Source organism: Lichenostomus cassidix, chromosome 2 (genome assembly GCF_008360975.1).
Source record: "Lichenostomus cassidix isolate B80296 chromosome 2, HeHo_3.0, whole genome shotgun sequence".
NCBI classification, from domain to species: domain Eukaryota; kingdom Metazoa; phylum Chordata; class Aves; order Passeriformes; family Meliphagidae; genus Lichenostomus; species Lichenostomus cassidix.
The window spans coordinates 60918077-61027558 of NC_139482.1; the positions used below are offsets into that span (position 1 = coordinate 60918077).

General features: G+C 38.5%; 1 protein-coding gene across 2 annotated transcripts; it reads left to right on the top strand.

Moving 5' to 3' along the window:
- Positions 1 to 6298: 6298 nt before the first annotated feature.
- On the top strand, positions 6299 to 106744 carry CTDP1 (CTD phosphatase subunit 1). Of its 2 annotated transcripts, none has more exons than XM_085051721.1 (13): positions 6299 to 6774; positions 19354 to 19437; positions 22114 to 22207; positions 23651 to 23779; positions 25119 to 25269; positions 30822 to 30912; positions 32037 to 32203; positions 33773 to 34855; positions 41380 to 41521; positions 44379 to 44609; positions 50695 to 50860; positions 74382 to 74557; positions 105717 to 106744. In XM_085051721.1, the coding sequence occupies exons 1-13, from the start codon at positions 6437 to 6439 to the stop codon at positions 105856 to 105858; spliced, it is 2994 nt and encodes a 997-aa protein (XP_084907847.1). In that variant the 5' UTR covers positions 6299 to 6436; the 3' UTR covers positions 105859 to 106744. The 2 variants fall into 2 exon arrangements, with proteins under 2 accessions (XP_084907847.1, XP_084907848.1); XM_085051722.1 differs by having other exon boundaries at positions 6361 to 6382.
- The last annotated feature ends 2738 nt before the right edge of the window (positions 106745 to 109482 follow it).

The window sequence follows — 109482 nt, forward strand, 5'->3', positions numbered from 1 at the left end:
AGCTTTGTGGCTCTTGCCCATTTGCAGATCTCTGTAAGCCACTCAGAGATTTTGGGAGGTTGACCACCTTCTGTTCTATAGACTCCCAAGAATTAGTATGGAACAGGTATTAATGAGGATTAAGTATGCTGTGACAGGCTTACAGCATCAGTCATCAGTCTGAAAAATACTCAGCCAAGTCATCTTTAAGAGGCATTATATAATGCACTTTGAATTTTCATTGAATCTACAACACATGAAGCAGGATAACGTCTTTTATTTTAAAAGAAGTTCCAGCTAAGCATGTTTCAACCTTAAGTAACTACATGCAGATTATCTTGTTTATCTTCTTGGAAGTCAGGTGTATTTTTACAATACATGTATTTTAAAAATCTGTCATTTTCAAGAATGAAGGCTATACCTACCACCCCAGTGCTTTCACCCAACAGTTATATGAAGCTGATATCTACACCATATGCTTTTATTCATGCTACATATTCAAATACAAAGGTGTGGTTAAATTCTGATGTCCTTTCTGAGGAAAAGACTGGGGAAAACATCTGCCTCTTGATGGAAGCCATCTGGTATAACCAGACATGAAGTCAAGCATCTTAACACGGTGTGCTCTTTAGGATTCTACTGGCTTAGAAAAATTACAGATTCTTCCCCGAATGTTCTCAACACATGCCATCTCAGGGATTTTCCCTTGCACCTACCTAGGATTGACTGGTGTAATTATTATCTAAAGCTTTGTCTGAGTGCAATCAAAGTAACCAGAAACAATAATAATTATTATGTAGATTTCAGTTGTTATTCTCCCATTTGAGCTGTTCATCCGTACAATTACAGATGCAGAGAAAAATCACAAAATAGTTCCTGTGGAAGGAGGGGCTGCGGAGGCTTCCTGAGGTCAGCAGTGCTGCAGAAGCTGCAGCACACCTTTAGTTTGTTCCAGAGACAAGAGTTAACATATCAGGATTGGTAAGGGGAGGTCAGCTCTTCTCACTTCATCCCTTACTTGAAGTGCCAGACATGTCACTCCATTCTTACATCCATCAAATCAGTGAGGGATCAAATAGTGTCTATTGGATACTACCCATCCAAGGAGGTCCAGTAGGACATATATGACATTGAAACATATAAAAGCTGTGTGGCAGGCCAGCTTTCAAGAAAGTTGCAGCTGTTAAAGCTGCATGACCTTAAATGTGTGTCTTTTAGTGAGGCAGATTAGCAAAAGGAAAACAGACTAACCATCAGTTTGAGATATGTGTCGGGCAAACAAAGCCACAGCATTTTTTTTGCCATGGTTCTGCTCTGCTGCCAAGATTATCTTCTCTACATACAATAAAGAGACATCCAGTATGAACAAAGTTTATTTACCTGAGCTAATCTTCAAACATAAGGCAAGATTACACTCAGGAAATCTAGATAAAATTGACAATCTTTCCTGGTTTTCTTAAAGTCTATGACAGCAACGGAAAAAATATTACATAATATGAATATGAATATGAATCTTGTCCCAGGTGCTTCATGCTGTGCTAGGAGTGTCCTGTCACTAGTTACCCATTCACTGGTGCTTTGCCCAGGGGACAGTACTAGGAATAATACTCTTTAATATCTTCATGAATGACCTTGACCATGGGGGAGAGTGCACATTCAGCAAGTCTGCAGGTCATACCAAGCTAGGAGGAGTGGGTGACAGCCTAAATGGCTGTGCTGCCATCCAGAGGGGCTTTGACACCATGGAGGAATGGGCAGAGAGGAACTTCATGAAGTAAAAGAAAAGGAAATGCTAAGTCCCACCTATGAGGAGGAACAACCCCAGGCAGCAGGACAGGCTGGAGGCCAAGTGTCTGGAAAGCAGCTCTGGAGTGAAGGCCCTGGGGACCCTGATGGACACCAAGCTCCCCTGGAATGAGCAAAGGTATACCTTGCAGCAAAGAAGGCAACAGCATCCCACACTGCATTAGGAAGAGCACTGCCAATAGGTTTAAGTGAAGTGCTTCTTCCCCTACACAGCAACTAGTGACACCACACTGGGTGTTCGGAGTCCAGAAGAGAAGCATGGACATACTGGAACAACAGGAGCAAAGGGGCGCAACATTATTATAATGCTTGGAGCATCTGTCATGTAAGAAGAGCCTGAGAGAGCTAGGTTGGTCCAGCTTGGAGAAAAGAAGGCTCCAGAAGAATTTTACCAATGTGTATAAACATTTGATGGAGGTGGGGGAGGGTTGATAAAGAAGACAGGGATAGATTTTTGTCAGTGGTGCCCTGTGAAAGGACAAGAGGCAACTGGCATGAACTGAAGCAGACAAAATTCCACTTATAAGCAAGAAAATTTTTTTTATTGTAAAGCTGGTTACTGCCACAGGTTACTCAGAGAGGCTGTAGAGTCTCCATCCTTGGTGACAGTCAAAACCCAACTGGACATGGCCCTGAGAAATACACTAGTTGCCCCTGCTTTCAGACTGGGAGTTAGGACTAGATAATCTCCAAAGGTCCCTTCCTACCTCATCTCTTATTTCAGCCTTTCCTTGACTATTACCTACCACTCTTGATGGAACCCGATTTTGCTAGACTTGAAGTCTAAAAGGTTTTAACAATAGTGAAATTCCTGATGAAATCTCCTGCTCCTTGAGGCCATCTCTTTTCCATTGCACTCTTGAAGCAGTCCTCAACCTGCTGCCCCTGAGCAAAATAATATCAATCAATCCACCCTACAAAAGAAAGAAGGCTGGGTGTGAGCTAAAAACACTGAGATGAAAGTTGAGGAGAAATGCTCCAAGTCACCACTTCCTGGTGGAGCTCAAAGGTGGCCTCAGCAATGCCCACTGGGGGTTCAAACTCCAGTTTTCATGTGCAAAAGGAAGGACATGAGCATGCTTCTTCACGCTGATTATCTTTACTTTCATTTCAGATTTTCACATTTCATTAATTTCAGATTAAGAAAGACCAAATAAAGCAACACAACATATGCAGTAGAGGGATGGAATAGTATACAAAAAGTACTCAGCTTTCATGAAGTAGCTTTACCACACCTACATGACAGCATGAAAAGAATATTAAGAATAATACACACTAGGGAACAATGGGTCATTGTGCCTATGTACAAGGAGCTGATAAAAGAGGCACATCAACTTTCACTCAAAAACTTTCCAGTCTCTGGTTGTTGGTGTGGTGGCTGCCTCACAACCTAACTGTATTGGTTTGAAAACAAACCAGTGGGAGATCACAAGTCAAGACTGAAATTAAAAATAAGTGAAATAATACAAGGAAAAAGCACTGACAAAGTCAGATACAACCTAACACCCTGTTAGGGTGGTGGTAGCAGTCCGACTGAAGTAGTCCAGTTGAAGCGGTGATCCTGTGAAGGTCTAGTCTCCAGCTGAAGATCCAGTGGTAGCTCTGGTCCTCTGGGAACCCAGTAGACAGGGCTAGCTCAGGCAGTTCCAAGGCCAGGCTATATCCAGGTGGGAACACCTGGTTCCTCCCTCCTGGGCAGAGCATCCCACAATGGGATGAGATAAGTCCATGAGTCACATGGTGGGTCCCTGATGGCCCATTGCCTGTCATCCGGAGTGAGTCATTAGCAGCTGATAGCAGCTAACGGCCCACAGCTGGTGGTAATAGAAAACTACATCTATATTGCAACCTAGGACACTAAGCTCATCATGATGTTCTCAGCAATGACTTGCAGGTCCGATTTCCAACCAGTCCAAACTGTTCTTGTTTTAAGGTACCTCTACTAACGTTAGGAGATAAAAACTCAGGAGTACCTGAGCTGTTTGGAGTCTGCCTGTAGACTGTATGCTGTCAGGCTTCTCCCTGTTAAAGAAACTTCCCTGTCCAATCATCCAGGAGCCACTCTGGCATCACCTAAGCTGGGACCAAGCCCTTTTGCAGCTACATCCCCCATATTCACAGTCAGACCAGGTTTCCTTATGGACTCAACCCCAAGTTTCCCTTAGCAGAGTCTCAGACATCCTGATCCTTAAAATAATTTAATCTTGGTGCAATACCAAAAGAACAGCTCAAACTGGGTGCCTCCAACGAGGGACAAAGGAAACCCTGGGCTTTTACACCCTCTAAGTCTAAGTTTGGGAAAGTCTGGAATAACCAGCTCCTGCTGTGACTCTGCAAGTCCAGGTCCCCTAGCTGGGTCACAGGTCCCCAGGCCCTTTGTTATGCAAGGGGTTGGATGGTCATGGACTCATGCCCTGGGCTCAGGCTCCTGCCGCTCCAGAACTCAATCTGTAGCTCGTATTGCAGCTGCACACTGAGCTACAGGCACTAAATGTATTCCTCAACACCCCTGTCAAAATCCTGTGCACTAGCAAGCCTGTCAGTCTCTGGAAAAGACTTCTTATGGAAGCCCCTTGAACCTGCTGCTCTGAGCTCCTAGGTCAAGACATTAATTCAGGGAACACCAACAACATAAAATGATTTGGTGCACCAGCTACACAAGCACTAGAGGTAGCCATGAAGTGCTGTGGAAGCTCAGAGCATCTTGTCCCTCCATGGTAGGCACCACAAGGCTTGACACATAACACGAGGCCTCCATCCTTGGCATGTGGATGAAGAGATGTAAGTACCCTGCTATGTGGCTGCCATGCACAGGAAGCATGCACACGGCATCTTTTGATGGAGACACACATGGGCTGTGGGATGTCTCTGACCTCAGCTCCAGTCAGCCCTGTTGGCCTGTGGGGAACAGCAGGGGTGTCCCTGTTCAGCTGTGCCTGCACAGGGTCATATCCACATCCAAGCTCCTCCATGGACTTGTCCACATCCAAGCTCCTCTCTGCCAGACATCCCTCTGCCTCATCCTCCTCCTCCTTCTCCTCCTCCTCCTCCTCCCCCTCCTCCTCCCTACCCTGCCAGCACACTGCAGTGCGCAACCAGACCCCGGGGAGGTGGGTGCTCCGCCAGGCAAGGGCACTCTCCTTTTCCACCCACCCTCCAACCCAGGGGAGGCCCAGGGAGTGTTGCAGAGCTTCCGCAGGCTCCTCAGGGTCCAGGCCTCAGCAACAGCACAGAGCAGAGTGAGATGAGTGTCCAGATGTGCTCTGTAAAGGTGCAGCTTTACCTTGTGTGCTGTGTGCAGTTTTGGGCACCACAATATAAAAAAGATATAAAGTTATGACAGAGTGTCCAAAGGAGGGCCATGAAGATGGTAGAGGGTCTTGAGGAGAAGACACATGAGGAGCAGCTGAGGTCACTTGGTCTGTTCAGCCTGGAGAAGAAAAGACTGAGGGGAGACTCCACTGTAGTCTACAACTTCCTCGTGAGGGAAAGCAGAGGGACATGCAGTGATCTCTTCTCTGTGGTGACCAGTGACAGGATGCACGGGAATGGCATGAAGCTGTCAGGGGAGGATTAGGTTGGTGTTCTGATTTTTGCTAGAGTAGAGTTAACCTTCTTCACAGTGGCTGGTATGGTGCTGTTTTGCATATATGCTGAGCACAGGGTTGATAATATAGAGATGTTTTTGTTATTGCTAAGCAGGGCTTACATGGAGCCAAAGCCTTTTCTGCTTTTTGTACTGCCATGCTGGCAGGGAATGTGGGGGTGCTTGGGAGGTTGGGAGGAGACACAGCCAGGACAGGACCCCAAGCTGACCAGAGGGATATTCCAGACCACATCGCATCACGCTCAGTGTATAAAGTGGGGGGAAGAGGGAGGAAGGGGGGGACATTTGGAGTGATGGTGTTTGTCCTCCCAAGTCACTGTTACATGTGATGGGGCCCTGCTCTCCCGGGGATTGCTGAACACCTGCCTGCCCATGGGAAGCAGTGAATTCATTGCTTGTTTTGCTTTGCTTTTGTGCACAGCTTTTGCTTTTCCTATCAAACTTCTTCATCTCAACCCACGAGTCTTTGAGCTTTTACCCTTCCAAGTCTCTCTTTAGTCCTGCTGGTGGGAGAGTGAGTGAGTGGCTGCGTAGGGCTTGGCTGCTGGCTGATGTTAAACCAAAACAGTTTGATATTAGGAAAAGGTTCTTCACCCGGAGGGTGGCTGGGCGTTGGCACAGGCTCCCTAGGGAAGTGGTCACAGCACCAAGCCTGAGAGCGTTCAACAAGCGCTCGGACAACGCTCTCAGGCACATGATGTGATTCTAGGAGCGTTCTGCGCAGGACCAGGAATTCGGACCGTGGGTACGATCTCGGGATATTCTCCATCCTGGTTCCCTGAGGCCCCTCGGGGCGGGGGGGCGGGGCGCAGGGGCTGCCGGGAGCCGTAGTTCCTCCCTGCACCGCCCCGCGGGCCGGGCCGCCCGCGCCTGTGCCTTTAAGCGCGGCCGGATGCGCGACGCGGCGCCTGCGCGGAGCCGCCGTGACCCCGCTGCTGTCGGCGCCACTGGTGACTATCGGGGCGCCCCGAACCCCCGCGGCAGTGCCAGGTTCGGCGCCACCGCCGGGCACCCCCGACCCACCCTCCGTCCCCGGCCGGGACGATGGAGGAGCGGCCGGAGCAGGGCAGCGGGACCGGCGCGGAGGGCCCGGCGGCGGTGGCGGAGATCCGCGCTCCCGGCCCGCGGCCGCTGCGGCTGCTGGAATGGAAGGTGTCGGTGGGGGCGGCGGTGCAGATCGGGTCGGTGCTGGCGCTCTGCGCCCCGCTGCCTCTGCCGCCCGCCCCGCGCCCCGCCGGCCCCTCCGCCGCCCCGCTGCCGCCCGCCGCCAGCGGCGCGTCCGCCCGTCCGCAGCGCGGCGGCGCCGAGCGAAGACTGCGGGCGGAGCGGCCCGGCGTGGTGCGCGAGCTTTGCGCGCGGCCCGGCCAGGTTATCGCGCCCGGGTGAGTGCGGGGCGGGGGCGGGACGCGGCTAGCCCGTGGCGGGACGCGGCTAGCCCGTGGCGGGACGCGGCTAGCCCGTGGCGGGACGCGGCTAGCCCGTGGCGGGACGCGGCTAGCCCGTGGCGGGACGCGGCTAGCCCGTGGCGGGACGCGGCTTTCGCGCTTCTTCCGAGGGGGCCGGGCCGGGCCCTGCTCACAAAGGCCCTTCCTCCGAAGCTTTGCGCAGGGCAGCTGCCGTGCGAGGAGAAGGAGGAGGCGGAAGCGGCCGGAGAGGTGCTGAGGGATCGTGCTCCACTCCTGGGTTTCACAGCCAAGCCCTTCGCTGTGAGCCCTGTCTCAGAGAGCTGTGCATTTCCTCCTCCTGTGTCGGGATTCTCTAGAAACCGCTCTTACTGGAAAAAACTACTTGGAAGTCACTAAATCACAGAATGGGTCAGGTTGGAAGGAACCACAGTGGGTTATCTGGTCCAGCCTCCTTGCTCTTGCTGGGTCGCCCCTACGGCATGTTGCACGGGATTGCATCCTGACGGTTCTGGGAGGGAGGCTGCACAATCCGGGCAGCCTCTTCTAGTGCACGGTCACCAGCACCATGAAGAAGTTGTTCCCCATGTTCAGGTGGAACTTCCTGTGCATCAGTTTCTGCCTACTGCCTCTTGTCCCAATATACTCTTTTTGGTTTGGCAGTTAGGTTGGTGCAAAATTCGGGGAGCAAACAGATAATTTTGTGCTTGATAGGAGGAATTCTAACGGGAAACAGCAGTGCAGCAAGGCATTTTAAAGTTATTAAGTACCTTACATATAGTATTTGCAGCCCTAATGCTTTTAATACTGTAGACGTTTTAATGTATAAGGCTTCACAAATGTAAACAAGATGTTGTAATTCTAACATTCGGAATAGCAAGGGATTAAATGAGACAGTTTTTTGCATAGTTTAGCAATGGGGTTTGTCTTGGTAAGGCAATATGTTGGTTGACTTTTAAATTCTTAAATTCCTGATAGATAGTGGGGCTCTCAAATTTCTAGGTTAGATTGGACTAATAGCGTGCTACCCTGTACTTCAATCAGATTTTTTTTTTCTCAACAAGAAGGTAGTGAAACACTACTTTGTTTTATGACAGCAAGCTGTTCTCTTTGATTGCAGTTCTCTTGAATTTTAGATGGGAGCAGCCAGGTCTAAACTTTCTTGATTGATATTCACTAGTGTATGTAAAACATCTGTGTATGGGAGTGCTTTCAAAGATTCAAGAAAAAAGAAGTCTGATGCATCTTTATATCAGTCACTAATATAATGTGCTACTGAGGAGGTACAGGCCGTGTTTTTCTTGCTATAGATAAGACTGTAGCTTTCCTTTTGTGCCACATCAGCATTCTGCTATCATATCTGGTGCAACATGGACAATCTTTAATACCTTATGTAGAACAAAGGTACTGTAAATGCTTGGTCAGACTAAAAAAAATCTTAAATGTACAGACTGAAATTTTAAAATACCATATGTATGATGAAATTCATCTTGCTGTCACTGAATAGAAGGGGAGATAACTTTATCTGGTCTTTTCATTGTGTTAGCTAAGCACTTGGAAGGAAAATCAAACTAAAAATATTTTAAGTGAAAAATGTAATCAATTTAAAGTAGTCTGGGTCTGATGTAGCAGCATTTTAATTTTAGCTTTGTTCAATTTTAAGTTCGGGACTGGAGTGCGCCAGTTTTTATACAGTGCTCTTATTTGATTTTTCAAGTCTTGAGTCCCTTGATTTTAATTAACAAGTTGTTGCTTTGAGACAATTAGAAAATAAATAGTGTTCTTTATTACTGTTGGTTTTGGCTTTTAGAATATTTGTATCTTATATGACTGAAAGGTAGTATTTGATACCAACCATTGCTAGGTGTTATGTTTCTGGAATTCCGACTTTTCAGTTAGCTTCCTCTGTTGCATGTTGTAGTGGTGTTTATTTGGGTAAGTTTAAGGGAAAGTTCAAGTGCAGAGGTAGAATAAGCATGACCTAAGGGTAGTAGAGCTGGACAGCAAATGAACACATAACTGCATTTCTTTGGTCACTTGAAAGATTTTTTTGGCAAGCATTTAATCTCTTGCCTGTGGCTTCCCATTTTGTGGAATTGAAATAATAACTTTTCACTGCCTATCAACAATATTTCAATGTGTGTTAAGATTTTGCATTATTAAACACAGACATGATTAAAGTAAGTAACATAGCTGAAATTTATTCATCATCTGTAGAAGATGCCCTTTTTGTAATCTAGACTCTCCGGGATGGTAGGTGCCATGCTGCCTTCAGAAAAATGAACTCGGCCAGTTTAGCCCCAAATTCTCTGTGAACCAAAGATACTTGCAAGTATTTGTTAGACCCTGAAACACTGCAGAAGTACTGTTTCTATTCAAAATATTTTCCCTTTTCATTAGAACGTGACAGCATAAGTTGATAAAACTTTTTTGTCTGAGGACAAACAATATGAGTGGCTGAGTTTTCTTCTATGTCAATTAGGTCATCATTATTTCTGGAAATAAAGACATTTAGCTCAAGTCTCTCCCAATTAAGACACATTTCTAACTTTTGGTTATTTCTTTTATATCAGGAATGAGATGAAATCGTTTGCTGTGTGAAAGTAATTTTGCACATTTATAGCATTTAATTTTCTTTTAGTTTAATTACCCACTTTTTAGCATTGATAGGGGTGCAGACTTTCTCCAGGGGAGAGCCCAAGGCAGGCAGGCACTAGGTAGCTTCCGCATATTCTAGCAGAGGTGGACTTGCATCACATGTCAGACTGGGACTTCAGAGAGAAAAGTGTCTAACCTTTTAGGACTGCGAATAACAGGGAGGACCGGAAGCAGGTAATGAAAGGCCTTTGATGTTAATGAAGCGTAATTTCAATGGGTAGCAGGAGCAACAAATGAAACACCAAAAATCCTGCACTGCTCTGTGTATTATTAGTGCCAGTTACCCATCAAGGTTAGTCATTCTGAAGCTGCTACAGGTATGTCAGGATTCTGGGCTAGGTCAGTATTAACACTTTATGCAAATCTTTACATAAGCATTTCTAATATAAAATGATTGCCCTACTGATGGAAGTGCAAGTTTATTGCAAGTGTTTCTTTGGTTCACATTAGTAGAGTCTTCTGAAATATTTATTACCTATATATTTAACCCGGGTATTTTTGTGTGTTACCACATACCTTTAATAGCAAAAATTCACATTCTTCTACAGAGCATATTTGTGTTGTAATAAAAATCTTGTTTAAATTATCTGGATCCTAGTGAAGCAAAACTTGTATTTTTTGTTGTTTTGGAGAAGATAGCAGGAAAGAGATGGGCATTTGTTCTCTAAAACTTCATATTTTTGTGTCATTGCTTGATAATTTTTTGTGCCAGAAACTTGATTATATATTTTTAAAAAATGTCTTCTTTTGCTTATCTAATGCCACATAGGCTCAGGCCCTAGTTTAGTGTCCACTTAATCCCAAAACCATGCATCTTACAGTCTTCCAAAAGGAACAAAATGCTGATGAATTGCAGTTTATCTTAAAGTGGTGACACTTTTAACCATTAAAACCACAGAAAAAACAGCTTGCTGTTTGTTAGACACAAATGTGTTCATAATATCCTGACAAACATTTAATGAAGTTATGAGAGCCTAAAAAAACCCCTCATTGCCAGACACTGGGGATTGTTGATTAATACTTAATAATCCAAGCTTACTGTATCTCTTCTCTAATTCTTTTTTATGCATGAATTCATCCCGTTATTTTTTTAATAAGTTTTGGTATGCATCTTTCTGGCTTGTTTCTTGTATCCTTTTTTTTCGTATTTTTCCCCTCTCTGGCATATACTGTGATACTAATAAACATTAAAAAGAAGGCTATCACTCAGGTGTTTGGTTGAGCTGGATGTTGAAAAAGATGCAAGTTCTAAATGAGGGGGTTTGTCTTTCATTGTCTTATCTTTTTCCTGTTCCTAGGCACCTCACAAATTGGAAGCTCACAATATAGCTCATTGCACTGAATGGTAGAGGATAAAGTTCCTTTTCTTTACGTGACCATGTTTTCACAAAACTTGTAGGAGCGTCTACCTAAGGGAATCAAGCTGCTCAGTCAGGTTTGGTTGGAAACAGGCATCATGCTGGGAATTTAGCAGTAGTGTGGTTGTAGCAGCCTTGTGTGTGCAGTTTTTCTCAGTGTGGCTTCCTTAGACCATGATTTCCTAATTGCTTCAGGCTAATAGGAGCATTGGCTGGAAGGGATGCTCCAACTTGAGTGCCTTCAGCTTGCATTGAGTAGGGTGTTGGAAATCATGTAGCGAAAGATGGCTTGGTTTCTCGTATTTTTTTTCTTTCTGTCCTTCCCACCCAACATCCTGTGAAATGGTCCATAGTAATCAATTTCCTCATTTTGTTCAGTTGCTGCAAGAGGAGTGTGGTGTATGGAAAAGGAGAGTAATACCTTTCAGCAATAGCCCATATATAGGTCAGATCAAAGTGCTTGTGTAGACTCCAGTAGAGTCATCAAGGGAATAAATGACGTGTCAACACTGGGGAGTAACATTATTGAGATTGTATGTGTTCCATACAGCATTTTGTATGATAGTCTTTAGTAACATTCATATGTTTAAAAGATTTCTCCCAAGCCAGAGGGTTTTCTACTCTCTTAGTTCATACTATGAGTTGCTCACCTTAGTCCTTGAGCTCGAGGACTTTTTTTGCTGTATGTGAGTGTAGGGACAACCCACGGGTCAGCAGACAGAATGAGATAGCTCATGGTACTGTTTTATGGATATCATTGTAGAACTACAAGCAGGTTATAGCAGTTTTTAAAAATTGTTTGTTGGTAGATGTCTGTGCTGGAAATACGTTGTATTTTTACCCAAATGGTAATGGAGTTTTTTTTTTTAATTTATTGCTTTCTAGTTTCTTTAGGGTATTTTTATAATGTTAGAGCTGTTTAGAAAAACAGTCTTTTTCAAAGGCAAATGTGCATGTTGTTTTTTCTGAGCAACTGCCACATGGTTTTCTGTAATTGTTCTGAAGACAAAATGTATGGACAAAAATTCTCATGGGAGGACTGAAATGAGGCCTTGAATTTTTATTTATGCACGATATGTAGCTGTGTGAACTGGGAGGGATTTGAAAAGTTTGAGGAAGGACGAGAGTGACAAGACTTTAGCTTTGAATTGTTCTGAAAGTTTGTCTTGACCCAAAGAGGTTTTTTCCCTCAACAAATCTCAGTAGTACAACTTGCATGCCTACTTGGACCTTTCTGATTTGATGACTGCATGTTTGGTGTCAACTTAAGGGCTTGCCCTAGTAGGGATCTCAGCTGTTTGGATTTTCAAAGATAGATTTGCCTGGTGGAAGTACCCCTTAGGTAAATGGCTAACCCAATATTTGAACTCACTAAATAAAAATGAATATGGGGTGATGCATTAACAAGTGTAAACATCAACAAGAGTATATTAAAAATATTTGCTGTTTGGGACATACTAGCCTCAAGGCTCAGTGAGGAGCTGCCAGTTTTTAATTTTTGGGACCTCTTTTGGGAAATTATAATAGACAATTCATTGTAAGCTGTCACTTATAAAATATTCTTATGTCTTTTTTATATAATTAGAAATATTAAAGGTTAATTTAAGGTCTTCTACTGTATACAAGTAGCTGAATTGGTAGCAGTTGCCTTTTAAAGCAAATATGGGATCATGAAATTACTTCTTCAAGAGCAGGTAATGCATTATGTGTTAGCAGTCAAGGATCTGGATTATACGCTTCACCTAGGTTTGGTTTTGCTGAAGTTAGACCTATGGAATTGGAAATAGGGGAAGAATAGAACTCTCACTAAGATGAGAGACTACCAGTCTTCAAAAGGCTTTGGAAGATGGAAAGGTTCCCCCAGTGTTGCTGTGTAAAAGGAAACTTCTCTTAAGGCAAGAATTGGGCTATTGCCAGGCCACTATTGCACTAATATCTTAAACAAAACCGAGATTGTTTTTCTACAAGTGTTTTGAGAGAAACAGTGATTTTGACAAAGTAGAACTGAATAATGCCTATTTGTTTGCTTTGTAGTGCTTCCTAGTTTTCAAATGCTGCAAAGTCTTAAATGTAAATTTTTAAAGGTGTGAAAGGCAAATGGTCTTGGTCCAAGCTTAATGGAGTGAACGGTGTGGATTCCCATTCACGGAAGATAGAGGGGCAAGTGGTCCTAGCCGAGGAAACAGTTGCTCAAGAAGAGAACTTTATTAGCTTTACAGCTTTTTATCATACTTACCCTTTATAAGCAGCGGTCCTCTGTTTTCAGAGTGTCAGGATTCTGGGCTCACATGATGCTGTTGGCTGTCACGTCGCTTTTGTCAAATGTGGAGCTGCTGCCTCTCGTTTGAATGCTGTGGCGTAACTTAGGACAGTCTGGTCCATAATTGCTCTTAAGGGCGTTAAGTGTTGTTAGTTTTTCCTATGTAAGTGTGTTCATTTGGCTTGACAGCAAGTCCCAGAGGAAAGCATTCAGGATGTAGTGTCGAGATAAAGTTTGCCGTTTGCCGCAATACCCAAAGGAGGAAGCTGTTAGACTTGAGGATTGTGCACCTTGCACTAATCCTCTTCCCATTGTGTTTGTTGTTTGGAAGTAAAAGACAAAGGGGCTGTGATTGCCTAAGTATGTGGTTTCAGTGGGGAAGGTGATAAAGTGTTTGCAGAAGGTGTAATCTTCTGTTAATAGATGCAGCTTTCCAAGGCAGAGGGGGAGAGATCACAGGATCCCCCCAGATTTCTTGGCACAGGACAAGCAAAGCCCATGTTTATAGCCTTGATGTCAGCTGTTTGTGTGTTTGAAACTGCCTATTTCTCAGTCACCTTTCTTTGCTTTGGTGTCCAGGCCGTTTTGGTGTTCATCTGTTGCTGTTTCTCTAGATGTGAGCCTACATGTGCAGGCGTCAAACCAGATTTGTTCAGGTAATTACAGGTGATCGTGACTGGGCATAGGAGGAATGCAGTGATAAATTGGTCTGAGATAAGGGGAAATTATGTGCCTTTACCTGAAGAAGAGGTGTATGCCTGAAAAAAACCAAAAATGAGCCAGAGGTGGGATTAGTCCAAGACCCGTTGTCACCTAGATTTGCAGCAGTTTAACTGGGAGTACCATTCTTTAGTAACTGAAGTGAAAGTTGAAGTGTGGTTTTCCAAAACTGCAGGTTTGGGGTAATTATTGTTCTGTCAATTAGAAGGCTGTACAGTCACCACTCATTCACTTCAACTTTAATATGTACTTTAGGTTGGCACTAGGTTGTACACTTAGGTTGCCAGGGTTCATCACATATATTTATTTCCTATGCATAGATTTGGGTTGATCCTGCTGTCAGATGGATGTTCCTCGACTCTCAAGTGGAGTTTTGTTGCAAGTATTTGGGAACTGCTGCATAACTGCTAACACTGCAGTCAGAGAGAAGTGGCAATAGAAAAGCAAATGCATAAAAGTAATGTCAATAGTTGACAGTAATAATGGGGGGAGTAGACTGCAGAACTGTTTATTGCTGCATTGAATTACTGAGATATGACAGCCTGTTTTCTTCTCTCGTTATTACAAGCACCACTTAATGCTAAAGAAACAAATTACAGAGTTAAAAGCTTGCATCTTTCCACTTTTGAATTCATTCTCTGTGAACTTCATTGTTTTGAAGGGGTTCTATGTAGAAGCATTGAGAACTATATTTTTACATTTTTCCTTTAAAAAAACCTAGTTTTGAAATCTCATGCATAATAATACTTCTGGTTTAAAATTTTCTAAATAAAAAATATATTGTAAATAATATTTACTAGATCTAACATAAACGGGCCTGCAAGCCCATTTACCTTTTTTTTTTGTACCATTTTATTTTACATAGCTAACTTTTAGCAGTGGTTTTTGAAACGTGCAAGGAGTTGTCCACAGATATCTTCATAGAAGGTGAAAGTGGGTTACCTCCTTGCTTATAATGGAAACTCTTTTCTGGAAGTAAATGGAAAAAAGGCCTTGCAAATCATGGAAGTATACTTACTTCAAGCTTAAGATGCTTTTTGGATTATAAATAAAATCCAGAAACTCTGGGCCTGTGTTTCTCTTGGCATCCATGACCTTAGGTTAAACCTGAATAGGTGTTTTGCATGAAAAATTGAAGAAAGAAGGTCACAACACATTAACTCATAGTTGTGAATAGTTAGTGTTTAACGGGTCGCAAGACCCGTGATTTCCCCATTAACCGAGAACTGAGGTGATGCCTTGAAGCATGAACTGTGTTTTCTGTGAGCTTCTGCTCACAGCAGTTGTTGTTATGTAGCTGTCTAGGCCCAGGGCATGGGGGTTTTGTTTGGGTTTTGGGAGATTTTATCAAAAGGCCTGACTTGTTTGGGTGAGGCTTTTGGGGCTCATTGCATATTTGAAATACAGCTGTGTTTGCTGTCCTTAAGTGTAAGTCAAGTGGCTGCTGTAGTGAACTGATGAGAGGTTTCCTCCAACAGCTTGAAGAAGCTGTAGGCCATGTGTTGCCTGTAGCAATAAGGGCCACGAGTCCTCGTGATCCTTGGTATTTTTAATCAATTTTTCAAGGACTCTCTCTGCTTCTTTGCAGATATTAATGAGGATTGAATAAATATATAAATCTAGTTGTTAAATACTTTTACGTGGTGATATCAAAGTGATTAGGGCTTTGAAAAAATCCTTGCTACAGAACTGGAGTCCTGTGTATAACAAAGGCTGTGGTTTGATGTAAATTGGTCTCAAGGACTCTTAGTAGTGGTTCTAAATGCTGCAGACTCATGCCACAAAGTATTGTTCTGTTATAAGCAAACAAAAATGTCAATGTTTCAGAAATCTGACTAATTAAACTGTAGAAGTTTTATTGAATCTAACTTCATCTGACAACTAAAAAATTGTATGCTCATATTTGTTCTATATCGGTTGGTTGACTCAATAATGATTGATATTAATAATCATTGATCTGAAAGTGTGTTCATTTCTAACCCTTGCTGGTTTACCAGTAACACCCCCTTGAGCATTCTGTAGAACCCGGGCAGTGACTTCTGTTCACTTGCATACCAGCATCTACTTTTGCTGCATTAGTACACTTTTACATCTTCTAATGCTAATTGGAAGGGCATATGGCATCAGATTGAGGACAGCAGCTTTAAGCGATCACTGTGATAACTTGGTCTGTGTGTTTCTTGTGGTATTTGATGTCTCTATACCAAACAGACCTGAGGAAACCTACCAGTTGCTCGGCTGCTGATACTCCTGTGAGATACAAATCAGTGCAGGGCAGTAGCTTCATCTTGGAATTTTTGCACTGTATTTTCAATGCCAGTGCATGGTACCTTGAAACAGACTTTAGGTTAATAAAATAAGCTTCTATTTCCGTGGAGTAGGGAAAGATTCTGTTGAGTGGCTTTCACCTATGACCTGGAGAAGAGAATAGGTACCCATGTTTGGTATATGCAGCCATTTAAAACCAGATGAGTACACTGTGATTCAGCTACTTTTGTCTGATATTCAGCTTGGATCTTGGGCATTACATTTTGAAAATTCTTCACTTCAACAGTAAAAGGAGAGCTTCCAGGTGTGAATTTAACAAAAGTCATTCTATTTGAGGTGTGTGTTTGTTCCTTTTTAGTAATTAAAACACTTGGTCTAAAACTTAAGTATGCATAGGCCTTAGTAGAGTTCAGGTTTTCTTTCTCTGTAGCACCAAATAGTGTTGGGCTTTTTCCCTGAGAGAAGTCTGCCTAAGATCCTGACAGTTGTTACTGAAACTTGACCACATGGTTGTATGTTGCGCAGAAGTATATCTGGGCTCTGGAGTTCTTCCTCTGTCCTTTGGGTTAAATATCACCAAGTCCTCTGTCATACTGCTCTGTATCATGTACTTTTTATCTCCAGCATGTCTAAGTGTGGCCAGGAGTTCTGGTCATACTCAGATTTTGCAGGGGCAAAACTGCTGTTTAGTGGTCATGCTTGGTATGAGTTAATGTACAAAGGTGCTGTTTAGGAACTATCAATGAATAATATAGAACTCTAGTTTTCTTATAAAGTCTTTGCTCTTCCATGTCCAGTTTTGAATCACACCTCAGCCCAGGGGTATGCCAGCTCTTCCTGTTGCATACCTGGAGTGTGAGGTTACTTTGAATGCAAAGTAGAGCATGCCTAGAGATATTGTGGCTTCTAAGCTATCATTGAAAGGCTTTTTTCTCCTGAACAATTGAAAACCAATTCATTTGGGGTATAAACTCAGTCACTACTCTCGTAAGCATGTTTCTCTAGCTTGTACCATGGGGTGGTTTTTTGGTCTTTCAGGTGTCTCTGTAATTTCTGGTTCATACACTGAACACATGGTAAGGATGAAAAATTCTGACATGGTCATTAGTGTGACTTGGCAGTCTGAAAAACAACTTAGCAGTGAACATAAAAGACAGCAAGACGGATATACTGTCAAAGAGAGTGGGGAGAAGAGTTAAATGAAATAATGCAAATGTAGGGGTATGAGAGGAGACCTAAATTCTGTAAAACCTGTGAAATAATCACACAGTGAATTGCCGCTAGTGAAGGGCCACAAAAAATACTTGTGCAGTTCTTTTATAAAGCCAAGACTGATTATTTGTTTCCTGTGAAATACATAACCATGTTTTAAAAAATGACATCTGAGATGCCTACGCAGGAAGAGGAGGTGTAATTTCCAGCAGATAATGTCTGCCAGTGAGAAGGGCATAGTCTCCGTTTTTGTAAATGGGAATCCTGTTAGTGTGATGGCTTATGAAGACTTCTTTTAAAATAAACCTGGCCTGAATCTAGCTTTTGCTCTCAAAGAGGAAAATAATCCTCATCATGGACATGAACTGCAGTTTTGTTAGTAGAGTCATCACTCTTCTGGTTGTTGAAGAACAAGGAACACACTGCAAGTAAGCAGTTGGGGGTGTTACTTAGAAAGTGGATTTCTGCGTGGAATTCCCAAACACTTAGTCAGATATATGGATGAGAGATTTGAACATGCAAAACAGTTTTCTTCCTGTTGCAGGCTTGTTGAAGTACAGATTTGCAGCCGCACTTAAAACACTGCAGCCAATTTATGAAAGAGCTTTGGTTTTGGGGTTTTTTTGGTTTTTTGGTTTTTTGTTTGGATGGTTTTTTTAACTGCTTGTCTTTTTAATTTTTTTTTAATATTGGGGAGATGCTGTAGCTCATTATCACAGAGTTGGTGAACTTTTGTAGTAGCTGAACTATATCTACTTATTAGATTTTTTTTTAAATAAAGGGTCTGAAAGATCAGTTCCTCCAACTGTATTGAAGGAAACAAGTCTCTTACAACGACTGTTAAGAATTTGAGAGAAATTAAATAATGATATTTTCAAGACCTGGGATTTTGTTAACTGGACGAGGAATGCTTTAGGTGGACTAATCTCCTGAAAAGGTAGAGTTTGTCTCCTGAACAGTTCAGAGCAGTGAATGTCACACTTCTCTGTTTCCGGCTCTAATTTCTGGTTTGGTTTAGTCATTGTTTAAAAGAAAGAACAAAATATCCGTTCCTACGTCTTTATTTTAAGATGTGGCAATTCAAGGCTTAAGGATCAGAAATTAAAATATTTATGAGACTATTGAAGCAATATATGTCTGCCATGATACAAGAAAATAATAAATTAAGATGAAGTTGCTATAGAACTTGGCTGCCTCTGTGTTTGGCATTGGTGAAGCTACTCCTCAAATCCTGGGTTAAATTTTGGACTTCCCAGTACACAAAGGACACTGAAGTCCTGGAGCATGTCTAGAGAAGGGCAGTGAAGCTGGTGAAGGATCTGGAGCACAAGTCTGATGAGAAGCAGCTGATGGAGCTGGGAGTGTTTTGTCTGGAGATTCAAGGGGGGACCTTAGCACTCTCTACAACTGCCTGAAAGGAGGGTGTAGCCAGGTGGGAGTTGCTTCTTCGAAGTATCAAGGAATAGGATGAGAGGAAATTACCTCAAGTTGTGCTAGGGTGGTTTATACTGGATATGAGGAGAAATTTCTTCACCAAAAGAGTTATCAAGCACTGGAATGGGCTGTCTAAGGAAGGGGTCAAGATCCCATTCCTGGATGAATTTAAGATATGCAGATGTAGTCTGTAGGGACATGGTTTAGTGATGGGCTTGGAAGTGTTAGGTTAAGGGCTGGACTCTTGATTTTAAAGTAGAGCACCTGAGCTGTTCTATGGTTTTGAAGTTTCCACATTTGGTTTTCATTACTGTGTAGCTCAGTAGGGTATTAATGGTGAGGTGTATCTAAGTGAATGTAAACTGTCTGGACAAACAATACTCGTTCTCACAGAACTTCCTTGCTAAGCTATGGTTAGAAACTGACCTTAGTATATAATTCAGTGACTTCTAAAGTTGTGAGAATTAATAATTTGAAAATTTAGATGGCTGTCTTTTTCACCATGTTGTGGCTAAAAGCATGTATCTTAAGGGGCTGACACTCAAACCATAACCAGAATTTATTCTTTGAATTCATTCAACCTGTGGGTTACTAATCTATGTGTGTGTAATCTACCTGCTGTAAATGGAATGCCTACATCTTTTTCAGGACTGTCTTGGTGAGACTGGAAGGATGTAGTCATCCTGTTGTTATGAAAGGCTTGTGTGCAGAATGTGGCCAGGATTTAACTCAGTAAGTACTGTCAGCTCTCTTTTCCAGTTTCTCCTTGCTTCTGATTAGGGATTCAGGCTCTTCCTTCTCTCATTCAATAGAGTCATAAAATATCCTGGGTTGGAAGGGACTTGAAGGTCATCTAGTTCCAGCCCCCTTGGCATGAGGAGGGATACCTTCTACCTAGACCAAGCTGCCCAGAGTCCCATCCAGCCTGGCCTTAAACACTTCCAGGGATGGGGCATCTGCAGCTTCTCTGGGTGTCACTGTTCCAGTGCTTCCCCATCCTCACAGAGAACAGTTTCATCCTTATAGCTAATGAAAGCTACCTTTTTATCATTCAAAACCATGCCTCCTTGTCCTGTCTCTACATGCCCTTGTAAATAGTTCCTCTCAAGTCTCTTTCAGGCCCTTCAGGTACTGGAAGGCTGCTCTAAGGTCTCCACACATTTAGGATTTAAGAATTGTGCATGCTCTTTTTTCATGGAGATAATGTAGGGCAACTTAGATAGAAAATATAAGGGGCATGTGTAGAAAAGTAAATTCTCATTACACTTTGCTTTACATGGACTCACCACTGAGAGCAAGAGTTGTATGGTGTGTCAACAGTGGCTTAGTAAACCTGAGAGTTTTATCTATGCAGGTGCAAATAGCTGAGAGGTTATAGCAGTCTCATTCATATGACCTTGCTTCATTTGTACTGTGTCTGAATGGGGGCTAGTTTGTCTCAAGTGCTTTCAATTTAAGGCTTCCTAACTGTTTTCAATTTTTTTGTAAAATATTCTGCCTTGGAACTAAAGGAATTTAAGCCTTAGGGGAAAAAGAAAGCAAATTCAAAACATGATTGTATTTCTTCTTTGCTCTTTCTCATTGCTTGGTAAAGAGAATGTTTCTTATGCATATCAAATTACTAATTCAGCAGCTGTTCCAAAATGGGCTGTATAGTTGCCTGGATTTTATAAATTAATGTTGCATACTCATTTCATTCGGCTGGAAATACTTTGGTTTCATTTTAATTCATGCTCATTGTTAAGAATCATTTTGTGAACATTAGCCCACAAACTAGTGCAAGTGGACTGAATGTTGAGAGTGTATGCAAGAAGTAGCCTGTGTAATGTTTGGATATAACTTTATTAAAAGTTCAATGTTAATATTTTGTAAACAAGTATTATCCTGAAAACCTAGCAAGTGAAGATAATCATGAATAGGGCTTTGTCTGTCCTGAATTAATACTTGACTTGAGGCTTTAATACAGTTACATCTAAATACTGCTTTACTGCTATCGTTTCATGAAAAATTCAAGGTATCCAGCAAATTGAGGTTTTTTTCACTTATTATTTCTTACTATGTCTTATGTCTGTGTCTTCATTTTATACCAAATGGCTTTTACATCCGAAAGATTGTGCTATGTCTGCTGAGCCTACGTCAGAAGGCAATTCGAAAGCATTGATGCTTTTCTTGCTTGGAGAAAAGCAGGTATAGCTGTGCATCCTTTCTGTTAAAGAGTTCTTAGGTCATTCAACTAACGGTCTGAAAACAGTTAATAATTTTTAAAGGTTTATTTAAAATGCCCCTCAGGGTTATGTATGAGGTTTTCTGAACTGGGAAGCAGAGGATGTAAGATGCTACAATGTACATGTAAACTTTAGACCAAATAAACATCTTCTGTTTCTGGACATCAGTGCTGCCATACACCGTGGTACAGTGAGAGATACCTGTCTGTGGTTGTGTCTGCCTCAACTCAGCTCAGTACAGTTGTTCCTCAGCAGTTTGCTTGTCATAAAGTGAAATCTGGTTTAACTCTCATTGTAGATCTGATACCAGATCTTGTCCTTGATAGGACTGGTACATGGGAGAATTAAAAGATGTGCATGTATCACCTAGGACAAAATTTGTATGGTAGTATTTTTTAATCTTGGTGAACCATCAGTTATATGTCAGAGTTCTCAATAAATTGATTGGTGTAAGCTAGTGAGAGGGATCATATATAGGGTTACTTTGTCAGGTTTTGAGCAATTTTATACTCATGTGTGCACTCATGCTCTGTCTCATATATATGTATACACACAAGGGTGATACCTATTCTGTATGTGTTAATATCTGTATATGCACTTAGCTGTGTACCAGTAAGACTGTATAATATGCACATAAATAAAACAAACATAAACACAGGCATACCCAGAGTTCCTCACGCTGTGCCAATGGGAAGAGCATGTATGGGGACTCTTTGGATGATATTTTTGAAGCAGTAGTCACCTGTAATTACTCTGCTGTGTGCAGAGAGTAACTTTGCTTATCCTTTGCTTAAATTTTTCATACTCTGGCTTGGAAAAAAAGTTCAATTGCATGCTGAGTGATTGCAAAAAAAAAAAGTTTAAAATTTGAGTGGTTTGTAGCTTGTTTTCTGATGTAAAGCAATACATAGATGTGTTTCATCTTAGTGTCATGTGTCATGAAATAATCACATGGAAGTATAACATTACAGTGACTTTTTGATGTTTTTTTTCTGGTGAGCATCTTTGATCTCTTTCCATTTTGTCTAGTAACTTGCATTTGCAAGAATTTGAAAGAGTGCATTAGTTAAAATAGCTCTTTTTAATAATTTTTGGTAGTGTAGTTGGAGACTACAGATTTCAGTCTGTTCAACATTTCACTAAACTATTACTCTTGTGATGCTTCTTTTGTGTATGTGATTAGGATACGAAGCAAGAATGGAAGACAGAGTGTGCCATTATCCACAGCAACTGTATCAATGGTTCACAGTGTCCCAGAACTGAAAGTTAGCTCTGAGGTAAGTACCATCATGCTTTCTTTGTTCTCACTTTTCATGGTAGCTCCACAGTTGACAAACTTAATTATACTAGTTTGTTGTATATACATGATACAGGAAGTTTGGATTCCCTTTGAAGAGGGATTTGGGGTTGAACATCAGTAGCCTAGGGATTTTGTGAGTCTACCTTAATGTGGATTAATTTTTATCAGGTTTTATACTGATTTTTTAGGTACTGTGTACTGAAGAGATGGCACTTTGACAGGGGCCTGTAAACTTACTAGCTGAATGTTTTTGTCACTTAGAGTGAACAGTTGTGGAAAGTTCCATTAGCTGAACTCTGTTCAAAGCTTGCAGTGTCTCTGCAACCTAGCTTTAACCTTCATCTTGAAATTGGCCCACTAAATATGGTGAAGCTAGTTTGTCTGCAACTTACCTGTATGTTAAAATTATTTCATTGTTTTTCAAATATTCCAGATATTCTGAATTCGTTAATATTTCAAATATTCATCTGAGTTGTCAAAATATGCTTGTGCATCCCTCAGTTTGTGTAGAGAGGAAGAGCATGTTAATTTTGAAGATAAACGTTCTGTTTATCTTCTTTATCAACCTGATCTCTTTTTACATTTTTTATGTTGCTGCTTGCTTTTTTTTTTCCTGGTAATTCTTCAAAGAACACCAGTGAGGGGAACTGTGAAGATAAAAGCAGCTAGAAGTGTCCCTATCATAGAGGAGTGTTTCAAAGGGCAGTTTGCACTTGACCCTTTCTGCTTCATAGTGCTCCAACTTAACTATAATATTCAGCTGTCTTGAAGGTAGCCCTGCAGCTTCCTACCAAGAATGGTTCAAGTGAACAGAGTGTAATGTGGTACTTGGAAAGTCTGTAAATACATGCGAGAGGAGTAAACTTCACTTACTGGATTATAAGGTCTTTGATGTTAGTGGAACTGCATAATCTTAACTATTTATGTCTGAAGGAATATATTCTTTATTCTAAAGTTGACAAGTATCCTTTTTGTCACCAGCAGCTTTGGTTTTATACTCAGTGTTGGGTTGTAAGATGTATTGTACTTGAAGATGCAAATTGCTGGACATAGCAGTCAAAAGTTCAGACCTACTGATGAATTTTTCCTTTGTGTTCAAAGCTGCTGACATTTCCTGTCAAGACATTGGGTCTTAAATTAAATCAGTGCTTACTTATTTGGTAAATTTGAAAGTTTTTGTGTAGAGTTTATGAATTTTAAGAGTTAATAGTGTCACAGAGATCTGAAAGTAGACTTTGAGGGCATTACTTTTCTGTAAAAAGTTGTTCTGCAGCTGCCATTGCTACAGTTATGTTGAGGCATCTTTTCTTATGCAGTTAGTTTGTGGCAGAAGTGCATCTCACGTTTAAAATACACAGAAGGCAATAAACCTAATTTATTTCTATGAAATTAAGCTTAGCAGTGAATATTTCTGTTACAGCAAGCTGAGCAGCTGGGAAGAGAAGATCAACAGCGACTACATCGAAATAGAAAACTGGTGCTCATGGTAGATTTGGACCAGACATTGATCCATACTACAGAACAGCACTGCCAGCAAATGTCCAATAAGGTATTTGGGGTTAGCTTTCAAGCCAATGTAACAGTAGGAATGTTTCTATCAGTATTTAAATGGTGGTTCTATAAAACAACATTCTGTGGTTAGGTAAAATTGTAGTTGAAGAATAACAAAAAACGAGAAGTCTTCTGTAATATGTTCCTTTTTCTCTACATTTAAATTGACAGTTTTTTTTCTTTCATTCATGCTTTCCTGCACTTTTCCTTTTTAATCACTTTGAGAGACATTTCAGGTAGTTATTTTTAATCTCTGCTTTCCTTCCTCTGCAATTTACAAGCTGAGTACTCAGTAATGAGACTATTTTCCCTCCAAGCCTGAGGCATATACAGTGAATTACTGTTCAAAGTCCCTTTTTGAGCAATCCTTTGTGTTGCTATGTCTGTCATTCCATGAGTATGTGTAGTGATTTTTTTTTTTAATCCTTTTTTTTTTTTTTGAGGGGTGAGGAGAGGACAGATTGTGTGTTGGTGTTTTAATTTCTTCGTGAAACACCTGTTATTGAACTGACAAGGGCTGTTGGCTTGTAGCATTTCTAATTTGGAAGCTTTAAAACAAGGAACGTGTTGAAACGTGTCTACTGTGTCTTGAGCAAGAGGGTGCAAACTCAATATCATGTAAACTGTGATTGCTTAGTTCTTTTCTTTACTCTTGTCATTCTTACATGTCCAGTAGGTTCAGCACACGTTCACGATTGCTAGCAAAAAACAAGCTAGAAATGTACATGGCAATTATGAGGAAAGGGAACCAAGAATATTGAACTTCAAGATTAGAAAAAACTTGTATGGCTGAAAGGCTATGCCTCTATCTGTATAAATGTATAGTTTGAAGAAAAATACTTTAAAAAAGATTTTGAGGTTTGTAACTGGGATCTTTATCTGCAAGCTTCCTTCCTGGTTTGTTCTCTGATGCTATGTTGCCATAGACACAGTATTTTTTAATCCAGCAAAGTCTTTCTCTGAGCTTAATGCGTATTGAAATGAATCTGTCAGAAGTTCATAGAAGTATTGATTGTAGTGAGATTCTAAACTTTTTTGAAAAAAGCAGTTTGAGAAATTTCTCAGATTGGTTTGCCGTAAGTAAAGATTCGAATGAAAGCTATCTGCATCATAAATTTTTCAACATAGCTTCCTGCATTTGAAAACTTGACTGTTAAGACTGCCTGGCACAAAGAAAAAATATGCTTTGGATTTTATTAATGCACTTAATCTTGTGGCCAAAACTTGCTTTAGGTTAGTCAGATCAAATAAAGTTGAAATGAGGGAACAGTGTAGTTCTGGAATGCTGGCATTTTTGTTTGCTATTTTGATAATGCTCAACATGCTTTTTCTTTTAGGGAATATTTCATTTTCAGTTAGGTCGAGGTGAGCCTATGTTGCACACGCGTTTGCGTCCTCATTGTAAGGAATTCCTGGAAAAAATTGCCAAGCTCTATGAATTACATGTTTTTACTTTTGGCAGCAGGCTGTATGCTCATACAATTGCAGGTGAGTAGTATGTTACATTTAACAATATTTACCTACCTTGCCTTCGCACTCATATAATTAATTTTTCTATGTGGTTGTTTTCAAGTAATTCTTCTTTGTTTTGTGCAAAGCCACCTCCTAAATAGTCCTGTAAGTAGAATTCTTAGCTTGTTTACAAGGCAGTGCCTGTATGGCCTGTAATTTTAGAAATAATCTTTTTTTTTTTCTTATCAGATGCGCTTTGCTTCCCTGAAGGTTAGAGAATCAGATTATGGTATGGGAATTAATGCCATCTTTTTAAGTAAGAAATTACGTTGATGGACCCTAACAATGATCTGCAACTTCCCTTGTCTTACAAATCTGATATAACTGTTCCATAAAAATCAGCAATGTGAAATTGTTTTGTCTGTTGGGGAGCAACACCCCCTGCATTGTTTCCTTCCACCAAAGGAAGTTCTGCTGCTATAAATCAATTTACAGCAGTTCTGTTTGTGTCCTAGAGCTGAGATGCACTTACTTAATGAAAAATAGAAATCTAGCACTCTTAACGTCTTTTTCTCAAGAACTTAGAAATATTTTCTCCTAGTAAGTGAAAGCTTGTATTTGAATTTTAACAATGGTAGTCCATTGTGTGGGTCACTGGCTGAAATGTTTTCTGTTTTCCAAGAAACATAAAAGAAACCTGCCCTGGTTATGCAAGTGTGTGGGTCTGAATCATATTAGAAGTGACACCATGTGTTTATTTGTCAAGATGGGGTAAAAGCCACTTTAAGTCTGCCCTGTCAGAAGAGCATTTTCTCCTCAAACTTTCCGTTATCAAAGTCCATTGGTCTAAGACAATATAATTAACAATGTTTTACATTGTGACTCTGATTGTCAGACTATCCATGCTGCTGTTCCATGTCTCCTAGCTTTTTTTTTTAAGTTGTCTTTCACATTTGCTTTTTTTTTGTGTCATGTTGCCAGGAGTGCTTTGAGCAACACTGTCCCAGTGATGCCAGTTCTTGGCAAGAAAGGAAGATTCCAAAATAGTTAGAGTGCTAGCTATCCTAGTGAGCTCTAAAACACTTTAGAAAAAAAATATAAAATCAAACAATTCTTTATGCATGTTAAATGCCGCAGAAGAGGCTTGTAATGACAGCATACAAATATTTCTGTAATCAGAATGTGATGCTTATTTGTGGTGTCTAGCTAATTCTTCTTGAAAAGTTTGAGGCCTGTCCTGTCCTGCCCGTACAACTGAATGTTTCTATGTTACTCAGTCTTTGACCACATTGTTTGAAGACTCTTCCTAAAGCTTTGTCGGTCTTGCTGTTGGATTAAGTGTTGTGTACTGCTAATGCATTAACAGTTTTGTGCATCCTTCTTAGAATGCGTTTTTATTTTCTGTGGCAAAAGAGGAATAGTTTTCTTATGCTAGGTTTAAATGCATGGTAGTAAGAAAGTGGAGGAACAATCTTCCTCACCTGGATCTGTATGCCAAGATCTGTCCTAAGGTCACAAGCTGTATAGCAGAAGAGCTGGGGAGGAGATGCAGAGGTAGTTAACTCATGATGTGTAAGTGCTTGCCATGTCTTCTCTCAATGTGTGATTTGGTCCTCTGCCCATTTTAATCTCTGAGCTAAAATGTGGATTACCCTGCAGTCCCTGTGCTGCCTCAGGCTGGCACTTATTTTGGGCATTATACTCAAGATACCCGATTTATTTCATAGAGGAAATAGCCACCAAATGAGTAAATTAGGGAAATTAGGGTAATGCTGCTTCCGGACATCCCTAGACTTCTGAATTTCTGCCTGAAGCTGTTTAACCTCATCAAAAGCATTCAAACTGCAAGTGAATTACTTGTGCAGTGCTGGTGATAGTTTCAGCTGAAATCTGTGGACAAACACTGGGTAAAGCCTGTGGAAAGCTGGCTTCTAGAGAAGGGACACGCAGATGTAGATAGATTGCTTATTAACAAGCCGCTTCTTAACAATAGCCATATTCAGCCAACTATTAATTAGATACCTTCGTCCAATCAGCGATCTAAGGTCACCACGACTTTCTGCAACATAGAAGTCGTGGGGGCCGTCTAGAATGCATTAATTGGTAACAAATATGCAGAAATCAGGCACTATAGGTAAACATAGATACATGTTAAGGCAAGTAGCCAAACTTAGGGCGTGGAAGTATATAACCAATAGTATTGTATGATTACAGAATATGCATGAGTTAGTTAACTACACTATAAAATTGTCTGCTGTAAATCAATAAACTGAAGCTTGTGGTAAATTCATATTGGATTGTCAAGCCTCCGTTTCTCGGCAAAAGCCTTTGGCCCACATGCTCACCTGTGTAGTCAGGATGCAGTACCAGGGAAATACATAGATGATATGTACAGAGAACACTTGATGGCAGTATTGGTTAAATGGTTTCTCACCAAGCTGTCAGTTTGATATTTTATTGTTATACCTATGTTACATAAAGAAGAAACTTGTAATAAAATGCAGGGGATCTTTTTTATAAGAAAAAGGTAGTTTGCTTAGGTCCTGTGTATACATCCTGTATTATTTTGTAAATTCTGAACTCTGACCTGCTCCTTTCATGTCCTAGAAGGCTTTTGAAAAGAGATGAGGTACTGTGAGTCCTTTTCTCTCATCTCAGCTGACTCTTGCCAGCTGTTAAGTGGGATTAGCTGATACTTGTAAACACCATTTATATCTGCTGAAATAATTTATCCTAAACCCTTTCTTAGTTTGACATGTTTACAAAGTGATATCTGGTAGCATGTTTATGGAGTTGAGCTTTGGATTTTATTATCTAGAGCTCCCTGGAGTATTTCTTTAGTAAATAATTTTTTGGGGCAATTGTTACTTTCTTTTTCTACTCTGCATAAGAGAAGTTTGGTACATTTAATATGGATGTCAGCTTAAAAGCTAGCTGTAAAATGCCACAGTGAATTTTGAGTTCAGAAGCTATTAGGCAATCATAAAGCAATGTGAAGTCACTCCAGATTTACAATGAAATTTAGAAAGCAGGACAAAGTTGAGGGCATTCATGGTTTGTTACTGCAACTATATTACAGTATGTATACAGTGTGTATGTATAATCACCAGTACCTGAAGTTGTCCCAGCTGTTGAAAGATTGGGTCAACAGCTCTTTCCAGGTTGTAAAATAGAATCTCAAGTAGAACTGAAGGTAACCTAAATCTTCAGAAATTCAATTTTAGTTTTATTTATAAAAGGACTTCCTCAAATTCATGTTTATTCCAACAGTTATATAACTTCTCCTAGGAATTGCTATTTAACTCAATCTTTCTCTAAGGTTTGAGACTTCCCCAATATGAGTTAGTTTTCAGCATTGCATCTTCTGATGGTTTTTTTTAACTTCGGTTTTACTTATTTACAAACTTGCTTTTCTAAGAGAGTCTATATAAGAGCAGGCAATACAGCTTGGTAAGTCTATGTGCAAAGACCCAGTCTGAGATAATGGGAAACAAACTGGGGGAATGATAGTGTCTTGAGTTTGTTTAAGAAACTTGAGGGCATACCTAACAGAGTGTCTCATTTATGAGAATAAATGAAAGCTCAGTTTGTATCTCAACCCATGAACTCTTCATTACATTTTCTCTGCAGAGGAGAGAGAGTGGCTTTGGTGGGTGCCTAGTGTATTGAAGAAAACAGATGATGTAGGATGAATGAAATGTTACCTGCCTTTTCCCTGAGATGTGAAAACATGAAATTGTTTATGTTGATTTGGTTGACTAGGGAACATCTAAAAGAAACCAAAGAGTTTGACCTGGAAAGAAATTTTAAAAAGAGGCCCATGCTATTTTCTGTGTTTGTTACTCAGGTAGCTTAGCTTTGGACTCTCCTGAGATGGGCTTGTATCTTTGCAGATGGATCTTTGATGAGCTCTATTCTCAATGTATTTTTAGTTTATTGATAAAGCATTACTCTGAAGCTTTAGAATGCTACCTTATCTCTAATCCCTGGCAGCCAGGCTTTCTGCACTTGGACTTTCTTCGTTCAACTGCATTTTTCTTACAGTTTTAGCTGGACAGCACTGCAGTTGAGTGCCTCACTGAAGTTTTGCCATGTAATCAGTGCACTCCTGTCAGTTCAGTCTAGAGAGTTCCTGTGTGTTCAGACAATTAGTAGAAGAGAATTTTGCTGGGGAGAACAGCAACCTGTATGACAGCGTTTGTGCTTTGTCAAAGTATCTGTGTACAGCAATAAATCTTTGTAGCTAATTCTCTCAATTCATTATGCCTAGGTACTGCAAGGGTCTCACTACAGGGGATGATTCTACGAGTTTGCAGCAATTCTTAAGCATAGTCGGGTGAGTTAAGGTTGAACCTCTGTCCTTAACTCAGAATTTTCTTGCTTTTATGGGTTTTAAGTTATTCCAATCACACATTAATATTAAATACATACAGGTTCAACTTTCAGAAGTGACTACTGATTTTTTTTTTTTTTTTAAACTCATACCCTCTGTTTTTGAAGTCCCAACTTAATGTACTCTTGGGAGCTACACTTTTAAAAGGAGTTGAACATGTTTTCTGTGCAAATCTCAGAGCTCCCTGAAGGAAAGTTAAAGTTGGTCCATAGAGTCTGTGGTCATTTTGAACTCTGGTTCTGGCTGTAATATAGCCACCATTTAAAACAGAAGACAGTAAAACTTCAAAAAATTGTTCCCAAGTAAGTATTGACTGCCTTGTATTATTCAGAATAATAATGAGAAGTTGATACTAACTTCAGTACAAATTCAGTAAAATGAAAAATAAAGGTTAGCATGTAATATTCCAGTTTCTTTCTAAGCAGTTACGTGGCTGTGATCTGCTCATGAAGGTGAACTTCATTATTGGAGACTAGGTTCAGAAGCGTGTGCATGTGTGTTTGTACACCTAAGTCACCATTTTCCTAAGTAATGGCAGTTTATCTTGTTTTAAGATCAGCTAGCACAGCTTCTGGTTTGGTTTTGGGTTTTTATTTGGGTTTTTTTTTTAAAGAGTGCAGTTAGAAAAGTTACTACAACTGGGCCTAAATAGTTCCAGAAATCCCAGGATATACTAATTATATGTAAATGTATTGAAGTAGCTGTTAGAGGTACAACTTAAAACCTGCAAATGCAAGAGCTCTGGCTGGAACTGTCCCTTAACTTCCTACTGTGCTTAAGTATTGCAGCACATTGCCAACTCTTGTGAGGCTTCTCTGCAGTCCCTAGGCATAATGAGCTAAGGAGAGCATTTAGCTTTAAAGAGCCAACTATAGAGAGATAAATGTGAGTTGCAAAAATCATGTGTATGTATCGCCTGCTGTATCTTTTTCGGCCTTATTTATTTGGCTGTCACAAATTCAGTTATTTTCATGTCAGTTTTCCTGCCATCTTGAAAGAAAATTAGATGGGATTTTAAAAATTGGTCTCACTGTATTAGCTACAAGTACTTGATCCACTGTACTTTCTCCTGTATGATCTTGTGCCTTAAAATTCTGTTAAACTGCTGTTGCACAAATTAAAGTAGCTCAAGTATATAGAACATAAACAAGGAACAAACATCTTGAACATTAAGTTTAATTTCTTCTTCCAAAAGGATTTTTGGACCCTGAAAAGAAGCTTTTTTCCCATCGGATCTTGTCAAGGGATGAATGTATCGATCCATTTTCTAAAACTGGGAATCTTAGGTATGTATATGGGTCGTAGGCATTATACGGAACAGGACAACAAACAGAGAATATATGCTAAATGAATTAAAAATTACTCCCTCTTCCCTTAATGTGTTGATATCTTTCTTCATCTGCCTCTTAAATACCAAAACCATCTCAGTAAAACTGAGACGTTGGGCATTGAGGCATTTGTTCTACTTAATGGCTTCTGTGGTAGCAGAACAAGAGTATGAAGTAATGGCATGGTAAGAGTATGAAGTAATGGCATCGTTTTTTTTCACTTTCACTTCTTATTCTTCTAATAACAACCATATTTCCACCTTGTCGTGTGATCTTCTATAATGTTGTATGTTGTGGGCTTTTTAATTAAGCCAAAATTTTGAGTTTGAGGTTAATTCATAATTGAATACCTAGTATTCTGGTTTTCAAATGTGCTAAAAGCACCTTGTATTCCTAGTGTTTCTTGAAGTTAGGTCATCTAGAGCCTTGAATTCATATTCTAGTCTAAATTCAAGTTCTCATCTTTTTCAGAGTGTAAAGCCAAGATTTTTTCTAAGACAGATGTGTTTAAGCCAGCTTCTTGAAATACTAACAATTATTGCCCCTCCACACCTGACTGTAGCAAATGAGAAGCTTTTTTTCTTTTCTTGCTCTGTTTGCATCTTAAATATTCTACCTCTTTTTCCTCCTAAGTGATGGCTGATATGAATACTTTTGTTTCCTTTATCTTGGATTGAATGAATCTACTCTTTAAAAACTCTTCTTGAGTCTTTTTTCTTATTTATATAGGTAGTGTATTGACCTTGTGATAGTTGACTTTGGGCTGTTGGTCAACAAAAAGCAGTGAAAACTAAACTGAAATGTTATAATGGTTTGTTCTTGCAGAGGTTTGTTATTTTCTGCTTCTAGCCTTTGGGACAGAGATTTTAAGACAGAGGTGTTTTCCTTTTTTCATTAACCTTAATTTGTTTGAAGTTTGTATTTTGAATTCTGTAGTTACATGTTGCCGACTCTTTGTAAGTTCCTATATAAGCATGTTCTGCAGACATGCTCATAATAAACCAGAGCATCGTCACAAATTGCTTTCATAGCTATATAAATTTCTAAACCTGGATTAATTTATTAACTTTTTTGTCTCTTAGAGATCTCTTTCCATGTGGAGATTCCATGGTTTGCATCATTGATGACAGAGAGGATGTTTGGAAATTTGCACCCAATTTGATAACTGTGAAGAAATATGTGTACTTTCAGGGGATAGGAGATATTAATGCACCTCCTGGATCAAGAGAAATGCCAATGAAGAAGAAAGGTAATTAGATTGTTTTTAAACCATATTTATAACTTCGTCCACTTCTAAAACATGATTAATGTAAGTCGTTGAGGTGGTCTTACTAGTATTGCAGTTTTGCTCAGATGGGCAGTCCCAGACTGTTGGAGTTGACAGCACAAATGTGAGTAGCTTGGTAAAACTGGACTGTTCTTATTGAGGGTGTTCCTTTTGGCAGCAGCCAGAGCAGAAGTGAAGTACTGATAATAGTGTTGTGGCTGAGAGCTGATTTGGCAATACACTGAACTGTTCAAGACCATGTAGAGGGGGACAGTTTCTCCCTCACACTCCTATGTAAAACATGTTAGTTTTTTCTTCTCTGTAGGTTTCACCTCTTCAGTCCTTTCCTTGTGCTTGGGACTTGGAGGAATAGTTAATAAACTCTGGCCTCAACACACTGCTGAAAATGAGTGCTTATCTCTGCTTGCCTCCCAGTCTAAATTGTGCTAATAAAATTAGTTCGTTGAATTTTTAGCACCTATTGAACATGGTGTTCTGGCATTTGACTCAAGAACCCTATGTTCAACAGGCTCAGCAGTGTAATACACATAATGGATTTAGAAAGTACACATCACTAGATTGGTAATTATTTGGGAGCAAAATCTATTTGAAACACAATGTGATAAGAAATAATTGCAGGACTTTTTCCAGTTTAGCCAAGGGTTTGGGTTTTGTTTTTGTTTTTTTTTTTAATTTGATACATGTGACATTGCTCTCTTTCCCTTGTTAAAATATAAGTGTCCAATATGAAAACAGGAATAACATGATCAACCTGAATCAGGTCACTGTAATGCAGGACCTCTACGCTTGACTCCTGTTGTTACTTGCAGGACAGACATATGCACAAGAGGGAGACAAAGTAGTGTGACTTCACACGGTTCCCAGTGAACGTTTGTGTGCAAATTTTTGGATGTCTGTGGTTTCTTTAATTGTCTCTCTACTTCCACAGACATCTGCAGACACATCCTAAAACCATTCTGCTTTTGACACTATTACTGTTTTACTTGCATTCCATCAGTCTTAAATTAGGCTTGAACAGCATCTTTGTATTGCTAAAACTTGTATATATTTTCAAGCACTAAAATAGTTAGTTTGTCACGAAAATCAGGTAATATGAAAGACATGGATGTTTATAAATTAAGTTCTTTTACTGTAGTTCTGGTTTAGGACCTTAAGAAGCCAATTCTGCCCCTGTCCACCCCATTTGTTTATTTTCATTGCTCTAAGATGTAATCATAAAACTTACACTACAAGATAAATAATTTAATGCTTGCAGAGTTAGCAAATCATTACTTATGACCTGTGATTTAAAGAAAAAAAAAAAGCTGCTTATATAACTTCTTTAAAAAAGTAATGTTTGGACGGTCCTTTCTAGTAATCGACACCTAGAGAATCTTAACAACTTTGGAAACCCTAGTGATCACTTCCAAGTGTAATGAAGTCTAAATCCATATGTAAACTCTGTGTTTAAATTCAAAGGAAATTAGATTTTGAATAATCTTAAGGAAATAAGAAAATATGTATATGTTTTCTTTCTTGACCTTGTCTTAGCAAACCACTCTACAAAACCTGAGGCATTGGATTCAGCAGTGATTTCAGCAAAAGATGCTGAAGAAATTAAGAATGTCACATGTGTAGAAGAGTATAGCAATGGTCTCAAGAAGACTGCAAAGGACACTTGCACTGCAAATGGAAGTACTTCTGTAAGCAGTGAAACATCTGATGGGGATGTGAACTCTAGTGATAAAGTTAATGCCCAGGATTCCATAAATGATAGCACTGATCACAAAATGGACAGTGAGGTCACGAATGATTTGGCAAATACAAAACATCAGATTTTGTTAGAACAAGTTGATACAACAGTTACAGAGAAGCAGCAAACCCAAGAGAAGACAACAAATGACTTGGACTTTGAACTGTCTAGTGACAGTGAAAGTGATGATGGGTTAGATACCAAAAAGTCATCCACTTCTGTATCAGATAGTGAGAATGAAGAGAAGAGAAGTTGGAAGAAATCCCAGCAATCTCTGCAGGATGAAAATTTGCAGCAAGAGAGTTGCACTGATGTGAGTGAGAAAAAGGATGGTCTGGTCAACCATTCTGGGGACATACAATCTTTACCTAGTGAAAATACCCAGGACAAAATTGATCTTGAAGCACAAGAAGAAAGTGAACAGGAAAGCCTTTGTGATTTAGGAAATGGGTCTGCAGACAAGAAAGAAGCTGAAACAGAATCTCAGATTAGTGAACAGTCTGGAATTACAATGGGTGAGTCCTTAGACCAGAGCATGGAGGAGGAAGAGGAGGAAGATGATACAGACAATGATGACCATTTAATATACCTCGAGGAGATCCTTGTGCGAGTTCACACTGATTATTACACAAAGTATGATAAATATCTGAAAAAAGAGATTGAAGAAATTCCAGATATCAGAAAAATAGTACCAGAACTAAAAAGTAAAGTGTTGGCAGATGTAACCATAATATTTAGCGGACTTTACCCGACAAACTTCCCCATTGAAAAGACACGGGAACACTATCATGCCACAGCACTTGGAGCTAAAATTGTGAAGAATCTCGTACTGAGTGCCGATGATCCTGATAAAGCAACGCATCTCATTGCGGCAAGGACGGGTAGGTATTTGAGACTTGGGTTTTCCAGCAGCTTTTAGTCTGTTACAGTTCATGCCTTGAGCTCTTTTTTGTGTCGTCTATGGGCTTTAATGTAACTACAATTAGGATTGAAATTAAAAGGAAAGATTCTTCATAAAACAGTTTAGCAGCCTTTATAAAAGGATTTTTTTCTTCTTTTTACTCAAATGGGGCTTTTAATTGTGAAAAGTAGGACCTGCTAAATATCTTCTTATGTAATACGTCATGTCTCAGTTTTCTGTTAAGGATTGGTTATTGATAGTCAAAGACTTAAAATTGTTGAATAGAAACTTAATATTTGTGTCAAAATTTTTGGTGGTCTTGCTATAAAGGTATAGCAGTGCTCTCTTTCTCATTTTCTCAAATTCACCTCTCATGGTTCAGTTTCACTTGGTATGGAATTCAAATTATCTTAAGAGACTGATGATACCTTGTCACTGCACTGTGCTTAAAGCTTACTTCATTGGAGACATAATAGCTGTCAATGTAAGAGGTTTTTCCAGTTTCAAATCTGAAAATGCTTCACTTTGAAGTTGCTTTGTTTATCTTAAACTAGATGGCTTCTGAATATAGTTGTATATCAGATGCAACTATTACATGATGGGGTAAAATTGATAGGGTAAATGTAAATGAGACCGTCCCAAATAAACATATTTGTCTAGAGTGAAAAGTATGAAAAACACGTTAAGGTACACATCATGTGATAATGAGATGCGGTTGACTTTTTTCTTGTTTCTTTTTGGAATGTACAGTGTGAGGGTTGTGTGTTTATGTAGATGCATCTATGCATCCTTGTGTTCTATTTTTAGAAGTAAATTATATGCCACTCGCACATTCTTAGTGAATCATGCACTAAAGTACGTCTGAATATGAAAAACTATTTTAACTTTGCTTTTTGATTAAATAGCATATTGCACTAATTCTAGAGGAGATAAATTGGCAGTCATTTCTGCCTAATGAGCATTACTGTTGTCATGTTTCATCATCACTTAAAAATTATTTCTGTAACAATGGCAATGAAACAGAGGGATTTAGAGTGAAAAAAACTGTGTTCTCCAATAACCCTTTGTAAGATCCTTGTGGATTGACTGGTTCTGGTTTTGTGATGGAGTTTTGGGTTTTTTTCAACTGGAGGCTATTATTCTCATCTCTGATTAGGTGGGAGTAGTTATGCTGCATCATTATAATTTCATGAAGGAAACTTCTTAATCAGAGATTTTAAGGATATTTTTGTCCTGTCACAGCTGGATTTGTGGTAATTCATCTGTCAATGTGATTTTCATAGTGATTCTTGTATGGTTAGAGAGCAAATTCTTACAAGCCTCTTGCTTACAGTAAGCCATGCAAATATTGCATCTTTGGCTCCCATGGCAAACATCTGAAGCACTGCTTGATGTCTAATTGCTGATGAAAAGGAGAAACAAAAGCATGTCACTTTATGAGCTTTATTCAGAAGTCAATGACGTGAGACCAGGCAACATTGCTATCTATACTTTTATCTTTTTTCTTTTTTTAACGTGTTTGTGAAAAGTGATCCTAAAATACCTTTTAATTCAGTCTTTCTGAGTGACCACACTAGCAATGGCAGAGTTGGGATTCTGACAAGCAGCTGAAGTTACGTGTTTACTTTGCATTACCTGAGAGGTAAGGAATGGCATATACTTAATCTGCAGCAGTGTTTGGGGGGTAGGTAAATACTATTAGCTTTCTCATTTTGAAGGCAAAGGAAGAATTTGGCAGAAGCCATAAAAGGGGAAAAGTCAGTGTGAAACAGTTACCCCTTAGGTCTTGAAGTCATGGAATTTCTCCTGCAGAGTGACCTCATCATAAGTTGGTGCATTGAAATGAACACCTTCTGAAAACCATTCTCGGTTGTATTTACAGCATTCTTCCCAGCCCATTAGAGTAAATAATTTAAATTTCTTTTTTTCTTTATATATGTTTGTCTCTTTCTCTACAGATAGGTAGCTTGTTTCTCTGTAGACACTGGTACTCTGAATTCTGAAATTAAATAAATCCTTGCTCTTGAAAATAATTAGGATTTTTTTTCATTACATAGGGCAGAAAATACTATCTGCCTGAATTACTGTAAAACACAGAATCTTTGCATCATCTAATCAGCTTTCACTAATCTGAGTGACTGAGAAAAGGCTACCTGATACTCCTTTCTACTTGTCTATGGGCTGCATAAATCTTACTTCAGTTTTTGAAACATCTGCTGTTTGCTTTGAGCATCAGTAAACTGCACTGTAGGATGAGTTGTTATAGCTCTGTACACACTTGGCTAAGCAGTTACCACACTGTTTCATAAACCTTGTTATGTTCCTTCCTGAGCAGATGAAAGACACTGTAGTTGATTTTTTTGTATTGAGTTTTGGTGGTGGAGCAAATAAAGCTGTTTCGATCTCTCAAAAATTATCGCAGTGTGGTAGGAATGGACATACACCAGTGTAGGCCCTGAATTTTTTTTCTTATTTTTGAAAATATATTGGAATCCATTCCATTTCCTACAGCCATGCTAAGTCAACCGTGTTTTTTCCTGAAAAATATTTTCAAGGGCTGTGTCTTTAAAAAACATCCAGTCAAGCATTGCTCTAAGCTTGGACACTGACCAGGTGAGCCTAGTGCTTGTGTTGGTGAAGCATAGTGCAGGGTTAAACCTGAACTTTAGGCATAATCTCAGAACAGTACATCTATCACTTATGTTAGGTCAGCATTCTTGCAGAAGAGCTTCAGTATTTGATTGTAAATTAAGATCTGTATATAAAAATTATCTGAACAGAAATAAACTTTCAGTGGTTGGATTTTTCAAGCAATGTCTGGCAGCCTGGTTACAAACTGCCATAAGGATAAGTTGATTTTGGTGTGTTAGAATGGGGAGAGTGCTGTACAAGTGCTGCTGGTGGTCTCTCCCCATCATGTGCTTTGGTTAGTCCTGGCACAGCCCTGAGCACACACACCAAGTTCCTCATGGGTGAGATTGAGTCAGAGGCCACAGTCAGCTGAGCACTGTTTCAACAAGTTCAGAAGTAGAATTGATGAGCACCTTCCCCAGGTTTGAAAATAACATTTTCCAATACTATCTGCAAAGTAGATGTGATGAATTTGGGCCCCAGTTGCTTCATATGGAAAATCTTCTGTGCCTTTTTAACTTCTTGGAACAACTTTGGAATTGGAAGTACGGAAAGGTGATTAGATGACAATAACACAAAAAAGTAGTCTGGAAAAACAGTTTTTCTCCAAGTGATTTTCAGCTCAGATGGGTAATTCAGATTTTTTTAGCTGCCTAAGAAGTACTGTTGCTCAGATGGATTAAAATCTGTCTTCTGTTTTGTCTTAATAAGCATTATTCCAAAAGGAGAAGTTACACTGGGGAAGGGAAGAAGAGAAGGCAAGCATATTAAGTATCACTGTGCTGTTTCTCCTCCCAGTTAAATTTAATGTTTCACCAAATCTTGTTCTGAGTACATCATACATGTGAAATTTTGACTTGTGAAGATGTCAGCTGTAAATAGGAAACACTTCCCGAGAGGACACTGTTATGTTTCCTCATGCAGTTTTCAGTATGCTGAAGTGTGCAATAGGCAGCTGCGCTTTAGAAATGGGGAGGAGGCAGAAAGCCTTGATGTTGTGGAGGTGAAAAAGATAAGACTTTTGACTCTTGGGAGGTGGATTTGGTTACACACATGTCTTAATATCACCAGCCTTCATAGAATCCTAAAACATTTGGGTTGTAAGGGACCTTAAAGACCATCTAGTTCCAGTAGCAACTTCATACAAAATAGTGCCATTTTGGCTTTCCTGTTTAAGTCTCCTATTATAATCCTGTTGACTAGAAGAAGAATTTACATAGGTCCTCAGCATTCATCCAATATGAAACAATCAGATATTCATGAATGCAGGATGTGGGGGTGGGGAGGAAGGGGCAGCAAGATGAAACACCTGACATCACTGCAGAAACACGAGTTTGAAAAACAGTTGCAGGAAGCATATTATCATGTAACTTCTCAGATTTCATATGAGGTAAAGGTGCAATTTTACAGTTTTGTCAAGGTTTCCCCTGATGAAGTCCAGGAGAAGCAGCATAGTCCCATATTTCCAACAGCATCACCCGCTCTCATTAAGTGTTGTGTGTGCTTATGAGTGAAATCACTGCTACTGTATGTTGTATTCAGTCAGCTCCAGAGCTGTTATGTGCAGGACAGTATGGCCAGCTCTGTCTGATATTTGATTCAGTATCTAATATCAGGCACAAGTACCTAAACTTCCACCGGACTTCTTGCTCTGGTTGCTTTTTTTGCCCTGAAACTCCTATGCTTATGGACCTGATTTTAGCATACTCTTTCTAACAGCTGTCTTCTTACCTGTTTGTTTCTATTATGTTGTCACTGCTTTTATCCTTTATTCTCAAAAGTAAGCAATGTCCAAGCCAAGTCATTACCTTCTTCAGTCCTTTTTCTCTCAGATCTCTAAATTGATCTGCTTTCAGAACCTTTGCTTTATTTCCTCTGAAATATACCATGTGTATAAATTAAATACAGCTTTATACACAACTGTTTCTAACTGCAGGTATTTCTACAATTCCTATTTAGGTTAATTAAATAATAATGCCTCCTGTGAAACCTCCTTCTGGCACTGTAAACTGGCTCATTTCCAACAACTGTTGCATGAAATTGCTCTCAGTTGCTTTTGTAACTGATAATTAATTGTCAAACAGATTTCTTATATCGGGGAATGTATGATATCAGGGGTGCACTGACCTCCCTCATTAGAGTTTTACATTTTAGCTATTTAAAACCTGTGGAACTGCAGTGGTGTGCTGGGTCTAACACAGTTGCAGTTTTAAAATTGTTTTCACTGAACCTTTGTTGGACAGTGACTTTATTTTTATTTCACAGCAAGAATTAAAATAAAACATGTCCAAATCATTAGAGGTTTGGACAGGGCTGTATCTTAAATTATACTTCATTTTGTGTTTGTGTTTATCTTGGATTCTTAAGTTGTTGGTTTTTTTGCAATGATACTAGTGTGGAGTAAAGCTTTATATGTACAGTTTTTATATCCTGGACTGTGCAATTGTATGCATTTACAGCTGAGTATAGAAGAAATGTATTTGTGCACACAACATTTTTGTTAATCTAAATCCAAGAAAAAACGTATTTGTATCTAAAGAAAGATTTAGCCCTATTCCAGTATTCCACTGGGTTTGAGGGATGAAAGGTAGGGAAACAGAAGCTTTCAGCAGTTTGGTAAAGGACAATTATCTCCTGCCCTTCCTGTTTATTTAGTCTTTTAAATTTACTGAAGTCTTAAACTGAGCTGTCTAACCAACTAGTTAGGTCAATCCTCAAGTGCATTTCAGTTCATCTGTCTGTCCGTGTGGATTGTAGTTCAGGTTGTACAAAGTGCATTAAGTATTTGAGATTAGCTACTTCCTATCATCTTCAAATTATGTGAAGAAGTATGGGTACTTCAAGATTTTGATCTTAATTGAAACAAGTGAAATCATGTTGTTAAATGACAGTCACGAAGATGAAACTCCAGGGAACTCTGATGAAAATGTCAAACTAATTTGCTGTTCTTGCTTCCTTGTCAGAATTGTTCTGAAACTTGATTTATTTTTTTTTTTCTGGAGGCTTCATTGCTTCATTGTTTTCACATGTGTGAAAACAGACACGGGCTCATATTATTAGTATTACTGTATTTTACTTTGTTTCATTAGCTGTTGTTAACTCACCGGTATTAATGTTTTTTTCCTGATTCCCCTCCCCATCCCGCTGGGGTGGTTGAAGTAGTCAAGGAGTGGCTGGGATTAAACCACAGCACTGATTTTGATGCTTGACAGATTTGTGGCAACTTTACTGAGTTCCTCTCTTGTTCTGGCATCCCCAGAGAGTAGAATTTGAGATCACCTGTTACTTGCAAGCTGCATTGTTGATGGTTTCACCTGGACTGCATGCTAGCTTGCCGTGTTTAACTTCACATTTTTTGTTCCTATTTTGGCACAAAGGAATTCTGCTTTGTCTCCACTTCTGGCAAATGGAGGTTAAGTGGCAGGCTGTTAAAAGGTAGCACACTGTATGAACAGGGGACCATGTGTAAAAAAAGTTAGTATGGTAAATTGGGCTTCAACAGCATTGAAAAGCTGCTTCTGCTTAGACTACTGACAAATACAAGTGAGGGAGATACAATACAGAAGTGCACTTGTGTTGCTTGTTGGGTTAACATTCAGAGAAGATGCAGAGATTTTCTGTATAAATCTTAGTGGGCTACTTCTGTGGTGCTAGTCTTTCAGGAAGTTACATTCATCCATCTTGAGTCTGAGGTATTGCATCTTTAGATTCTCACTTTTATTAGTTTTGATTGTTTTATTGGATTGGGGAGGAGTTTTGCTTTTTTTTTTTTGTACGACTGATCACAAAATGTTATTCTTAGTTCTAACTGCACACTGGTTTATCTTCTGTGTTTCTGGGAACACTGTTGTGTTATGTTTGACTCTGTAATAGGCACAGAAAAAGTACGGCAAGCTCAGGACTGCAAGGACCTCCATGTTGTAAACCCTGATTGGCTGTGGAGCTGCCTGGAGCGCTGGGACAAGGTGGAGGAACAGCTCTTTCCCTTGAAGGATGACTACATCAAAACACACAGGTAAGTGCTAACTTGAGGGAATAGGGGCCATGAAAACAGGTTATTCGTACAATTATGGTGATTTCTTGGTGCAGCCATAAAATTGGTTTCTGACAAATTCAGAATGGTGGTGCAGCCATAAAATTGGTTTCTGACAAATTCAGAATGGTGGTGCAGCCATAAAATTGGTTTCTGACAAATTCAGAATGGTGGTGCAGCCATAAAATTGGTTTCTGACAAACTCAGAATGGTGGTGCAGCCATAAAATTGGTTTCTGACAAACTCAGAATGGTGGTGCAGCCATAAAATTGGTTTCTGACAAACTCAGAATGGTGGTGCAGCCATAAAATTGGTTTCTGACAAACTCAGAATGGTGGTGCAGCCATAAAATTGGTTTCTGACAAACTCAGAATGGTGGTGCAGCCATAAAATTGGTTTCTGACAAACTCAGAATGGTGGTGCAGCCATAAAATTGGTTTCTGACAAACTCAGAATGGTGGTGCAGCCATAAAATTGGTTTCTGACAAACTCAGAATGGTGGTGCAGCCATAAAATTGGTTTCTGACAAACTCAGAATGGTGGTGCAGCCATAAAATTGGTTTCTGACAAACTCAGAATGGTGGTGCAGCCATAAAATTGGTTTCTGACAAACTCAGTGCTTATGGATTTTATGAAAGAACTCCCCATTTTTGTCTATTTCTGTTTTGCTTAAGCTGAAGACAGTCAACAGTTCAGGAGGCATTTCAGCAACTAGCACAATCAGGTGAAAACTTGTGGTAACAGTACTTTCTTTAGCAGTTACTGTTATTAGCTCTTTTAATTTGGAGACATTGCCCTTTTCAGTTCATCCGTAAGCTAACATACAGAATGCCACCGAAGCACAGGATCATTGATGCTGCCAAAAAAGGTACATACTTCCATAACATGAAAAGTTGGAGAAGTATGGCATTTTTTGTGAAATCAGGAGAAAGAGAGAAAAAGAAAAATACTATAGAAAGTTCTAAGAAGAATTGAAATGCATGAAGATAAGAGCAAAAACTGGAAGAAGAGAAGTAGTGAGAGACAGTTTTGGTATGGTAAGACTGTTAAAAGAGAAAAGGTAAAAACTAGTGCATTAGGGTGACAGTAAATAGAAGGGACAGCCAAAAACATTATTAGCAAAGAGGAAGTCAGAGGGATGTCATGAACAGTCCTCTTCAGGATAGTGGTATGGCTAAAATAACTCATGACAAGGTATTGTCAAGCCAGCTTCTGCTTCTTGACTTACCTGTTTGGATAAACCCACATCTTGCAAGCCTAATAGAGGATCTCCCCTTCCATGTTTAGACAGGAAGGAGCACTGCATATTGGGTTTTCTGTATTGAACTGATACTGGTATGATTGAGTGTGGTAGAGATTTACTTTCTGCTTACAAGATGGCCTTTGAGGGCAGAACATGGGTGTGTAAGGCTTTGAAGAAATACCTGAAAGTGAGGGCATTTATCTAATGGGACACTAGGTTGAGACACAGGATCCCTATAAGTTAGGAAAAGACATGTGGCGTGGTTATGGCTTAGTCTTTAGAAAGTACTATCAGGTGGTTTTTAATCAAACTTTGGAATATTTGCATGGGATGCTAATTTGTCTCAGGTGCCTAACACTGCAAAGTTTGCAGTAGAAACCTGGACAGTGGCTTGTAAACATTGTTTTTTGATGTCTAGATGAATGTTGGTTTCCTCCCTGTAATAATTTACTCTTCCATTTTACTGAAACATAAGTTTTCCTACTTCTGTCTTTCAAATGCAATACATCTTAACTTCATACTTCCCCCCCCACCCAAGCTACAGTCAGTAAGATACCGATCTTAATGCAAGTACTTTTACTTTAACCCAGCACGTGCAACTACTTTGGAAAATACTTTCTGTGTAATGAAGCTGCTTGAAATAGTGGTTACTGGTCCAAAGCATTTATAAAATAGGGGAGGAATGAAGTCTGAGAAAATATTTGCATGTAAAATGAACTTAAGATAGCAAGAAAAGAATTGGTAAACTTGGATTGGTTTACCATAAGTGTTATTGCTACAAGATTACTTCAGAAATGTCTGTGAAAGCATGTGGTAAAAACTTCATTTTTTTGCCACTTCTAATATTTGTTACTAATTAATTGGATTTCTTTTTAATATAGCATTACTTTCATGGAGCATAACATGCTGTTTCATCTGATGATTTTTAAAACTTTTTCAATATGCTTGCTATTTTTTATTTCAATATGCTTGCTTATTTTTATTATTTATTATTCTTTTTATTATTCAATTATGATGGCACTTCATCATAATTGGATAGTATGCCATAAGGGTGATTCCTGCATGTTTCCTGCATGTAAGGGTGAATCTCTGAATGTTTCTGCTGACGCTTCTAAAGTTATGTTTTTAAAATGCAGCAGGGTGATCATAAGCAGCTTAGTATTTTTAAAATTATTTAGAATGACTTGCAAGTTAACTCTATGTTTATTTTCTCTCAGAGCAAATTTAGGGAGCAAGGCTTTATACAGTAACCTGCTTTTCTCTTTGTTGCATACATGCAGATTATCATACTACACTAATTGTGCTGTTGTTACTACCTGGAAGTCATTTCACTAACTTTGTATGTTTAGACAATTTTTAAGGCACACTTACTAATATTCTAATAATTTAAATATGATATTATCTTGTATTTGCAGTTTTCTGTTTTAAATTCAGTGAGACTTTAATGAGGTGGAGTAGAAGAAATGTTTCTTCAGAGATTTTCCAAACCATTTCCCTCTTCTGCTTTAGAAAAAAAGGAATGCTCATTTTTTGTGTTCTGGTTAGACAGCTCATTTAAATTTCTAATGCAGTTCTTTCCTGAACTCCATCTAACAGAGAAAATAGCCCTGCCACATTTCCTGATACAGCCAGCACATTTCAGACAGCTCTGTTTCACCCAACACCGATCCATCCGAAGTCCCAGCCTGGTCCTGAAGTTCGACTTTATGATCCTAACACTGGAAAGCTGATCAGGAAAGGCACACAGACATCTGGGCAGTCAATGTACATCCAGTCTCCAGCTCCTCCCATCAACTTGCCAGTCCACGGTGAACGCTCATCCTTCAGGTACCTAAAGCGTAGCTAAAAGTCATCTACATTTTTAGATTCTGTAGTAAATCTTACTATCACTATCCTTTCATTTGATCAAATTGTCATTTTTACATTAGTTACTTTGTTTGCTTTCTAAAAAACCAAGAAAATGAGTGAAAGTGAATAATCAGCTGAGGTGAAGTCAGGATGCTACAATTCCAGACGCTTTTTGTGCCTCACTGAAGTGCAGCTGGAAACCTCAAACCAAATAAATTCAGTCTGTAGTGTGCTCTAAAGAATGTTACAGTAACTGAGCTCTGAAGCAAGGCAGCCTGATGTTTCTTAATGGGTCTTAGAATACTGGATTGTGTTGTTAATAAAATGTAACTGATGGCATTTGGCTCTTGTTTATAAAATTTTCCTCTTCACCTAATTCCTTCAAATCGGGCATTTAGCTTTGGTTTTGAGGAGTATCAAAGTGATAGAAGAGGGGTGTAGCTGACTGAGCATTGTTAAATAAGGCCATATGGCTGAGTGCTAGTTACTAATCCTCAGATCACTAAGTCAAGATACTGAAGCAGGAGGAGGAAGAGGCAGCCTGCTTTGTGAAGTACAAAGGCTGGCATCTGGACTTTGTCAAAATTCGTGTTAAGCTGCAAAAACACCCCTTGTCTCTTATGGATATGTAAAATATCTGGAATTCACCCCCAGTTATCTAAATAGAAGATCTAACTTTCTGGAATACTACCAAGCTTAGCAAGGCTTGTTGGCTTCAGTGGTAAGGAAGTATCCAGTTAAAGGCAAAGCTTTTCTTTGTAAAGTGTGATCAGCGTTTCCCTGTACAGTGTGATCGGAATATAGCAGTTGTTACAAAACAATTCAGTTTTTCAAAAATATGAATCACAGCTCTAAATGCACACTGTTTTCTATGTTTCTTCTCCCTTCCCTGCCACTTCAGCAGTGTTACCACTTGTAAAGATTTAGTATAGTAGTGCAGCTTACTATGTTTCCACTCTATCTTCCTGTTGTTAAATATTTTATCCTGGTTTTTTTCAGTTGTTACCTGTTCATAGCCTTTTTCTTATTTCAGCGTTCCTGTTGCTGTCAACGGGTTTTTTGAGTCTCTCTTCTTGTGAAGATGTCCTGTTTTCAGTTCCTTTTTAAGAGTGTCATTTAAAGTCTGTTTTATTTTACTATGACATGATAAATGAGCATTAAAAACTTTAAATAATGAAGACACAGTATATATCCAGACAGGAACTGAAAAGCTTTTGGATTTTTTTTGTCTGTTGTTGTGGAAGAGAATTTTTCTAGAAATAAAGCTGGGAGGGTTGTACCTGTATATAATTGTCATGACATTTGAGAGATGCTTCAGTAGGATGAGCTATGTTGATATTAGTATAATGTATATAATATAATGTATCATTCAGTGCTTTGAAAATAATATATTTTAATGATTTTCTTACCTTTGTCAACAACTTGAAGTTTGTCCACACTTAATCCTATTTTTCCTTAGTGCTGAGGTACTTCTTAACTTGAGCATCTTACTGAAGAGGAGAGAAATATACTTTAGCTGTCTTTTTAGCTGAGTTTCATAGAGCTCCAGACAGGTTTTGAGGGTGGAGTGAGGCTGTGTCTCCTTTCTACTGCCTTTTTTATTCACTTCAGCAGGCTTTTTTGTGACTGTCAATGCTCAAAATGGAGAGATTTTAATCTTAAGACCCTGAATCCAGTTACTCAGTGCTGCAACTTCACCCCACAACTAAGCAGCTGTAAGAAAAGAGATGAGCATAAGATCTATGCTGAGAAAAATTATTTTCATCCTCATTTCCTGTTGACTTGGTTCTAGTGGTGAAGTTGGTGACCTGTAAACACTGATCTGTTAATTGAGGTACATTTCTATTCTGCAGAGCAGTTCCACCTTCCTGAGTTAAGGTCCTGAAGAGTGTTTTGTCAAAGTCTAGGAGAAGAGCAAGGCAATGATCAAATACCACAGTGCAGGCAGAGCAGGAAGGCTGTGAAGAAGTAACAAAAAGCTGAATAGGAGCAGCTTTGCTGTGTCTTGACTGAGGAAGAGCTGAAGCAGTACTGTATACTTTCTCTTAATGCATACATCAGTGATAACTTTAAAAAAAAAAACTTCACATCCACTTTAAAATTTGATATAGTATTTGTTTTAAGAGAAAAGTACATTAGTGCAGCAATTTATTGGTAGAGGACAATGTATTTTGTGTCCTGACAGACTCAATGTGCTCCGTTGTTCACATTCTATAGAAAGATGGGAATGTTTGTAATTAAAGCATTGATTTTTTAAGCAGAGTTAAAGTTGTTAGCACTCACTGCTGCTCCTATTGTGTAGTCAAAGCCTCCAAAAATCTTCTTTGATAGTAACTCAAATCATCATCTGATTCTGAATTTCAGATAGTGGGAAACAGAATTGCACTTCTGTGACCAGAAGCCCTTGGGGCCATCATTGCTAAGTTGGTCTCTTAGTCTAAGAATACACCTCCTTGTGCTTAGGGGAGAACCTCTTCCTTGTGGGGCTGGTTATTGCAAAGGGCTTCAAGTTATCTGAGTACCATTTCATAAGAATGTTTCAGTTCTCCCTGTGCTGGGGTTCAGCATTTTTAGTTTCTTTCTGAGATTCGGCTTGAAACATAATTTAAAATAGAGTATAGTTTGTTGAAGTATGTGCATGCAATTTGCAGTGAAACTATCACCAGTAAATTACAAATGGTTCATTTAACGTAGTCAACATTTCAAGCCACAGGTCTTGCTATTGTGCTCAGCTCTGAGACTTGAGCACCTGCTTTTTATCATAGCTGTTGCAGCCCAAGCGGAAGAGTGACAAAAAGTTTGCAGCTGTAGTAGAAAGGAAGGGAATGCAATGCTGCTTGGGGGCTGCTGGTGGCAGCTCTTCTCTGTCTGAGAACTGGAGGGATTCCTCTCTAAAAATAACCTGCGTGTCAGCTTTGACATGCCTAACATGTCTCAACAATTTGCATTTTCATACAGAAACAGTATTCTACAAACGTTGCAGCAAACACTAAAGTTGAAACGGATCATGAGATCTGTAATGTAGTGTTGTTCAAAGTAATGCAAAAGCTAATGGCAGCTTGGACTAGAATAAAGAAAAAAATTATATTGCAAGTTACACTTTAGTGAACACTAGTAATACACTAACAGATGAGGTAAGGCTTAAAATATGGGTATCATTTACATGTGAGTAGTTAAAAGTGGCACTCTGGTTTTAAATACTGCTAAGATGCACTGAATGTTTGGTTTGAAGAGATGTGTCAAGCAGATGTTGGTGGCTGAAGCCATACTTGGAGATTTGTATTAATCAATTTCACTTAGAATATTTTTGTCTGAATTTACGTGCTCATTGTTACTGTTTTTCCTACTTAATGTTATCAATCTTATTATGACAGCAAAAATATGAAGTGCCAAATTGAATACGTGACTGGAACTTAAATATTTTTAACACTTCTGTGATGATAATGTTATTTTAGCTTTTACTGTGATGTTGTATCAAGGAGAGTGCTTGTTACTTCTACAAATGTTGAATCCACCCTGCACATGTGTGTCCTTGTGCATGTAAGACTGGCAAGCACCAACCAACCTCTGCAGGGTTGAATATGGTGTTATTTTTTTAAAAGTACTCATGGATCTCATTTGATTAGAAAGAAGTGCATTTGTATGTATATAATTTTTATTCAACTTCACAGGCAGCTGAAAATGTAAAAGCCTAAAAAATGTTTTTGACAAAATAAAAATGTCTTACAAACCTTAAAGAATTTGTTTCACATTGCTTTTGGAATGCTTTTGTGAGAAAGCCCAGTGTTTCTTATCTAGTAGCATTTGGAAAACACTGGGAAAAACATCTGACAGAAGCTTTTAGAAGCTATTAATACACTTATTTTACAATTAATATCAGTGTGTACTGTAGTCAAGTATGATCTCACTCTGTTCTGTAAAAGGAGGAGTTCTCATCAACCGTATGATAATGCGTTCTTAAAAAATAAGCTAGATTTATTTCTAGTCTTAAGAAAATCTGCTTGGCTGCTCTGCTTACATATAACTTCTCTGTAGTTCTTGGAATGGTCAAGCTTGTCATATTTTAAAAAGAGTTGTTTAAGATGCCTGTAGCTTTTGTTTTGTCATCCTCTGTTTTGCTAAGAATGTAAATGGCATCACTGCCTTTCTTACCTAGGTTACATATTAAAAAGGCATGGAAATCATACTTTAAAAGAACCTTTTGGAAAATACAGTGGAATGCTGTATTATTTTCCTCGTCTACCTATGAAAATCACTGTCTGAGAGCAATTTAGTAGCAAAAGAAAACAGTGTGGTCTTTAAAATAGAAAACATAGTAGAGAGATGTAAAAAACACCCAACCAAAAAACTGTTAGCAGTGGTGAGAAACTTCAGCAAAAAACCAGTTTGGTTAGTTCATTATCACACCACCCAAACTGTTACAGCTTCACAAGAAATTCTACTGTACAGAAATAAGAGACTACAAAGGGTCATGTGTTTGCTGTGCTGCTGAGTTCTGCTCTGCTGATGGGACTCTGCTGCAGCAGATAGTACAGGTCTGGGTAGCACAGCAATGTCTTGGCTCTTTTCTCTCACCACCTTCCATTTTAAAGAAGAATTCAAATGTCCTGCACCCTAGCCATAGGATCTGAGAAGACAGATGTTTATTTGGGGAATATGAGCTCTCAAAATGAGCAAAATCTACAGCTTTGTATGGCTTTCAGATTTAATACATTCTGGAATTTAAGTACGGAGGTAAGAAAACCCTTGATATTTAGATAAACTTCTTAAGAAGTTGTCAATTTCACAAGAGGAGAAACAATTTTATAGAACCTTACCTATGACTGACTGGGTTTGCCTAAGTTAATGGCTTTTTTTGTGGGGGGCTACTTGTCTAAAGCTGTTTCTTGGAAATGCCATCTTGATGAGAATTAGCCATCCTGCACAGAAACTCTTGTCAGCAAAGACTACACTGTACCCTTTTTCAGTCACAATCACTGTCAGAAACAGGTTGATGGTCTCTCACGTGGTAGTTGCAGCTCTAAACACCTTGTGATTTCAAATACAGTCACTTTCATACCTGCATGTGGCAGTTGTTCTACACATATACAGTCTTATGGCTAACATAAATAATTTGTGACCTGTGAGCTTTATGACCTTTGAAGTGGATTCTCGGTGATGCTGAGCTGTGGTGATTTGTTCTAGGCGGCTAATGTGACAGACCAGTACTTGTAGTTAAGCTGTATTGTATAGTAATTTTAGCTTCCAGAAGTCTTTAGTATTTATGTAATAGTCACAGAAAAATTTACCCTAGGAAGGTAGAAGACTCCTGCTGTTGTTCTACATGTGGTCTATCTTTTTATTACTATCATAAAGCCATTCCCATGAAGTTATTATTATTTTATCCATTTTAATGAACGTTTTGATATTCCTTTTTGTACCTGCATGTTTGAATTAAGTACAGTAATTAATAATGTAATAGAATAGAGACTAAAAGAAAATATTACCATATTTCAATACCCTAACCAAAAAGAAATATTGGCTGTTTTGCATCTTATCCAGGCTTAGCATGTGGGAAATGTCTAAAGATTGACACTGCAGAAGTGAGCTTTCTTCATGCAGAACTCTTGTCTGTAAGGTTGAGAAATAGAAGGGCATACTTAGAGAATCAAAATTAAAAGCCTAGAATAGATCAGGAAAAATGCAATAGAATGTAAGCATTGCTTTCAGAATGATAAATGTGTGAAGTGGTGGAGAAACTCCACTTGGGGAGGAACATAAATGTATTTTAAGGGCAATGCATCTGCAGCTACTGAATCTCTTGGCAGCAGGAAAGGTTTGATGGTTACTTAAAAGAACAAAGCAAAGGCAGGAGAGTGAATGCCTTGTCAAATGTAGAATAAAAACTTAAGCTGTCAGATTGAAAATAAATGCATTAATTGGGAGACTTGACTGATCTTCTGTTGATGAACACAGAGCTTTATTAAGCTACGTCGCAGATGTGGCAGTCATAAATTGTTTATGTGGCTTTATTTGTAGCTCTGAATCAAGTAAATCTTTATGTGAGATCGCTGAATTTTTTCAGAGTTGTTCAGCCGCATCAACAGCAGATGTTTGAAGAAGAAGAGCTACCAGCAAGTGAAGATGAAGAGCAGCCTGGTCCATCTAAGAGGAAACGCCAGCCAAGTATGTCTGAAACAATGCCCCTGTACACTCTCTGTAAAGAGGATTTAGAGAGTATGGATAAAGAGGTGAGTTTAACTAATTTGAACAGATTTCTAACATGACAATTGTTAGTTATTCATAAGTTTTAACTTTTGTCAAATTATGCGTGTTTGTGACCTGACTTTGTACACTACTACAGTAACCTTAAATAAAAGCCACAGCAGACAAAAGCACGGCTTAGGCTAAAATGCAATTATGTTCGCAGAGCAGAGTACTGTGGTGTGTAAGTAGACATTTAAAGTGGAACTTAATTTAAATATAGCTTTTCCACATTTAAACATGTTATCAAATTTGCTCTGGGGATAGCTTTGCCACATGTCATTTTAGAGTTGTTTTGCTATGTTGTTTTTTTTTTAAGTAAATCTCAAAATAATCTAAACAAAAATCAGTGGTGGGATGGGAGAAGAGAGGTCTGCAGATGTAAAAGGCACAGGCCGCATGGAAAATGAGAGAGACAAATGGGAGCATGGGGCCTTGTTATCCACAGACATGTAATTGCAGCGTGGTTAAGTCATAGCTATAATGGTTTTGCAGGTGAAGAGAGCTTTCTGTTGCAGGGTGAACTGCATGTCTTTCATACAAAGGCACATTATTTGTAAGTCATTGTGAACCTCTGGCTGCTCACTTTTCACTTATACTATGTGCTTCTTTCAAATGAGCCACCATCTTGTGTAATATTAAATGATACATAGAGGAAAAATTACCTATCACTGTGCACCATTTTTTCATGAATTTATTCTCTGTGTGACTTTACCACAGAATTTAGTGACCCTGGATCTTGAATTCATCTTCAAGCTTAGATAGTTCCCTGGAGTGGGGATGGGAGTATATAACTTGCCATGGTCTTGTCAGGAAGTTTGTTCCAAGGTTCTAGCTATAACAGGCCTTGAGTTATATTCGGAAAATGTAATAAAGGTATGAGAAGGGAACTGCGTATTTCACTAAGGAAAGAAGGAGACTTTATGTGTACAGTTCAGGGTAAATTCAAGATGGACCTTTGGAAAACTTTAAGCTGATATGCTAGGGAAATGCCTGATAACTTTCAACTACTGTGATGATCTCCTCTGAATTTCAGATGAGTTCAGGCTTTTAACTTTACCTGGTAACTCTTGGAGTTGACAAGTTTTGATTTCTTTTGCTTTTTGTTCTGAAGAATTTTGCCCATTTGATCTCAAGTATTTTGCCCATTTGATCTCAAGCTTTACCGGAAATAGTATTTCTTCTTGTCATGATACCAGTCTCTGAATCAATCTGTGCCTTCCATCTGTATCATCAGTGGTACTTAAAGACAATTGATCTTACGAGTTGCTTTTATGATTTTATGTACTAACATTTTTTTCTAATCATGTGGCTTTTGAAATATATTCATGAATTGCTGATGCAACGTGTGCACTGAGCCAAAAGGAAGTGTGCGTGTTTTTCAGACTCACTGCATTAAGTATTTATTGTTCTGTTTTTAAAGATACTATCTAAGAACCTTGTAAAAAGTCTGAATCTTTTGGCACCGTTCATTTTGTGATTGATTGCTCTCTGCTGCTACATTTATGACTAAAGAAAGTAAAGGTTTTCTACTTCTCCTACAAATATAAACATCTTAAATTACAATGATTTGTTTTTAAATTATGCTTTTGCTTAAGCAGCGTATTGTGTTTGGAAACTAGACTACATGAACTTCAGAACAAATGAAGCTGAAATTCCAGTGACTTTTTTTCACAGTTGACTTAGCTTTGCTTCCAGGAATATGATTTGAGGTTACAGTTGGTGCCAAAAGTTTTCCCTTCCACCAGTCTCTGTTCCTTGGATAGCTGAACCAATAGGGGGGTGTGCTTGGGGTTTGTTCGGTGCTGAAGCAGGGTGGCATTTTTCTGATATTTTAGCTTCCCAACATGATATGATCAAAGATCAAATATTAGCACTGAGACATGAAGGATGGTGCACACAGGACATATATCAGGGAAGCTGAACTGGACATGGTAGTGCCAGCAGATCATTGTCTCTTGGGAGTTTGCTATAAAAGGCAAGGAAAGCTTGGGACTGCTAGCATCACCTTAGTAAAGGTATTGTGTTCATGTACAAGAAATGTAGTGCAAGTAATAAAGCAGGATTTTATGGCAGTGTGTGGGAGTACACTTAGGAAACAGGGATGATGTGGTAACATAGTCTATAAAATATAAAAGTTTAGCGGAGTACACAGAGGAGATTCTGCTGTCAGGAACATGAGCAAATAAAGTGAAAATAAGCTTGGTAAGCCTTGCTAGCTGGGACTTAGTTCACTTTGGTTACACTGTGACTAGCTTAACTTCCATAGAAAGGTGTTTGCCCCCGCCTCATTTTTTATTAAACACATGTTAAAGGGTAAGAATGTTTCTGGAATCCCGTCGCTAATAAATGTAAAATTTCTTCTTTCTGCCACAAAATGCTTTTCCTTCATTCGTATCCATTTGAGTGGCTGTGGCAGCCCCAAGAGCTGCTGCTGGGGCTGGTCCAAGGGCAGACCACCTGGGCAGAGTGAAGGGAGCCTGTTCCAGTCACAGCAGCGAGTTCTTGCTCCACAACTCTGGGTGCTCGTGCTCAAGCTCTTGGGGTTAGGAGTATGTGGAGCAAGGAGAGGGAACACAAGTTCCAGTAGGACTTCGCTCCAGTGTAAGCCAGTCCAGGCTTAACTGCTCTGTCCCTGCCCCAAGCCACTGTTGGTAGTCATGGGACCCTATGGCAAGCAAGCTCAGGGAGCTGGTTGGGACAAAAAAGATGATTTTCCAGGTTAATCTTCAGCATTTCCAGCTCGTGAAATAACCCACCATTGCTGCTGCATGAGTGCTAGTGCCAGGAGCAGGCAGAAGATGGGAAGAGCTGGGAATGAGAGTGAAGGCAAAACTGCATTTAAAGCTGTAAAACTGCATCCTTGGTATTTCTACTGAATTCCCTGACAAATTCAGATAAGATCAAAAGGAGTCTTGTAGCTTTAGGCACTGGGATTTTTTTCAATGAAATAGGAAGTGCAAGCATTCATATATGCTGTTCCTGTGGATATAACTGGCAATAAATAACTCCTTTGCACTGAACATCTGAAGATAATCTTGCTTTTTATTTGCAAAAATCTGTGAAAGGCCACACAGCCCCAGGTAATACAGAATTTGCATGTAGTTTATATGTGGGAGAAGTTTGTTAGAAGAATCAAAATGAAAGCTGATATAGAGAATTTAATAATTATGTATTCCCAAATTAAATCTCTCCTTCCTTAACTTATTTTAACATGTGTTTGTCACTTCTCCTGGTAAAAAAGCTGTAAGTGTTCCACTGGGAAGAACTACCATGGATAGGCATCTCTATTAGAATTTGATCTTATGTGAATTTTTGTCTTCTCTTATTTTTTCAGTTGTAGTTGTGCTGTGGATACCAAGTAAATCAAAGGAAATTAATTGTATCTCAGCTATTGGGTTGCAGTTTAAGGTCACTTAGCCTTTTGTATCTTTTTCAGTGCCAAAGATCTGGGAGACTGTATCCGAGGTAGCTTCCTTTCCCTCTGACATGAAGGACTGTTAGAATTTTTGAAAAGTGGAATCGCAAGAGTATTCAATGTAATAGAATTGCAGTTCAAAGGGCAATTACCAAATCAGAGTAAGTGCATAAGGAATGTATGCCTACTTGGGAAATATGCAGCCTCCTGGTGCTGCTGCCTCAAGTTGAGAGAGAATGCTTTTGCACTTTTCTGTACTAGCCTCACCCAGGTGCTTTGCAATTGATCTCTGCTGTTTGTCTCTTACAGAATGGTAAAAGACATCAAAATTAAATGCTGCCAGTTGTTTATAGTCATTTTTAAAGGACTGGATAATTTTTTACTTCTTAATAACTGGTTATCTGCTACATAAGCTGCAAAAGATCATTCCATTAAAAATTCTATTTGTGTTGAATAAATGCAATTATTTATTTAGTATAAATATATAAGTATGCTGTAATCTTCACCAGTGAAAAATCTTTGAAGAAATTGTTTCCAATCAGTTAAATGCAGTCAATATCTAACTAGAAAGCTCTTGTCCGTAATAGCTCTTCTGGGATGACTCTTGTTTTCTCACGATCAATTCTATCACTTTCAGGGAAGGTATCTACTTTTGCTTTCACTGTCTGTGTTGGAAAGGAACTGTTGCAGAAGCCTGTCCTGTACGGAGAAAAAAATCACATGTCTGCAGCTCCTCTTGTTCCCTATTTCAACAGGAATGGACTTGCTTACCTGCTTACCATAGAGGTGCAGGACCCTTTGTTACTTGCTTTGGGTGTGACTGTATGGTGTTGTCATCCTTTGCCAGGGATAGGTGGAAGTTCCTGACATACCAGTCACTACAATGTTGTGTGGATCTGCTGTAGTTTACTGAGAAAAAACAGAAAGTGGAATCCAGGCTTCAGAAGACTCTGTTTCCAGAAAAAAAGATTTATTAGTTAAAGCAAGTTGCACAGAGGAAGAGAATGACGTACAAATCACATGAAGACGTACATGTGTCTTTCCATTCATAACTGATTATCTCAGTACAGGGTGCGATGAAACTCTCATTCCCAGAGGTTACTCATGGATCATCCTTGTGAGCCTGTTTCTTCAGAATTGAGTGCTAGTTCTTTTTTGTTTGGTATCGTTTTCTCTAAATTTGTATTCCCAAATTATATTTGGTGAGAACCTTACAACTGGGATACTATCATGTACAGTTACTTAGTCAAATTGATCTAATCCTAAGTGTTGTGTCCTGTGTGTTATAAATAAGCTGTGTTTGTTTTTATATACCAGTTTCTTCCTGATGGCCCTTGCCTTTGCTTTTCTGTCAAATGTATTCCTTCTTTGCAGATCTCTTGCAGACACAAAAGGTGATTTTTAGCCTTGTGCTAGCTTCTTCTAAAAATTCAGTCTGCTTTATATAATCTTAAAGATTTTCCCTTTTTTAAATGTGTCCCTTTCATAATTAGGTTGACACTCTTGTGTATGATAAGTGACTTGACCATGAAATAAGTAAAGAGTTTTCATTCCTCTTTTCCTTTTAGCTACAAATTATTCTCATCTGTTCCTTTCAGAGCTGTGGCAGTCAGTACAGTTCCCTTACATTATTTTTCAGGTGCTTTCTAATTCACCAGTCCATGTAAATAGTAGAAATGCATAGTAAGAAGCTAAGATGCTCCCTTATAAAATGTCAGTGATAAAGGAAAAAGAAATTACCCTGAGCTGAGTTTAAGATCCTGCTCTCAGTTGCTCACATCTCATCTGCTGCTACATCCATGATAGCAGTAGAAGACAGAGAGCCATAGGTGCTCATATCTGTCAGTACTTTCAGGATCAGTCTTCAGCAGATACCAGTATGGGCTTCACCAATGGGAAGGAAGTTCCAAAGGACCTTCCAGTAGGGGAAGTAAGATTAAACACGTTCAATACGGCAGAAAGATTTCTGTTTGTTTTGCAGTGCCTTCTCATCCAGGATGGCCTGGGATTACTAATGTCCTGGAGCAGCTGTGCACACATAGTTTACTAGTTGTATGCTGCTTAGGCTTTTGTGTTTCTTACTGTGTTTTGGTCAGGGTGTTTGAGAGTAGCATCTGTATCTTGTAAACTGTCATCATCTCTGCCATCTAAGGTAAAATATTTTGCTGGTTCAAATTCCTCTCAGTTTGGGACTTGGGACAGGGGAAGAGAGGGAGTGAATCTGATACCAGTCCGACCTCTAGCTTTCCCATCTCTCACTTCAGCTAGTGGAGCTGCAAAGATTCCTACCATCTGGTTGGGGTATGTGGTCAGCAGCTGCAAAGTGACAACATTGCAAAGATATGTTCTGCGCACCAGTGCATTTAAGTGTACAGATTTTTCTTGAGTGTGAATTGCCTAATGAACTGCTTTTGGACCAATGTGGATCTGTTGATTTGGGCTGTGTTCTGCACATTCTTTAACTAAGTTGTAATTTATATACTGTATATGAAGACTGAAATTGCAACATTCTACTTACATAAGGCCACTTATGCTCTTACATTTTGTCACTCTGCGTTTTGCTTTTATTTAAGCAAATTTATCCCTTAATTTCTGGTTTTTATTTCAAGTTAGTTGCTGTACCATGCAATGAATTAAGAGGGAGTGTTTTTCTCCTTCAAATTGGTGAAAACTATTATCTCAGTAAGTTGTTAGCCTCTTGGTAAGTTAAAAAGTACTAATTTAATGTGGAGGATGTGGTCTCTAGAGCAATTAATAGCTGCCTGGCCTTCCTTGGACAATTAACTTGCACATTAACAGTTCTTTGAATTTCCACCACTACATTTTTCATATGAAATTTCTTGTTTGATGCCTTAGTATGTACTATGTCATAAATTGTACAGATGCTAAATTCGGTTAGCTTCTTATAAATTGCACCTTTTTTTGGAGTTAAAAGAATGAGCCTGTGTGCACACTTACTGTTGTTAGTGTTTGTCATCCAGGCACCTTGGCCCTTGGAAGTGATGAGGTCTTCCTTTGCAGTCACTAGACAACTTTTGCTCCAATTGGACTTGAAAAATATTTAAGTAACTGTTAGCGAAAGTACATGTACTGAGAAGTAAGAAAGGGGAGTGTGCTGCTCTTCATCAGGACAGTAAGAGACTGTATGAAAAAGATTTGCCAAAATGTCTTGTGATACAAGCAAGCCTGAGAAGACTCAGGTTAGGTGGTCTTGGTCTGTTGGTGCTTCCTGGTGCTGTTTCCTGACTGGCAGCTCTGTTGTCATCTCCCTTCACGTACTGACTCTCACACCCCCTCTGGCCCCTGTGCTCTGGACAGGTTTTCATTTTCCCTGTGGAGTGCTTATTACCAAATGGCTTAACCCAGCAAGACTAAATGTATTGCTTGCTTTCTTTCACTGGAAGATGAGTTTTCTGGAGGGGAATGGTGAAGGTGTGATGCAAGGAGTCAGGTTGCTGGTTTGTCTTCATGAAGCACTTGCTGGGGTGATGGCTGGCTGATGCACCAAGAAATGTAATGTGGTTTTGTAAAGAACATAGCTTAAAGCTATGTTGTATAACAAGGAAGGTATTTTTACTGCTTCTCCTCTGTTTTAAGATTTTGACATTCACCCTTCTCTAATACGGTTAATAATACAGAAGTAATTGAGCATTAATGTATTATAATGTTAAAGCAGTTATTTCACCCATATCTCATCTGATTAGCAGAAAAAACTGAGTAAAGTTTTCTAATACCACTTTTGATAGTTTGGCAATGAGAATCAGCAGGATACAATTAAGATTCCAGTACAGTGCGATGGTGAGAGGAAAGATGAGCACTTAAAAGAAGCTGGCCATCAGTTAGTTTGTTTCTGCCTTTGAAGAATTCATTTTCCACTGAAAAATTAAAACTGCTCTAAAAAGCAGCTATGCATTTCTCTTTTGTTTTTTATTATATTGCATTTTATTCTGTTACAGAAGACATAAACCTTTTTTTTTAATCAGTATTGGTTATGCTTAAATTGTAAGTCATCCTGACCAGAAACATTGATGCTCTGATTATTATTCACCTAAAAGAAAGAACACCAAAATACATGTAGTGTAGATAAGGCTAGTGAGATTCAAATGGATTATCAAAATGTGAAACATACATTTCCTGGGTTTTGATCTGATATTTCTCTGCAGACCAGTAGTTTATGCAGTAATTGCATAGAGCTTATGGTCTCTAGTTTTTGTTTTGTGAGAGGGCATCATGGTTCAAGCTTGCCTTAGCATTTTTAAAAGTGTTTGGAAAGAGACCTTTTTATGTAATACCATGTTTTACAAGGAGACAACTCATTACCAAAATAGGAAAAGGATTTTTATCGAAGTTGATATTATCTCAAGTAGGCAATCAATTGTGGATCACTTCTGTTTTTCTACACAGAAAATACTATTTAAGTACAGTTTTTGGTGTACTTGGATGTCTTATTTTCATTTTAGAGGGTTTTTCTTTAATTTGTATGTCATGAGGAAATAAGGGAAACATACCTTTTGGCATTCAGATGGCACAAGGTATAAATATCTACGTTTTATAGATAAAAATGGAGACTACCTATATATGTAAGAATTAGTTTGATGGCAGTCATGACAAGTTGTTAATTAAAATGTGATATACGACTTTTGAGCGAAATCAACATGATCAATCAAGTTCTTGGCTGGTCAGACTATTGGGAGAAAGGAAAAGAAAACATTTCACAGAATCACAGAATGAGCTGAGTTGGTAGCACCCACAACTCCTGGCCCTGCATGGCACCATCCCCCAAGAATCACACCAAGAGCATTGTCCAAAGGCTTTTTGCACTCTGTCAGGCTTGGTGCTGTGACCACTTCCCTGGGGAGCCTGTGCCAGTGGCCAGCCACCCTCTGGGTGAAGAACATTTTTCTGATACTCAACCTAAACCTTCCCTGACACAACTTCAGACCATTCCTTTTTTTTAAATTGAGCTTTCACTTCCGTTATACCTATTTTAACAGGTACTTTAGTAGTAAGATAAGTATAAATACTTGCTACAATAGATATTACTAATGGGCTGCATCAAATGGACATGAGCTAAAGAAGCAGCCATGCTTACTTGACCTCCAACTTCTTTTTGAGGAATCTAATAAAAGTAAATCAGATTGATGGATTGTTAATAGAAAAACAGGGAAATCCAGGCAAAACTTAGTCCAAGATTGGTCTGATTTACTTGGCAGCAAAGATGCTTCTGCCATCTTACATAGTCTTCATACCTTCCTGATTAAATCAGGAGTTGATTCAGATCCTCTGCCATTTTTCCAAAGGTGTTCACAAAATTGTTTCATTGTAAGCTTTGGTTTTTAGAAGAGTAGCATCTTTTTACGTGTTGCTATCATTCTGCTAAGCATTAAGTAAAAATTATTAGGCAAGTAAAGATAAATCTTGAGCTCTGTGATACTGCAGATATGAATAACTTTTGGCTTTTAAGCTATGCCTGATTTTATAGCAAATGTGTTATTCTAATGTTGCTTCATATGAAATGGAAAGTAGTTCTATAAAGCTTCCACCTGTAGAATGTATATACAAGGTGTAGGTTATTCGATAGGGAAGAAGGCTTTTCCATACATTCTGTGCATTTCCATACATTACATACAGTCTGTGAAGATTTTTCAGCCGAATCTGGTAGTACATAATGTATCTGCAGCCTTATCTGACTGGCCTAAGTAAAGAGAAGCTGAAAGCCTTTTTCAGCTGTTTGTTTACTCAGCAAAAATGGGGCAAAACCTCTTCAAATATATGGTAAAATGAGGTTATTGAAATCTATGTCTACGTCCATATGCTAAATGGAATGCAGGTAGACTGTCAACGCTAATTGGCCACAGTTAAAAATGAGTTGCATGAGCCATGTTAAACAATTTGCAAGCTGATCCCTAACATAATTCTGAGCAGCTGCATACAGGGCCTGATTGTGCCTCATCACAAGTCTAACATGTTTTTACATTTAAATTTGAGCTGATAACCCTCCATGAGTGATATTTAAAGGTGCCTGCTTAAGTCCTAGCCTAAGTCTGAGCTGGTTTTTGATAACTGTTTTTTGTTTTATCAAGATCTTCTGATAGCTGTATTTCAACATACAAAGAAATATAGATAGCACTTAACATACATTATGCTGTATTGCCTATGAAGAATCTTTGCAAACATTTGCATAATACTAGTCTGCTAGCAAACTTAATTTGTTTGGAATTCTGGGGTGCTAAAAATGAAGATAAGGCTGGGTTATTTCTAAATACAGCATTGAAAGACAGTTTAGTTTGTACCATTATTTTCTAATCAGCTGATCTTAATCAGTTATCATAAGGTAACTTACTGTTAAATTTAACTAATGTATAATTGCAATTGCTTGCTTCAGAGACATTTTCAAGGGAAAACATCTCTGCTTTGGTCGTCTTCGCACTTGTCTGGCACCAGCTTCAGGCACACAGAATACAGCCACTTAACTCTGCCACTGTGTGATAGTCCTTCAACAGCAAGTGTTCTAACTCCTGTGTCAGCACCACTATTTCCCTTTCATAAAGTTAACCAACTTTAACAGAGGTTAGGGAAAGCTGCAGAGCTGGAGCCCTCTACTGATGTACAGAATTCTCTGCTGCAATGAGTCACAAAATGAATAATTACCCGAATGGCTGTGCTGCAGTAACTTTTTCACGTCTACAGTAGTGGCATTAATTTTAGATCCTGAGAGAGCATCGTCGCTACTGTATATTGTTACAGGTTTTGTATATGAGCTTGCACTTTCTAATTGCCAAGGGTCACAGTCAGCTGTGAACAATATTCCCTGTCACTCCTTGTAGCAAATATGATGATACTGCTTTCTCTGACTGAGATGAACACAGACAGCTGCCTATCCCAGATATTTCAATACTCCAATATCAAACTTGCTTCATCACAGAGGTATTGAGGATTGGATATAGCTTTCATACCCTGGCACAGAGATCCCATGAGAACCTGCATAGTATTCAGTCACTTTAATAACTGAGCTTGTTGTAGAAACAGACCACTGTTATAGCTGCTAGGCTTATCTTTCACTTTCTGTCTTCCAATTATGGATTGCTCTTTTTCATTTTTTTTTTCCTCAACTTACTCTATGCCTAATTCTGGCTATTGAGTAGGCTAGCTGCACAGGATGCTTCTACATACACAGTGCTCATATTTCTGCACTACTTCACTTAAAAGCTGCATGCTTGTCTGTACAGAGTCAAGCAGTCTCATTGCCATTTCAGTAGAAACCGTTTCAAAACTGTTGTCTTCACTGTCATCCTTAAATTTTTCATGAAAGCAGAAATAGTTTTCTCCAATGGTTGTTATTTGAGGTGGTTTTGTTAGCTTGAGCATGTTGATAAATCTCTTGGCTCTTGTGATAATAAAACCAAACTAATCAGGCTTCTTGAAGAGGGAAGTTCCCTGACGAATAATGCTTCATGAAGCCAGCTGATGTCTGGCAATGCTAAGTTAAAATTAGCAAGTCATGGCAGATCTAAGCTGGCTTACCCATTTTAGCGTGGTTTTGTTCATAGTATGTGCAAATAAATCTATACTGAACACAGCATATCTGTGTTTCATAGCAGTGGCTTTGAGCCACTATGCCCAACTGTATCCCAGTTGTTCTACAGCAATAGTTTGAGTTCCTTTGCAGCTGTGATCACTGCAGAAAGCTTACTTGCAGATAAATAAAAGCGGTTTTTTGCCTGTCTTTTATTCTCACCATAATGTTTTCAACTTCAGTTAGTCTGTAACTTCTGAACTGCTTTATATCCTGCTGAACAAGAAGTAAAGGAATTCAACCTCTCGAAAGAAAAAAACCACTTATTTTTCTCTGAAATATGTATGTTGTGATGAATATTCAGTCTCCCTAAGCAAAAGATATGCTTTCAGTTAACCTTGGGATAGTAAAACCCAGCACTGTGCTGAGAGAGTCTTGTTAAAACATGTGATGTCAAGGACTCATTGAGAGAAAGCTTTGAAAGGTGAGATGCAAAAAATGGGAGGATGCTGTGCATATTGTGTATATCAGCAAATCTTTTTATGCTTTTATATATCTTCCTTTTAGGGTGAGGATTACTTGGGTTCTTATATCTCCTGGAGTAAAGTCCATAGTTGTGGCTGTTATTCTACAACATCTTCTGATCATGACTGTTCAATAAGAGACTCCATTTTTGGTTGCAGCATTTCAGAAGTTTAGTGTTTGTCTCTGAGCTGAAGCACATTGGAGGCCTCAAAGGTAGTTTAAATAGTCTGTAATTCAGGTTGAAGTGTTTGGAAATTAGTTCAATCAAGTTCATTCCCACTCTTGGTTTTCTCATTTTAATGGAATAACCAAATGGGTTAAGTCCTAAATGCTTCTCAGCAGTTTTCAAGGATAACGTGCTAAGTGTACTTGCAGGTTGGCTACACGACTAATGCCTTCAGGGATGACTTGAAAGAGAATATGTAGATTAGTGTACTAGTGCTTTTTTTCATAAAAGATGAGATTTTCTGTTTAGAAATGCAGGCTGCAAAAACCTGGAACATGTCTCATATTAGAAAAAAAAATACTATTTTAAACTCCATCCATCAGTTCAGCAGGTACTTCCAGATAAAATAGTGAGTATATGTTGAGAACTGTCCCATTCTCTTTTTAAAAACCATTTGGACAGTCATCAAGCTGCATTGATGAAGGAAACATGTCTATACCTCTTCAGAGCAGCCTCACTGCATCAGAAAGAAACTTACCAGCTGGTCCAGTGTGGGAGTGAGTTTTAGCAGTAGATGACACTTCATCCTAGCTTGCTGTCTAGGTATCCTATTGCTTATTAGGTTTGGGCCATCAGTATGCTGTCCTCTGCAAAATGCTCATGGAGGGGAACACTGCGATAGATGTGTTCAGCATCCATGGATTCTTTTCTTTTATATTTTTAAGTGACACTACATGAGAACCCACACTGTCAAGAGGTCACTTGACATTATTTTGGTGATCAAAAGATAGTTGTAAAATGAGGCTTATGTCCAAAAAGGCTAGCTCTGAGGGACTGATTAGAAGCGCTACAAGTACACTAAGTATTTTTTAAGCTAAACTATTTTTGCCCAAATTTTTATTTCTTTATATAACCTAAATAGTATGAAACCTAGATTAGGAGCTCAGAAATTACATAATTCCTTGATACTAATGTACTGATACTGTGCTGCCCTCAGCACTTCATTAGCAATTTCCTACAGATGTCTCGCCTTGGCAGTGAAGTGTCAGGAAAGATCACTCAGAGCCTAGGCTCTGTGCCCTCTCAAATTGCCATGTGTCATTTTTAATAGAATGTTAGAATTTCTAACCTAATGTCAGTAGTATTTTGTGACAGTATTTAAACAACTCGTGCAAGTGTTCTTTCATTAGCAAATTAGATTAGTTTATTTTAAAATAAATTTAGGTTGTGCATGTCTCTTGCTAAATTGCTAGGATTAAGAAGCACAGTTTTGCCAGAAGTTGTCAAAACTTTCTTCAGTTAATAGCCAGATTGACAGATCTTAGTGTCTTATAAAATTATAAGACAAAGCTGTTCTTTGCTGTGTATCAGCAAAATATACTTTCTACTTTAAAGGAAGGGTAGCTTTGAGAACAAAATGTGATACTGTCTTATTTTAAAACAGGTGAGCAGTACAGCTGTAGACTAATACAGCTGTTTCACCGGTTGCTATAACGTTTTGCAAGAAAGGAGCCATAGCGATGCATGCAGCAAACTGAAATCCTTGAAGTGTCTACTTGTGTTAAGTGAAAAGGGAATAGGTATGGATACTTCTAGTTTTTATCAGGCCGGTTTTTGTTGGCTGGAAAAATACTGCAGTGATGTTAGTCTTGTTCATTTTGCACACTTGATAGTTTTGTGAATTAAAGAACATCAAAGATGTATTTGTATAAGAATTTTCTCCTTGTTCCTTTTCCTTCCCTGTAGGAGTTTGTGTGCATTAGTATTCTGTTTGCATAACAGACTCTCAAGGTGTTCCAGTCACTGGATATTTAGGTAGTGCTTATTTCTACAAAAAGTCTAACAGAATTTGAGTGCAACAGACTATTACTGGGGATCCACTCACTGCTTCATTTTTTTAAGGTGAAGGTTTACCTAAAGTGAAATCAGGACACTTAGTAATATGTGGCGCTTGAACTTGAGCATGCAGCTTGAGTTTTTGTTCTGTTGCGGGTTTTTTCTGTTTTGTTTTTTAAAACTTGCAGGTAAAAGAAAACTTGAAAGATGGCCCAGTGACACAAATTTTACTCTCCAGGAGAGAATTTGCTGATAGTACCAATAGGCTGCAGTAGTAGTGCATGGTTCAGTTCATCTGATTATGAAATGCTATACTGGTCACAAATGAATTTTTAATGTTTAATGGTTAATTGCTGGTCCTACTAGAAAAAGTGTCTTGGTTTGAAAACAAACCAGTGGGAGATCACAAGTCAAGACTGAAATTAAAAATAAGTGAAATAATACAAGGAAAAGCACTGACAAAGTCAGATACAACCTAACACCCTGTTAGGGTGGTAGTAGCAGTCCAACTGAAGTAGTCTAGTTGAAGCGGTGATCTTGTGAAGGTCTAGTCTCCAGCTGAAGATCTAGTAGTAGCTCTGGTCCTCTGGAAACCCAGCAGACAGGGCTGCTCAGGCAGTTCCAAGGCCAGGTTATATCTACGTGGGAACTCCTGGCTCCTCCCTCCTCGGCAGAGCATCTCACAATGGGATGAGATAAGTCCATGAGTCACACGGTGGGTCCCTGATGGCCCATTGCCTGTCATGCGGGGTGGGTCATTAGCAGCTGATAATAGCTAACGGATGGCCCATTGCCTGTCATCCGGAGTGGGTCATTAGCAGGTGATAGCAGCTAACGGCCCACAGCTGGTGGTAATAGAATACTTAAATCCATCTATATTGCAACCTAGGACAAAAAGCCATGCTGTATGGAAACTCTTGCCTAGAAACCCCTCAAGATCCAAACTTCTGGGTTTTCTTAAAAGAGTATATGCCCTTTCAAACTCATAGCAACTCATTTAGTGGTGGTGGTGAGAGTTCAGCAGCTGTCTACAGCAGCATGAGAGTTTAAAAAGACAAAAGTGGACCATTCCCAAAGATGTGCAGTAATGGGGCTGGAGGCGGCAAGCATGAATTGCAACAAGGATTACTTTGACTTTAAAAAATGAAAAACCTTATCTGAAGGATGACCAAACTTTGGAACAGGTTGCCAGGAGAGGTACTAGGTCTCCATATTTGAAGATATATAATATCCTGGACAAAGCCTTGAGTAACCTTATGGAACTGGTCTGACTTCAAGCAGGAAGCTGGACAAGGTGACCATCAGCAGTGCCTTCCAACTTAAATGATTCTGTTATTCTACATGTTTAGAGACCAACAAACTCAAATTTTCTGTAGGTTTTTTTGTTTGGTTTGAGGTTTTTTTCCCCACAATAAAGGATGGGACAGTTGAAATAGAAAATGAAAGATTAATATTTTGCGTAGTGGAAATGCTGAGCACTCAAATGGTTTTCATTTCCTTCAATTTTGCAAGTATTAGGCATGTTTACTAGTCAAATCCTGTGATTTTTCAGTAGGAAACTGATACTGAAGAATATGACTGAGTGTATAAATGTGTAGCTTTTTTCTAGCCAGCTTTGGTTTCAGCAGGATGTATTTTAATTTAAATGTAGTCATTCAGAACATATAAGTCAATCTCTAAATTAATTAATATGTAAAAGAAATCTCATAAAAGCTTTTTAATGAAGTTTGGTAATATTCCTTAAACTGTTTAGAACAATTGTTTTTCAATCTACCAAAGTAGATATAATAACACTGCCGGATTTGATATTCTAACCTTTATCAAAATCAGGGCAATACAAAGGTAGTTCTCAGTGTATGGAGATTTAAATAGAGGAAAAGTGCTTTTTTTGATAATGAACAAGACTAGTCCTTGGTTACATTTCTGGTTTTACTGATTCATCACCTGCTCAGATAAGCCAGTGGTAATTGTGTTAGGGAACAGTGAAATGTGCATTTGAAGTGTTTGAGACAAAGGGGTATTGAAACACATGCGTTATGTGATTCTAAATATCGAGTCGGAAATTTGAAAGGAGAAAAACGCACTCTAATGCTTAAAAAAAATAGATGAGACAGAATGTGAAAGGCAAGTTCTTCTGAGGTTACTTAGAAGAAATAGGACTGAGTTACATCACACGTTCTCCCTTAAATTTTATGTACTGAGGGACAACCTAATTCAGACAGCTTGTTCTTCCAGTGACATCTTCATATAAGAAAACTTTTTGTTTCAAAGTGACTTAAATTCAGCCCAAATCTCTTAATACAGACTGTGTCTGCTGTGGGAAAGTTTAATTGTTCACATGTATTATGCCATAATATCACCTCTAAAAAGTATGCTGAAATACTTGCTACTTTTTTTTAAGACATGGATGGTAATATCTTGTTCCTCAGTTAACTCTACCTGAACATTTGGTTGGTAAGAATAAAGATAAAAAAAGCTTTTCAATTCAGTGAGGAAAAAAGTGAAATTAAAAGTTTTCATATACAGAATTAAAAACTAAGATCAAAGCTAAGTTAAAAATTATTAGGCTTTTCCATATTTGGAAAAAAATTCATTATGTCAAACTAAGTGGATTCTTTTCTGTGCAGTAAGATCATGGTGCAGCCCACAGTTGCTTATAACTGTAAGAGTGCCATGAAAAGTCATTTGCTGCTGAGGAGGCAGCATTTTGTTGCCCATGTCAGCAAAGGATTGCTTCCCTGCAAAGAACCCCAGGACAAACCTCTTCCAGCTGCTTCCTTTTTGCCTTACCTAAGGTCAGAACTTTTCATAAATAATGATCAGTAAAAGACTAAAAACACATTCTTTCTCTGAAGGGTAGCTCTAGATCATGCTCTTGCTCATTGGCCTTTAACTTACGTTGTTGGAGCCTTTTCTGGAATTTTGGCATGGATATTTTCAGCAGTCTAAATTGAAGAATCATTGCATTTAGCAGCCACAGAGCTCTTATGTATGCTAGGATATTATCATTATTATCCCAAAGGAACAGAGGGCTCCATACTTGCTGCCTCCTGTGAGCTCAGGCTGTCTCTCCTGTCCATCCCAAACATAAGCTGATGGGCAGGGAAATTGGAGTTGAAATAGTGCACTTGTTTTCAAGTGGTTCCCATCGAGTCTTCCCTCCTGGATAGGTGAACAACTGTATTCTGACAATAGGTATTGTGGTAATATTTTTTAAATATCAGACTTTATAATTTGAAAAAACTTACTGTGTAGACTTACAGGCCTATTGCTATTTAATGATCTTTTGGCAGAGGATTTCTTTTGAAAACAGAATAAAGGAAAGGAAGATTAGAGTTATGGATGTCTTTATAATCGGATAAAGCCATAGCTTCCAGGCTCCAGTGATGTCTCTGATTCAGGAAGGCTTTGGAGAAATCATATTATCTCCCTTGAGACAAATTCTGTTTAGAGATTTTGAGTTAAAAAATTGTTGTGAATATTACAATTAGTAACTTTTAGTCCATGTGAATTTAATTTAGATTTCACAAATTAGTAGTTAGGAATGGGCTTTTTCCTCTTTCCAACATCAGCTAAGTGTTACCAGTTTAATGGAGGAAAGCAGTTTTCATTGTACTAGTAATAATAGAATCATATAATGGTTTAGGTTGGAAGGGACTTAGGTCATCTCGTTCTAGCCCCCCTGCCATGGGACTTAAAATATCTTGTTCAGCTCCCCTGCATGGTTGTGGACACCTTCCACTAGATCAGGTTGCTCTGAGACCCATCCAACCTGCCCTTGAACACTTCCAGGGATATGGCATCCACAGCTTCTCTGGGCAACCTGTTCCAGTGATTCATCATCCTCACAGGGAAGAATTTCCTCCTGATATCTAATTTAAATCTGTCTTCTTTCAGCAGAAAGCCATTCCACCTTGTTCTATAATAAAATTTATGTTTTAGAGGGACTTCAGAATACTTATGTGGGCAATTGAAAAACCCTAATTACCAAGAAGGACTGCACCTTGTGTTTCTTTTAGCAGTTTCAGGTATATGTTCTAGACATCTTATGAATGTTTATGAGGTTTCCACTCAAATCTAGGTATAGCTTTCCAGGTGGGAAATTCAACATTTTAAATGGCATTCTTTGAAGAATCAATCTCATTCAGTCATAAGCAAGGATACAGGATCATTATTAGTGTTGCATTTTAATAACAATATTGGTATGTAATCTCTAAGTGACATTTTATTTCATTCTAGTCAAAGTATTAACTGCAGTCGTAAAGCCCAAATGTAGTGAATTGTGCAGCTGTAGTTGCAGTTACCTTATCTTTTAATTTGCAGAGGTTAAGTGGCCAAATTAACAGGCAATCGGTTTTGGTTTTTTTCCCTTCAGTATCAGATGCCTTTTAAGAGCACAATATATTGCCCAGTGCTGCAATTAAAACTTGTGCAGGCATTGTAGCCAGAGCTTTCAGCAGCATTGTGAACTCCAGCTATTGGGGCTGCATTGCCGCTGCTCATTTCCCAGCAGAGTCCCAGTGCAGCCTCCGGGGATTGCAGTGGGAGCTATCTTGTAAGTAGCTTCCACATGGTGTTTTTAAATTGCTGGTTTTCAAATTTGAGCATAGCATCTGTGCTCAGCATCGAGCCAAGGCTTTTTCTTTTCCCTTAATTGCTTTTCATCCTAAAACTGGTAGGTTATTACAAGGAGCTGCTGATATTTCTACGTGCAGTTTGATAATAGTAGGGGAAAATAATTCCAGACCACATGTACCAGGAAGCACAAGTTTTGGTTTTGCTCTTATTCCAAAGGCCTCACTTTGAATATAACTCAGAAATCTGTTTACTGCCTAAACTAAAAACTACCTATGGTTAATGTCCCTCCACAGAGGAAGAAGGCAATCACCTCCCACTCAAAAATATACCATAAGGTATTTAGAAAAGCAAAATGTGTTTTAAATAATACTCTCTGAGCATGAGCATCACTTATTCTGGGACTTCAGCTGCTGAGGAGCAAAACAGTAATGTCTTTATTTCCTTAATACTTTCCCATTACAAAAGACAGTAAAATGTTGTAATGATTCTTTAATTGCTAATAAGAAACTACTGATAAATATCATTGGGGTGTATTTTTTCTGAAAGGTAGAGAGAGATAAAATGTGTTTATGAATATAAATAGGTGATCAAAATTACAAACAGAAACATATTCCCTTTTTTTGAAACGATTTGAGTATTCTGAAAGCTTGTCACAAAACCATTTTACACCATTAAAGCCAGATTCTATGTTGAATTCTTTCACAGAGTGAGTAACAGCTTATCTGTGATTATTAAGACAAATTCACTTGACTGCAGATATTTTTTCTTATTCTAGGAAAGGTTTGGGTTTTTTTGGAATTTCAATGGAACTCTCTTTAAGTACTGCTACGCTTTCTGTACACTTTGGTCTTTTTTTGCTGTTTGGCTTCACTAGAATTTAATATTTTTTATATATTGTTAAACTCTGCCCTTTTAATCAAGGGTACAATGTAAAACATACATGTAAAAACTAGAATAATGCTGTATTCAGTTGAAGATAGCATTCAAATAGGCAGCTATCATGGATACTTTGACATAAAAAGTTGCATAATTAGCACCTGATCTTGCTTAAGTTTGACATATAGGTAACATCTGTACTATGCTGTTTAGCACAGAACCCAGTTGGATCTGAAATTAAGATAACTGCCTGGGAAAGTTAAGTGACCCAGCACCAAAACTCTGTGCCTCGTGCTCGTGCAGGTGCTTTGTCAGTCTTGTCATGACCTCTCACTCTTTGTAAAGCTGTGCTTCTTTTGTGTCAAGCAGTTAAACGTTCCAGGTCAGTTGCACAAATACCATTTCTTCTGTCCCACTCTGGATAAACCTCTCCTTGCTTTACCAAAGGCCTGGTGTATGCTCTGAGAAGCTTGAGGAAAGAGAGGACAAGCATCTGGCATTGTGCCACAATAATGATTTGACAAGCGATTGTGTGCGCTGTGTAGAACACTCTCAGGTGACCTCTTGTAAACTGGATTATAGGATAACTGCATCTGCTTCAGAGTTATCGGTGCTGTATTAATTCCTGCAAGCTACTTTATAGTATGGAGTTAATAAACTTTTACAATATTATTTACGTTTATTTTGCCACAGGTAGAGCAGTTTTGTTTTCACGCCTCTGCCCTGGAAGGTTGGAAAGTTCAGTGCACAGTGCCAGAAAGATGGAGCCACCACTTTCTCTAGTTTGATTTACAGTCTGACACCACCATTCACTGTTAATCTCACATGCTCAGAAGTGCTGCTTAGTTTGTAATTTTCAATGTCGCTTTTCCTACCTCCTCTTTATTTGGCATCTCATTTTGCTGCTCTGTTAAAGTTTCTGAAATAATCAACTGATTTCTGTAATGTACTAAAAAGCAATAGTCTGGGACAAAGCAGGAGGGAATTTTGGAAGGGGAGGCAGGGGTAAAGATTGTAGGATCATTTTAGGATTATTTTTTATTGCTTTATATACCACGGAGGCAGTATAAGCTACATATTGAAACCTTTTTGCACTTTCAGATGACAGGACTATATTAGCTTTTTCAAGTTTTTCCTAAGGTGCAATGTATTTGACATACTCTCAAATACATTCTCAGGACACACAGGTTTTATGCTGAAATGGAGTTGGGTTTTAGCTGTGGTTACTGTCAATTCCAATTGCTTGCATTACTAACAGTGAACAGGCATTTTTGTGGCAGTAGAAACAGACCTAAAAAACTCTTTGTAAATACTTGGTGGGTTTTTTTCTGTTTCTCTCTTAGCTTATACAATCAGTTGGAACAAAAGTCTTTTTGGAAAGGCAGGAGGTTGGGCAGAAATGTGTGTATCTTCTGTACAGTACTGGAGCACAAAATTTACGGCTATTTATCAAACATACTCCTTTTGTAGAATTTTTATTGTAATTCAGTAAAGTGGTGTTTCAGACCATTGTACCACTTTTAAGAGAGATCATTTAAGCAGTTACAAGTATTGTCCTCTTGACTAAGGTAGCTTTTCAGTTCTATTAAAACTTGAATCTTAAAGTACTTGCTAGTTATAAAACAAGAATCAAAGTTTATTCACAGCTCCTTTTTGTTTTTAAATATGTAGTTTGCATTACTGCATATGTAGCTGCTACTTCCAAAAAATGTAAGGTATGATGATAGCTCTCTGTCATATCCGTATTGTTGTACCAAAACATTGCAACCTAATGTTATAATAAGTTGAGGTTGCTCGTAGCAGTTTCTTTTTTGGCATTTTCTTGGAGTCTTGATTCATTTTGAATGTGTAAATTCAGCTTCTGGAGTAAAAACACCTTCAGCTGATCTTGTTTGTAAATACTACAGAGAGCTTTGACTTTCTCTTTAGCAAAGCTGTAAGTGCTTTTCAGCTCTTAATTGGAGAATGAGACTAAAAATCTCATTGCTCTTTGATCTTCTATGCTCTGCTCCTCCTAAATGAGAAATAAAATAGCTTTGTCGGATGAGGATTTCCACTGGCTTTTATAATTGGGTGTTTTGAGTTGTCAGGCTTTTTATTCTCTTGCTAAATTGAACAACTTTGTCATTTTAAAGGGATGAATCATCTTTCTTTTTCAATGTTAATCATTGTTGCTGGGTTATAAAAGTCCATTTCAAAGGTAGCTGCTATGGGTTTTAAAGCAGTACCAGTAAGATTTGCATTTTCTTCTGAAGTATTATATGTTCCATTTATATTAATCATATAAAATCTAATCACATAAGCTGAAGCTGTAGTTGGTACTTGGTACATATGTATCTGTCATGTTCTGAACAAGATTAAAAGTTTCTTCTGTTCTTTGAACTTTTTTATTTATTCAAAGTTGGTGATAAGTCTAGATAGATCTTTGGTGCTTAAATATTAATTTGGTTAAGTGTCAAGGGCTTAAATCTCACTTGCCTCAATGAAAACATGGTTTGTTTTCCATTTCTTTTGAGAATTGTGGAAGATAAGGATGTAATACTTATATTTTTCAGAACATTTGCAATTTAGTCAATAATTAAGTGGGAGTCCATGTTTTGGGTGCCTTTCTAGTTAAACAGATTTGTAAGGAGCATCCCACATTGTTTTCATATGCAGTGATTTTCAAAGTTTGCCATATTTCTGTGATTGATACACGTATTTTATATGGACTTTCAGAGAAATGGCACATACATGTACAACTAACTTAGCAGTTGTAATATTAAATGGCATTTCAAACTTAAAACAAATATCATTGTGCAGGATGAAAGAAAAACAGACCTGGCAATAACTAGACTGCTAGTCTGTCAAAACTGTTCACACAAAGTAGATTTTAAAAGATTATAAAACTTCTGTTTGAGAGAGGCATCTGTAATGCTGAGTGCCTATCAGCCTAACTTTATCTTTTGAAAACCTTAACATATTTTGTAGTGAGAGCATAGTTTTAAACATAAGCCTTTCTGGAAAAGTATTGCTTTTGGAATGCAGGGATGTAATTTTAAGTGTTAAAGACTTGCAGGAAAGGAGTTGTTAGAGCTATGGATCTGTGCTGCCATTTGGCTGTCAATTACTGGCCATGTTAGGTACCTGGAGTGTCTTCTACCAAAGCTATGCAGGGAGGGTTTTCGTGTCATCCCATCCCAAACTGTAGCACTTAAAACACTTGAGACTTTCGCTGCATTCTGTACACTCGGAAAAATCCCCATCCTGTATACTTCACATTATTCTACTTGGTTCACCGTTGGCTTATCTCTAGCAGTGCTTTTAGTCTCCCTGACCCTTAATTGCATTCCATGATTCTTATTTGCCTTGCATGTGACAACTTCTGCTTACAGGAAAAATTAGTTTTTGGACTAATGTAATTTGATTTGACACAGCAATTCCTACAGTTTGTACCTGAAACTGCCATCTGGATTTAGATGCACCAAACTGGTATGCAATTCCTTTTGATGAGATAAACAACAAAATTAAAGGTCCATTTATGAATGACCAGAAACAAGTGACTTTCTTACAGTTTTCTTCTAGCTTTTGGGATTATTTGTGTAAAAGCAACAGATAAATGGCATAAAATCTTTCAGCCCATTTTCATATGCAGTTTTTTTTTTCATCTCAATAAAGCAGATGTGGATTAATGAGAAGAGAGTAGTGGTGAAGCATATTTTAATATATGTTGAGATAAGCTGCTTCTAGGAAAAATTCTAAAATATCAGTAGAGAAATAGTCACACATACCTTATTTCCATGTCTTCTGCCACTCACAGAAATAGACTGTGGAATCTTCACCTATGTTTTCCCATGTTTTCATCTATTTCTGGAGGTTGAATGCTAACTCAAAGAGAACATAACCTTTTGAAGCTCATTAGGGTGGCTCATGAGTATGATTTGCTTTTAATTATGATTTCAGCAGATCCAGACCGGTCACAGCAAATTTGTAGAATTCTAGAGGATTGTCAAATCCTATGTTGACTTTTCAGAAGTAAAGGCCAAACAATTACTTAACAAAATATGTAAACCTTTTGATACATTGGCCCTGATTAATTAGCACAAGTAGATAGTCTGGTTAATATGGGGTTCGTACATTCTGTTTCATATACATATGTTTCATTGTATATATGTATCAAGGAATACCTGTAAGTATAAGAATTCTCTTATAAGAGATTTTACTATCCCTTGCCCGTAGGATTCTGTATGTTATAATAATATAAAATATGTGTAGTAGAAAGTATGCATCAGTATGTTACAATAGTGTAAATCATCTATCCCTTTAATTTCATAAGACAGCACTCATTTTATAATAGTTTCTTGTGTGACTGTATCATAGATGTAGTATACCTTAAGCTAAGCATGGAGTAATAAACTTTATTTGAATAGAATTTTGCTAGAGTTGTTACAGAAACTGTGTTGAAGACTTTGGAGTTTAATTTAATTTTGAAGGAGAAGGCCAAGGACAGTTGAAACATACTCTTAATCATTGTTGAAGAGCGATCCAGTAATTATGGAAGATTGATACAGAGTAGTCTGCTGGAAGATAAACTGATTCTCCACTCTTTGGCAGGTGGATGACATCTTAGGAGAAGGCAGTGACGAAAGTGATACTGAAAAAAAAAAGCCAGAAGAGGAAGGTGAAAAACCTCAAACTAGTGCAACAGAGACTCTAGGAAGGAAAACAGATCAGAGACCTGGATCATCATCATCATCAAGTGAAAGAAGCTTAACAGGCAGTGTACCAAGGTATGAATTTTTCAAATGTAAGAAGTGTTAATGATGTTCCATTGTGTTTGTGCACTGTTCAGCATGCTTTTTGCCAATCTGCCATTTGCAATCTGTTGTTAACCTATGTACATAGGCAACTTCTTCTTGTAAGTCTGTGAACTTGTCATGCTTATCTCTGCAATGTTTTGGGATTTGTTTAAGAAAGTGGTCTTAGTAAATGTCCTGTTGACTAACCAGGGTATCACTTGTTCAGAACGAGCTGCAGGCCACTGAACTGCACTTATTTTAAAGTCATCTCAATTCTGTATCACATATAGAGCCATGTCCTCTGCAGTGTCACTTTAAGTAAAATAAAGCATGGCTTTGGAAAGTTGTGCTTTTTTCATCCTGAATTTTTGAGATACTGTTATATGGGTCTTTCATAACAATGAGATTGTTGGGATGCTTTTCTACTTAGAAAGAAACTTAAATGTGCTAGTCCCTTCTTCAAAATTGATTTTAGTGTCCCAGCATTGACTGTTGGATAATGACTATCAACCAATTTGCTAGTAAGCTAGAACTTGATAAAATAAGGGCATATTTTCAATATTTTAATGAATGGTTCTCAATTTGCACCCTGTTAATAGTTTTTAAGCTTAACAATTTAGAGCAAGCAATGTAAGATTTTAATTTAGAAGTGCCAGGATCATCATCCTGTACCACAAAGTGCTGAAAGTGCAAACATGACTCAGATGTGCATTGTAGTTCCTTTCTGCTCTCTAAAACCAAACTGTGTTCCCAGCCATAAGAATTTCGGGTCTAACAGCTTTGCCTTAATGAAGATAATACAAGCAGTAGGACTTCAGTGACTGACTTGCATTATTTTAACTTTTCTGAGCTTTGTTCTAGCACACAAAGAAGGTATGAGAGAAACTGCAAGAACTCCCACACAATGTGATATATAAAAGTTCATGGAGAGATTTTGATTTGGGTAATAATGCTGCTATGTGTTGGTTTCATTGGAGAAGGAGCTACAGGGAAAGCTTGCACAACCTTTTAGTTTATCATGGTTATTTCTAATAATGGAAGTTCTTCAGAAAAATGTCTAAAAGTCGTGCGAATTCTATTTGTCTTAAATGGATAGAAGAAAAATTCCTCCTAAATGACGTTTAGAAAAGGCAAGCAAGTGATGAATGTTTTTAGAACACGACTTGAAAGCAGCAAGGCATGGTGGTGGCATGTCACTGTTAATTCATCCTAATACTCTGATGTTCTGTTGTGTAGAAGACATACCAGTTTGTAGAAACCAAAAGGAAGAAATAATCACATTAAGGAATATTTCTAAATACTATTCCCCAGGTATGGTGTAAAAAGACAGAGCAAATACATTTGTAATTAACTTTTGTTCTATATACAGGAAAATTTGTAAGTAAGCTTGGCAATACTTCTTTGCTCAGAAGCTCTGTAGATGTAGTAGTGTTCTTGCTGGGATAAAGTCTTTAAGCAGCTTCTAAAGTAATTTTTCTATTTTTGACCTCTCCACGTCTTAAGAGTTGCCTTGTCAGTTTGTTAAGTTGCGTTCAGAATTGAGGTTGAATGGTGTGCAGGAAAACATACTCTCAAAGTGCTGGTTCAGATGCTGACCCAGTGTCTTCAAGGCAGGAAATTCTGCTTGGTAGGAAAGAAGTCCGTCATCCCAATTACATTTTAAGTTTGAAGCTTTAAATTGATGTTTTCATGGTCAGTCAGTATTGTATCTCCTAAAGAGATACTGTATAAGAGGGGTAGTGTAAGAACAGTCTCTAAAAACAAAATATGAACAAGAGAAAGGCAGTCCAGATATGATCTAGTACTCCTACATTCTGTCTCAACTCATTCCTATTAGAGATGAGGCCCGCAGAGGCTGTAGGTTTCTGGTAAGCATTGCTGCTCTTTTAAACCTTTGCAGTAGTTACTGGCACTTAAAAAAAAATCCAGGGCTTACACTTAATGTTAGTCTTCAGTCTTGAAACTCACCAAATACCTTGATCATTTCTCTGATTGGTGCCACTTCTGAAATTCTCAGGCATGGAGAAAAGAAAAATCTTTGTGAAAACTGATAGCTCCTACTGGAGGGGAAATGCTGCCTTTCTCCTACATCTATTGCTAATTCATAATCAAGGGAAAGTGAGCTCAGGGCCTCAGAAATCCCTCAACTATCTTTTCTATGCCCATTTACTAGACTTCTAAAAGGAACAGGGATATTTTGATTCCTAAGTGTTTTCTTTCAAATATAATAATACTTCCTTACAACAGCCACTCTTCTAGAAGACAAATTGTTTTTCTTTCTTTCTTACTGACAGAAAAAACTGCTGCAAACTCCTGTGCAAAATTTAATCGATTACATCTTTTATCCCAGTTGAACTGGTATATTCACTGTCACTGTAACTTTATTCCAGTTCCCAGTCTTGAGACACCGTACCTTGACAATCTTGGAACCTAAGTTTACAGCTCAGTGCTTCCCAAGCTGTCAGCCTCACATTTGTTATAGTCTGGGATATCTTTCAAAAACAATTTCAGTGACAAACTATTCAAAACCTTTTAAGGAACTCACTGGTATATGGTAAAAGTCTTCTTGAAAGTACTTGTCGTAGCCAGCAGCACATCTCAAATACGGCTGACAAAATAATAGTAGAAATTCAATCATTTCGCCAAAAAATTATGGTTCCTGTGTTTTCTTGCCCAAGCAAATCACTGCATTGTTTCACTAGTAAAGTTGTAGTGTTGTTACACTGAACAGTCTTCCAAAATTCCTTTCTAGATGATGTGAGTATACTGTTGATTTGATTTTTACACTATAGAAAGCTGAAAATCTAAATTTAGAAGTGTGGTGATTTAAAGCAATCCTTTCTTGGCTACTGGATCATTTGTTGTATTAGCATAGCTCACTTACTCATCAAGCAATCTGTGTGTTAAAGGGCTTCTGTGTGAGGTCACCCTAGAAAAAAATACATTGTGTGAAGTTAATTTTAAGAATTAAATCTTTCATTACTACCTCCTTTCCCTTGGAGTAGATTTATTTAACGGGATGTTCAGTGGTGTCTAACTGCAGAAAAAAGGGGATCAAAATTTCTGTATGTGGTCAGTGCTTGGATGTTCAAGAAAACATTAACCTTAATTCCGGAGTGAACGAATCTTAAAGTAAACAATGGCTTGTGATTGCAGGTACTTGGAAAATGCTGTTTGTCTGAAGACAAATCAGATTCAGTTTGCTCTCACTGATAGAGCTTCTTCTGCTTAATTGCTTCAAACTTGTAATATGAATTCTGTGATGTGTTGTTATTCTAAACTACTTACATTTCTGGAGCCATTAGAGTTTTGCCATGCATAATAGTGAGGTCCTTTTGAAAATCTCTCATTCAAACTGCCTCAGTAAGAACTGGAGTTTATTACTGGAATTGGCCAGAACTGGAGTATCAGTTCATTTCTGAAGATAGGCTGTGGTTTTGGCTGTAGGCCTGCCGTGTCAGTGGCCATGGGCTTACAGAGGAAAATGTCTCATTTTAAAGACTGTTCCCTCAAAGCTTATTCCATCTTATCTTCGTGTTGCAGAGGCAGCACTTCTGTTAAGCATTGGTGAATGAGGTTGAATCTTGCAGCTTGGAAAGGGGGTTGAAGATCTCTGCATAGAATTAAGATTGCTGGAAAACTGCAGGAAGCAAATGCAGCACATTTATTGATTTTGACAATGAGATAATGAATCCCAAATCAATCGAAGAATGTTTGATAGGAGCAGCAGCTCATTTTTGTTCCTTGATGTAATTTGGTAAATAAATGCAGTTTTCCTACTTTGAATGCATTTAATGCATTTTAATGAGCATCTCACTCTATTTTAGAGAGATCCAATATGTCTCCTTAATAGAGCAGGAAACCCACTCAGCCTTTAAAGAGAATGTATAATCATTGAGTAGGGGAAAAGCCCAGACCTAAACTCTGCAAAATTAGAGATCCTTGATAGGCAACCACCTCCTCTCCCAATTGTGGGAAAGGCTGTTTTGCTTCAAGAATTGGCAGTGACAGGTGGCATTTGTCAATTTGAAGGTGCTTCCCTGGAAGTCTTTTTCTTAAGGTGAAGCAGGTAAAGGAAGCTCAATATAGATGATGTGATGGCTCCAATTTTATAGAAAATTATACTTACAAAGTTTCACATTGTTTAAGTCTGTTTCTCAGAGAACAGCCCAAATTTGTCTCCCATGATTAATTTCCTGTAAGTCCAGTCTAATTCAGCATTCTAAATTAAACATCTGAGAGAAGAAAGCATGCTTCGGGTAATAATGTGATTAATATTTTTTTACATAATAGAATTCTGCCTGGATTTTTGGCAAGGTTGCTACAACTATTTTTTTTCTTGGGTTTAAAACTTAACTTATATGGGTAATACAAAACCTGGACTGGCCAGCATGTTTCAAGTCTGTACAGTACTCTTGCGAGGAGTTTAAATGGCTATTCAGAGGGGCATTTTGAGGCATTAAGAGCTGAAAGTTGTACCAACTTCGTTCTTCCCAAAACTATTGATTGCATTCTGCTTACAAAGGGGAAATTTTTGTTGATTCCTGGTGATACATTTTTATTGGCCTAACAATTGTTCTCAGAGTTACTGCAAGCTGAGAGTGTGTTTAAATGACTGAATTTCCTTACGTTTCTAGTGGTTTGGAAGTAAACAGACTCTTTAATGTAGTCCACATAAGCAATTAAAAAATTACTGCAGTTTCAGTGAGGTTTTTTCCCAAAAGCGATGGTGAAACACTCCAGACTGAAATCCAGGATTAGCTTCTAAAGAGAAGTGCTCCTGTTGGCAGCACATCTTGCTGTTTTCACATGAGCCAGCTGTTCTGCAAAATTTTAATGTCATTTCTGCTTGGAAGTGATTTTGATGAAGACTCTAAAATGGAAGAGGACTCTGGGCATGCAAAGCATAATTTGCTTCTTTACTTAAATATTAAAAATAAGTTTTCATATAGGAACGTTTTTACTTGAAAGCTCTCGTGGTACCCAAAATTTCCACATGAGGTAATAACAGCTTTTTTTAAAGCCATTTTAATTAAATTTGTTTTCTCCAAAGGTAATTTTTTAAAGTATGTCTAGTTTCAAGTACTCTATCCTCTGCTATGTATAATCAACAACTTATTTTCACTGTTTGCCAGCTAGAAAATTGTGGATACAGTTTCTAGAAGAAGATTGAGTAAATGAGAGCAAATGCTGGATCTCAGCTGATAGTTTATTTATGTATCGAGGTTTTGCCTTTTGCAGGCCCTCTTGAAAATTGTCCAAATGTTCTGAAAATCAGAAGTCCTTCAGCTGTACTCTTTATCTGATAGGCTTAGGATCTGATTAGTGACCACTTTCAAAGTTTCATTAGGGTTGCTTTAGGCAACTGAGGTGCGTCCCATCCCCATTTGACCACATTCTTTAAGTGGTTAAGACATTGGGGTTTTGACAGTTGGTACTTTTGTTTCCAGTGTTCTGTTTAGGTTGATTCTCAGCTTTTTGTCATTGTCTCCTGCATTTGTGGTAAAATTGAATGTTCCTAATTCGTATGTCTGAACCAGTCATTATACCCACTCCTCTCCTTGGAGAAAAAGTAGTTTAGAGAGAGAATTTGTTTCACTGACTTGAACTTTCTGCATCTGATAAGGTAAATCCCACCCTTTGGTCCTTTTCTTTGGTTTTAAGAGCAAGGATGTTTATACTTGAAAAGTGTAGTTCCAGACCATGCTTTGTTTCATTTGAGTAGCTTTGTTTCATGAAAACTGGGTTTGATTGAAGTGAAATAGTGCCCCAGCTCTTAAGTGATTCCTTTCCTTTAGCAATCTTTTTCATAAAGCTTCAGTAAATACTGGGGATTTTTTCTGGGTGTGTCTTTACTCATTGATCTGTGGAGCTTTAACTGAAACCTGAAAATTAAGTGGTTTTTAAATCGGAAAAGTCAACTATTAAAATGTAATTGCAGATGTCTAGAGAAATCTTTGACAAACCCAACTGTTCCAATATCATATTGGTCACATTTTGTAACTATCACTGGAGAATTTAAAAACACAGTAGGAGAAATTGGGAACTGGAAATGTTTCTATTCAAACTGCATCCACGTGCCAACATGTTTCTGTTTATCACCCAGTTATTCTCTTTAGATTTCTTTTTTTTTAAGATGCCAATCATATCACTTGGCTGTAAACATGCTTCTAAAAAATGTCATTCTTATGCTGTGGCCTCACAAATAATACCTATAATGAGTAGTGCTTAATTTGCAAGGGAAGTAACATAGCAGTTCACTAAGCCAGACATCCTTTCAAAGGAGTATATGAAGACTTTTACAATAGAGAGCACAACCATTGGAATGGCTATGACAGTGCAAGTCCTGTAACAGTGCCACTAGAAGACAGAGAGATTTGTCTTCTCACTAATGAGGTTAAGCATCATTGGGTTTTGTTATAAAATGCTGAGTTATTCTGTAATCAATTTAAAACTATTACAGAATATAGTTTTTAAGCTCTCTAAGAGAAACTGCTTGATTTTTTTTTTTTTTTTTTTTTTTTTTTTCTTCTGGCTATTAGAGCAGAGTGGGAGATCCAGCTGTGTGCTGCAGGCAGTGCCTGTCAGTGTGTTTTCTCAGAGGGGAAGGGCAGGGCAGAGAGTTGTTTTTTTACCACCATGTGAAATCTTTTTTTTTTTTTTTTTTTTGAGGAAAACTGATTTTATGTCTGCAGCAACCAGAACTGTCAGGCCTGTTTGTTACTTGAGGCTCAAAAACCAAGTTACTATGCTAGCCACTTGCTGTTCTTTGGTGTCTCCTCATATGAGACATATGAGAAAGTTATCTGCCGTCTTATATTCAAGAGCAGAATTGTCATGGGCAAGTCACTTAGTCAAGTGAGGGGAAAGGAGTGCTTCCTGTTGGGAGTGAATGCAGTGATATGTTTTCTTTTTCAGCTTAATAGGCCAGTATTTTTCTACTGGGGAGACTCTTACCTTCTAAAACAGCTTACCTTCTATGAAACAGCTTATCTATGACTCTTACCTTCTATGAAACAGCTTATCTGGATCTTAACATTTGCTCTCTAGTGAGGTTTGCCAGGCTCACTGGACAGGGTTAACAGTATGAAGGATCCCACTAACTCCTTAAGTGCCTTCCAGCTGGTCAGACAGTATTCAGCCTTTAGCTATTTATAGAGTATTGTTCACTTCTGTTTAAAGTCTGCTTTTGTTCTGGAGCTTTTTTCTTGTCTGAGCAGAAAGAAGTACAAGGAACACACAGGTTTGGTCAAAGTCACAAGGGATTCTTTCTTTAGGTCTGCAATTCAGGTCATTTAAGGTTTTAAATATGTTCCATGCTGTTTCGAAGCTACTTCACTGATTGTCTTTCCTTAACATTCAAGACATCTTTTTGAATTTAAGATTCATTCATCCAACTCTTTTATACACAATATTTGAAATAATGATATTTGCAAAATAGCAGTAAGACTGTTCTTGTTTGCTGTGTCTGAACTGGCTAATTTGTCTTTGTTGGATGCATTGCAGGAGTTTGCTCAGATGCATGTTGTTGGGTGCTTCTTAAATAGGTTTTCACAAAGGATTCAAAATTCCATTGCTGTAGAAGGATTATACCAAGTTTGTTCTGCTACGTTTTATATAATCTTCCTAGGAAGTCTTTACTAACAGAAAGGTCTGTGTAGGTTTTTCTATGTTAAAAATGTGGTTTCCAAGTTTTTTCTCAATATTAAATGTAGTTAAGTCTGCATTCTGCCATAATGAATACCCTGGAAAACTAGGGGATGTGGTTTTTCCTCCTTCTCCAAAGCTATGAGCTGTATCTATGGCATGTTATGCCTGGAAGACTAACTTTAAATCATATGGAAATGTTGGGTTGAAAAATGCACATATGAGAGTTATTTCATGGGTTTGTGGCATTGGTGTGTCAGGAGAAAGTGAAGATGCAGAGGGAAGTTCTACACCCTTGTAAACCCACAGTGGCGTGGAAAGATGCTGGAAGTTACTGGTAGGTGGGTGTGCTCTGAGGAGTATAAATGTGTGGTGCTATTTTATTTGATAGTAGAGAGGACAAAAATGTCTGACATGCCTCACTAAATTGATCATTTAGGGGAATATTACATTTCTATTAAAAAAAAATTAATTTCTACAAATGAAAGGGTTATCTGGGAGATCTGCCACAAGAGAGAAGGCTATTAGAAACGGATATTGGCATTACTTTTTAGAAAAACTGAATGGAATTCTCAAATACAAGTAAAACTCAAAGTTGGTGGAAAAATATTTTTCTTCTTTAGATATTCTACGCTATCTGATAGACTGCTCCCCAGGGGGATTTCTGAGATAAAATCTATATCAATTTGTTAGGTTTTTAAAGAGAAATTATCTTCCATTAATATCGTAAACCTCCAGATCTGGTCTGTGTGTCCTTCACTTTTAGATTTTGTGTTTAGTTTTTTTCTGCTGCTGTGGTAAAGAAGCTTTTTATTTTAGTCTTAATTTAAATGAATTAAGCTTTATGATCTCATATAGAAAAATTCATGTGGACAAGTCTACAAGCTCATAAATCATCAAGTATGTTTTGAACTACACTATCTGTTCAGGAAACAATTAGCATAAGCATAAAATAAATGAATATATTATTTGTTTCACATTTCCTCAGAGGTAAATCAGAGAGGAAACTATAGTACATTCAGATGTAAATGTTGGAAAGCAGTTTTGAGAAATGAAGAAGCAGTTTCTGTGTATAAAGTGGGTACTCAGCAGAGAAGCAAATGGTAGCAGTGAGGGTGCCTCTGGTACTTAGAGGTTGTATCTCCATTAGTGTTTTAGCCCAGGTGAGGAGTATGCCATTGAAGAAGTGCTTTGGTGTGGCTCCCAAAGGGATCTCTGGGTTCATAATTTGCTTTAGGTCAGTGTAAGCTGGAGTTCAACTCTTAAGAGCTTGCTGTGGGCCAGCCACTAATGCACCTTCAATCCACAGAATGAGCTGAGAGCTCATCCAGAGTAAAACCCTATTTCTGCCTTTAATCAGCTGTAAGGCCCACATGCATAAATGTCAAATGTATTGTCTTGATACATACAGTGTCAATAGAACACTGAATAGAACTGGAATTATTCTGTTTAAACTTTTATATAGAGTTGGAATCCTTTTTTTATCTCTTTTGATACTTGTATATCTAGACAGTGAGCACAATTTTGCAGTTATTTTTTGATCATTTAATTTTTGGGACATTGCAATACACTATTTGAAATTTAAGTGGTTAAATTACTGAAATTATAAGCATGGCAGTGATAAATAGCAAAAACAGCTGTATAAGCAAATGAATGCATGGCTCAGTTTCTTTATGAAAGCTCTTAAGTAGATGAGTCATTCATATCTTCAAGCTTGTTAATGATTTTAATGGCCTAAAGTTTCAAGCTGTTACTGAAAATATACCTACTGCAGCTTCAGTTAAGTCGCAGACTAAATTACACTTGTATTTCCAGCTGCTGATCAGGCTTGTTGGTAAACAGTGTGCATCCACTTGTCAAGAAAACTAAGAAAAATACTTGAGAACATGAATCGGAATATTCCGTATGTTGGGGAAAGAAGTCATTGCAATTTGCCTCAGGCTTTTTCAGAGACGTCCTCTCTGCAATTTTACAGTTAACTTTCCTCCTATAATTTTGTCTGTAACACTACTGTCATCCAGTTACACTGAAAAATTACAATTTATACTAGAAAGTCTTCTCTTGACTGTATAAATAAATGGTATTTGCAACCTGCAAGACTTAAAAATGAAAAGCTGCAATAATTAAAAGCCCGCCCTTCTGTTTAGGATGCTTACCTAGGAAAGCAAGCAGCCTGACAGCTTTATTATCTGTAATGTGTACAAATATTTTCTTACACACTCAGGGAAGAGCCTAACAGGCAATTTGTACCATCTTCAGCTTTAGATACATGAGCTGCTACTGCACTGAGAAACTCAGAAAACTGTATGTGTGATTCATGTATTTATTCTGTTCTCAGTAGAGTCTTAGCCATGAATTACCATAATCTCAGTGTTTTTAATGGTCATGTGGTGGGTTCTTTCTTGAAATTGTGTTTTGTCCACATACAGTAATGTAGGCACAAAACCAGATACATTCAGATGATCTGAAGGAAGCTGTAGAAAGCAAGCCTCTGGGATTCTATAGAGTTTTTTTTCCAGAAACCTTGAGTAGTCCCTGAGAAGTTTTTCCTTTTGCAGAATTTTGGAAGAAACCCTCTTCCCAAATTCGCTGTGAGACAGACGACATTCTGGAAACTCTTCCGGCCACAAAGCTGCTCCTATTTTTTTGTTTTTTCCACTGTTTTCTGGTATCATGAGTTGTCCAGAGAGAAGGGATTCAAATTTTCAGCAGACTTGCAGAGATAGATCACATAATATCTTGTCTTTATAATGTATAGCCTGAGTTTGTTCAGCTGGGGTCCTTTGTTCTGTGAGAGCCAATGTGTCAGTATGTAAAACGCTAGAGACCCTGCAGTGATTATGACCACTACAGCTGCACCTGGGAAGCAATGGATTGAGTTTGAGGCAATGGAGAATGAAAATTATGAGAAAAATAGATCTCATTATAGCAAGTTTGCCCATCTGTTTTAGTGCAGTGGTATGGAAGCAGGACCAGCACGTGGCCGTTCTTTTTCTAAAAGTTTTGGAATATATTTGGGTGAAAGACGGGGTGAACAAGGGCAAGGGAGTGCCAGATGTCTCCTCAAGTTCTTCTGGCCCTCAGTTGGATACCCAGGTGCTCAGCACTGGAAGCAGCTCCCATAACAAGGAAGACAAATTATTTCATAATAATTTGAAGCCTAATCTAGCATTTGTTCTGCATCAGGCCCTTCATGTGATTATAAAGTTTCCGGTGTTTGATGACTGAGAAGCATGGAATACTTCTGTTCCTGTAAGACAGGAGCTCTCACAAGGGCTAGAGAGGCAAGGTGACAGTGCTGCAGTTTTCAGTATCTCGAAGAATGAAGCTTCAACAGCCTCTCTGCATAACCTGTGCCAGTGCTTAATCACAATTACAATGAGAAACTTCCCTGATGATCAGAGGGAACCTCCTGTATTTCAGTTTGTGCCTGTTGCCTCTTGTCCTGGTCACTGGGCACCACTGAGAAGGCTCCATTTTCTTTACACGATCCATTCAGAATTTCGTACATTGATTAGATCCACGCTCCACTCCTACATCAAGAGTGTCTGAGGATCTTGAGACACAGCACCAAAGACCTTAGTGAAGTGTCCTCTGCTTTCCGCTCATTTACTAAGCCAGTCATTTCATTGTAGAAGCATATCGGGTTGGTGAAGCAGTTTCCCTTTGGGGAACCTATCTTTAGCACTCCTGATCACCTTGTCCTTCATGTGACTGGAAATTATTTCCTGGATCAGTTGCTCTTTCACCTGCCCAGGGAATGAGGTAAGGCTGACTTCTCAGTCCTGCGCCTTTTAAAGTTAGGAGTGACAGTTGCATCCCTCCAGTCATCAGGCACATCTCTCAACCAGCATAATCTTTTAAAGACTGAGAGTGGCCTTACAATGGCATCACCCACCTCCCTTGGCACTCATGGGTGCATCCCATCAGGGCCATGGACTCAGGTATGTCCAGTTTAAGTGTCCTTCCCTGTCCTGATCCTCTTCCACCAAGCGTACCTCTTCCTTGCTCCAGTCTTTCCCCATCCTCTCTGGCCCCTGAAGGTTTGTCTTGCTAGTAAAGAAAGACTGAGGTAAAGGAGGCACTGTTACCTCAGCATTTGCCATGCCCTGTGTCACTGGGTCCCATGCCCCATTCAGCAACAGGCTCACATTCTTCCATTTCATACTTACGCTACAAGACTTTCCTGTTGTTTTTGACAATATCAGCATCTCATGGTCATTGCAGCTAAGGCTGCTTTCAGCCATCCCACCCCCAAGCCTCTGCCTCATTTATGCCTGAGGATCCAGCAGAGCACCTCTTCTCACTGACTTCTCTGTTGCTTGAGATCAACACTGATGCAGTGCTGTGAAAGGCAGGCTGGGGTCCTGCTCTGCACTGAAGGAGTGGGAGACATGGGGTAAACATTTAGGCAATGTAACTATGAGCTAGATACATTGCAATGGACACTGAAATGCTGGAGCTGAGCTTGTACAAATTCAGGTCTAGCACCTCCAAGCAGCATAGCTTTTGAGACCAACAGCTTCTTCTGAATAGTTCATAAACCCTCCAGAACTGAGGTAGCTCCATGAAGTACAAATAGGATGTTTCCAGTGTGCTATCTCTGAATGGCTTGTTTCAAGGTGTGTTTTCCTTTATTGTGCTGCTTTTGCACCTATCTGGGAACATTCTGTGGAGTTCCAGTATATAAATCTGGGTCTGTGGAGTTCCAGTATATAAATCTGGGTCTTGCAGTGCCCTAGCTTCTGTCAGTGGGTCTAAATTTTGCTTGCTATCTCTTGCACTGTGCTCACGTTGCACCTGATAATTCTCAAATAACGTGAATTTTCTATTGTCAAGAATAACCCAGTTTATCCTGTGATGTTGATCTGATCTTTGTATGTCTTACTGGAAAGAGGGGGAGAGAAGTGATCCTCCCCACAGAGTCTGGTTGCCCCTGTTTTGTACAGCTGCAAAAACTAAGGAGCATTTTTGTAAGGATAGTTTCCTGTAAAAATATTTGATACGTAGACAGTTATTAAAAGCTGTTCCCAATAAAAATAGCTTTCTCTAGATACTTTTGACATATTGCATCAAAGTATGGAAGAAAGGAGAAATGGCAAGTTCTCCTCAGTAGAAAGGATCATCTTCCAAAAGAGCTTAACAACAGTGACATAAACTTTTACAAGCCTTGAAAGTTTTCCTTCATTGTACCAATTAAAATGTCTTTGATAATTGCTGTCACCTCCTGCAGAGTTTCAGTATTGCTATATTTTATTACATTAAAAATAACCCCTCAAACTTACCATGTTACCATTGCCTGTGTTTGTGAAGTTCTCCTTCCAGCTTTTCATGGATTTAACCTCCTTCACTGTTCATAAAGGATAATATATGACCTTTAAGGTGATGCCTTATTTGCAAAAGCTTAGGGCACAAGTATAAGATGAATATTAGAGTATGCAAGGGATATCTTTTTCTTTCCAGTTCTTTTGAGCTGGAGATATCTTCTCCATTTCATCACTTTTCAATTTTTACATGGCTTTATATCTTGGGAAAAAGGCAGGTTTTTCTTGGGAGGATGAGGGAGAATTTGAATTAAAAGAAGAAAGGTAGAAATTTTAGGGAAATTAATAGAAAATACATGAAATGTCAGGGATGATACCTTGGTGTAAGGAACTGGATAGTTCTGGGAGATCAGAGGAGAGACAACCTAGCAAAATCAAACCCTGAAGACAATGGAGAGGAAAATAGTCTTGTAAATCAAAGTTATGTACTCTGGGTGTAAAACACCGCATATCTTGCATGGCAGAGTCATCACTGGAGTTTCTTCCTGCTGTGGCACACCCTTTCTGTGAATGGTACAACCCTTTCACGGATAATGGGATGATTGCATTTTCTTTTAGGTATGTCTTTCAGTGGCACCCAGTCTGGAGGAAGTTTCTGAATCATAATATTTGAATGTCTTAAGAGTTTAAGTACAGGACTGCCTGTCTTAGATGTTCTGTCAGTTACTCCTGCTGGTAGTATTTTACAGCTCCGTAATTGTTTAGACTTCCCATTATCTGAAGCCATTCTTCTAAATTAATATGCCATAGTATTTTTCTATAAATAAAAACGTGAATTAGTAATTCCCATGGGCTGGCTGAGGCTTTTATACTCCCTGAATTCCTGATCACTTATTTTCTCTCTTCAACATCATCTGTCTTCTTTTCTCCTTAAGCTTCAGAAAGTTGTCATCTGTTTCCATTAAATTAGAGATTTTAAGTAATCAGAAGATTTCTGGAAGGGCAATTGAATTTACCTTACCTTTATTTTAAAAGGAGACTGTCAAGTCTATTACACTCTTCAAATGGCTGCCTTTTAGAAATCGAAGTTCTTACTGCATATGTGTATATTTATGTGTGTCTCAATCATCCTTCCTATCTGGGGATCATAAAGTATGGTAACACGGAGACTGAAACTCACCATTTTTTGGGCAGCAGGGACAAAAAAATATATATTTCTTTAATTAAAAATCTCAAGTTACAACCTCTATAAGAAGAATTTTTAAGTGATTGCTGTCTTGTGTACATATTGAAGATAAAGCATTTTAAAAGCAATCGTTTTCATACTGGAAATTACATATATTGATATAAAGATACCAGCTTTTGATTATATAAATAGTCATATCTTATTTTTATCTTAGGCAGTTATTTTAAAAAATTGAAAAGGGGAAGGAAATTGGCAACTCTCCCAAAACCCAGGCATCAGTTTTGAAGGATAAACCTGTGTGTAGTGGAAGGATCTCTGCAGTTCAACCTGGGCAGTTGTGCCCTGAAGACTCATCAGTGAATCTTGTAGGAAAATGATGGTGTATTTTTACTAAAATATATTTAATTTGCTTGTCTTGATCATAGTGTTTTATATTTTTTGTGTTCCTATCTAATGCTTTAGAAAAATATTACGAAAATCAGGAGATTTAAGAAAGATATATTGTGTGATTAAGCAAGCTTTGTGCTTGCAGCTCCATTTGGGAAGCATGCATTGCTTTAGTTTTCTTTACTCTGATTCTTGATGGTGACATTTTAAGAGATTAAACAGCAATGCTGATGTCCTGTAGCCTTAGGTTTCTTTAGAAATTGTATGATTCTGTGAGGGAAGTTAAAGCTATAATTCTTCACAGATGCCTTACAGAGTACTTAAAAGAGATTACCTTTCCCTACTGCACATTTGTGCCTACTGAAGTATAACATCACGTTTCAGATGAAGCTGCTTAGGATTTATTTGACAAATGTGAGAAATGTGTAGATTTCACAAATCTTCAAAAGCAAAGCAGGAAAAGAATATTGGTCACTAGAGAGGAACCAATATGGGGAAACACATCTCAATTCAAAAGATACTTTGTTTTTTTTCCCCCTGAAGGTATCTCAGTTTTTTCCAACCAGTTTTCAAGGAAGAAATATAATGTTTTTACTTGAAAATAAGAAGGTTGCATTGAAGATGCAAAGCTACAACACACATGGAGCTAACTACTACTCATATTTGTACATTTTTCTCCTTCACATAAGCATGCTCTTAGTCCTGTGGAAAGCAGGAAACTTGTAAACTAGTTTTCAGAGAGATACAAACCTCAGAACTGCATAGTACTTTTTCTCTCATATGCCCTTTTTTTTAAAAAAAAAATTTTGTTTTGCAGTTACATAACATGGATAATAGTATTTCCAGAATGAAGGCATGGAAAAGGTACTAACCTAGCCTTAAAAGTACTTTAGTATAATGAGCAGATGAAAAGAAGATGCTTTTGCTGTCCAGAGTTTGTAATAAGAAACTTAAACTCTGTTTTGTAAGACACTGAGGATTCCAGCACAAGGGTGGTCGCAGGTAGAACTTTAAGGGAAGCAACATCTTCATCTTGTTCTTCTGGCATCAGTTACTGCTCTGTAATGAAAGGGATTGCGTGAAATACAAATTACTCCTGAGCTGATCTTTGACACCTGACACTCATTCAAACATTTGGGTTTGAGACTTCAGCCCAAGAGATGTGTTTGAACAGGAGTTCTTCAGTAAAGCTTTTCAGATGTGATATACTTACCTGAAAATCCAGTTTTCCAGTTGCTGCACTAGGCTTACAGTTCATGTCAAAATGGATAAGCAATTTTAATTCTTCTATATATTTTTATCTGTTTCTCTTCTTGCTGTATTCTTACATTAAATGCTACAGAAATCTCTTTCTTCTTTCTATTTGTCAGAGATGTATCCTGAATTTTTTATTGATAAAATAGTTTTCCTTTGTTGAAATTATTAATGTGCAAAGAAAGGAGAAAGGAATTTCACTGTGCATGGGAATGTTGAGATACTCAACTGGTTCAATCTTAATTTACTGCAAAATCAAAACTCAAAATCCGTGAGAGATTGCTGAGAAAATACAGGTCTAACTAGGCATGTTTCATGTTCAGAGATGCATAAAATGCATAGGAAAACAAAGATGTGCTGGTGGAACTGTTGAAGAGGAAGGTCCTTCTTCTAAGACTCCCAGCACATGTACATCATTGATACACTAAGCATAAGTGATAGATGCAAAGTTTGCTTCAGGAAAAATCCCAGAAGGGCATTGTTCACTTCATAGCTGCTTTTGACACATTCTGAAATACTTTTATTTACTGCAAAGGTCTAATATAATATCTTTTAAAGAGGGATATGCATTTTGGAAAGCCTCAGATCATTAACTGGATAAGGAAAAAAAAAATCACAGGAGAGAACTGAGGGTGTGAACTTTCACACATTTAGGCTATTAAATGCAGCTAAAATTAACCAAAGTGCTGGTTCACATTTCAATCATGAGACTTCAGTCTTGGTCTTACATTTCTCTATATTTCCTACAAGGAGCAAATGCACAGCTTGTGCATGTTTGCTCAAAGTGTCAAGCTGCTAAACTTCCATTGCAGGGGTTTTTTCCTTCTCTGAAATGGAGATTCTTATCCTCCTAAAGGCTTTTAGAAAGTGAACTGCACAGTGTGAAAGTTCTCAGGTGCAACCAAGCAAACCTTGGCACAGAATTAATGTGCACTGTTAGAGCTTGGGTGGATCTCAAGGCATCCCTTTCAGGTACAGCTGGGCCATTCCCACAGTCCGAAAACGCCCAGAATTGTAGGTATGCATATTATTTCCATGGTAGCTGTCCCAAGAGAGCTGGCTCTGCTCTCCAGCATGCAGGGACAATGCTTCCTTGCCCTCAGAGGGCTGCTTGTGGCCTTGCTCACAGGCACAGCAGCCAAATGGAACAGATCCAGTGTGCTGCTGACTTGCTGCATGGCCAGTGGTGCTGATCTTGTCCTTGTAAATGTCCTTGTAAAAGGACAAGTTATTGCTAATACCTGGGGTTTTTTAATGAATCTTACCAGGCAGGTACCATAGCTGAAGTTCAAGAGGACTGAATGACTTTTGCTGATTTCTTCTGGGATGATTCTTTTTGGAAAGAACATCTGAGCTATTTTGCTTGTACAGTATTCCTAAACAACTTGAATAAATGGTTTTTCATTGACCGGTATATCTACAAAATGTAAGGGGTTTTTTTTTCCCACATCAAATATAAACAGCAGTTTATATAAGCCTATCAAAAATAAACAGCAGTTGAATTTTTTTACCTTCTTTCCTTTTTCTAAGAGATGCTTTCCAAAGTGTCTCTCTATGGATATGATGTTGCTTCCTTAGGAAGGTTTCTTCAGCATTTGGTGGTATAAGTGATGTGTTCACCACTTAAACTATCCCCTAAATCTAATAAATTTGTGTTAAGAATAACGTAAGTTGTTATAGTTCTGCAAAGATTTTTTTATGTGTGCACTAAAAAGTTGAACAGTGGTGCTTTGAACATGTGTGAGATACTTCAACATTTTTGTGGTATCATGTTTTCCTCCACAATACATAAATTGCCAAAAGACATACAAACTGCACAAGACTGCTTTTCTCACAAAGTGGTGGGTTAAAATACTTCTCTTTGTATTAGACCAGATCAGATGGGAGGCTTGAAAATGCTTTGAAATAAAGTCTGGTTAGAGTGACCATCTGCCTTCAGCTTCTTTTACTGTCTGTGAAAATACTTAGAAGTTGTTCAGATAAGATAATACAATATTATTCAGTCCATTTGTGTCTCTGTACAGTGGTTATTGCTTAGATTGCACTGATACTATTGTTATACCTGTTAAGTAATATAGCACTTACGCAGTTGAGATCAGGAAAAGAATAGTCTTTGGAAAAGTGAAAAATAATGTAAAGTTCTCTTATACTAACTGTTTGCAGTGTCAGATTTGAAAGGTAGTTCGAAAGGTAGTATGTTTTTATTGAAATTCTCTGTATATTAAGTCATCAATACCATTTTTTTGGTCATGGGTTTTCGTGTTTAAATACTGTGTGGATTAACTGTGCAAGTCTACATGAGGCTTAAGTTCTAACAGTGTGAGTACTTCAGGGGAAGGATAGACAAGCAGTTAATAGTCTGTATGTTATTAGAATTAGGAAAGTACTGTTAAAGTATGTATTTTTCTCAATTCACTTTAAGATAAATAAATAGTTTTCACTTGTGCTTTTCAAAAGAAGTGTGGGGGTATCTGTAAAATCAACTGGGAAATCTAAGTTGCCATTCCTTCTAGGGGCAAAAGTTTGTAATCATAGGTCATCAGGCATGACAGTATTTGCCTTATTCTCTTTATCTCCTTAAATGTGCTAAAAATGCTAAAATATGTGCAGGAATTGCTGATATTCTTACATTTCTCTGTTCTAATTTTTGCCGTCTATAACAATTCAGTGACTCTGTCGGTAACTTAAGAGTTCTGAGTGAAGTAATGAAATTGATTTCTCACTAATGTGTCCATGTATTTGAAATAGAAGTCTTTCTGCAGTCATTGCGTTTTATCACTGCAGAGCCATTAACTAATAGCTTCCATCCTGGGACAATGGAGTGACTGGAGCCTGAGGGAAAATAATTTTCTATAATATATCTGCAGGAAGCACCAGTCTACAAGAGCTGGATTTTTGTAGAAGCTGACTTTAAAATCGTTTGTTACTATCATTTTGGGAAGAATGAGGGCTGAAAAATGATGAGAAGCATTCACATAATCAGAGAAGAAGAACAGAGAAAAGAGATGTGCCTTCTAGCAGAGGATTCTTGTTTAACTGGGGCCAGCTGAAGAAGAAAGTAAGCCTTGGAAAACAGCACTTCAATTTGGAGAAGAGGCCGTATGGGGTAGGGATGATCCTGGCACCCTTCCAGGACTCCAACCCTCAGTTTAAACAGTGATCTAGACTAGTGAGAAGAAATTAGGTCAACGTTTGTCTTTTCATCTAGCTCTGTTTTTCTTGTGCTTTTGCAGTAGAGATGGGTTTGTTTCATAACCAAGAATGAGTGTTTTGTTAGCATTAATTAGTATATCACAGTTAAGTGATCTGTAAAATCAGCATTGCTGGGGTCAGAGTTGTAGGAAAGCATATGGATTAACTATCTGGGAGTCAGAATAGCCCTGAGCAAGTCTTAGGAGCATAAAGCAGAGTTAGGTGCTTGTGGTGAAGGAGGAGAGCTTGTGTTAATGAGATTCCAGCCTAACCCAGGGTGCTAGGAGCTGTCTGACCCAATATGAGAAGCTTCCAGACAAGGAGAACTCTTCATAATGTAATGCTGCCCCTTGAGCTTGTAGACTGTGGGAGTGAAGAGTTTTCAGAAGGACACACAAAGGGCAGTTACCTGATGCTGGTTCCTCTAACCCAGCTGGGAGAGGTGTTACTGTGTGAAACATTTCATTCAGGTATTCCTAGATCCAAAAAAATGCTAAATGCACAATTAAAGTTTGAAGAAATGAAGCCCGCAAGAAACTAGGAAGATAGTGGGAAAGGAATTGGGAGTTACTGAATTGATCAGCTTAATGGTCTGCCACCTGGAAGAATGAGCAGCCCCAGCTTGCTTCATGTGATTGCCAGGGCAAAGAGGGGGAGAACTAGAGCCCTCAGTGAATTTGAAAAACCTGAACCCTTAGTGTTCACTCACAGAGGGAAGCGTAGGAAAATCATTTCATTCTGTGAAATTATTCAGACCACAACTTCAGACCACTTGTGACACGCAGAGGGGACACTTCCTTCCTCTGATGGGATCTGAATTCTGGTAAGAAACTGGAGCATCAGATTATTTTGGATATATTTCTGTTCTTGCACAGGAGTAATTAACAACACCAGGTTCCAGTATCCTGCTTCCACTTACATAACAGTTCCCCCAGCACTGTGTGAATATTCACAGACTTATGACCCCCCAGCACCACTACCCCATTCCAGCAGTCCACAGATATTAATGTTGTTTTGCATCTGTGGCAAATGGCGTGGAATAAGGAAGTTGTAAAGGAGTTCAGGGTAAGGCAAGTCCGTAACATACTGCTTCAGTTTGCGTGTTGGTGAGAAAGCTGCACTGGGGACTGAAGAATAGCAGGGGATTGCCCCTCAGGTAATTTAGGCAGCATTTTTTCCTTTAGTCAGGCTGAATGCTTCAGTGCAATTTATGAGCTATTAAACAATTTATGTTTTTCCTTAGTAAGGTATGTGGATATCTAAATATCTCTTGAGAATAAGGAAACCTTGCAAGAAGTACATTAACAACTGTCAGTGAAAGTTTTTAATCCTTCATTGTATGCCCCTGTTGAGACCTAGGACATTAGCAGGAATACTGTAAGGCAACATTGTTCCGATAAAGAAAAATAGCTCTGGTTTCCGTAATGAATTCTAAAAGTACTTTAAATTCCACATAATAACTAATGTGCATTAATCTTGGTCGCTGCAAGTCTTTAATGGCTGCTAAACAGCAGTGTATATCTTCAATTGAAATGCCAGCTTGAAGCATATGCTAAAAATGTTGGTAGAAGAGAAGCAGTGCTGCTTCTTAATAGAGGGGGAAAAAATCTAGGAATCAAAATGGATAGATGTTGCCATTTCCAAGTAGTTTGTCAATCATTTGAACTCTTAATAGGTTCTTCCATTGGGAAAAACAAAGTCAGATTTTTTTTTTTTTTAGGAGACTTGAACTTGCTTCAGAAGGCTGTTGTGTCAAGCCGATTGTGGAGATTTGTCCCTGCGTTGTCATCAGCCATGCACACGAAACGCAGAATAGGGATGTTTTAATTCCCCGCCGCACAGTAATGCCACAGCAGCAAAAGTGTCCTTTACCATGTGACCCAAGCATATTGCCATTGCATTGCGCAGAAGAGTTGCCTGTTTGCTGAGGGAAATGTCTCCTGTTCAGATCTTCCTTTTGCTGTTTCTCAGACTACCACAGTGCCTTGAGTGCACCTTTAGCTACTCCAATAAATATTTGCTGGAAAACACAATTGAATACATGACAGTATATATTCTGCCAGTTGCAGTGGAATAATCCATCAAACACACCAGATCACATTAAATGTTCTTGCGAAGTATGTTCCTCCTAAGTAGAGAACCTGTAAAGCATGCATATCAACAGAAAAAAGATGTTTCAGCTGCCGTTTGCTTCAGACCATTGAACGGTAATACAAGAAGGTTTTTAGTGTTCCAGGTGTTAGCAAGAGTGGGTAAACAGCACCTGAGCAGTGGGGCCAGAACTGCCTGCAAGATCTTGGTATGTGGCCAGGCTTCTCCTCTTTGCCAGGGCTGTACACATGCACTACCACCCACCCCCGAGGGTGACCTGGCTGTGCAGGCTGGGAAGGAGCATATCTGGGTATATCTGAGTGAGGTCAGCTGTGAAATGTGTTCAGGCAATCTGGAGGGGGCCTGTAAAATGGTTGTATTCCTGAAGTCAAACAGATGAGTGGTTCTCTGCCTAGCATTTCAGACCTTGCTCCTGTCCCTGCATTAGTGTGCTATTTCTTTCTCAGCAACTAGAGAAAGAACAACTTGTTGCAGTCTCAGTTTTTGTTACATATTTGAAATGCTGTGTCTCTAGTCATTTGGGGCTGAGAGAATGACCTTTTCACATATTCCTCTTGTGCACACACAGGTAAATTGATAATTGTACTTTATAGGAGCCTATGGACAGTCACATTAAATGGATAGGGCCAGGCTGTCATGGTTTGACTCCAGACACCAGCTAAGAACCACACAGCCACTTGCTCACTTCCCCCTGCCTGTGCAGGGGGAAACCAGGAAAAAAGTAAACTTATGGCTTGGCATAAGAACAGTTTAATAATTGAAACAAAATAAAGTATTATAATAGCATCATAATAATTGTAATGAAAAGGTTATAGGTGTAATTTCTCTAAGGGAAACAAGTGATGCACAATACAACTGCTCACCACCTGCTGCTTGTGCTTCAGCAGCAATCAGTCCCTTCTGTCCAATGACCTCCAGTTTATGTGCTGGGCATGACATTCTGTAATATGGGGTATCCCTTTGGTCAGTTTGGGTCAGCTGTCCTGGCCATGCTCCTTCCCGGCTCCTTGTGCAGCTCCTCAGTGGCAGAACACAGGAACCTGAAAAGCCCCCTGGCTCAGGGTAAGCACTGCTGAGCAATAACTGAGCCATCAGTGTGTTATGAACATCAGTCTCATAATGAATTCAAAACATCACACTGTAGTGGCTAGTGGGAAGAAAATTACCTCTCCAGGACAGAGGTTCAGTAGCTGCCCTTTACTCTGGGCGGATAGTAGATAGTGAGCTTCTTCTCCTTCAGATGCCTTCTTCATTAGTGGTATGGGGAAGGCTGCAGCTGAATAGTACCATGAATCTGGTTTTTGCACAGTACCACACAAAAATTGCAACTTTGCACCAGAAAGTACAGATCAGGTATAAACTGCCTTTGCTAGTTCAAATTTATTCCAGAAATATCAACAGAAAAAACTGTAGAGCAGACTGTAGATGGGATCAAGACTGTGAGCCAGGAGAGCTGCGATTCGCTGCACTGGGTCGTTTGTCGCATCATGGCTGGTGTGAAAACAACAGGTACGGGGAATTCTCAGTGGTGTGATTCCACTTGGCACAGAGGCTGGGGGTTGGCACATGCCTTTTGATCCAGATTGAATTCATGATGTTTGCTGACCCAGTAGAGATCCAAATTTATTGAATGCAGACCCACTTTTTAGGGAGCTTCTTGGAATTGCACAGTTAAAGAAAGATGGGTGACATTCTGTTTCAAATGTATTGCATGTATATGTATGCTGTATATATCATTTATGCAAACCTTATAAAACTGATGTAAAAGTCCAATAGATATTCTTAGATATTCTGTCAGATGTTCTTACAACCTCAGTTCAGATTTTTCTTATCTGTAAATCAAGGCTTGACACCATTTTGCTGTTTCTCATGGAAACCTAGCAGTTTCTAGACCAAGTTTCTAACAAATTTTTGAAAATTTCTTTTACCAAGAAGTGACTTTCTGCCTTGATGTAATTTCATTTTGTAGTTTATTAGCTTTTCTAAAACATCTGTAGCAAAATGGATTGTCTGAAGCTAAGTATTGACTTTTTAATGCTGATAAATTATTTTCTAAGTTCTCTGTAGCTTTGTATTTTAATGCTGTTGTGTCTCCAAAACAGTCTTCCAAAACCTGTTTTAATACATGAAAAAATATTTATCATGTATAGTTTTGACAAATAAATAAAGAAAAATCTAAGTCATCAGGGTTAGGAATTTGGGGGAGAGGTAAGGGGGTGAGAATTGCCAAGATAGCATGTCTTGCTATTGGGAAATAAGTAGTAGAGAAATGTAATATTGCAAGATGTTGTATGATGGAACAAATCTTGCAGCCCACTGCCAGATGCAGCAATCTCAGTCCATGTACCACAGCGTAACCCACAGCCTCACAACAGCTCCAGTTCCCCAGCTGTTGTGAAGGTAGTACTCATTGGAAGCTGACTAGAGAGATGGTGGACAACTCACCAGACTCTGAAGCAGGCAGCAGAGCCAATAAACTGGGAGATTATCCAGTTAAATCACATGGGAATGTGAGGAGGATGAAGGACTGACCTTTTTTATGTTAGAGTGAGTTAGTGCATTTCATGAAACAACACACCTGCATGGAAAGGGTGTGTGTATTTTGACCCATAGAAAACAACATTTTAGAGGAATTTGAAGTCTGGTTTTTGTGCTTCAGTGGAGATGACAGTATTACCAGTATCTGTATGGAGTCAGTGATCTGTTTTGTCTTATTTTCAATATTTTATGATGAAACAGAGATGTTCTTAGTTAATATTTTTGTGAGCAAAGCATCCTAGAAGGATGTTTAGTTTAGTTATTTGCAATTTAATCTCCATTATTTATTGAAAACAAGGACAAAGTGATAGAAGAGTTAATAAAAGTCAGAGTTGAAGGCTTTGACAAAATCATGTTGTCTTTCAGTATAACTTAGTATAGCCCATAACATATGTATTAACACACAGGTTAAGATAATCTATGGATACCTGATTTTAAAAGCCACCATATACCAAATTCTACTTCCAACCTCCTTAGCACAGTCAGTGTGTTATGAGCTGAATTTCATCTTAACAATTTAAGAAGTCAAATAACGTATCTTGAAGAGTGTTCTTAGTGCTTCTGAGTGATGCTTGCAAATCCAGTCAGGATTCCTAGCACTACTTTGCAGTGCTGAGCATCTTCAAACTGGAGTTGGTACTCCATTATATTGGCATGGGAGTACCTCTGCATACACATTGTGCTCATGTGAGAAAAATGAAGGCAGTTTGACTTTTCTAAGCTAAATCAAATACTGTTTCTTTTCCAACTCTTATTTTGACATATGGTTTTGAATTTTCTAAATTGCCCATACATCTTACTTTTTGCCCACTTTTCATCTTAATTTTTTATTGCATGCTACTGTTTTTTAAAACAATTACTCATATTTAGATCTCTAGTAAGGACATTAATCTTCATCACTATCTGAGACTTACCTCCTTCCTATAACAGAAATTATTTTGAGGAATTAGTCCATTTTCAAAAGACTTTTCAAACCAAATCCCAGCAGAGTTGCTGTACAATGCCCATCCTGGCACTGGGAAGGAAAGCTTGAACCTTTCTTTGCTCCCTGTTGAGCCTTGGTAACTCCTATTACAGCCTCCCAGAGCTACCGTCTGACATTTGTTGTCAGAATGGGTTATATTTGTAAACTAGAAGAAACTGGAAAGAGAATTGATGCAAACAACAAAGGCCTGGTTTAGCTTTCAAATAGGATTAAGAACTGATATGCCAGAGTGCATCTGTGCCGTTTCTATTATGGAAGTCTCAGGTAGCAGTCTAGAATTCCACGTCGTGAAAAGTATATTTAATTTTCTGTTGTTGTCTGCAGATCAACGACAAGGTTATTTGTTGTGTGCTATAAAACTGCCACTGTCACCTTTGCCTTTTGAAGAAATAGTCATGTTGCATGTTGTAAATGTCTTCTTACAACTACATGGATTGAACAACCTGAAGTTAATAAGTAATATTTTAGGGACACAGTTTATATTTCTGTGATTTAATTACAGAAGCAAAATTGTAGGTTCAACTTTTCAGTTTTCCATTATCCAGTTTAATTATTATTGGTATCTAAATTAATTCAGTGCAGAGAAAATCACACTTTGATTTTGAAGTTTTAATGCTACAATATTTGGTTTTGAAACATCCCAATTTTTAATTATTAAGAAGTCACCATTTTCTTAAAGAAGACATTAATATTGTTAAGAAACCACTGTTTGGGTGATTTTCTTGTTATTAAACTTGACCCATGATCTGAATATTAAGATAACACAGGCTAATCAATGAGACAGTTTAAGCAAAATTTACAAAATATCCTTGTTAACACACTGTAGTAATTTCTGGATTTATTTTAATTTTTCTGTGATTTCCTGACTTTAAAAATTCTCAATTTAGATATACATTGTGTGTTTAGTTCAGAGAACTACCTATAAAGCTTTTGTAAGATGGTTTTCAGTTTCCAGACTAGCTTCTCACCATTGGAATTGTGTAACAGGTGTGCTAAATTTTAAAGCAGAAAGGCACTGAGGTTGTACAGAATTTAATTAGCTCTCACTTTACTGTTGTGTTAGTTAAAATACGCTTTGGAGCTGTCAGTTTGAATTGTTGGGTGCCCTGGAGAGGTTTTTGTGAGGAGCATTGAAAGCACACTGTTCCTCCAGCTGCAGGGGCTCTCTCTCTGCACCCTGGGAATGTGCAAGGAACATTCTCAGTGCATTTTTCTGCATATTAGATTTCTGGATCGTCCTGTAATCCTGCAGACAACACTGGATGAGTTCATGAGGAAGTATATGAGGTGTCTGGCATTTGTTCCTGCGGCACTTAAATAGTGTCCTGTTTGTCCCAGCACAAGTGTAAAGTGAAAACACACACTGCAGCTTGCCAACAGTGCTGGGGTAGTGCTGTTTGTTTCTCCCATAGCTGTGTGTCTGGCAGCATGCTGTGCCAGTGCCAGGGAGGAGCACCAGGAGAGAAAATCCAGTGTTCATGCAGAGATGTATGAGGGAAATTGCCAGAGGGTAGACACCTGAGTTACAGGCAGGCTATGAACAATTGCACACTCTTGTATCAAGTGTATGTAAAATGGCATAGAATCAGAATGGCTTGGAAGGGACCTTAAAGATATTGCCATGTATCCCATGTTAAGAAAACAAAACTGCAAAATTTAGCCATCTCGTCTGTGTCTCATGTGACGTATTAATGCTCACAATGTTGATTTCCAGTCTGTGTGTTCTCAGAACTCAATGTATCAAAGCTTGTTAGCCAAGTACTGGCCTGGCATCCTCAGAATGGGTTGAAGAGGAGTTTTACTGGATAACCAGCCCTAATTCTTCATAACTGAAGAGTACTGCCAGAGAACTAGTTTATCTGAAGAAGTTGTTCCCATAGCCAAATTCCTGTGGAAGGAAGTCAAATTCCAGTTGCATTACCGAATGCCACATCACCTTCTTTCCAATGTGGAAGGAGTTTACAGAAAGCTGTGGTCCAGGTGTGTATGGAAACCAGGACAGACCTTCCACATGGAGCTTCAGAGATGTGCCAGGAGCAGTGTAGGTTGTGTTGCAGGGCTGTGATGCTGTGGGAAGGCAGCACACAGTTTCAAAATGCCCTTTCTAAACCCTTGCCTTCCAAACTACTTACAGCTGCTCTGTGAGTGTTCTCATTAGAGAGAAACTTGGCTGTATTTGGCAGCAAATTGAAGTCCTAATTTATAATGTCAATGCTGTAAGCTGATTGCTTGTAAAAGACTAAACACATTTATTCTGCACACTCTGTTATTGTACTGATTTTAGGACTATTGAAAAAAGTCAGGTCAACTTGCAATAAATTAGAGGTTTACTTCTTACCAGAGTAGGGATGGGGATTGTGGGTATTTGGAGTTTAAAGGATATCTGAACATTTATTTAAATACTTCCTGTAGTTTTCATTTACAAGTTTAAAACAAGGTTTAAGTTTAAAATTTAAAAAAGGTTTAAGTTTGCTTTGTTTAAAGCAAGGGTTATGTTGCCCTTTGAGTTCCTTTGCTAATTAGATGTTTCTATTTTGATGTAGCACTGTGTTTCTTAAAGGGGTGCCATTGGGATGTAAAACAAATCTGAGGCAATCTGCTTTTCAGTTAAGAGAAGAAAAATGTTTTTCCAACACTATTTTCAGCTAATTATAAATTAAGGCCTTAAGATCATAGAAGCAAGAAATACTGGACTTCTTTTCCCTGCTTTGTTCCATATGGCTCTCTCAGTGAACTAAATATAAATTGAATTTGTAAGACTGTAGTTCTCATTCAACCTGTACATTGTAATTAGATTTTAGTGAGCATTTTTACTGATCAAGAGCTAAATAAATTTTCATTTTCAATAACTTTTTCTGTGCTGTTTTTACAGGCATAAACCTTGTGCTGCTGCAGCTTTGTAAACCTGTCTCTTCATTTGGAATATCACTATTTCTCATTAGCATTCTGTAGATGAAATTTTCCTTAAAACTACTTTTATACATGTACAATTACAAATGGTTTTTTCTTTTCATTTTAAATATCATTCGGAATTACACTTGTAGTTTATTTAAATCACTTGATATTTCGTTTAAATATGTGAGATTTTTTGCAATGTAGTTCCTTTTGAAAAGATTTTTCTAGCACATGAACTGATGAGCCTCCCAGTAGTCGTTATTACAAAGGAGAAATACTTAATGCAAAGGGAAAGGAAATGTGAATTGTAGAAGCTTTTTCACAGAGTTGTCAGACATTTAATGTTCTGCATTCAGTGTTTTGGCAGTTGTTCATATGTGAGGTTAAAGATACTCAGTTACCGACATGTTTCGCTTTTAATAGCAGTCAAGCATAATTCGTTTTAAAAATGCAAATCAGGCTAATGGAAACCTGCAACCTGCTGCTGAATCATTTTCTCTAAATAGTAAGAAGGAATCCTGTATGTGCTTAGCTTTTCCACTCAAAAGTGGTACACACTATGGCTCTGAAACTGGAAATTACAAGGAATGGGCACAAAATAGTGAGGAAAATACACATTTTAAATTGTTATGTCAATAGATATGCTGCCATGGGGATATACTGCTTTTTCACTGAAGGTAGAAATTATTAGCAGGATGTTATCTTTCTTTTCTGAATTTGCAAAGAAAAAAATGAAGCTCTTTGTTACTGATGTCCTTCCTCCATAATTCTATCAGGGTTAGCTTTTTATTTTATATCATAATACTTATTTAAGTGTTTTTAGAATACCTGTGAATCTGTAGTTTACAATACACAAATACTGAAAGGGTTATATATCTTAATAAAAACAATGCTAACATGAAGGAGAGGTTTTTTTTTCTATTAGAGTACTAATACTTAGCTGTGTTTTCTTTTTTTTGGTTTTTTTTCATGGCTTTTTTTCTCGCCAAGAGTGACTAAGTTTTCATAGCAAGATTGAACAGTCCTGTTAATCTAGCCTTGCTGAAATAAGAACTGACAAAATAGATGATGGTCAGTATTTTGCATTTCCAAAGGTACTGCTTAATGTAACAGAAAGAGGGATGAAATATAGGAGAAGCATCCCTTAAAGTTTCTGGAAAGTCTTTTTGTAGACTGGAACTCCATTCTTTAATTAACTAGTCATATTGAGTATTTCAGACCCCTGTATTTTGTTGATTGTCCTCACTGAAATCTAGTTGCTATGAAGTACCTTTAAAAGGTGACTTTGTTGCATAAATTAATAATTTTGCTAGTTTTTGCCATAATTGTTCAGTAAATCAACTGTTCTGCACTTTCAAGAAATAATAACTGGCAGTGAGATGTTATTTCAGTGAGCTGTTACTTCTTTTATTTCTTCATAGTTTTTTTTTTTTCTTTTCTATGAGATCTTGAATTTATTGATTTATGTCCCAGTAAACTTACAGTGTTTGGGCTGGTTCTAAAAACCTATTTGTCATTACAGATTCTTTAATAAAGCATCTGCAGTTGTGTGTACATGTTTCGTATGTGTAAATGACAGCTGTCAGATTGTTAATTTCATTTTTCAATGGGCAAATATCATCAGTTTCCATAGATGCAGCCTTACAAACAGCTGAACCCAAACGTTTTCAGCTGTGAGCGTTGTGGTATAGATTCCTTCCATGTCTTTATTTCTCCGTTAGCACTGCCTGTGTACTTCTTATCCTCTACTTGTTAAAGATGCACTATTCATTTCTTCTTTTGCTGAGCAAGACTCTTTCAGGTTTCTTTAATTCCCAATTAGCTCTTTTTTGCTAATAGTATCATTAATGCGTAAAATAGTGCTGTAGCTCTGAAGGCTGGAATCATCACAAAGTCAGCAAGTGTTACTAAGCCTCCATACATTTGTATAGCTTTTAATGAAAATGTAGTAAGGTTCCTTCCTACTGGGCATTTTAAGCCTGGGAGCTTCCTTGTCCAAGCTGCATGCTAGTAGAGGTGGGGTGGAAATAATCAGTGTTATACCTGAGAAACTGCATTTTATTGTGAATCAGGCTACAATTAGTGCCCTGAAACTCCCTCAGCACACCACAATTGAGTTTCAGTAGCAAAGTATTTACGAAACACTTCTACTTTATCCCACTTTTCCTTGTTAGGGATTTAGAGTCCGGAGTGTATCCCAGGGTTTCAGCCTCACTTCCCAGGAATATTACTTCTACCACCCTGTGCTGAACAGCAAAACCCACCTGACACCAGTGGGAGGAAGTGCTCTGTAAAGCAGCAGCAGTGTCTTTTTTTGTCCTATAGCTGCAGCAGAAAGTGAAGATGGAACATAGTACTGCTCAGTTACCATTTTGATTTGGACTCTCCTTCTGAGTTCCCACCACACCTTATCCATCTCCCTGAAAAGCTGAGAAAGGGCAGGTCAGGTGTCAGTCAACCAGCCTACAAACCAAGCAGCCTGTGCTAATGAGAATTCTTCTTTCTTGGAAAACAGCAATAAAAGTGTCTGTATAAATAAAAATTGCTTTGTATTTCAGCATTGCTCACAAGCTCACAAATTTTACTCTTAATCTTTGCCTTTATTTCTTTTGGATATGTATAATTCACGTTGGTATTTATCAAAGGTCTTCCTTGCTATATGCTGTTTCACTATGCTCTCAGAAGTAACAGGACTATTGTTAAATTACTGCTTTTTGCTAAAAGATAGAAGATTATTTTATTAGTTTTTCATGACTGCAAGTGGGTGCATTCTCTTCCTAATGAAACCTCACCCAGCAAGGAAAAGGAAAGTTATTTGAAAGATGTCTGCCCCTTTGCATGTATTTTTCTGCTTGAAATTTGATCAAATTATCCAGAAGGATTTTGAAGGTGTTTCTACATCTCATTATGAATTCTGTGCAATGCAAAAATCTCAACTTTATTTTTGTCTCAGAAGTACACATCTGATAGAAAATTCCCTTTAGCAAGGAAAAGAGATTATAGGATTCCACAAATCCAAATTCTTTTGCTTATGGCTACATCCCAGTTGAAGCGTTAGATTTTCCTTGGAGATCTTTCAGAGCCAGGAACATGATTCTTTCAGCAGGGTATGGTGCACATCAGCTTCCTGTTTCACTGGTTCATTCTCCAGAGATGCAAAGAAATGTGTTGTTCAGCCTGGCAGTACTAATCCAATGAGACACAAAAGGGAAGGATGGGACCCCAAAGTTTGGAAGCATGAAAGTGTAGATGCTGGTGCAGTGAGATTTGGTTAATCAGTTAAGGATTTATTTTTATTAAAAAAGCAGAAACTTGAGTATTTCAAAATCATATAACATTTGTATTTTGGTAATATCCCTTTCACACAATGGCTTTCTTCTTTCTTTTGGGATGCAAGAGGAAAGTACATCTACTCATTATTTTCAGTCTCATACTTTGTTCAGAAGAATGGAAGAAACAAATTAACACTACTTTGTTCTTTACACCTACAGCTGATAGTACATAACAGCAATTAAAAAATTAATTGCGTGGACTGGCTACTGTTTGTTTAAAAACAAGTGCTGTACTTTTGGCTAGGCCTGAAAAAAGATGAGTCCTTTAGCCTCATTTTTTCCTCATGTTGAATAAGAGTCTCTCAGTAAGCACTGAGACACCTCCATTCATGGGCCTTGTCTCTGTCTATCCATCCAGGGGTCACAAGCGCAAGCTGGATGAAGATGATGCTGCCAGTGAATCCAGTAAAGATTCCAGCAATGAAGATGAGGAAGGAAGCAGTTCTGAAGCAGATGAAATGGCAGCAGCACTTGAAGCTGAACTGAACGACTTCATGTGAGATTCATGCAGAAAACAGAATTTGTAATTATATTTTACTTCTCATAAACAGATTGGACTTCAGATGAGTCCATTATGTCAGTACTCAATGTTTTTCCAAAATGTGTGTGTATATTTTGCAAAGCAACTCAAGAGGTGACACGTTATTTTACAAAATCAGAAATAGATGTTTTTAAGTTGTTTTACTAAAGGAAAATATACTTTTTTAAGCAAAAAAAGTATTAAATGGGACATGGTGTGCTATGCCAAAGACATGTTAGGAGCTCTACAGAACCTTCATGTATGAGACAGTGGTACAAAGATTTGTGATTAAACACACATCAAGTTTCTAAAAATATTGCAGGCTGTGGTTTATGAACTACAATCTTCAAAAAAAGGAGATAAAGGAGATGGAATTGTCTGGGTAGTACAGCAGGAACCTGACAAACTGGTCATCCTTTTCCATAAATAAAGCTATCAAAAATAAAAGATTTTTGAAATAAAAAAGAACTATTTATATTTGTATAGAAACAGAGAACGTGATATGCAAGCTTTGTGAACTCTGCACTTGACCCACCTGTCATTTGCATGTAAGAGAATACATAGTGATCAACATTCATGGTTTTAGGTTACTTTGTTGAATAGTTGGGTTCTTTAGAGACATCACTTAGATTTTTAACTTTACTTCTCTGTAACCAGAAATTTAGCACAGCAGACCATGCAGTCTCGTACCTCCACAAGATGCGTATTCATTCATTCGTGGTGTTTTTGAAAGAACAAGTGCTACTTCAGTCTAGATAGGATTTAATTTCTTTGACAAGAGATCTGATGTAAAGTTTTTGTATATTCTATTTCATATTTGACCCACAAAACAGATTTTCTTTCATTTAATAAAGGTTCATTTTGTATGCTTTGTTTCTCTTTCCTCTTCATTTTCTTCCATCAAATATAAGGCACTTTTCTGTATTAGCTTTCCTTTATTCTGCATGAAAATAATGAAAATGTGTAAAGCAGGTGCAAATTTGTAGATTCAGGCAGGTAGCTGAAGAAGAGAAGAGAAGCACTGGCTCAGAAGATTCGTGGACTCTAACATCTGACATTTTCTCAGGTGTCTTTGACTGGCCTCTGAAATTACCACATGAGTTGTTGCTGTGGTATTGAATTTCTGAGGCTAGGACCATGGTTTATTCTCAGTTGTTAGCAACTGGAGAGTCAAATCCTTTTAACAGTATGTTTGCAAAAGAAGACTCATCAGTTCATGTGTCATGATTAAAAGGAAGTATATTTTGGTGCAGAAATACTTTGCCACTTAGTAGTAAAACAGTACATTTCAATAGAATCTCAGCTGCTTTACAAATAGCATTCTAATTTTAAAGCTTCATAATGACAATAAAAGACTGGGCAAATACAAGAGCCTTTTCAAAATAATACCGCCTTTCCACTTCTGAATGAAAAGTCAGCATCCACAGACAAAAATAGTGGATTTTGTGGGAAAATGTTAAATTTCCTGTACGTTTAGGCAGGTACCACATAGCTGAATGCTACAGTGCCCTGCCTGCTGTAGCTCTTCCTGAAAACAATCAGGATGTCTCCAAGTGACTTTCATTGTATAACAGAAGAAAAAGATTAATTATTGTAAAATGGGAAGTCAAAATACTTTCTTTGTTTTCAGCAACCTGAATGCAGCCTCCCCAGCTACCAGAGGATGAGTCCTTGCAATTAAATACTAAAATGTCAGGGGTTGTGGGATACGTTTTGTGTTTCCTTAAAACCCCACTTGAAATAATGTGTGAAATAACATCGACTTTCCAGGTCACTGTGATGCTGCAAATGACTTGACAGCACAAATTTCAGCAGAGACTTGTTCTGTCTGATGGTCTTTGCCAGTCACGCAACTCTGTGGCACCATTCAAGCTCTGAATGTAAACACAGCCAGAGAGCAAATCCAGGCGGGCTCTGCCTTGGTCCAAGCAGCTGTGTTGGGTGCTGCGTCCCTGGCACTCACAGTGCTCGCAGAGGGATTCTGTGTGGACAAGTTCTTTGGTGAGAAAGGCTGTATCTTCCTCCCAGTGTTAGTTTATGGATGATAGTTTAACTGGATGGGGGTGGAGGGGAGGAGGAAATCTGCGCAGGAGTCCTAAAAGTCATCAGCACTCCAGTATCTCTTAACTATCCCTGCCTTCCAGTCCTTGGAGTAGGGGTAACCTAGCACAGGGAGGGTTGAGAGCTGCCAGCCCATTGCTCGCTGCCAGAGCAGCCCAGAAGGCATCGAGCCTGCTTTCTGCTGAAAAGTAGCCTCCTGCTCATTCAGGTGGCTGTGTCAAGTGCACTGATCACCAGTCTCCCTGCACAGGTGGGAGAGAGAAGTGGAAACTGAAGATTTAATAGATGATAAGTTAAATGTCCGTTCTAACCTGCCAGCAAGAAGTCTCTGGATGTATGAAGTTGTCACTCACTCCCACTAGATTACACTTTTTTGAAGGTGCAGGAGCATCCTGGAAAAGCAACAAATGTGCTTTGTGAAATGACTTTAACTCTTTATTAAGTGACCTAGATACTTTGATTGGGTGTTTTATCCTGCCTTGTCCTATTTCTGTACATTAGGTAGCTGGCAAGGACCTCCTGCCAGCAAGGGCACTCTGACAGCTGAAGCGGAGATGAGATTGCCAGTGAGGCTGTTGAACTTACTGGGCAGTGCTGGTTTCTGAAAGCGTGCCAGGTGTGGACATGAGCACAGAAGGGACCCCTTGCTTCATTAAGTTTTCTAAGCTTGTACTATCACTGCTGGCCAGGAAAGATGATTCCTAAGGGTTCATACTTATTTAAGAACAGGTAAGAACCATCATTTTGACTTGAAGACCAGCAGTTTTACTTTCTCCTCAATTTGCCCTCACCAGTTCTTAAGAGAATGAGAAGACAGAACAGCTCTGATCAGGATCATCAAATAGTTTGGTTTGGAAGGGACATTTAAAGGTCACCTAGTCCATTTTCTGCAATGAGCAGGGACACCTTCAACTCAATTGGTCCCACCTGACCTCAAATGTTTCCAGAGATGGGGGTGTAGTGGGACCTGTGATAAAAGCAAAAAGCATCACACAGTTGCCAAGCTTTTCTCCTTGTGCGTGTGCTGGGGAGGGGGAAAATGAGGGAGCAGTTGCTTAGCACTGAAATGTGGAAAGCTCCAAGCATGCAGATACTTTCACTGTTGGGTTTTGTGCATATGTGAAGTAGGCTCTGAGTTTTCTCAACGTTAGATAGTAACATCCTCTCTAAAGGGTGGGAAGTCTCAATTTTCCTTCTTGGCACTACTGCTTGCGGAATAGGTGACTGTTGTAAAAGTGTGAAAATACACACACACAGACCTGGAGCTGTACCTCAAGATTTCTCAGCTCTGCCTAATTTTACTACAGTGAACATTGCACTAGATGACAAGGTGAAGAATAAATACATTGTGGTCTTGTTAAAGAAGTGGATCTCATAAAGTAGCTGAAAATTCAGCATGAGAAGACTCCCAGTTCTTACTACCTTCAGGCAAGCTTTCTATGCATTTGTTTTTCCTAGCCAATCCCACCTTCTGTTGTTATTTCAGAAGTGTTTGGAGCTCAGCATCCAGCTCAGCCTCCTCTTGCTTCGCTCCCCAAGGAAT

Excerpts from the sequence above, each read along its gene's own strand:
- CTDP1 (XM_085051721.1), top strand. The coding sequence starts at position 6,437 with ATGGAGGAGCGGCCGGAGCAGGGCAGCGGGACCGGCGCGGAGGGCCCG. Across the intron at positions 25,270-30,821 it reads GTATGCTCATACAATTGCAG|GATTTTTGGACCCTGAAAAG; the intron begins GTGAGTAGTATG and ends TTCTTCCAAAAG. Across the intron at positions 41,522-44,378 it reads GACTACATCAAAACACACAG|AGAAAATAGCCCTGCCACAT; the intron begins GTAAGTGCTAAC and ends TCCATCTAACAG.